Genomic DNA, 144,179 nt, shown 5'->3' with positions numbered 1-144,179 from the left:
TTCTTTCCCCCAGTCAAGAAAGTCTTTCATCCTCTTGTGTGGCTGGAAATGGGCTCCATGTTGTTCTCCTCCTCATACACTGTTTATGGGTAAACTTTGTCTTCTTCCTTCAGGCTTTGGCTCTTGATAATAAGAGCCATGTTTTTGGAATTCAGAAAACATTTTCCTTTTCAAGTGCTGTGGCTCTCAGCTCAGTTCTCCGCTCCTCAGAGGTGTTTTGGCTCTAACTCCTGTCTGACTTCCTCTGCAGTGCAGATGAAAGATGTCACAGCTGCTGGAATAGTGGGAGGGAAGAGAATGGGGAAAGGAAATGTGAGGAGAGGAAACTTCAGTTAACATTTAAAATATTATCACTCCACTAATATGTGTTTTCCACACATTGGTAGCACTGTGTTGGGTGAAGTGACGCTTCTGTGGAACCTAAACATCCTCAGTGTAGTCTGGACATTCACAAATATTTGGTTCGAGTTGTTTTATGTGGAAATAGACAAAAAAAGCTTAGTTGTAAGTCTGAGGCGACATAGCATAGAAGAGCAGCAACAGAAACCTGGAGCCTACATTGACCTTGAGAATATAAGCTCCCCTCTCCCCTTCTAAAAGTCTGCAGAAATTTGGACTATCACGTAGCAGGGACTATGGATTCAAGCTAATTTTATCTCAGACATAAAAAAGTGAGCCATTAAATATAAGGTCATGGAGAGTCATTGTTGAGTCAGTCCTTTCCCATTTCTCCTCTCCTTTGTTCTTTAATTCAAAACTTTTAGAATTTAAAACAATGCTTTCAAAAGTTGGACCAGAATACTGTCAAACTATTAATAGAATAAGATAAGTTGTTCTGAATTTTCCAAAAAAGTTAATAGAAATTATCTCTATTTTTTTTTCTCCTGTAAATTTTCTTACAATTTTTTGTGTTTGCTGCTTCCAAGAACAAAATGAATGAACAAATGCTAACAAATATGACCATGAAATTCAGGAGTAGTTAGCTAATGAAGTGGAACTGTCATTGACACATTATTGTGTTGAGATTGTTATATTCTATATATGACTATAAACATAATTGCATATATAGTTATATACATGTAATCTTATATCCTAGTAGTGTATTGTTTCATAGTCGCATGGGCTCTAAAGAGCTTTATGACTTTTAGGTGCTCTTTAACTTAACAACCTAAAGAAAAAAAGAATTGTTATTGGTCTTCAAAAGAAGCCATCTGGCTGGGTGCAGTGGCTCACAGCTGTAGTCCTAACATTCTTGGGGGAGAGCAAGGTAGGAGGATCACTTGAGCCCAGGAGTCTGAGGTTGCAGTGAGCTGTGATGACACCATTGCACTCTAGCCCAGGCAACAGAGTGAGAACCTGTCTTGCCAAAACAAAACAAAACAAAACAAAAGCCACCTTTGTTGATACCCCTACCACTTGAGAGCTACCCAGGCCATCACTGCTGTAGAATTTGTAGAAGTGCCCTCTCCTGAGGGCTTCTAAGGTGGAGGGAAGAGGTCTGTTCCTAAAATGCAAGGTCAAGTGAGTCCCTATGTACTTGGACAAAGAGCAGAAATTTGTTCTCTCCTAGTTCTGAAGGCTGGGAAGTCCAAGATCACGGTGCCATTAGGGCCTGGTCTCTGCTTCTAAGATAGTGTCTTGAATGCTGTGTCCTCCTCAAGGAAGGAATGTTCTGCCCTCACGTGGCAGAAGAGCAGGAGAGGGGGGAAAACTCACTCCTACAAGCCCTTTGTTCAGCGGCATTAATCCATCTATTAATCCTCATGCCCTAAACACCATCTATTAGGCCCCATATCTCTTCCAACACATGAATTTGGGGGGACACATTCATAGCACAGCATTGATTATCCCTGAAAAATGACCCACTGATCAGGAACAAAACACTGAAAATAAACTTAATCTATTCTACCTGAAAATAATAGCATTTGTGTCATGTTCAAGCCCTTTAAGAATGTCTTTGCAGTGGCAAGACAGACGACAGTGACTGCCAAATCCAAATGCAAACATAGGTTGTTCTCAGCAACTTAGATCCAGATCAAATCCTTATGTTATTTCACCATTTTGAACTGATCTTGTTCACTGCTTTTGTTTATAAAAATATTCTCTCTGCCAAAGAAGAACAGGAAGAATCTTCCTGCAGAGCCAGCATTTGAAATTACTCATTATCTCCACAAGAAACCTTCATGTCACCCAAGAACAACTCTTACATCTGTTTATTAAAAAAAAAAAAATCTCAAATTGTCCTGGCGACAAGATCCATATTCATGTACATTTTGGTAATATTTAGCATCTGTATCTAAATAAAAAAAGAACAGTGGGGTTAAGGCAAGGCTTTATTAATTATGTAAATTCTATTTTCTCATTCTGTTGGCCAAATACCAAAGATGCATTTCTCATTTGTCACTAAAAGTTAAATTAAGTAATTTTTATAAAATATTGTCTTTAAGGCATCATATAACATTCTTCCAAACCTGATTAGACTTCATAGAAAAAAACTTTGCTTTGGTTGTAAAAGCAGCATTGCCAAAATCCTTGACAATTCAAGAGGGAACGCCCTCCTCTTTTCTTTTTCCAGCTATTGTTATACATTTGGGAGGTTTGATTTTTATTGTTTCCTCATGTAAAATATGCCTGATTTTGTCCTTGAAAAATAATAACCCTTGGAAAGATTATTTTTGAACTGAAATTTTAGGAAGCATACACTTAGAAGGGCTTTCAACTCTTCAGTATCCAACTTTCGATTTGCTTAAAAAATGTATTCTACCACAAAAATTTTTACTTTGACTCAGGACGCTCTGACATGATTATTGATTAGGACTTGTTTTCATTTGAAGTGACTTTTTAAAAATACATGTTTAACATAAGCAATGTGAATATTTGTAAAATACTTTTAAAAACTTAAAATCACCTGCAAATCTCCCACCCAGATTTAATTGTTAGATGTATATATTTCTTTCTTCCATTTTCTCTCTTTACGCACACACACACACACACACACATACATACACACACACATTTTGAAATACAACTCAGATCATAATGTATAGATAGTTTTGTATCCAATTTTGGCCTTAAATTTTGTTATGAGCATTTTTCTAAGTCCTTACATATTCTTTGAAAAAAACTTTAAAGGTAATAGAGTATTTTGTATGTGGCCACACCACACTTTAACCATTGTATTTATTTTTGATATTTCATTACTCAAAATGTGACATGAAGTCCTGAATGGCCTGGAGCTGAGATGGCAGGACCCTGACTCTTCCCAGAATGTATCTCCCACCCTTGGATACATGTGTGCCTTACTGGGGTATCTGCTACTTTCTGTGGACTAGATATCATCATGTTGCGATCAATGCAGTGAATCAGCGTGGCATCCTTGGCATGGTATACTGATCAAAGCTCCTGTGAATCACTCGTGACAGATGAAAATAAACTGCTTATCATCATCTCTGCATATTGGAATGAACAGACAAGAGTGATTTTGGAAGAATTGCAACTGGTGGGAATGTTGAAATGAATTTTGAGATGAACCGCAAAGGATTTGACAGAGGAAGACAGTATGAACAAGGACAGAGAGATAAGCAAATCCAGGACATAGAAAATGATTGGTTCACTAATTCATACATGCAAAAAATACTCACTGAGAAACTTGTAAATGCCAGTGACTTACTTGGATGAGTTTATTAAACACAATGGTAGGATGTGGCTGGGTCTTAAATGACAGAATAAGGAAATAATTCAGAAGGCAATTGTAAAACACTTGAAGGTTTTTAAGCTGCAGAATAATATGATTAGAGTTGCTTTTTATGAAGAATAATCTGGCAGGATAGGTTAATAGTCCAGCCAGGAGGAAGCAAGGAGGGTCTGAGCTACAGTAATGACAGTGGAAAAAGCAAGGGAAAGATGGGTTGAAAAAAATGTTGTAGAGGAGGAAACTACATCTGTCCTGATATGGGGACCACTAAGAGACAAGAGCCAAAACAACTCCAAGGCTTTGATCTTGAGTGATTGAAATCAACAAAAGAAATCATGAAGTCAAGAGGAAGAGTTGGTATTAGATGGAAGATATTAATAACAGGAGCTGATATTATTAGACTGAAGCAGCTTAGGGCAGGGACTGTGGTTGCTTTTGTTCACACTTTTATCCCCAATGCTTGGCGCAAGGTGAGCTCTCAACAAATACTTGTCACAAAATATGTTATATGTTCGATCTCACTGAATTGTCACATCCTCCCTAAGAAGGTGGTATATCTGCCATTTTTGCTATTAACTCTATTTTTTATTTTGAACTATCTCAGGCATATATAAGAATATAGGAATAATATAATGAACACTCATATATATACCTACTGCTCAACTTGAGAAACAAAGCATTACAAAGATTATGTGTCTTAGACCATTCAGGCTACTATAACAAAATACCATAAAATGAGTGGCTTAGAAAGAACAGAAATTTATTTCTCATAGTTCTGGAGACTGGGAAGTCCAAGATCAAGGCACCAGCCAATTCAATGCCTGGTGAGGGCCAACACACATGAAAAATTGCTCAACATCTCTCATCATCAGGGAAATGCAAATCAAAACCACAATGAGATATCACTTAATTCCAGTGAGATTGGATTTTATCAAAAAGTCCAAAACCAATAAATGTTGGCATGGGTGCAGAGAGATAGGAACACTCATACACTCCTGGTGGGACTGCAAATTAGCACAACCTCTATGGAAAGTAATATGGAGATACCTCAAAGAACTAAAAGTAGAACTACCATTTGATCCAGCGTTGTGATTTGAGTATAGGTCTGCCTGTCTCCCAAGCCCATGTTCTTAACTACACCTGGTTTGTGACATGCAGGTTATTGATGGCGTGTCCAAGTGGAGGGGGACTCAGCAGGTAGATGGAAATATAATACATGATGTAGGGGGAGAATTCAGGACTAGAAATACTGATATGGGAATTATCTGCATCAAAGTGATGGTTGTAGGGATGGAAGTGGAAAAAGAATAAGCAATAGAAAGTGGCCTAAGAACATAGACTTGGGCTTCAGCAGTGTGTCTTCCTGGAGGGAAAATAAAATATAGGAAACTATTTTATCTTCTTATTATCTTTTTAACCTCTAAAAGTTTATTTCAGAGTTCAAGACCAGCCTGAGCAACATAGCAAGACCCTGTCTCTGCAAAAAATAAAAAAATATATATATATTATTTTTAAAAGTTTTTTTGATTTTTCATTGACACATAATAATTGTGATGTTTCGATATATGTATACATCATGTAATGATCAAATCAGGGTATTTAGTATATCATTTCTTTGTGGTGAGAACATTCAAAATCCTCTCTTCCAGTTATTTTGAAATAGACAGTATGATATTGTTAACTATAGTTACCCTACTATGGAATAGAACACCAGAACTTATTCAACCTACATAACTATAATTTTGTACCTGTTGATCAACCTCTCCTCCTAACCCCTACTCCCCTTCCCTCCCCTCCCCATCCTCTGGTAATCACTTCTATGAGATCTGCTTCTTAAGATTCAACAAATGAGTGAGATCATGTAGTATGTGTCGTTCTGTGCCTGGTTTATTTCACTTAACATAATGTCCTCCAGGTCCATCCATGTTGCTGCAAATGACAGGATTTCATTCTTTTTTATGGCTGAGAGGTGTTCCATCGTGCATAGACACACCACATTTTGTTTATTCATTCCTTGATAGACACTTAGGTTGATTCCGTATCTTGGCTGTTGTGAATAGTGTGGCAATAAACACGAGAGTGCAGATATCTATTTAACATACTGATTTCATTTCCTTTGGAAAAATACCCAGTCATGGAATTGTGGGATCATATGGTAGTTCTGTCTTTAAATTTTTTAGGAAACCTCTATACTGTTTTCTATAAGGCTGTAGTAATTTACATTCTCATCAACAGTGTATAAGATTCCCATTCCTCCACATCTTTGCCAGCATTTGTTATTTTTTGTCTTTTTAATAATAGCCAACTGAGGTGAGGTGATAACTCCTTGTGGTTTTGGTTCACATTTCCCTGACGATTAGTGATATTGAGCACCTTTTCATATACCTTTTGGCAATTTGTATGTTTTCTTTTGAGAAATCTCTACTCAGGTCTTTTGCCCATTTTTAAATCAAATTATTCATGTTTTTGCCACTGAGTTGTTTGAGTACCTTGTATATTCTGGATATTAACCTCTTATCAGATGCGTAGTTTGCAAATATTTTCTCCTATTCTACAGGTTGTCTCTTCACATAGTTGATTGTTTCCTTTGCTGTGCAGAAGCTTTTTAGTTTGATGTAATTCCATTTGTCTATTTTTGCTTATGTTGCCTGTGTTTCTGAGTTCTTATTCAAAAAATCCTGGCCCAGGCCAATGTCCTGACAAGTTTCCCCCATGTTTTATTCTAGTAGCTTCATAGTTTTTGGGGAGACTATTTTAAAACCTTGCCTGTTTGGAGTTAAGTGCACTTTTTCATGCTGCCCTTCGAGTTTCCTTTTTGGTTCCTAGAAAAAGGCAGAGTTGTTTGCAATCCACTGACTGTTTTTTCTCTACATCTTTGGCTTAGGGCAAGGCCACAGAAGACATTGATACTTTGCATCATCAAGTTCATAAAAATCCTGAAGGAGAAGATGCTATTTGTGTGTATATACATATGTGTGTGTGTGTGTGTGTGTGTGTGTGTGTATATATATATATATATATATTTTTTTTTTTTTTTTTTTTTTTACCAGGAAGAACTCCAAATGCAGTTCTGACCCTATCGTACTGGGTAACAAATACATTTCTGGCTGAGGCTGGGCTTGTTCAGCGATGTGTGCCGTCTTCCACACATAACATGGACCACTTGGATTTAATAGCGCTGAATAGGATTTTACTGCATTTGTGATCATTAGCAATACCAGCCCCAAGGAAACACTTCTTGGCTTCACTGCAAAATCAGAAGTTTGAGTTGCCTCAGGAGAAATGTAAGTATTCCGGAAAAAGTCTTACAAGTGTTTTTGGTAAATATCCAAATCTCAGGCCACTCAAGATCACAGGATTTTGGGAAATTTCCCAGTTAATATCAAGTTTTTATTTAAATAAAAAAAGGAATGTTACTGGCAATATTACTTTAGCAATATTACTGGCAACCGGAATATCTATGCACTAAAAATTTCTTAAAAAGAGTTTCTCTAGAAGACATTTGGTAATGCATAATCAAGTAATTTAGGTCTCACCTATGGTAAGAGTCCTTAGAGCTCTTTAAAGACATTATCAAATCCCTTTTCAAAAAAAAATCAGAAACACCAAAGGCAGAGACTATATTATTTTGACTCTCTCTCAAATTCCCCTTCTCTATAAAGTCAGTACAGTTGAAGCTAGACTAGGCTAGAATAATGAATTAACCTTGAAAGCTTAATGGCTTCATGCAACAACAACTGTGTATTTTTTTCACTCAAAAAAGAATCTGATGTGGCTCTCCAGAGTGGTTCTTTTAATAATAACTCAGGGATACAGTTTGTTTCTCTCTTGTCTCATTCCAATCTAATACTGAATAGTTTTGGGCCATAGCCTCAGAGCAAATTCATTATTATTATTTTCATATACTGAGAGCAAATTCATTATTACTATTTTCTCTTTATTCTTAACATGTGACTTCCAGATCATCAAGACAGGCGAAAAGAGAGCTGAAGGGTTGGGCCACACAGGAGATTTGCAAGGCTTGGCCCAGAAGTGACACAAGCCACTTGCATGTTCCATTGGCCAGAACTAGTCACCTGGCCCCATTCAGCAACAGGAAGGTTGAGAAGTATAGTCTTCTGTGTGCCCAGGAAGGACAGGAGATTTAAATATTGATGTGCGCAGTAATATCTACCATTTCACAAAGGTACAAATCACTGAAACATGAGACACTGGTGTTAAAATGAGGACAACCACAATGTGCCAAGGGAAGGAGTAGTTTGGTGAATATGCAGGTCACTAGGTCTTAACTCTATTGTTTAACATTGGCTTGATGGTGAAAATAGTTTTGTGGAAATAGACTTATTTTCCACCCACGAGTCATAAAAACTGGAGAAAAACAGCCATTTTCCAACCCCTTGGACATAGGCTGATTTAGCATAAATCTGGGTGTGGATCCATCTGCAAATTATGTAGAGTTGGAGAAATAAACTTTTTTCCCTCCCCTTTTCACTTCTTGGCCTGGGACCAGATGGAGAGATTTCTGCTCTGTGAAGACTCCAAAATGCAATATTCATCCAAATGGTGGTTCATTCCAGACACACCAGATATCAAACTTCAAGAACTGAGTATAAGATCCTGAATCTATCTGTTGATTTTTCTCGAAGTAATAGGGAAAATGTAGGAAATAGACTGTACTTCGTGAGGCTCCCTTTGGCATTTCCACATGCTCTGTCACCACCTTGGTTGGTCTGCCTTTCATTTCCCCAGTGTCAGCCATGTCGCAATTACAGCATTTCATATCCTTCTCATCTGGGTTTCCTTTCAGTCTCCCAGCATGATATCTCATGATACCTTGAGTATGACCAATAGTTAAATAACAGCAATATTTATTGAGTAAATAAATGGCTGGTTTTGCTTTTTCCTCTACTTAGGATGAATATAGGCAGCCAAATACTCTTGAGTTCTTCACTTTACTGTCTCCAATTCTTGTTGCTTTTTTCAATTTCTTCTGCCCTGCTGGGTAGTGTTGGGGGCAGCAGTGAAGCTTGGGGTTGGGGGGTCCGGGATGCATCAGTGTAAATACCAGAAAGCTCAATGTGAGTATTAGGAATCAACACAGTTTGTCATCTAATAACCTCAGTAGTGATGGGGGCTGGAGGACAAGTTGAGGATTCCTCAAACAATTGTTAGATCAAACCCAAACGTTTGTTCATAGAAATTTCTTTCCTTATCATTTTATTTCTAACATGTTTTATGTAGTGTATCCTAATAATCTGAGTATAAATCTTGATTCATTTTAACCTAAGCCTGATTTTATAACTATGATTAACGTAAAATGTATTTTTAAATTAATCTGGGATTTTTTTCTTAGTATTAGGCTACTTAAATTGTTCAGATTTACCTCTCTTCATCTACCAATTAGTGTTTTTTTTTAAACCTATTATAATAGGCAACAGGTCAGAAGTACCTGCATGCAAAAATGACTCACCAAACATAAGATCATTTGCCCATTTAGAATGTTTCCCCCAAAATGAATAAAAGATTGTTGGTACTGATGGAATTTGGAGAGGGAAGCTACCTTTGAGATCATGTAGGCAGGAGATTTTCTCATTTTATAAATGAGCAGAGTGAGGCCAGTGTGTGAATTGGCACCAGAGTGCCCAACTCTATTCCTGGCATTCTTTAATAAGGAAGAAATTATACCCTGGGTCAATCTTGATATATGCAAATGGCAGTTGACAGTACTTGTTCTAATTGCCTCCTAGAGTGGTAGGAGGATGAAATGGTAGAAGATAGGTGAAGGGGATCTGGAATTTTAAAATAATATCAACACCATATTGGTTTAAATAAACATTTTCTTTGGGAGGATGCAATGTGCCTACTAGGCATTGGATAAAATGAGACAAAAAACAGTCTCTACAGTCAAAGAATTCACAATCCAGTGGGAAAAGTGAGTAAGAGCTAGGAAAAACTTCAACAGATATCATTCGAAGAACTATGCACAGTTCTATAAAAATTTTAGCCCTGGTGGAGTGTTGTACCCTTAGGGCTGCAAGTCAAGTCTTTGGCTTTTCCCAAAGGCTTAATATTAAAAATGGCCACAACTGCTCTTACCGTCATAAATGGAAACATGATCCCTCATAATGGATGCTTTGTATCTGTCTTCTAGTTCAGTTAAAGCTAAATGAAGGTGGCAAATGAGCTCCCAAAACCCTGCCAAAGGAACATCGGTCGCTTCCAGCAGCGAAGTCGCAGGTTGATGTGAGACTTACCAGGGCGCTCACACTGTCCGTGTTATTCCCACCCTTGTGCTAAACGCTACGCCGGCGGCGCCGGTGCTGAAATACGCACACAGCGCCCGCCAGACCCCCCTGGGGCCACAGTGAGTGTGGCAGCCTCGTTTCCCGCCCCGCCCTGCAATGCCACCTATCCTGGCACGTCCTGGAGGGAAGCCGATGGAGCCCCGAGTATTCCCCATCTGTCCTCCAAGAGGCCAAACGGCGCAAGGCCCGCATCGTGTCTTGGGGAGCAGTGGCCCTACGCATTACGGGAGCAGCCCCGGCTCCGGCGACCCCAGCCGGAGACCAGGCGCGGGGGTCGCGGGCGGCCCAGGTGTGAGGCTGCGCAGAGCCGCGCGCTCTAGGGCCGCGCGGGAGCCCCGGGCCCCGCACGCCGGGCGCGACCGCACCTGGGGGCGGAGCCAACCCCCGCGGCCGGCCCCGCCCCCGCCCCCTCCCGGGCGCGAAGCCCCCTCCCCGCCCCCTCCCTCCGCGCCGCGGACGCGCGCAGGTGCGTGAAGCCGCGCCCGCCCCGGACCCTGCAGACGCGGGCCCGCCATGGAGCACATCCGCACGCCCAAGGTGGGTGCCAGGAGCGCGGGCGGAGGAGGGAGAGGAGGAGGAGGAGGAGGAGGAAGAGGAGGGATGCTGAGCGCCCGGGAGGTCGGACTCCCCGCGGGTCGCCGGCGGAGCCTGGACCGCCAGCGAGGGAGGCGCACGCAGCGCCCGCGCATCTCGGGGTCCCTGGGCGGTGGCCTTTCTCTTGCTGCCTCTCCCAGGCCTCGCCTGCGCTGCCGCTGGACCTAACCTCTTGTCCTTGGGGGTGCACGGTGGTCGTGGGGTGCACGGGAGGGAACCCCAACTGTCTGCTAGTCACTGGCTGCCGGTAGGCGCTGCCTTCTGGCCTGGCTCTGGGCTTTTTCTTTTAGCCTTTGGCTGCTCGGAGCAGTTCAAAGGGCAACGAGCCATTTATTTCGGTGACAGGTGCAAGGAAGACGAGCTCTGTGCAGAGGCGCTGAATGCGCTTGGAAGCCCGTTAAAGCTGGGGGGTCGGGTCCACCCGCCTGGGCCTTCCCCTTCCCCATCCTCACGCTAGCAGCCGCGGGGGGCTTTGCCCAGAGCCCACGGTCGATATTCGCTGGGGGTTGCATGATGGTGTGTTCTTGCCTTTTCTAGTCTGTTCTGTTCTTTGGGGAAGAGGATGCAGCTTATAGATTGGTCACGCACGCGTGTGTTTGAAACGACACCAGCTTTTCCCACTCCACGAAAACGACTGGTCCCTGATCATTGCAATGAAATAACATTGGAAACAGCTGTTTTGGTACCGTTGCCCGCTGTACCAAACCTTGTTACTCATAGTTGTAGTGATAATATAATTTAGAATGAAAACGATGATTGATGTTCCTCCCTGAGAAAAATCCCTAAAAACTAGTGGAAGAATATATTTTAAAATCTCATTGGCTGTCCCTTGTTACTACCAGCACCGTTCCTTGGGTTGCCAAGATGATCCCTTATTCGAAATCCAGGCCCCTTAGAGGATCAGGTCAAAGCGAGGTCAGAGAGGCCAGAGCTGGGTGGCTTCAGGGAGCCCACTCATTTCAAGAGGTCAGGGGCAGGAGGGCCGTTGCTTTGCTTTATGTCCGGCAAGCAAATTCATTCCTAAATTTTGGAAGGGTTCCTGAGTCCCTCTTTGTAAAAGCAGCTTTAAAATTACTTCATGTCAGTGGAAGAAGAAATCTTTTAGTTTACTGGAGAATATCAGTTCCAACAGTAAATTTAAATTGTATTGATTTTGCACTAGGGAATTAAATTGTTACTTCACAATCGGGAAATTGTAAACTTAGAAGACAGTGTCATAAACCACAAGATAGGTGACTCGAAGCTTTCAGAGTTTAAGTGGTACTAAATAATTTATTTCAGAATGATGGATGTAACTCATGGACTCCCTCTGCTCTTGCCAAAGGCGTCCTTTCTTTTTTTTGTGATGAAAGGGATACTTTGTAAAAGGTATTTCATGTGAATATCAGTAGTAAGAATGATAGGGTTACACGGCATTTTCTCATACAATATGAATTTTGGGGAGTAAAGGCCTTGTCTGTCTTCATACTCACCTGGTACAAAGTCATGTGTGTAAACCTGTACAGGAAATAATGTTCTCACTTTTTCTTAAAATTGGTTTTTATAGCTACTCCTCTAAGCAGTGTAGTACTTCAGGTTAGAAATCCCCTTATATCTGGAAATGGAAAGAAATGGGGGGGGGGCGGTGAGAATTGTTTGAAGTGTCATTGAATTGGAGGGGTCGTTAACCTTTAGGATAATGCAGGTGGAAAAAATCTGAAATTACCAAAGTTGGGTGGATCAGATTCATTCATTCATTCATTTCATTCCACAAGCCTTTGAGAACCTTTCCTGTATCAGGCTCTGTGTTAAGTGCTGGGAGCATCCAGGAACTCACAGTCTGATATGTCATTGTATGATAGAGATATGTACAAGGTACCATGGATAGAGAGGGGAGAATGGATCGTCAGCTGTGCCATAAAGGGCAAGGGAAGCCTTCTTAGAAGCGCCACCTTGCCATTGAAGGAGTCGAGAAAGACCAGCAGCATTTGCAATAGCTCTCAGGTAGTTGTGTAAATATATATTGTAATAAATAATTACAACCTCAAAGCAGCTGAAGATGATAACAGTGATAAAGATGAATGCTTCCTTGAAGCTAAATAACATCATCCTTTTGTTTTACATTTTTAAGTGCAAAGTTATTAATAATTTTTGCAGTCTAAATGAAAAAGAGAACAAGATTACTCACAGCATGCTTTGTAAAATATATAGTTGTTAATGGTCATATTCATCTTTATTATTTGCTTGCATTATACTCTGGGGAACTGAATGGGTAAATTTCCTTTGATTTCTTGGTTTCATATTTTAGATTTGCAAGGAGTATATGCAAAATTTGTTTCTCTGACCCACTGTGGGTTTGAAGCAATATTTACCATTTGGGTAGTAGGGTTTTGTTTTAAGAGGGAAAGAAATGTCTGCATGTATAATGTACAGTTGCTTCCCTATTACAATGGAAGTCATTCATTTACTCTTTGTAAACTACGTAATATCCATCACAGCCTTTGTGTTCTGCTTCTGTCTCTGGGGTGCAGTTTAGGGAGACAGATGCACATGAATAATCTGGAATGCTTTGCACATTTTTCTTTCTGGGTGTGTGTGTGTTTAACTGAAGCCTTTAACAGAACATATGCTAAGCAGAGTGCTTTGCTCTCAGAATCGTTGCTCTATAGGAAAAGATAATACCTTTCCAAGGACAAGCTAGTTTGCAGTTGGGATGAAGTGAGGACATCAAGCGTTACCTGTACTCATCACAGTGAACTTTTGTATTTCTACTTCAGTGTCTGGCTTTGTTTATCACTCTGAAACTTGCTGGAAGCTTAGGAATAATTTGGGTTCAAGTACTACTTAATTATATGGAAAGACATCAGGGCACCTAGAAGTAGCTTGAAGTGTTTGCAGGGTTTGGTTTGGTACTGGATTGATGCTAATGTGTCCAGGATCCTGGCTGAGTAATCTCTACCTTTTATGCTTTGGTCTTTCCAGAAGGCATTTTTCCCACCTGTGTAAATTGGAGTTATAAAATAGAATATGTGAAAACCTCCAAAACTCCAAAAGAGACCTTGAAAAAGTCTTCCTTTCCATCCCTACCCTCCCAAGTCTGAGCTATTACTCTAACAGCGTCCTAACAGGTCTCCTAATTTATTCTTTTGCTCTTCTCTAATCCCTTTTCCACAGAGGGGCCTGGGTGATGCTCTTATGCCACAAATTGATCATGTTATTTTCCTGCTAAAATTCTTGGGTGACTCCCCTGCTACCTAGGACATAAAGAGGGAATCCCCAGAGTGGCCTATAAGTCCCTGTGTGGACTGAGCCCTTCCTACTTCTCCAGCCTCATTTTGTGAGATCCGCCTATTGTATTTTACCAGATAACCTTGTACTTTTCCCCTTAGGCTCCTTGTTACAATTATTATGTTTATTTCAGTGATATTTGTTTAATGTCAAGCTCCCCTGCTGGACTGGAAGTCCTATGAAGACAGAGATTTTATCTTGTTCATCCTGTATCTATAGCAACTAATACAGTGCTTCATACCAAGTAAGCATGCAGTAAATAATTAATAATTGAATAATTGAAGGAATGAATACTTCTTTATTTCAGTGTTTCGTTTTTAAGAATTTGCTTTAGTAATCCAGGCCTCTTGTGCATTGTATCCACTACTTGACAATATTATGACTCTTCTTTTAGTGTTAGTATTAAGTATCTGTGGATGTCGATGTATCTCGTATATTACAGTATAGATTTTGCTACTATAATTTGTTTTTAATGAGATGAAATTCAAATGACATAGAATTCACCATTTTATCATTTTAAAGTATACAATCCAGTGGTTGTAGTATATTTGTAATGTTTTGCAACCGTCACCACTATCCAGTTCCAGAACACTTTTACCACCCCCAAATGAAATCCAGTACCCATTAGTAGTTAGCCTTGAATGATACTATTTTACACTTACCTGTGTTGAATATTATCTCATTGGCTTTAGATTTGGATCCTGATGTACATTTGCTATTGCTCTAACTTTGGTACCATGCACTATTTAATGAGCTTACCTTCTATTACCTCATGCGTTATCTTATCCAAGAAATTAGGCAGTTGTGACTTCTTAATGGCTTAAGCACCTTGCCCCCATCTCTCAGGGTCTTGGTCTTGATAGTAGATTGACTGGTTTCTCTCAGTGTGATGACATCTACCAGGTGAAAAACTCATCCTCTATTGCCCCTCCAAAGTGCTCATCAAAGAACAGAAGGAGGTTGTCTGAAATGTTGACTGAGTAAATCCATGATGTCTCTGCTGATTGATGGTTTCCTTTTTTAGGTTCATACAAAATTCCATAAAGAACCCATTTTATCAGGATCTTGCCTAGAATTAATGTCAGACTCACCAATTTATCATTATAAATTCTATATTCACCATTTGAAAATAGCAATCTCATTTGCAAGTCCTCTCTGATGGAGACATCAGTAGACTCATGAGAAGATTTACATTCTCATCAGCACTAAGGGTTGTTTGTCTCTTTTATCTGTTTAACAGATAATAATTTTCAGGTTATAAAAGTAATATAGACTGCATGTAGAAAGTAACCATTGTTAATATTTGAGTACATTTTGTTCTGGCATTTTTTCTTTGCATATGCCAAACTTTTGTTTATTTGCTTAGAAATTTGGGATCGCCAGTTCAATTCTGTAGTTTTGTAGTTAAAAGAATTAACTTACGTCTTCAAAAACATACTTTTAGAAGACCATGTGTTTTTTTAAATCCTATGGAAATGTCATTATCATATTAACCATTTCCCTATTTTAAGGCTATTTAATAATGTTGTGATGGATTCATTTATTAATTATTATCTGCAAATGTGACTATTCCCATAGGTTAGAGCCCTGGATAGAATTACTGTGTCAAAGAAGATGAACAGTTTTATGGTTGAGATAGGCTATCAATAACTTTCCAAAAATGTTACATCATTTAAAACTTTTAGTTCCAGGGCATAGAGTATGTTTCTTACTGTACCATTGCTTTATTATTTTAACAAAATTTGCTAATTTAAAGGGGAGAATCACACTTCATTCTTTCATTGTATTTTTTATTATTAGTGAGGTTGAAGCTTTTTCAAAAATGTTTACTGACCATTTTGTTACTTTTTGAATTACCTATTTATGTTTACATTTTAATAGTTGATGATTTTAGTGTGTGTATACAGTCTATATATTTTAAGAAGAGCTTTGTTGAGATATAATTCACATACCATAAAATTCACCCTTTTAAAGTATACATTTCTGTGTTTTTTTTTTGTATATTCGGAGAGTTGTACAACTCTAGAATTATCTAATTCTAGAACATTTTTTATCATCCCCAAAAGAAACCCCATAATCATTAGCAGTCTTTCTGTATTTCTCCCTCTCCCCACCTATGGTAATCACTACGTGTCTATGTATTTGTTTTTCTGGACATTTCATATAAACTGAAACATACAATATGTGGCTGTTTGTGGCTTGCTTTTTTTACTCAACACAGTGTTTTCAAGGTTTGTCCAAGTGATAGCATGTATCAGTTCCAGTTTTTCCATATCCTCACCAACACTTGTCTTTTTTATTTTAACTATGCAAGTAGGTGTCAAGTGATATCTCATGCTGGTTTTGATTTGCATTTCTCTGATGACTAATGATGTTGAGCATCTTTTCATGTGCTTATCGACCATTTGCATATCTTCTTTGGAAAAATGCTTATTCAAATCCTTTGTTCATTCTTTGATTGAGTTATATGTCTTTTTGATTACTGAGTTGCAAAAGTGCTTTATGGATTCTGGATACAAGTCCCTAATCAGATATATGATTTGTTTTTTCCCATTCTTGTGTAGTTTTTCTTTTCACTGTTTTGATGGTGTCCTTTGAAGCACAAAAATTTCTAATTTTGATGAAGTCAAACTCATTTTTTCTTTTGTCACTTGTGCTTTTGGTGATACATCTATGTATATTTTCTAAAAAGCCTTTTTCTGATTATAAAAATAATACATTACAAAAAAATTTAGTTCCAAAGAGCAGAAAGAAAAATTATGCATAATCTCAACACCTAGAAAAAACTGCTGTGTATATATTTATCATCCCTTTACATATAAATAGAGATGCAATTTAAAATACAATTGGGTCCATTTCTTCTCTCTTTTTCTGTGTATGTGTAATATTGGTGCATGAGAGCCCATTTTTTTATATGTCATACCATAAATATCTTTCTCATTTTATTAAACATTCTTCTGAAAAGTGATTTTTCATAACCATACAGTCTCACACTGTATGGATGTACCATAAGTTATTTAGTGTCTGGAGGCAATTCTCAATGAGTCTTTTGTATTTTTGCACTTTTGTTTTGAACCACCTTTTCAAGGATGATTTTATAGCGAACAACCTTGGAAGGGAAAAATATTCAGTTTCTTTCTTAGGAGCAAAGGGCAGATCTGTTTGCTGTTCAGGATAATAAAGATAATGTTTTCCTCGGGGGCAAAGGTTGATCAGGTTTGTTACCAGCCTACTTCTATGATGAGTGTTTCTTAAACTATGAGCTCTAAGATTCCTTGTCTATGACACAGTTAGACTCTGTGTGTAGCATCCGTATGGGCTACTCCGTACTACCCCTTAGACTTGGCAGGTGGGAGCAGGAAGAGCTATGTGAACATGACGCTCATACTTCCTGATGTGCAGTGAATAATAACACTCTTTGTTTCTGACTCGGAAGTCTTATGTCTTCTATCAGCATCCATGAAACTGCGGGAGGCCATCTGTTAGATTGTGACCTGGCTAAAATCTCAGACACTTCCTAGTTCTTGGCAGTTTTTCTCCTAGTATTTTATATTTAATTTGTCTCCATTTTGTCACCATAATATAACTGTAATAAACATCAGTGCATTTAAATTATTGTATAGATCTCTCTGTTGCCTCAGATTAGATTCCTAAGCCATATATTTGGTCCACTTTCTATATATATTTCTATATATATTTAAAACATTTTTAAATGCCTTTTGCTACATTTTCCTCCAGAGTCATGTCTGCTACTACTGTAGCAAAGGAACTTCTTAAAAAATTTTTTGAGAATGATATATGAAGTATGCTTTATCTTTTTACTAGTGAGATTGAACTTATTTTTTTGTGATTATTTATAACAGGAGCAATACAACAACAGCACTAATGAAAGAAAATTCTTAAATAGCTATAGGTATTATGGCAGGCACCATTCTATAGGTTTACATGTATTAATACCCTAAGTCCTCACAACAACCCTAGGAGGTGAGTACTGTTATCCACACTTCACAGATGAGGAAACTAAAGTTAAATAAATTAGTTGGCTGGAAGAATCAGAGTGAGGATTCAAAATCAGGCTGTGTGGCCTCCAAATCTGTGTTCCTAACATCTACACTATGTTGTGTGTTGATGTTGAGAATGGGAGAGAGAAAGCAGTTTGGGTTCTCAGTGGCCGTACAGTCCTAGTTCCAGGCCTTCTGCGGTCCTGCTGGCATCCTTGCCTCTTGGTGAATGGGTTGCTTCTGTATTTCAAACATTCCCCTTTTTCTTTTAATTGCAATTTGATTTTATCAAAAGTACCCACGTCGGTATTGTGTTTTGATTTAGATCTGTCTAAAGATGGATTATTGTCCAATTGTTAGACTCTTTTATTGCCCAATATTTAACAACTGTTGAGGTTGTCTGTGTAATCAAATATGCTCTCTCACTTCAACGACAAGGCTGATAAGTTTGTTGGAGTGAAACGATCCACTTAAAAGTATAATTGGCTGTCTTTTTTTTTTCTTTTTAGTTTTCCAAGTAAGAGTGGATTGTCTGAGCCAAATAATCACAGAAGTTGTGGTTAAACATTCCTCAGAAATCACCCATGCTTTCCGAAATCCTCAATTCTAATAGGTCTAGCAAAAGTCGAAGTCTGCTTGTCTTGAGTGAGGTTTGAGTGTACAGAACACATGGTGTGTTATAGGACTTAAGAATCCTTATTCATTCATTCAGTGTTTATATATAAATGCAGCTGGCTGCCAAGTACCTTTCTAATTTGGGGGATAAGATTATATGCATGTGTATGGCACGTGTGTGTGTGTGTGTGTGTGTGTGTGTAGGTGCATGTGTGCGTGTTAAGGAGAAAATGCTATGGAGAAAAATAGAGAAGTATAAAGGGGAGAGGGATGGAGGTTGGGTGAGTTAGGGGTTTTTTTTTTTTTTTTAAATATGTAATGATAATATGGCTTTCTGGATAAAATGACATTTGAGCCAACAATCCCACTCCTGGATATATACCCAAAAGAATTATCAATAAAAACAGGGCCACAAACAAATACTTGTGCACCTGTGTTCATAGCTGCATTATTCACAGTAGTCAAATGGTGGAAACAAACCAGGTGTCTATCAGCAGATGAATGGATGCACAAAATGTGGTCTATGCCTACAATGGAATATTATTCAGCCACAAAAAAGGAATGAAGTTCTGATATAGTTACAATGTGGATGAACCTTGAAGACCTTATGCTACGTGAAATAAGCCAGACAAAAACAGATAATGTATGGTTCCACTTATAAGGGGCATCTAGAATGGGCAAATACTTAGAAAGTAGAATAAAGGTTACCAGGGTCTGGGGGTAAGGGAAAGTAAGAGTTATTGCTTAATAGTTATAGAGTTTCTGTTTTAGGCGATTAAAAAGTTTTAGAAATAGATAGTGGTGATGATTACACAACACTGGATGAACTTAATGCCACTGAATTATACACTTAAAAATAGCATATTTTGTATTTTGCATATTTTACTACAATAAAAAAGCAAACAAATACCTTGCCTGGCACAAACCAGTGCTCAGTAAATTTTGCTGAGTGAATGAGTTTGTTGAATGAATGAATCAATGAATTCCAGCTGTACTTATTTTGGCAAATATACATCAGCTATTAGCATGAGAGACAGTGTGGCTCCAAAGTCAGATTCTCAGATTAAATTCTTACTCTGCCATTTACTCATTAAATATATGGTTTTTTTTTCACTCTGACATAATTTTAAAAAATGAGATATAATTCACATACCATAAGATTCACCCTTTTAAAATGTACAATTCAGTGGTTTTTGGTGTATTCACAGCATTGTGTAACTGTCACTACTATCTTATCTCAGAATATTTCCCCACTCCAAAAAGAAACCTTGTATTTATTAGCAGGCATTCCCTCTTTTTCTCTTTTCCACCCCAGACAACCACTAAGCTACTTTCTGTCTCTACAAATTTGCCTGTTCTGGACACTTTATATAAATGGAATCATTCAACATGTAGTCCCTTGTGACTGACTTCTTTTAGTTAGAATAACATTTTCAAGGTTCATCTATATTGTACCATATATTGGTACTCCATTCCTTTTTATTACTAATATTCCACTGTATGGATATACCCACATTTGTTTATGCAGTCATCAGTTGATGGATAGTTGGGTTGTTTCCATTTTTAGTTTATTATGAATAATGCTGCTATGAACATTTATGTGCGAGTTTTTTTGTGTGAACATGTGTTTCCCTTCTCTTGGGTATATACTCAGGAATGGAATTGTTGGGTCGTATGGTAACTGTATGCTTAACCTTTTGAGAAACTAATAGTTTGCCAAAGAGGCACCAAGTTATGTTCCCAACAATGATGTAAGATGGTTCAAATACCCCCATATCCTCGCCAACATTGGTTATTATCTGTCTTTTTCATTACAGCTATCCTAATGGATGTGAAGTGGTATCTCGTGGTTTGATTTGCATTTCCTTGATGGCTAATTATTTTGTAAATATATATTCTTTGGAGAAATATTTATTCAAATCCTTTGTTAATTTTTTAATTGGGTCATCTGTCTTTTTATTGTTGGGTTGTAAGTGTTCTTTATAGATTCTGGATACTGGATCCTTGTCAGATATCAGATACATAACTTGCAAATATTCTCTTCCATTCTGTGGAGAGTCTTTTCACTTCTTACTGCCTTTGAATCAGAAGTTTTAATTTTGGGCTGGGCATGGTGGCTCACGCCTCTAATCCTAGCACTCTGGGAGGCCAAGGCAGGAGGATCTCTTGAGGTCAGCAGTTTGAGACCAGCCTGAGCAAGAGCGACACCCCATCTCTACGAAAAATAGAAAGAAAATTAGCCGGCCAACTAAAAATAGAAAAAATTAGTGTGGTGGCATGCGCCTGTAGTCCCACCTACTGGGGAGGCTCAGGCAGGAGGATCACTTGAGCTCAGTAGTTTGAGGTTGCTGTGAGCTAGGCTGACACCATGGCACTCAGGCCAGGGCAACAGAATGAGACTCTGTCTCAAAAAAAAAAAAAATTAATTTTGATGAAGTCCAATTTATATATTTTTCTTTGGTTGCTTGCACTTTGAGTGTCATGTCTAAGAAACCATTGCTTAATCCAGTTTCACAAAGATTTACACTGTTTAGGTCTTTGATCCATTTTAAGTTAATTTTTGTATATGGTGTGAGGTAGAGGCCCAAATGCACATGGAATTCCAGTCGTCCCAGCATCATTTACTGAAAAGACTTTTCTTACTCCATTTAATTTCCTTAGCACCCTTGTTAAAAATCATTTTGCCATAGATTCATGGATTTCTTTCTGGACTCTTGGTTCTTCTGCTCCTTTGATTTCTACCTATCCTTAGCCAGTGCCACACCCACCCCATTCACAGTCTTGCTTGCTATAGCCACGTGTAAGATAGATCATGCATGAGTTATCTGAGGTCTCCCAAAGCCTTGGTTCCCTCATGTGTAGCTTGTTAGAGACTGAACAGAGAATATATTTCAAGCCCTTAATAATGTAGCATATAGTAAGTTTTAGCTGTTCTTGTTATTTTTATCATCATCATTGCAAAAGAAGGTGCCCACAGGTTTGTATGCTGAAAGAACTTCCATGAAATTTGAGGATAAAAAGAATTTCCTTAATCCAAACGTTTCATTTGACCTACTTACTCACCTCCCCACTGTGCAATGGGTTTAAATATTTTTTCCTCTGGCGGCATTCTACAAAGAATGTTTTTCTGTAATCCAACTCCAGTTCACACCCATACTTGGGAGCATATTTTTCTTTAATAAAAACATTATTCTCATCAAACGCATGGATTTTAGGAAAAGTATCAGGTTTTGCTCAGGGAAAACTGCTCTGCAATGGTCTATGAGGCAAAGCCTCGATGACATTGCCCCTGATTGCTGAAGGGGAGGGTCTTTTTGGAAGTTGGATGTATGGAGAAGAAACTAGGAGACGCTTTGACTTTTTAGTGGAGGAAAGTAAGATGGTAACATTTGTATCACCCTGAAAGCTTTTTAAAGGATGCAATTAAGGCATTATACACCTGGAAACATTTGCATGCTTGTAAGGAGTGATAAAGACATGAAACTAACCTCCTGTGTACTTCCACTGTAGCCATTACTTATTAGTAAATTTGTTGAACTCAGTTAGTTAGTAACTGATCAGGTTTGGTTATTGCTTCTGTTATATCCCTGCAGGCAAAACATTATCTGGAAGGCTTATTTTCATAGAACAGATGTACATATATTTTCTCATCCTTTTATTTAAGGCTTATTTTTATTGGTTTTTCCATTCTGAACAGGACAAGCTGTAAAATATGCATGAAATTAAACCTCTTGACCAGACACCCAAGATTCCGTGACTTTGTCCATGCGATGGTTCAGTTTTGTATTCTTATATTGCACTCAGAGGGAGTCCAAGCAGCTCATTTTGTACCATGTTTCTTAGGCCAGGAACAGTTTAAACTATTTTTTCTAGTGCCCTTTCCCCTGGTGGACAGCTAGTTGAAGCCTTTGGGAGTAAAAGTACTAACGTACTTCCCAGGACATAAGCCCAACCCTTCCTCCCACAGCCATTTAAAATAGTTTAAAAATAACCTCCACTTAAAGTTTTGTGACAGGCTATGGCAACTTTATAAAAATCATATGTTTACTTTTCTCCTCTTTTTCGTTTATTAAAACACTGCTTATCACAGATTCCCGGAGAAATAAACTTGTTGCCAAGCTATGAAAGAAGTTTTATTCCTTAGGGCATGTAGCAAAGCACAAGTTATTTAGAACATTCAAGGTGCAGTTGGACTATGCAAGTTGCAGTGAACCGTTCAGCCAGTTTGAGTAGTGGTGGTTTAACAAAGGGATTCTGCCTTTTGAGCTAAGGGGATGGATTCAAAGACACTATTCAGGCATTTATTCATTCGCTTGTACGTTCAACAAATATTCTTTGAGTGCTTCCTCTGTGTTTTGAGGCCTGGAGATCCAATGATGAACAAGATAGACAGGGGCCCTAGTTTCATGGAACCTACATTGTAGTAAAGAATTAAAAGTAAGGTTACAATGTATGTGTAATCACTGTAAGCCAAGACCTTAGAAAATCTTCCATGTTTTGAAGATTTATTTCCCAGATCCTGCTGTCCTTCCCCTGTAAACTTTCCCAGTTGCTTCCCACCCTATTCAGGGTGAAAGCCCAAGTCTTAGTAGCTTTGTCCTGGAAGGCCCTACAAAGTTAGCCTGGCTACCTGGGGCACCTCATTGCCTGTTCCTCTCCCCTTGCAGGCTCTGGTCCAAGACATCCTCACTTCCTTGTAGACCCCTGAAAACATCCAAGCTGTTCCTGCTCAGGGCCTTTTCATCTGTGGTTCTTTCTGCCTAGAATGCTCTTTCCCCGGATACCCCCATGGCTTGCTCTCTGACTTGGTTCTCTACTGAAATAGCTAATCATTTATTGGAGAAGACTTTCCCAGACACCTTGCTGCCCTTACCCAACTTCTTATCCTGCTTTAACGTCCTCTGTGGGAATCTTCTGGCATGCATGCATGCGTGTGTGTGTGTGTGTGTGTGTGTGTGTGTGTGTGTTCTTTGTTTATTGCCTATTTCCCTGCCCACCCACTCCCAAACAGAATGCAAACTCCGTGTGAGCAGTGACATTATCTTGCCTACTCGTGGGTCCCCAGCACCCAGAATGCTGTCCGGTACAGCGTAGAGGTGCACAGTGAATATTTGTTGAATGAATGAATAAATGAAATGGTTCGATGTGACTTTGTGTCCAAGCTTTGATATCTTTCAACAGCCTTGTTGCTTCTTATCCTGCAGTATTCTCTCTGTTTTACTTACAGGGCACTAGTTTTCACGTTTGCGCATAAAGTTCTGCTTTACTCTTTTTGCCTGTGTTCTTTGTCTTCTGTAATTGCAACATCTCCCACAACTGAATGTTCCTTACCTTCTTGTCTGAAAATTCAAATTCAGTAATAAAGCATTCCTCGTTAATCATACCTAATTCTACCTACAAGTCCTCAAATACTTTGATTTTGATATAGTATTGTTAATTTTCATTCACTGGACAAAGATTTAGCACATGTGCTAGGTATTAGGATACAAAGATGAATTAAGATACAAAGATGAAAAACTTGGTGCCTGTCCTTAAGGATCTTGCTCTGATGCTCTGAAATCGTCGTGATGGTCTGTGGTTTCTGGAAGGCAATAAGCCAAGGACTGTGTGTCCTTTTTGTTTCTTTCCACAGTTCTAGTGTAACTGTGTGTCTAGTATTAGTCACTGTGCTGCTGAGAATATTGTACATAAAATAACTAGTGCTTTCCTGGAGCACATATGTTCTTGGTAACACTTAGAGTGGCACAATACAAATATCAGTAGCATGTAGTAAGGCAGTATAGGATAAGTGGAAAACAAGTAGCAATGCCCAGAGGTGTCACAGCAATTCAAAGGATAGCAAATGATCACGGTGGACTGGGCTAGTTGAGGAAAGCTGGTCTTGAGGAGGCGGATCTTGGGTGTCAGGCCCGAAGGGAACATGCGGTGCTGGGTGAGGGGCATCCTGTCCATTTTTGGTACCCTCAGAGTGCATTGTGACAGGCAGTAGTGTAGCTTTGCTTACTGGGCCACCAAAGAGACCCCCACATCATTTTGTCTGCAAGGTGTTCTATTCTGCTTTATCCTCATTTCCCAGAATGGTAACGGAGGACTCTTGAGGGCAGTACTGTAAGAGGAGAAAGAGAAAAATGTGTTGGCGAAGACGCAGTCTGTTCTTGGAGGCTTTGGAGCCCAGGAGTGGGGCATGGGAATGTGTAAATGAGCTGGAAGCTGGCCTTGCCCTGGGTGGACGGACTGTAGCCCTCCATCCCCTGGCACTGATGCTTGCCAGGGGTGGCTGGTGGGAAGGCAGGGAGCAGGAAACTTGGTTCTGTCTCTGCCCGGGCTGTCTCCTCTCTTTGGACAGGCAGTCAGTTCCATTTGGCACAACTTGCCCTTGGAAAAATGTTTTCCCATAGTTCCCAAAAAGCTATATGAGTAGATGGTTTCGTCCTTTGCTGTTAGTGCCTTTGTCAAAGATATGTCAAATTCAGAATCCTTTCAGAAATATTTTTGGAGGAAAACCATCGTCATCATCAATTAAGCCTTGGACTTTCTGTATTGCTTCAAAGCAAAGTCTTATTCTCCTAATACTATTTTATTTGTTTAAATGATTTTATTGTTTTTAACCCAACTGTCTTTAATAGGTTGGCATGTATTCTTTGAGTTGCAATGGGCCCAGCATCTGTTTTTAATTTATTTTCCTTCTAACATCTTATTCCCTCTTTTTCTCTTACTTGCACTTGTTGAAAATGGTATTTTTGGTCGAGATTATTTTAAGGTGGTGTTGAAATAAATCCTGAGTCTGTCCTCTTGTTCCACAGCGCATGTTCTTTTAAGCCTACACATCCAGGGTCATCCTACCAAAATAAATCATATGGGCCCCGTGCAAAACTCTCAAGTGCCTGACATTTTATTTATGAGAGTTGGCTGCTGGCATAATGTTTGTAGTTTCTTCTGAGCAAAAATGGGCTCCCTTTTCTTTTCTCTGCCTTTTCCAAGAATTTCCAGCCCTCTTATTGCTTAAGTAGCTGTGGCTCCGTGTCGCTAACTATTTTAGCTTTATTGTCCCTCCCAAGATAATTTTAAAACTTTAGTTAAATGTCAGTCAAATCTACTGTTTTAACAATCGTATAGGCAAATGGAACTCAGCAACCTACATGTTTATAGGCACTCAAGGCTATCCCAAGTCACCAAGATATTGTCTTTACCCTGACCTAAGCTAGATAAAAGAATCCTTATCTATATAGGAAGTTTGGCTGATTTATTTTTCTTCTTTGAAATGGCAAATTTCTCTAAGCCTATATTTTTTTGCAGATAGCAAATAACCTTATATGTAGGAATTATTTGGAGATTTGCAGGTGGCTTAAAAGTCTATAGAAAATATGTACCAAGTACCCTATTTCCCATTGGAGGAAGGACTAAATTTTCCAGCAACTTGGGAAATATATAGATTCTTCACTTGGGAAGCTGATACACTAAAAATCCTTCTAACATGTATGTAATTCCAAGGTTCTTATTGATTTTTAATGTCTTTTTGTGCAACCAGCATAATACAATAGTCTGGATATGCCATCTGTCCTTTTCCTCCTTACTTTGGAAAGCTACATCAAGATTATTAGGGTGAGCTGGGCACAGTGGCTCATGCCTATAATCCCAGCACTTTGGGAGGCCAAGGTGAGAGGATAGCTTGAGGCCAGGAGTTCGAGACCAACCTGGGCAACATAGTGAGACCCTGTCTCTACACAGAATTAAAGTAATTAGCCAGGTGTGGTGGCACACACCTGTTGTCCCAGGTACTTGGGAGGCTGAGGCAGGAATATTGCTTGAGCCCAGGAGTTTGAGGATGTAGTGAGCTATGATCATGCCACCACTGCACTCCAGCCTGGTGACAGAGAGAAACCCCATCTCTTAAAAAAAAAAAAAAGATAACTAGGATGAACCTTTCTACCAATATCTACCTCTGGGTCTGTCTAAACCCCTTGGATTGTGAGTCTATTTCAAACTAGGTCTTATTCTTTCCAAATCTGAACCATCCTACATTAGCTAACCAGGCTGAAACTGGCTCTGTCCAGAGAAAAGCTGGTGCTTGAGGAGGGGAGGTTGAAGATGTGGGCTCTCCAGGCTAACTAGGTGCTGACAGAGGAAGAAACAGAATGGGATGATCTTCACAGCATAGATTCTGGTCTGCCAATATACCTTTGAAGAATGATCTATCGTATGAGACCGGTGATTGTTTTGGGAATGAAAGGAGGAACGTGCCCAGCAGGTAAGGTGGGGCTGGCTTGTGGAAGGCCCCATCAGCAGCCGTCTGGAGCCACTGTGGCTCTGAATAGAGAGTGACATCATCAAGGTGTGCGTAGGATGGCTATGTGGGTGGCAACTGAGGGAACAGACCGTGTGGCAGATGTGTGCTGGGCTTTGGCTGCCCATGGTCACTGTACCCGGCCATGCCTGCTCTGTGCTCAGTCTGTGTGTTCTCAGCATGTCATGTACCGCCAGTCCGGCCACCGAATCTTGCCATTTCGTGACCACACTGAGTGGTTTAAGGATAAGCAGGTGATCCAGTGGGATGTGGTGAGACGTTGCTTGGGTTGCCGGGAGAGCAGCTGAGACTTCTCCACTGGCCATGGATGTGGTAGGAGACGCGGCCATCGTGGGCAGGGGCCAGCCGAGAGGCCTGCTCTGGAGTTGGAGGCTGAGGAGCTGGGTGTTTTGAACCCCTGGCCAGTCTGCAGCCAGCCCTACTTGCTGCCCTTTGTAGACAGATAATCCAATAAAATCCCTTAGGGCTTAAGCCGTGTGAGGTTGAGATTTCTGTCTCTCGCTCCTGGAAGAGTCCTCTCAGCTGGAGGGGGAGTCAGATAATCTGCGGGCAGTATTACTAATTAGGAACCTCGTGATGGGTGGTCGGGGTGCCTGGCACAGAGTAGGCCAGCTCAGCGAATTAACAGAATTAACTAATAACTCATTTCAATTAAAAGGGACTAAATAGACACACAGCAGCTGTCTAGTTTTCACAGGGCTCTTTCACAGGTAGCTCGCTTTGTATCTGACTATGTTAACTATGTCTTTGAAATAACTTAGCTACATAGCAGCATGCATTTTTAAGAGAGTTAACTTTTTTAGGCAGCTTGAAAATAGGATTCTTTTCACGTATCCCAGATCCATCCCGGGGTGTGTATCCCACGAGCATTTTTCTGTTTTGTGCTAAAGGATTTCATGAAGGGCAGAATCTCTGTTTCCTCTGGTTTCGTGTCATGTATTTGCTTGGATTATGCTGTGTGATTTTTGCCTTTCCCTCAGTTCTTCTCCAATCTCTGACCTCTGCATAAAATGGTCCTGGGAAAAGACTTTCATTGGTTTTATAGTTTTAGACAGATTAAATCCTCCTTTTGGGAAAAGGATTGATGTTCTTGATTTCTCTACCAAAAGGCTCTATAAAACAACTCCTGAAACCCCATAGCTACTTCCTTTTATTTAAGTAACTTTATGTAAGTTGGGGGAAAAAGTGCTTTGTTTTTAAATTGAAAAAATGAAATGCTTTTTCTGTCATTATAAGAGACACTAGCAATTCTAAATGGTCTGAACAATTTGCTTTAGATTTTCTTGTATGCTAGAGTACCTTGCCAGCTGTAATCAGGGAGTCTGTCTTTCTTGCCTACTCTATTGTCACTCCTCCTTTGACACAGGGGAAGTGAAGTCACAGACATCAGGTGGGGGCCAGAAATAAAACTCTGAAGTCTCTGTTATAGATTTGTGTATTAATAACTACTGTTTGTTAATAACTACTGAGATAGATGCTTTTCCCCCTCCTCACACGTGCAGTTGCTCATAGGGGGGACTATTCATTGCCCAGGAGCTCAGGAGTGAGACGTCTTGCTTAGCAACCGTTATACAGACAGGGACACCTGCCATAAGTAAAAGCACTTCAGAATTTCTAATCAGGTAGACGTTTCTATAATTAATGTGTGGCTGGTCGGAAGTGAGACTTGCTTCCTGAAATGGGTCCCCTCAAACGGCAGGAGGCCATCGCACCTTGTGATATGAAACGTGCCCTTGAGCATCTCAAGGCTCTGCCCGGAAAATCCTGGGACCACAGGGGAACCAGGCTCTTCAGGCCGACCCTGAGGGTTTGTCCCTCCAGACAGGACGAAGCAAGCTGGCAGGGGGTTAAAATGGCCAACCAAGCTGCTTTGCACCAAATTCCAATCCTTTGGCATTAGCCAAAGCTTTCAATTCGTTGAATTGTAATTGAAATTTCAGAGAAGAGGAGGATAGACTTTTGAGCAATGATGCTTCTCCTTAATTTGCAATATTAGGCCTACACTGAAGAGGTAAAGTATGAGAGAGGTCCAGGGAAGTAGATACTTCTGATTTGAAATCTGGCTCTGCCGCTTTCTAGCTGTGAGCCCTAGATCAACTCAATTGGTTGACTCTCTATGTGCTTCTCTTTTACTGTCTGTGGGAAGGAGTATCCGTGTCTCTCAGCTGAGGTTAGAATAGCATACAGACACACCTAGGACAGTATCTGATGCTCAGTAGTCGCTTGGTAAATGGTAAAAGTATTGCTGCTGTTGTTATTATAATATTATCACCTTTCTTCCCCTCGCCCCCTCTGCTCGAGGGAAAACTTAAAAGGAATCTGCCACAATTCTCTGGCCTTCTTTACTGTCAACTTTTCTGGAAAATTAGTCCTGGATTGCCCCGGTTTGACACCAGCAGTTGGTAAGGTGGGGACTGAGGACATGGCCACTGCTTGCAGGCCAAACGGCCTCCACACCCGGGACCATCCACCCAGTCAGACTCTGAATCCAACTGCGACTCCCCTCCCTGGGGGCTTCCGCAGCACCCAGTGGGGGTGCCCCTTACCCGATCAGCTGCCAGGCCCAGGGACCTGGTCCCAGGCTTCAGAGCCACAGCAGCTGCTCTCCTGAAGTTCCGTCCTTGCAGCTGACCCATGGGCACTGTGGCTGTCCCTTACAGCCCTGACCTGGGCCCTCACCACTCTTTCCTAAGCCCTGTGCTGATTACTGCACAGGGTAATAGAACCGCATTAACCCCTGTGTATTGTAAAGGGCGATACTAATGCACATTTTTGTGTTTTACACCTGCACGTGGCTCATGTATAACATGTGCTGCCCAGAACTGAAGAACATTTAGGAAAAATGGACTCTGCCTACACCTTTAGCTTCTCATTACTGTAACGGTGTTAGGTTTTGTTTCTGCACAGGTTGTCCTTACCACTCAGCCACTTTCTGACCAGTGGGGTGGGCATTTGGGGAGGCACTGAGAAGCCAGATCGGTCTGTGTGCCGTGTGGCCTCAATACCTGCACTAAAGACTGAAAAAAAAACCAAGACGAATGGATGGATGGATGGATAAATAGGTTTTAAAATATTATGTTCTTGGAAATCAGGTTGGCATTCTGATACAAACATACTTTTTAAGTAATGTTTTCTTTTAAATTTTTATGGCATTAAGATAAAATATAATACCTAAAAAGAGATTCCGTCTGATGTCATTTATTTTAAAGAGTCAACCAAAAGGTTTTATCTTTAATAGTACAGTAAGACACTCTGTTAATTTGGACTGAAAACCAAATGGTACTTAATTACGAGAGGTAGAGGTAACTTAGGAAGTCTTACCAAGTGCTCCAATATTCCTAGCTAGTCATTTCCTAACTCTCCAAAAGACAGAAAAAGAAGAAGAGCTCACGATAGGGAAGGGAGACCGGAGAATGAAAAAGGGCCCGTGTGGCTGGGCAGGCTGGTGGGCTGGGGTGCTTGGGCTTAGGATGCTCTGGGCTTTCCTTTGGGACTAGAACACTGGGTATTAGTGCAGCCTCTGGACCAGCTGCAGAGACTGTTGCAGCATTGTCGTTGCTGAAGCTGGTCCTTCCTTTCCTTAGTAAATCACAAGAGTTTTGTTGGCCAAGCACGTTACCGAGTGGCTTAATTCCCGGGAAATTTAATTTTGAATCATTATTGCGTGTATTTTCACTGTTGCTCTTTGGTGTCTTTCCAGTGGTCTGTAAAGTACCACTGAGTCAGAACTGCAGCCTGCAGAATGGAGGGAGACATTAAAGACCCTTTAGATCCTTTATGGAAGTCAAGACCCAGAGCGAGTGCCTAAACTGCCTGCACACTACAGTTCAGTTTCAGAACCAGCACCAGAACCAGAGCCCAGGTCTCCGGACGGGCAAATACTTTCCTTTTCATGTTGGTAGAGTTAGAAAATGTCATGATACCAAATTTAGCACGACAAACTATTTATCTAGCTGCTTTTCTTAGATTAGAACATAAACTTGTCATAGGTTTTGGCAGCTGCAGACATTCTGATTTCTCCACGTTAAGCAGTCTCTGGATCTCTTCCCCCAAATGACTGACAGTGACCTTCAGCCTAATTTATATGGTACTGAGGACTTGGTCTTGGGCCCAAGAAAAGCCTGGGGCCAGTGCCATTGCTTTGTCTTCTGTCCTTTTCAGTGAATGGTAACCCTACGCTGAACTTTGGATTCCTTGTTCAGTAGCTTTACTTACCCAGATAGTTTGAGATGGTTCTGGAACCCAAAATGTCCAGCAAAGAGACATTCACGTTTTCAGTGCCTGTGAGTTCATGCCTCAAGTGTCTCTGTCATGCCTCTGGGCTGCCAGGACCACTCCTGCTAAGAGCACCGTTGCCATCCACGTACCTGAGTCCAGCTGCAATTTACAGCTCTTGTCTCTTGGACATAAACACTCCCTCTCTCTTAAAACAGTCCCTCTGCTATGCCCTTGAGAGCAAAATCTCTCCATTTTCCTTCTTCCTGGCCATTCCTTTCTAGTGTGCCTTTCAGATTCCCCTTTTTCCATCAGACCTTTATGCTTTGGATTTTTCTCAGATCTCATCTCACTCTACCTGCTCTCTCTGGGTAAGACTTTTTTGCAGTCATGTGGCTTCAATGATCACTTATATGCCAAACGCTATAAATTTACCACATTTCAGCAAATCTGAGATATCAGCCATGGTAAGAGGCACCAAGATTTTATGTACCACAAAGAAAGAAAAAGCACTGCCGATTAAATGACACAGTGGCTTCTTGCACATTAATGTAAGATGTATCTCACTTTCAGAAATATCAGAATGTGAAAAATGTACACCCAAGAATTAATAATACATACTGCTATGTTTTGCATAGAATTAATAATACACAGTAATATCTTTTGCATAGATTAAATGCCATTTTCAGAGCATGAATACCTTGCTGTGTCTTAATTGAAGTTTCCTAGACACATGCAAATGAATTGCAGTAACTTTGTTTCCAGAAGTTGCTATTTTCCTGAGTCTTATCTCTCCAAGCATAAAAGAGGCCTCATTACTATGTACTATATATGGCTTATTGTATGTATAGAAGAGAAAGAATTAAGTTTGCCAAACAGTGAGGCAGAGGTTTTGAACCAGTGCAGCTTCAAGATGGTGCCAAAACTTTGAGACTTACTTCATTGTTGGTGGTTCTGACTATCTTAGTGTAAACCAGGAGGCAGCCTTTTGGACAGAGCTCTTTGTCTTCACGGCATTTCTCAGTAAACTGGATTTTAATTTTTATTACTCATTTCTTTTGTTGTTATACATCACTGGGAAATCATGCTGTCAGTGTTTCCCTCACTGTGTTTTTCATTTCTTTTTTTTCCCCCTATATCTTCAAAATTGCTTTTGACTCAATAATGCTATTGAAAAAACAAAAAACAATGCAAGAGTGACTGCTATTACCATGCTATTTACTGTTATGCAGAAGTTTCCAGTTAATGCCATTAAACATGGGGGAAAAAGAGATAAATGCCAGAAGGAAGCAGCAAATTATCACAGAAAATAGTCCTGCCTACTGAGAACATTCAAGAGACCTTACTGGAAAATTATTAGAACCAATAAAAAATTTGGTAAAGAGGCAGTTATCAAACACGTAAGAAACATTCAGCTATGGGCTACTAGCCTTACTATACGAACAGTTCTTATGAGTATGTAGGAAATGGTCATCACCCTGTGGGAAAGTGAACCAGTGGTATGAATACTGTTTACGAAAGACACACCATGTGGATAACCACATGAGAGAATGTGTAGCCCATCAGTAACAAAAGAAATACTTTTAAAAACCATGACCTGGTAGGCGAGGGGCCCTGTTTTAGAATGAATATCTTTAATATACATAGACATTCACACGGCCTCAGGAATTTTGTAACACCCTATAGTAAATTGCATGAGTGAAAAAAGATTTATAATACCTAATTCTTTATTGATCTCCATGCATCTCTGGAAACTGGGAGGAAGTGAGATGGGATGCTATTCCTGGAAGGCTGGTTTGGCTGTAAGGGCTTGGAGGAGACTCAGGCAATGGAATGTCTTGAGCGCTGTCTGCTCCTGGTGTCCTGAGGAATGTTCATTAGGTCGGCCCCTCCCCTGGAGTGGACGAGAGTCTGGGGCTCCCAAACTCATCAGGACCACGGCTTCTATATTAGACTGAAGAATGGAGTGAGTACTATGCATTAGTCCCTAAGCTGCCTTGTGGAAGCAGATACGGTTGTCCCTGAATCAGTGTTTCTCTGCAGATGGTTGGTCCTCGGCAGTAGTAGGTAGGATTGCTTTGCCCTGTGGTCATTACGGGAGTGTTCTTCTGGAGGTTATGGAGTCTCTGTCTTAGCAGAGTCATCATCATCGTTTCACTTTTCACTTGCTCTGTAGAGCTTGTCTTGTCATTTCCATAACATTTCATGTTGGGACGATCCCAGTGCACATATCCTTGAAATTGCTCTGCACTTACGAGATGCATGCTTGATAAAAATTGTTTCTAGAAATTTCTTCTAACAGTTCCAATTTTAGCTGAGTGGTGAGAATTCCATTCATTAGAAAGGTTTTATCATACATGAATGTGAGAGTCTTAAATGAGTAGGTTTTTCTGACATGCATTTCTCTGATACTTTTTTCTCTGTATGTATATGTGTATTTCCCACTATTAATAGTGTATATGGAACCACTTAGACACATATAGGAAATCATATTGTTTTCTTTTTCATAGAATGTAATTCATACATAGTCATTGTGTAAACTCAGGACTTTAATGCATATGCTTCCTGCCTTAAATTAGAAATTTTATATAATTACAATGAAATAAAAGTACTCACCTATTTAAAACTCAGAGAGGGTATTCTTAAAGAATAGGGTCCACAAATCTTATGGTACATTTAAAGTGTTTTAGTCATTGATGAATTTTTATCTTTTGATGCACAGAATCATATTCTGAGATCTGATTAACTTAAGGGGGCATGTTTTGGTTTTTATTAGTGGGAGGATTCTCAAAATTGAATTTTGGAGTAAGGATGAGATTCCTGACTTACTATTTGCTTGGTGAGTGGCTCTTCTGCTTTCCTGTAACTCTTTCCATCAAACCAATCTCTCCAGGTTGAAAATGTCCGCTTGGTAGATCGAGTATCTCCTAAGAAAGCAGCCCTGGGTACTTTGTATTTGACAGCCACTCATGTCATATTCGTGGAAAATACACCTGACACGAGAAAAGAGACGTGGGTATGTATGAGTTCCTTATTTTTGGCTTTCCATGTTTTCTATTATTTGAAGTAAAAAGTTCTGACCTTCTATTCTTTGATTTCTCCTCAGGGTGAGGAGGGTGGGCTTTTGGTGGTCGGGTGTTAAGGAGACAGTTTCTGGAATGTGTGCGTTCCTTTTTCTACATATCCCCTTGATCTACTTATTCATTTGAAACATGAATGATGTGGACATCCTCAAAGACAGGCCCAGAGACAGCTTCCCATCACTGCTGTCAAGCAGAGATTCAATAACATCCATAGGCCGGACACAGCATTTTCATGCTGCGGGACTTTATCTGCAATACGCTTTATTTGCAGGATCCTATAGTGCAGCCACTCAATCACTTCATTATGTCGTCTCCACTTTTCTGATAATTTAAAAAAGAAAGAAAGAAAAGCTAGCAGAGTTCCACCAGTGGGTATTCCGGTTGCTACATAATGAAACCATTAGATAGTTCTTATTTTCTACAGCAACCCAATCCATGACATGACTAGAACCAGAATGCCTGCACTGTAGATTTCCCCTTTCCGTGTTCTGTGGACAGTGTTGCGTGTTTGGCAGAAGGGGACAGGCACTACGTAGCGGAGGGGAAACCTAAAGAATGCAGTGCTGCCCCTGGAAGACCCAGCAGAGATCCCACGTGCCAGAGAGATGTGCTTCGGCATGATCTCCTTCAACATGAACCTCTTCCTTAGAGAGTAGAAGGATGGTTTTTACTGGAGGCTGGTGGTGGGGCGGGGAGGGAGCGAATGAGGAGCTGTTGATCAAAGGGTACAGAGTTTCAGATAGACAGGAGGAATAAGTTTTGAGATCTGTTGTACAACGTGGTGACTATACTCAATGTATATTTCAAAATAATTACAAGAGTAAATTTCTAATGTCTCGCCATAAAAAATGATAGGAAAGCAAAGTGACGGATATGTTAGCTTGACTTAATCATTCTATGTTGTATATGTACATCAAAACATCACATTGTACCCTGCAAATACGTACAACTATGATCTGTCAATAAAAATATTAATTAAAAAATAAAATAAATCTCTTCTTCCGCAGCTGCCTGACCACCAACAGCTTAGAAAACAACAATCCCATGTTGATACTGAACTTGGACATCCCATGTGGAATTAAGGAGCTTGGTGGTACCTCCCAGCGGAGCCATCTCTAACTTTTGTTGATTGCAAAAGTTTATTTTACTAAATTCTCATGACCTTATTTAATTTTAGCCATTCAATGCCTTCAACATTTGACTACCAAAACGTTCCCTTACCTGGACTTGTGCAAATGTGCATGCTAAATTGTTTGCTTCAAAATAATTATCTCAGATATCAGAAAGCTTGGTGTTGAAAAATAAAATTATAAATTTAGACAGTTGTTTCTTACTCGGAACGTCTCAGTTCTTGTCATCTAACTAGCAGGTGTTGAGCTAGCTGAAGGTTGGGGAGTGTTTTCTTTGTGGCTCAGAGGCTTGTGTTAGTCCTTGTTATATTTCTTAGTTATTTGTGCTTATCGAGAATAACTTTTGGTTCTAGATTCTTCACAGTCAGATTTCCACCATCGAAAAACAGGCAACGACCGCGACCGGATGCCCCCTGCTCATTCGCTGCAAGAACTTTCAGATCATACAACTCATCATACCGCAGGAAAGAGATTGCCACGATGTGTACATCTCTCTGACACGACTCGCGAGGCCAGGTAGGGCAGAGGAACTCAGCGTTTGATACAGCCCCACTCTTAGGACATTTGCAAATCATGTTCAAGAATATTTGCAAATGCAGTTCAAGAATTTGTATAGTGCTTAGGAATGATATGTCAACTTAGTCTTGAGGTGAGGCCAAGAAACCTGAATGATTACCTGATATATATAGTTCTTTGCCTTATAGGGTCTCCCCTGAGTTATTTATTATGTGGGCCTCTTTCATTAATTTTAGTATTCACTTTGTCTCAGTGGCACTTGGAGTGTGTTTTCCTGTCCAGGTGAAATCGCCTCAAAATTATGCCCTTTTGATACTGTGGTAATTGAGCTACTTGGAACAAGGCCAAAGACAGAGCTGACAAATTGTTTTCTGGGGGGGATGTTGTTATCAGACAGTTCTAGTGCAGTTCTCCGCCTCTTGGGGCTTTCAGGGTTTGGTCTCTGTTGCTTTTTGACAGTAATCTGTGCTTTCCAGGGTTGGGGCAACTAGACTTCCGTTAGCATCAGTGAATATTCAGAGTGTGGATATATCGATTCTCCTAAACAAAACCTCCTTCAGTGTTGCGGGAAGAATGTTTGGATTTGAAAAATTGTGTTCTCTGCTGTCTTGCTCTAGCCCTCATCTCAGGGTCTTTGGATTTCTATTAATAGCTTGCTCTTCACTTCTACAGAAGTGTTTCTTATCTATCTGTGTGGCCTGTGTGAGTTGTGTTGTTCTTTTGCTTAAAAGAAATACTTCTAAGTTCCCTGGAAGAATGCTGGGAAAAGAGATCATTTATATAAAAGTTAAGTGTTACACAGAAGTCATGAATAAGGGAACTGGGGTATGTGCTTATAGGTACTTTGCCAAATGCTTTTTGATGCAGAACAAGTAGTTCAATTATAAACTTGTCAAGGCATTTGTTTGGGTGCTAAGTTCCTTATAATAGGACCGTATCCTTTGTAGGTAGCTAAGAACTAAAAGTTATTTAACGGAAATGATACTGTCAAATCTGATTATTTTTACTTTACTTTGTTCTCCTCTTAAGGCAGTTGGTTGAGGCTTTTTTTTTTTTGTAAATCTAAGTGTGTTAAAAGAACTGCGGAGTAAGCCAGAAAAGCAGTTGAACTTTTTGGAGGGTGCACTATAATTGGAACAGAAGTTCTGGGAAGATGTACATTAGGTTGCACGCAGCAGAGAATGTGAGGACAGTTGTGTGCCAGCAATTTCTGTGTCACTGATTAATGGATGTACTGGGCAATAAATGTGCTCTGACCGGATTAATGAGACTTAGGAACAGCCCAGAGAACTGGGAAAGGGCTGAGCGGCTGGAAGAGCAGAGCACGGTGGCGGGAAGGGCCGTGGCCTTGGGACAGCGAGTGCTCGACTCTCATGAGGCTCCTCAGGCAGGAAAATTGCTGTGTTCCCCCGCTGTTAAAAATATATACTTGTTCTTAGAAGGTGAAGTTTTGGGAGTTAGGTATTAGATGTAGCCAGAGACCTGACTGGCTACCTTTTATTAAAAAAAAAAAAAAAAGCATAGTAATTAATTGAATTAAACCCATCACCTGTGAGGATTTAAAAAGAATCACCAGCATTTTGCAACATCGGCTTTAGAACTGCCAGTTTACATAAAACACAGCACCTTTCATAAGCGTGGGAAGATGAAACAGAACCCAAGCAGTTTCGCAGTGTAATGTTAAAGGAAGGCAGTGCTAGAATTAGCACATATCACAGGCTATCACTTTGGAAGCCGGGTTTTGAATCCTGGTGGAGATGGGGAAGTTGGTGGTGTCAGACATGAAACAGTGGCCCTCAACAGGGGGTAGGGTTGGTTTATTAGAATCATCTGAGAATATTTTACAAAATGCACCTTCACCCTCCTCTAGGTATATCAGAATAAATGTTGTGTGTGTGTGTGTGGTCAGTGAGGGAAGTGTACTTTGAATTCCAGTAGTACAATATAGCTCTCTCTGGTTATTCTAGTTCATCACCAATAAAAGTCATGTATTTTTCAGTCCCCAATGGACACAGCCAACTGCAAGGTCTTATAGAGGACAATTTTAAAACAATTTTTTTTTTATTTTTTACAAAAGAAGAAATGTTTGGAAGTACACTTAAGTCAAGGCCTACGAAAGAGATGTTTTCAAAGCTGTCAAGATTCTTTCTTTACTGTTGTCTCTCTTTAGGATTTCTTGGATAAGGGGAAATCAAATGACTAAAAAATTAGGAGGGATTTTATTGGTGTGCCTTTGGTATGAATAAATATCGCTAAGAATTTGGTCATGGACTATAAAAGATCCCAGGAAAACATAATGTGGCCAAATTCAGGAAGTAAAGAAATAGCTTAGGTTAAAATGAAGGTTGTGGCTCAAATGAAAAAACCCCGTAGATCTGATGTACTAATAAGGATGTAAAATTTTCTGATTTAAAAACCCCTCATTCTCAGAGGGCTTCTACTTTTCCCATGTTCTCTCATCTCTCCTCCCTCTAATTTGCCTCTTTGCTGTTTGTTTTTGTATCAATTATTTTTCCCTCTTTAGTGTTTGTGGGCCCTTCAACATCTAAATAATTTCTTTTGTTTATTTTCTCCCTTTTACTGTTTTGTTTTTTTAGTTCAGCTTAGTCCCCAATTCTTCTGCATGTTCATTATGATTTTTAAAATCTCATGATTGAAGGAGTCCCATTTGCTTATTTTGTAACTTTTTATACACCTTGTCTAAGTCATTAATGTGTAAGCAGTTTTTACAGTGGCAATTTCTTTTTTATGGATGATACTAATTTGAGTCTAATAGTCCTTTTCCACTGTGTTAGGTTCAACGATCCTAATGTTTAATTCCAACACTTGTTTGTTTAAAATAGACCTCAAAGGTGAGGTGCCCTCATTTTTATTTTCAAGGTGCTGCAAAATCCAAAAATAGGTGTGTTATCATCTCACCTCTTTCTAAATGCTCTTTCAACTCCATTTATTTTAAATTGCCTGAATTCAGCAGAATGTCTGGAGCAATTTAGCTTTCAGTAGTTACTCTCGTTCCAAAATACCTCACGCTTCTGTGTCCTTCTGATGACATTTGGTAACTTTTCCCTTACGCACCCTTCACATTCTGCTGATGCTGGTGCATGCTTGTTTTTCTTTCGATTTGTAAAGGACTTTTGATTTTTAATATTAAACTCCTCATTGTTTCTCTCAGTTAGTCTGTAATGAGAGGCAGTTCCCTCATATTTTTGTTTCTAAGCATTCTGTTTTCAGAACCGTTAGCTGGATACCTGGGAAACAAGCTAGGTTATTTTGCTTTCTTCTCGAATGCTCTGTTGTACCCACCTGTCTCTCTTATTTTGGCAGAATGAACACCCTGTCCTTTATATGGGAGGGAAGGGAAAAAAGGTTGGATACAGATACAGGTGTATTTGTAGGGTCGGTGGTTCCAAGTTGAGTTTCCATTTGATGGCTTCCATTTTCTGTGGGAAGTAGGAAGTGGGATTATCTGAGAGTGAAGGAGTTGGAGAGAGTCATAGGGATTGAACCGGTTTGTCGTGACACAAGCTTCCCGGGTGATAGACAGCAAAACTGAACAACAGGGCTAAAATAAAATAAGTCCAAACATGCATCTGTAGGCATCTCTAGGGCTGAGCTCATGCACTCGACTGAAACACTGATTTGGCTTTCCTAGAAGTATAGCCAAAATGTTACTCATTCTTCATTTCATGTAGTATTTTAGAAATTGTCACTTTGCTTTCTGAATAGATAGAACAATGTTCAAATCTGCCTTTGTTTAGCTAGTTATGTGATTTAAATAGGTGATATATGATAAAGTAAATACTAAGATGATTTTCACATAATGTTTTCTGAATTTTTTCAAATTAAAGGTGCACACTTAGTTTACTCCCCCAGTCCAAAGGCATGTTGAGTATTTGCTTCTTATTTGAGGAGTTCTTTTGCCCCCCTAGAAATGGGGCCCCCTGGGGTGAGGCCCTCAGTGCTCTTGCTGTGGAAACGTGCTGGGCACTAACAGCAAAAGATGTTTCGGGTTGGATGTGATGGCTCAGACTTTGTGACGTGAAAAGCCAGCATGGTGTTGAACATGCCTGTTTGAAGAGTGGCTGAAAAATCAGCTGAGGGATGTGACCTTTCTAGAGCGGGCAACTGTTTTCTCTCTGTTCAGATTCTATAAAGATAAAAGATTTCTCTAAAGTAAAAAGCTTTTGCACAGCAACCAGTTAACAGAGTGGAGAGACAATCCACAAACTGGGAGAAACTACTTGCAAGCCATACATCTGATAAGAGATTAATATCCAAAATATATAAGGAACTCAAACAACTCTGTAGAAAGAAAACAAATAAACTGATTAAGAAATGAACAAGGGACCTGAAGAGACATTTCTCAAAAGAAGACATACACCTTGTGGACACACAGACACGTGCTCAACATCACTAATCATTATTAGGGAGATGCAGATTAAAACCACAGTGAGATAACACCTCACAACCCTTAGAATGGCTATGGTCAAAAAGATGAAAGATAACTGTTGGCAAGAATGTGGAGAAAAGAGAACCCTTGTACACTGTTGGTGGGAATGTAAATTAGTAAAACAGTATAGCCATTATGGAAAGCAGTATAGAGTTTCCTGAAAAAACTAAAAATAGAGTTATCAAATGACCCAGCAGTCCCACTTCTGGGTATTTTACTTGAAAGATTTGAAACCAGTTTTGTCGAAGAGATGTCTACACTGCCGTGTTCACTGCAGCCATATTCACAGTAGACAAGTTACGGAATCAACCTAAGTGCCCATCAGTGGATAAATAGATAAAGGAAATATATGTACACGCAGTGGGATACTATTCAGCCTTAATAAAGGAAGAAGTTCTGTCATTTGCAGCAACACGGGTGGAATTGGAGAACATTATGCTAAGTGAATTAAGCTAAACACAGAAAGACAAATACCACATGTTCTTGCTTATATGTGGAATCATAAACAATTGAACTCACAGAAGCAGAGAGCAGAATGGTGGTTACCAGAGGCTGGGAGCTGGGGGAATGGGGAGATGATAGTCGAAGAGTATAAAGCCTCAGTTGTTTTTTTAGATCTGTTTCACAGCTTGGTGAATATAGGTACTATACATTTCAAAATGCTGAGAGTAAATTTTAGATGTTCTTATCACAAAAACATTCAATATTTGAGGTGATCTCTATGTTAATTAGCTCGACTGAATCATCCCACATTGGACTCAAAAATCATATCACTTTGTACCCCATAAATATGTACAACTATAATTTGTCAATATAAAATAGAAAAAGTCTATAAGCAAAAAAAAGAAAAGATTTCTTAAGCCCTGGTATTTTTTTTTTTTAATTTACCTCCCTGCTAATTGCTAAAAATTTTGCTATGTGTTTTGCACGAGTTGAACAGTGTTTTGCAGTAAAAGGAACAGAAAATTATGAGTTGGGAAATAGTAAAATTTACATCTGTGCTCATGGTCCTTTTCAATTCCTCAGGAGCAGGTGGTCCCCAGGCCACTTCTGGGCTGTCCTCTGGCTGAGAAGCTTGCCCACGTTGACAGGACCGAGCGCTGGCTGGCAGAAGTGGGGGGTTCCCTGCCTTCATACAGAATTTTGCTTAAATTGGGCCTGAGGATTGGTTGATCACTCTTTTTCCTTAAAAACACCTGAAAGAAAAAAATTTCATAATTTCAGCATCAACTCATTCTAATGTCTCCGAGTTCAAGAGTGATCTTAATGTCTGTTATAAACTATTCTTGCTTTAATTTATATACAGTTTCATTGCCTATCCCCAATGGAAAACAGGCATCAGCCCACACACAGAAAACCTTCAGTCGTCAAAGAATATTTTTCTTCTTCTACCTTTAAACCTGTTTGTAAACATTTAACAAAAGGCACTTAACTTCCACCATCGCTCCACATTCATTAGCTCCTCTTTCGCTGAGGGAGCTGAGGCTTTCTCAAGAGATTCTTCTGGCATCTTAAACAAACTGCATTTGCGGTTAGCATTATGGTAGCAGCAGCCTGAGTCATGAAAATGGTACTTGGTGATGGAAAAGATGCGTCAATGTAGAGCAGAGACTGTTCCCAGACAGGATCTTAGTTTCATGTGCTGTCTGCCCAATTCGCTGAGATCGTAAGAAGCTGTTTTCACTGCAAGTGTCTGCTCTGTGTCCGTGTGTGCGTGGACCTGGATGTGTGCATTTTCTCGTTCATTCAAATAGGATTCAAGGTTTTGAAGTTTAGAAATAGGACATGCAGAGAGACTGAAATAGAATGTAATTTATCTTACTGATATACCACAGTCATGTTGCTTCTTATTCACAAGAAAAATGAAAAAGAATCTGGTACTTAAAATACCCTTATCTTCCCTCTTTCATGTAGATGAGTCATCTCACTGGTGATCAAAGCAAGTTGGAGACCTGAGTTTTGGTCTCAGGCCACCTGTGTGTCACTGTAGCCTCTGGCTGGTGGTGAGACCCGTCACAGGGCTCCAAAACTCATGTTTGGGGGCATTAAATTGTCCACACTGGGTGCTGTCAGGAAGCTAAGGAGGAAACAGGAGGACCAAGAAAACCACGAGGAGAAAGAAATCTATGGATAGAAACAGAAAGATTAGGAGAAAAGGGAGACGAAAGAAGGAGCTGCCTTGGGGACACAGTATGTGTGATTAGGAAGGGGCCTCTCTACCTCATGTCAGCCTGGACTCCCTTTTCCTAGATGGGTGGCCTTGAGCCAGGGAATGTCCCTCCACCTCCCTTTGCCTCTGATTTCTCCTCTATATGATGAGGACTGTCAAAGTGTGTGCTAACTGGATTAATGCATTTAACTGGATCAGAATCTGGAATGAAACAAAGACCAGCTGTCATTGATTATCATTAGAAAGGCTTAGCTCTGCGCCATCCAATATGGAACCCACCGGCCACAGGTAGCTGCTCAGCACTTGAAACATGGCCACTCTGCACCGAGATGTGCCACTGGTGTAAAGTACACATGAAATTTCAAAGGCAGTACAAGACAGGATGCATCGAATATTAACTAATACCTTTTATGTTATGTGCATGTTGAAATGATGACTTTGTACATGTTGGGTTAGATAGACTATATTATTAAATGAATGTAACTGTTTCTTTTTAGTTTTTTAATGTGGCTACAAGTACATTTTAAATGACAGATGTGGCTTATGTTATATTTCTGTTGGATAGCGCTGGTCTAGACACTTCCCCTTACATGCCAATACCAGAGCAAGAAAACCAAATCCTAGATTTTATTGGGGGGAGAGAAACAGTGGAGTTATTGGGCTTGGCCTCGCAAGCATAAAAGGTGTTATATAAAGATGAAGATACGGTGATGAGATTAAAAGAAGACTTTCATGATACAGCCTTCTACTAGTACTCCATATTGTACGCTGTGAATGGATAGCTTTTATGAATCCTATGAATATTTTAGGAGCAGCACAATTAGGATATATACATAGTTGTTAAAAGGTCAAACATTTTCAATGCAAGTGTTTAATCCATAGCTTTTCCAACTGTTTGTTATTTCTTCTTTTTTAATACTGTGATCATCAAATCATTGTGGAATTGGCCTGGGCCTTTTGTCTACCTCTGAGAGGCCATCCCAAATCCAAACTCGATATACATAAAAAAAATTGACTTCTTGATGCCTAATGAATACAAACATTCTTAGTTAATTTTTATACTCCGTATTTTCTGTGGTCTGGAAACTAAAAAAGCAACTAAAAAAACACAAAAAGGAGACGGCTCTGTTTTCTAAAAGCAAAGAGGCTATTGCAAAGTTGAATCCAGATGCCCCAAGGACTTCTTGTCATTGCTGGGAAGAGGTGGGTGACCGGGTCTACAGGGACAGGGAGCTGCAAGGGAGTGTTCCAAGGGCTAGTGGGGCCGGAATGGCCTCTTGGTGTACTCCCCTGGGACAGGATGTTTTAGGGGGAGATTTGGTTCTGGCTTTGACTTAGCCTGATTTGGCTTTATTCTCTCTTTTCTTGCAGTGAAATATGAGGAGTTATATTGCTTCTCCTTCAACCCCATGCTGGATAAAGAAGAAAGAGAACAAGGCTGGATGCTGATTGATCTTAGTGAAGAATACAAGCGAATGGACCTCCCTAATAATTACTGGCAGCTCAGCGACGTGAATAGAGACTACAGAGTGAGTGGAGGCATCGAGGGAAATCCAAATGCTTTGTCCACATGCAATCATGGTTACAGATAGCTTAGCATAGCTTTGTTTTATCTCCTTTAAATTTCTAGCTCTTTGTAGACATACATGTGTGGATTTCCAGGTCTCCCTTGGTTGTTGCCAGCTGTATTTCCTACCTGCACCTAGAACCAAAAAGTTTGAACAAGAGAAGCTTAGAGACCACCCTCTCCAGACCTCTCCTCTAATGGTGAACCAACTGGAAACCCAGAGGGGCCCAGTGGCCAGGCGGTTGGTGGGAGAGCTGGCCGGGATCTCATTCTCCCATCAGGGCTTTTTATAGTGCAAGGAGTGATTAGTGGGGAAGTCAGAGAGACTCTGATGGCAGTTTGGCACCAGCTCCTCTGTGTGCTCACTGAGCTCTTGCTTGGTTCGCAAGGTCACCAAGAGGCTTCCCTGGAGAAATGTGTCTACACTTACAGGAAGGAGTCTGGAGAGGAAGAGAAGCCAGAGTGGCAGAATTAATCCCATATCCTCCCTAGTGATTGGCTTGCAAATCAGTAGTGGTTTCAATATTAATTTTTAAAATATTTTAAGTAATAAAAGTCATGTAAGAACGTTCCGGAGCATTTGCAAAAGAGAGAAAAAAAAATACTATCCCATTGCTTTAACACTCTTCTGTTTTAAAATTTTCCTTCTTTTTTTTTTTCATCTGTGTAGTTGGATAACTTTTTTCTTATATAAGTAATGCATATGCATTGTTGAAAATTGGGAAATATAGAACAAAAGGATATTAAATCACTTAAAAATGCCAGCATCTGGCGATACTCACTGTTACTATGTTTGGCAGATAGTCTTCCAGGATTTTAATGTATATATTAATTTTTATGCATGTACACACAAACCTATTCAAATACATATAACAAAAATGGAATCATAGCACATGTGCCTTGTGTTCTGCTTTTCTTCATGGAACACACAGATATTTTCTTGTCAATAATTATATTTTATAATACAAGGCTGGGTGCAGTGGCTCATGCCTGTAATCCCAGCACTCTGGGAGGCCGAGGTGGGAGGATCACTTGAAGTCAGGAGTTTGAGACCAGCTGGGGCAATGTAGAGAGATCTCATCTCTACAAAAAAACTTAAAATTAGCCGGGTGTGGTGTTGTGTGCCTGTAGTCCCAGCTATGGGGAAGCTAAGATGGGAGGATTGCTTGAGCCCCTGAGTTTGAGACTGTAGTGAGCTAGATTGTGCCACTGCACTCCAGCCTGAGCAACAGAGCGAGACCCTGTCTCTGGAAAAAAAAATTATATTTTATAATATCTTTTTTAAACATAGCATAATGTTAACATAGTATGGCTATGTCAAACTCTACCTCCTCTCTAATTTTTAGACATTTAGATTATCATTATTTTTCACTATTTTAAGTAACACAGAACTTCCTAGTAGCTAGAATTTTTCCACATTTTAATTTTTTTAAAGGATATATTCCTAAAAGTGGAATTTCTTTGTCAAAGGGCTTACAGAAATTTTTGTACATATTGTCAAAAAGAGCTGTGCAAAGCCTGTGCCAATTTATATACATTCTCAGTGGTTGTGAATGCTTGATTCCTTGTACTGTTACCAGCAAAGAGTTTAATTTTTTAAAAAGTCTTTTGACAACTTGATAGTGGGCCAAGTGATTTCTCAGTCTAATCTGTATGTCTTGATTCTTGAGTTGTAGCTTTTTATATATCGATTGACCATTTATATCTGTCCTGATAATTGACTATTTCTGGTCACATATTTTGCATCCTGATTATTTTCTAGGCCTTACCACAAAGATTTTCTACATTGCTACCTAGTCTTCGTATCAATGAATGAAATGACTCTATAATAGTCCATCCAAGGAATGTACCATAATGTACTTAAGTGCTTCCCTGTTAATTGGCATTTAGATTACTCCGGAGTTTTTGCTCTATGAATAATTCTGGGTGCAATATATCTTTGTGCCTATGATTTTCCCCAATTTTAAGTTATTTTCTAGGAATAAATTCCCAGAATCTATCCAAAGGTATAAGAGGCCTTAACCATTATAAAGTATCTGGCTAACGTAGTCAGACTAGTTTGTTCCAATATTAAAGCCAACCTTGCCGTGAATTTTTCACCTTGAAATGAAATGAAGGAAAATCCAAGTTTAGTAAAGAAAACTGGATTTTTTTATAATATGACTCATCCTTGGGCAAGGAAGAAAATGAGGCTGAGCCACATCTTGCAGAATAATATTTTCTTGGAAATACAGGTTCTTCCTATTTTTGATGAGATTTCCTTCTAGAATTAGCATCACCAACATGACTCATGTTCAGTCACTGAGGTTCTGCATTGTGCAGACTGCAAAACATGAGTTATTCAGCATTTCTTTTCAAAAGTAACACGGTAAAACAAACTGTGTTGAAACATAAAAGGTAAAAACCTAGGGGATTTTCTGATTTTGTAAATATCACTGACATGGGGAGGAGGTATCCTTATTTGTTATTAATTTAGAAATTATTTGTTATTAATATTATTTGTTATTAATTTAGAAATAGAATACAAATTGTGTTCTTTTGGAAAATTTCTAATAGTCTGTGGAGAGAGTTGTATCCTAATGTATTCCTTTTGATTTTAATGAACCTCATTGTTGAGAAAGTATTTGCTTTTTCCTCCCTTCTCTTACAAGTTATCTTATTTCTTACTTCTCACAAATCCTTTATGGTAGGTAAGGCAAGTGGTGTCACATCATGGAGAAGAAACTGTTACCCTTGGTAGAAATGACACCAAACATGGGGGATGGAAACGTAGGTTCCAGAACCAATTCTGGTATTTTCTATTTGTATGACCTGGGCAGGCTAATTATCATCATCATCATCATCTCTATCAATATTATTACTATCCTTATTTATAAGACATTTGCTTATGGTAGTCTAACTCTCTAAGTAAGATTTCCTCTTATGCTTAACCCCTGAAATTATCTTTATTTAAATAAAACAACTGGTATTCATTATTAGGTTAAAATTTTAACCTCACTCTCTTAGAATAAAATTTAAAATATCCAAACCAGTGATTTTTATTTCTGTTCTCTACAGCTGTATTTTATGTATTATGTATTACTTGATTTTATTGACATATAAATCATTTTGTGTTGTTCACACCCTTCTTCTCCCTGTTCATCATAAATTCATTGCAATACATTTTAGGTTCTAAATGTTTAAGAAGAAAGTTGTGTATATTGATATCTCAGTCACTGAAAACTAATGCTTACCCCAAAGTGCTCAGTTGAGTGATTGGTCCTTAATAAATACAGAGGTCTGATTAAGATCCCTTGGATGGCAACTTGGATGGATAGCACCCTGCCATGTAACTACGTTTACTGGAAGGTTATAACCAGGTCAACAAAGACCAGTTGTTCTGGAAATGTGGAATCTTCAAGGCTGGACATTCTGTTCCTCATTTTTGCCCCTGAAACTAACAAGAGTGCCTGGCATATAGTAAGTACTCAGTAAAAGCTTATTGAATGAGTAAAAGAATTACCAAAAAGATTCCTCTTGGCAGGGCCACACCAAGGCATGTGGGCACTCTGGACAGGCTAATTTATTTAATGGAGGCAAAAGAAAATTGTTTTCTTTTTCTTTTCTTTTCTTTCTTTCTTTTTTTTTTTTTTTGAGACAGGGTTTCAATATGTTGCCTGAGTTAGAGTGTAGTGGCGTCATCATAGCTCACTGCAACCTCAAACTCCTGAGCTCAAGACATCCGCCTTCCTCAGCCTCCTGGGTAGCTGGGTCTACAGGCAAGCATCATCATGCCTGGCTATTTTTTCTTTTTTTGTAGAGAGAGGGTCTTGTTATGTTGCCCAGGCTGGTCTTGAACTCCTGGCCTCAAGTGATCCTCCTGCCTTGGCCTCCCAAAGTGCTAGGGTTACAGATGCGAGCTATCACAGCTGGCCAAAAATTGGTTTCTTTGTTCATAAGAAAATGCTGAAATGATTAATTTACTAATCCACTTTCATTAAGGCAGAGTCATTGTGAAAAAAATTCAGGAGAAAAACATTTTCCGTTCTTCTGAACTTCTCATATTCTCTTCGAATTTTCTTTTGTGATTTTCCAAACCAGACAAAATCTTGGGAGGCATATTGAGTTTTAAAATTTAGTGGCATAAATTGCATTGTGCTGTATATTTTTTTTTGGTCAGAATTTTGACTACAAGTCTGTGAGCTTGTTGCAAAAATGCTGGCAAACATTGCTAAGATGTTTTTTTCTTTTTTTATTGTTATAAAAAAATGTGTAACGTAAAATTTGCCATCTTAGTCATTTTTAAGTGTATAGTTTAGTAGTGGTTAAGTATATTTACATTGTTGTGCAACAGGGTTTCTAGAACTCTTTTCATCTTCAAAACTGAAAATCTGTACTCATTAAACAATAACTCCCCATTCCTGTGTCCCCCAACCCCATCCCTGGGCAGCTACCATTCCGCTTCCTCTTTCTGTGAATTTGACTACTTTAGATACCTCATATAAGTGGAAATCATACAGTATTTGTCTCTTTGCAACTGGCTTGTGTCACTTAACATAATTTCCTCAAGGTTCATCTATGTTGTAGCATGTGACAGGATTTCTTTCCGTTTTTAAGGCTGAATATTTCATTTTATGGCTGTACCATATTTTGTTTATCCATTCATCAGTCAGTGGACATTTGGTTTGCTTCCACCTTTTGGCTATTGTGAATAATGCCTGGTGAACATGGTTGTACAAATATCTCTTTGAGACTCTGCTTTCCAGTCTTTTGGGTATATATCTGAAAAGTGGGATTGCTGAATCAGATGGTGATTCTATTTTTAAATTTTTTAAAAACCTCTGTACTGTTTTTCACAGTGGTTGTCCTATTTTACAGTCTGACCAACAGTGTACAAGGGCTTCAGTTTCTCTGCATAGTTCCCAACACTTGTTATTTTCTGTCTTCTTTTTCTTTATTTTATTTTTTTAAGGGATAGGATCTTGCTGTAATATGTTGCCCAGGCTGGAGTCTAACTCCCAGGCTCAAGCAATCCTTCTGCCTCAGCCTCCTGAATAGCTGGGACTACCTAATTTTGTCTTTTTTTTTTTTTTTTAAATAGTGGCCATCCTAACAATTGTGAGGTAATACATTATTGTGACTTTATTTCCCTGATTATTAGTGGTCTTGAGTATGTTTTCATGTACACATCATCATTTGTATATTTTCTTTGGAGCAATGTATATTCAGGTCCTTTGCCCATTTTATTTGTTTGTTTATTTAATTTTTTAGAGATGGAGTCTTGCTAGCTGTCCCACCTGGTCTCAAACTCCTGGCTTCAAGTGGTCCTTCCCCCTTAGCCTCCCACCTTTGCCCATTATGAATGGAGTTATTTGATGTTGTTGTTGAGTAGTTGGAGTTTTTTAAAAATATTCTGGATAATAACCCCTTATGAGATATGTGATTTACAAATAGTTTCTCCCATTCTGTAGGTTGCCTTTTCACTCTTTTGATTGTGCCCTTTGATGCATAAAAGTTATCAAGTTTGATGTAGTCCCCTTTGCCCATTTTTTCTTTTGTTGCTTACACTTTTGGTGTCATATAAGACAAATTAATAGCAATGTTATAACGCTTTCTGCTTATGTTTTATTCTAGGGGTTTTATAATTTTGAGTCTTATGTTTAGCTCTTTAATCCATTTTGAGTTAATTTTTGTGTATGGTAAAAGATAAGGGTTCATCTTCATTTTTTTTTTTTTTTTAACATGTGGATGTCCCCAGCACCATTTGTTGAAGAGACTGTCCTTTCCCCAAAGAGAGGTCTTGGCCCATGTTGAGGGTCATTTGACCACATACACCAGGGTTTATTTCTGAGTTCTCGATTCCATTGGTCTGCTTATCTGTCTTTATGCCAGTACCACACTGATCACTATAAAACATATATGGCTTTGTAATATATTTTGAAATTTGGAGTGCAAGTCCTCTAACTTTGTTCTTTCTCACAATTGGTTTGTCTATTTGGGTTCCCTTAAGGACCCATACGAATTTTAGGATGAATTTTTCTATTTCTGGAAAAAAATGCCACTGGGATTTTGATAGGGATTGCCTTAAATCTGTAGGTTGCTCTGGGTAGTATGGACATCTTAACAATATTAAGTCCTCCAATCTTTGAACGTGGAATGTCTTACCATTTATTTTTATCTTCTTGAATTTCTTTCAGCCATGTTTTATACACAGTTTTCGGTGTAGGATTGTTATTTTAATTTCCCCTTGAGAGTACTGTCTACTTTGATGAAAGCAGGATGAATTTACATGGTTCTAGCTTGATAAGAAGTTGTGTCTTAAAACCTGAGTGAACTGGCATCGTGAGTCTGATTGTTTTTAGCTTCTCAGAGCTCCTCATGCAAGTATGCATCAGAATGCCCTATACTTAAGCTGTGACTCATGGAGCTTTTCCCCCTTGATCCAGTGCTCTGGGGAAGGCAGGAATCCTTGCAACTGGTGTTGTGTTCCTAGAGGGGAGGCCGTGACAGCTGGTGGCAGCCTGGCCACTGTCGACCAGACTCAGGTTTCTGGGCTCTTGACCCTTGCACATGCCAAGCCATGAAGGTCTCCACGTTTCTACTCTGGACACTGAGAGCTCTGGTACGCCTAGAGGGCAGGAGGCCATGTCAGTAAGGAGAGCCGTGTGTGGATAGACAACAGTAAGATCTCTGAGTTGGGGCCGAGAGTATTAAGGAGAGTGGGCTCTGGGTGTTTATTTTCTCTCTTTGGTCCCATAGGGCCATGACCTGAGCTGACCTGTGTATATTCCGGCTTTGGAAGTCCCCAAGAGGGCCCGGCAGGAGCCGCAGAGTTTCCCACTCACCTCTTGCTGTTCAGAGAGGCTGTATGAAATAAGCACGTTGAGAAATCTTGCCTGTTACCTACTCTTTTTTCATTTAGTCGTAAAACTTTGCAGTTTGTTAGTGGTGTCGTAAGGAAGAACATAGGTAATCCCCAATTTAGTGAAATCCTACTTATTCCCTTTTAAAAACTGTTATTTTAAGAAAATGTCATCAGGCTGGTGCAATGACTGCATGTCTCTTGAGCCTGTGACAAGCAGGTGTGGTCCGTGTAGTCATGTTCTAGCTGGCCGCCTTCAGGGAGGCTCAGACTGGCACGGGGGAGGGAGTGTCGTGTCTTGTGTCAGTCATTCATTCCAGTAAAAGCTCTCTGGGTCCACGTTGGTTGGGCCTTCCATTCCTGCCATGGGACTTTCCTCTAGCATCTCAGTGCCAGAGCCCACGTTAAACTCTTTGGTAATCTTCTCTCCTAAAATGTCCTTGATAGAATCCTGAAATTACACTTTGGGCCTGTGAGATCCCTTTTGTGGCCTTTTTATCTGCCACTGTGTGGTATTAAATGATCTGGTAAGAGAGACAACGGAGGCAGGCGAGGGAGGGCATCCTCACAGAACATCCTGTAGGATTGGATCCCAGCCGTGGTGGGTGTGCGGGGCCTTCGGCCTCATCTTCCAGAGTGGTGAAGGTGGGTGGAGATGGACAAAGTGTTTCCCCTACTGTTACCCCTTCTTGAGGACTCTCTTGATATGCTTAGGAAGATGCTTCATTTCCACGAAGTAAGTAGTCTCTTGAGGAAGCTGCTATCTGAACAGTCTTCACTCGCAAAAGGATTGATTGATCGGTGTGAAAGCAAAATACGTGTTGAGCAACAACAGCGTCAACTACTACGGCTGCTGCCACCACTGACATTTCTTTAGGGTCTAATGGTTTATAAAGTACATGGCCGTGGATGTTACCGGATTTGATCTATCATAACCCGACGAGATAGTATAGCTTTAGAATCTGTTTCAGAGACTAGAAAACTAAAGTGCCCAGTGTCGTTGGGTTTCCCCAAGGCCATAAAGTTGCTAAATCAGAGTCAGGTTCTAAACTGTTGATTTCTGCTTCTAAATTGCAGGATCCTTCCAGGGCACCGGAGTTTGCACTGTGGTACTCCCCGCCAGAGGTGCACAGAAAGAGTACATCGTTTCTTACCGCTTACAAAATCAACACATAAGAGACAAAAATAAAGCTGTTCTGTTGTGTGGTAATGTGTGGCGCATTAGGAAATCAGATTTAGAAATCTGCATGAGCTGGTAGGTCAGGGAGGAAGCTTCCAGAAAGAAGTGGAACTTGGGTTGGCCCTTGAAGAAGGGGTGAGATTTGGGGAGGTAGAGGGCAAGAGTGTCTGGGCAGGGCATCAGTTTGCCTGACAGCTCAGAGGCAGGAATACACACCACGACAACTTCACTACCGTGCTTATATTTTAGGAAAATTGTTTCCCAGGGTCAGGCTGTCTTTCAAATAACAGGCAGCTAAAGTTTTCTCAGCTGCTAGGATGCAAAATCGCAATTTTGCATGAAAGGAATGTACTACATTTGATGAAAGGAATGCTCAATTGTCACTGTCTTGCCTTGCACAAAGAGCCCTTGGAGAGAAAGGACAGTGCACAAGGACAGGACACTAATGGGTACCTTGCTTTCCTTTTGGTTTCCTCGAAGTAGCTGCCTCTGTGATGCGGTTAAGGAAACTTAAACATACAACCTATAAGGATGGGAAACGGACTGTCTGGTGGCGGTTCACAAAGCGTTACTAGATTGCCTAAAAAATTCCTTTGTATTTTTTGGTGATAGGTTTGTGACTCTTACCCTACTGAACTGTATGTTCCCAAATCGGCCACGGCACACATCATAGTGGGGAGTTCCAAATTCCGGAGTAGACGGCGATTTCCTGCCCTTTCTTACTACTATAAAGAGAACCACGTAAGTCTCAAGGCATGCTTTTGTTTTACACTTTGCTTTGCTAGTTTTATCATAAACAGGCATTTTTTGGCTGCCTTTTGCTGTGAGAGAGAGAGAGAGAGAGAGAGAGAGTGTGTGTGTGTGTGTGTGTGCGTGCGTGTGTGTGTGTCAGGTATGTGGATATTCCAGTGTATGGTACAACACAATGCAACTGTGCTTAAATCCTTACCTCATGTAGAAGTCGACTTTCCATGTTTATTTGACAATAAAGTAATGGGATAGATTCAGAAGATACCTAACTTGATCATCCAAGTGAATGCCGTCTTCTTCTAAGAGGCTTGGAAGGCTTTTGCTTACTCAAGCGGTGCCAGAGATCCTTGGTCTGCCTATTTCAGAAAAGCCCCCAAGACAGTGGCATGTTCTTTGTCTTTGTCTTTTTAGTGGCATGTTCTTTCAAGTAGTCTCAGTATAAGAAATCTTTGTTTATGGAGAGAGTGGGTTTTTTTTTTTTAATATTATCTGTAAAAGGTAGAATTGGGTTTGTCTTTAACTAACAGAGACCCTAAGAAACAGTTGGTCTAATACGATAGAACTCTTATTTTCTCTCGCATAAACCTCCAAAGCTGGGATGCCTGGTGTCTTGGCTCTATGCCACCCAGCCCTCAGCTACCCAAGCTCCTTCCACCTTTCTGCTCTGCCAGACCTCGGGTTTGGCTTTTGTCTGCCTGGTGCAAGAGATGACTTTGGTACCCAGTGTCACCTCCCCACCCCAGGCAGCAGATGCGAGAGGGTTCGTGGTGTGCTCCCAGCTCTTTTGAGGAAGGCTTCCAGGAACTGCCACGTGCCACTTCTGCTCACATGCCACTAATCAGAACTGCACAGGGCAGGGGAGAAAATACAGTCTTATGGGTTGCCGTGTCAACAACTAAAATTCGGAGTTCCATTTCTGTGGCGGACAGGAAACCAAATTTGCAGGAACAAGAATAGTCTTTGCAACCCACTGTGGATGTTATTTGGCTCCAGTCAGGTGAGAAAGTTTGGTCTTCAAGCTCGATACTACAGTTTTGGATTCAAAGCCAAGGGAAGCTATAAGTAATTGAGAGAGGGCTGTGTGTGTGTGCGCGCATGTGTGTGTGCACATGCTTGCATCTGTAGCCAGGGGTTAGAGCAGGGTCTGAGTCAGATTCTAAGGGAAGCTTCCAGAAACATTTTGAGCAATGCCAGCTTCCCCAGAGGAAGCACACAGCCTTCTGTGTTGCCCGCTCTGAAGGGAGCTATTCATTTAGTGGTGTAAGTTCTGTTAATTGGAAGGATATAAATTATCTTATTTTTAGTTACACCCACTGGTCTTAGTCTTTTCCTAGCTCAGAATTGGGGTGTAAAGAAAGAAAGCATTTTATTGCTATGCTGTATTATTTAACTCCAAATATATTTCAGCCTACGCAGAACTGGAGCAGCCGTTAGAGGCAAAGGAGGATGTTAATCTCCTTTAAAAAAAAAAAAAAAAGAGAAGGATGGCATGAATAGGGATGTGGAATTTCATGATGTTGGATTTGAAGGTAGGATGCTAGTAACATTCACGTTTCTTGTAGCGCCCATTGGTGAGTAGGAGAGGAGATGAATTCGGGAGAGAGGGGAGAGGATCTTTTATCGCTGTTTTGGAGGTGGGATTGGGCAGGGTATTTAGAAGGTGAGGATGGTACCTACCTAGCTTGCTTCTTTTTGAGATTCTTGAGAGAAAAGGGACCTTTCCTTTTTTTTTTCTTTTTGGTCAATGTGAGTGTTATAGGGAGCAAGTGTGTCCTGTGTCACAAAGGATAGAATTTTTAGCACGAAGACCTCAGAGGCAGCTTCCTCCCCTGCTGACTTCAGACCTCACGCTGCACCCCTGCTCCCAAGCGCTGTGCTTTACTTGATCTACAGCCCTGAAAAGGAACTCACACAGCAATTAGTTGTCATTGAAGAGACTTGATTTCCTATATTTAAAATTTTAAAGCAGAAAATATTTCAAGTTTTAGCTGTTCTTACAAGATGCAAAACAGAGACACATTGCTAAGCATTGCTCCCCGATCTGGGGGCCCGCCCTCTCTCCCACCCCGTGAACTAAAATCTACAGTGCAGGCAGAACAATGATCAACTTCGTGTTTGATAACGATGTTTAGATTTTAATATGAAGGCTGATGATATAAATGCTTCAGGCTGGACTAGGGCTTTTCAGTACGGGAAGTCTTACTACCAAACGTGGATTTCTGTGGTTTCAATGGAAGACGCTGAAATACCAAAGGAATTTTCTGTGCTGTCATTGCTCATTGAAAGCCACCTGTCAAACAGGCAGTCTTCCATAAAAGGCAAACAGGTGCAGATTCCATGAATTCGCTGATCTTTCTTTCTTCCCTTTGAGATTTTAGGCTTAAGAGGATGTATTTCTACCCCAGTAGATCTTAGGCTTGTGAATATAAGAGCACTACATTGTATAGTGAAAATATTTTTCCGTATGTGTCATTACCAAAGGGACACCTTAGATTTTGATGGTAAGATGACTTGGCTAATATTGGGCAGTGGGAATTGGTGATTAGATTGAGAGAAGCTTGAAATGTATTGTACGTACATTTCATATATTCAGGTATGAACCTGAAGTCCCGTTCGGGGTCCTTTGATATAAATGCCCGTGGTGAAGGTACACAATCCCCTTTGGGGCAGTTGTTACCACATTGGTGTTACGATCCTGTCCTGTTTGCTGGCTGGTGAGGGAGGGGTTCCTGCCCTGCGTTATGGGGATGGCCAAACACGCAACACTGGACATTGGACGGATGAGACCGATAGCAGTTTATCGGTCACGTGTATTCCCTGCCCAGGGGTGGGGAGGACACCACGTGCCATGAAAGGCCATATGAGGTTGCAGTGGGGGACAGAATGACAAGCAGTGGCTGTGAGAGGCTGGCTTTGTGTGGTAGTATCAGGAGGTGGGGGGGGTCACCCTGGTTCCTGCAGGAAGATGTGATGAGCTTCTTTGACTAATTCCATGGGCTGCAGGGAACTGAAACCTGCTACGTGGCAGTGAACAGCGGCTGCACCTGCTCTGTTGGACAAGGAGAATTGTTTAGCTGGGGACCCTTACCCATCGGAGCAGCGTGTGGAAGGGAACTTGCAGTGAGGCCACTTGAGGTCCTCCCAATTTTACTGGATGTCAAGGCAACTCCTAATATTAATTTTAGGCCTTGCACAGGTTATATAGAGCCACTCAGGCTCCCTTTGGATATCCAGCTATTAACAGCTTTGCAGATCATGGTTAGAGATGTGCAAATGTCACCTGTGTTCAGAATTCTGTGTATGTTTATATTTGAGAGTTCTTAAAATTTCTCTATCCTTTGTTGTTTATTATTTTTTTTTAAAAGAAAAGTTTTACTTTAAATTGTACACAACGTGGGCTCCCAAATTCACAGTAGAAATTTCTGGGAAGCAAAACTCTGGGAGATTTCCGATGAGGCAATTTTCCTTAAGAAAAATACAGACCTTCTTGCTCTCTTTTTATAATTAATATTTATTGAAACTTCCTATGTGTTAGGCACAGTTCTAGGAGTGTTATATCCCTTATCACAGCCTGTAGTCTTAATGTTTTACCCATTTTATAATTGAGAAAACTGAGGTTCAGAGAAGATATATAAATTACCCAAGATCATACAGTGAGTTAGAACAAAACTGGGATTGACAGTTCGGTCTGGATTCAAATCCAGGCTTCCTCAATTACTAGCTGTGTGACCTTGAGAAGTTACTTAACCTCTCTGTGCCTTGGTCACTTCATCTATAAAGAGGAAGAAATAATATGATAATTGGAAATATGATAGTTGGAACGATCAAATAAAAGTATACAAAGTTCTTATAATAGAGCCTGTCACATAAATGGTCAAAAATAGTAGTAAGCCATGAGAAAATGTTGGCTGTTTCAATTATCAGTAGCATCGTAAATGAGAGGCTCCCCTGACAGTTTACCCCTGAGGAGTTTGTCATCTCTGCTCTCAGGGCACTGACATCAGTGAGAAATGCTGCCAGGGCATAGTAATACTCTGTCAAGCCTCCGACTAGCTAGGCTGGGTGCAGGTGTGCAGAAACGCTCGGGGACCTCTGACTGTTCTGTACAAAATCAAAAACCGTATGTCACCAATCACCGAGTCAATGAAGAATTTCATTTGGAAATAATATCTATAGGTTATTGAGAAAATGTAACTACAAAATACCAAAACATAGTCTGGTTCAACTCACTGGCCGCATTTCCTAGTGTAACGCGGGTCTGGCATAACCCCAGCTCTCAGACTAGCTGCTCTCAGCCGGCAGGCGATGCGGGACAGCCGTTGTCACTCACTGGCTCCATCCTGGCTGAGTGAGCTCCGGTGTGCGCTGTCTCAGACACCTGCTCGCCGTGGGGTTACGTTCCCTTCCCCGTCTGACCCTTCTGATAGAATCTGCCGCAATGCCTGGTGGCAGCTGTCCTGCGCTAATCTCTCTGTAACCCAGATAAAGTACCGTATAAAGCCGACTCAGAATGGGTCTCTCTCCAGGGAGAAGTCCCTCCGAGCAGGGTGGCAGACTCTGGCCCCTTAAAGAGGAAAGGAAACGGGACCCCCGTGAAAGCCACCAGTGGCCACTCGCTTCCCCTCCAGTGGACCCCCCTTGCCCCCTGCCGTCCCATCACCTTGCTACTTGACCTCCCCATAGCTTGCCGTCCCCCCTTCCGTGTTCACACCCAGTGGTCTAGTTCTCCTCCCCACTGTTCAAGCACGAAATGACTCTGGGTCACTCTGCTGTCACTTCGCTTTGCTTCCCACGCCCCATGCCCGGGCCTCCTGCACTCTGAACCTGGCTGTGGCCCCAGATGTCCTTGAGCCACTTCAGTAACTGCGTGTCTCTACTGCGGATGATCCTGGAACCCTCATACGGTCACCCCGTTGTGTGTCTGGCCATTCTGCCATTCTCGGTCCTTAGAGCTGGCGAGCAACATCCCCGCCCTCTCCGGTGAGGAGCGCCAGAGTTCTCTGGAGAGATCCACGGAGTTGCCACGTTGTCCTGGGGTGGCCTTTCAGGACAGTTACACTGTGGCTGGACTCAGAGCTGGGTTCCCCTTCCCAGATAGAACCCTGCAGCACGAGCACCGTGAGCGCCTGTGACGCCACGTGACTATTTCGCAGTGAAAGTTGTCCCTCGTCAGCCTGCCCACAGGGCTTCTCTCTCGGTGGCAGCCCGGGCTTTCATCACAGCCAAAACTTCCCATTTAGAATCAGAACTGGTTTTTGGTATTTGTGATCTTTTTAAATGGGCTAGCGAAAAGGTGATGAAAAGCATTAAAAAATATATATATTTTTAGTAGTCTTGCCATTAATAGTATCCTGTAAGTTTTAGGAGAACAATTACTTATTTTGTATTTCCACTTTGAGCAGGAAAATGAGACAATGTCAGTGAAAAGGAAAGTAGGTTATTTCGATGGGTTTCGATTTCATGATTTAGATCCTATCTAAACATCCCTGCACATTTCTAGTGTCTCGCACAGAGAGGCTTTTTGTACTGCTTGCCCGTTGCTGGTTTCTTTGACCTGAATTAAAAATAAACAAATCTTGATTTCCAGAAAGCTCTACCATATTTTCATAAGCCGACGTGGGGCGTGAATGCACCAGTGTTCTGGAGACACGCTCGGAGCGTGTCCGGTGGGTGCAGTCGCCTGACGGTGCTGTGTTGCTCTGACCTTCCCCCCAGGCCTCCATCTGCCGGAGCAGCCAGCCCCTGTCCGGGTTCAGTGCCCGGTGCCTGGAGGATGAGCAGATGCTCCAGGCCATCAGGAAAGCCAACCCAGGGAGCGACTTCATTTACGTCGTTGACACTCGGCCTAAAGTAAGTGCCACCATTTCGATGCCTGCCTTTGCAGCTCTGAGTCAGGACGCTGGGGACAGACTGCTGTGGCTGTCACAGAGGCCATGCACAGTGTCTGGGCACCCTGCGGGGCTGCTTCCTGGAGGTCCTCAGCTCCTGCAGCCCCTGAGTGTGTTAGGGACATTTTACGTTCCCCTGCCCCTGGCGTGGTGCTGGGTGCAGAGTGACACACGATAAATGGACGTGGTTTAATGTTGGAGCTTGCTCTCCTAAACACACCGAATTATTATCTGATTTGTTTATAAATCAACCCTTTCTGCTCTGACAATATGAAGTTTCCTATGAAGCTCTGGCACTGCCATTCCTGTGATGGAGTCACCTATACCTTTTCAAATTCAGCTCATGGTGATCTGTACCTGTGACTTGGAAAGATGCATAAACTATAATGCTAAGTAAACAAAACAAGTTATGAAATAATATGCATACTGTTGTATTTGTGTAAAAACAAAAACTGTAGGTATGTAAAAATACATAGAGAAGATCTGCAAAGGTAAACACTAAGCTACTAAAATTCCATGGAGAAAGGAATAGGATTTGGGGAGGTAGAGAACTTTCTACTTGTCTGTTGGTAGAAAAATATTATTTTATAATTGCATGTATATCGATGTGTTAATTTTCTAATTTAATAAAACCACTGATAGGAAGTAATAGATTTAGTCACCAAGGGGTAAGCCCAGTTGATCTTACACTTACCTCCACTCCAGCTTTACTTTTTTTTTTTTTTTTAAGGAGAATCAGTGTCAGGTCCAATAAAATTTCCAGTTTTGCTCCTTAGATGCAATTCTTTCAAAACCAATCAGCAGATGGAGCTCCCAGAGGGATGTGATGGTGAATACACGGAAACACAATCACCCAAAGGTCCCTTGACTCTGTCGGTCAAAAGGAGAGGACAGAATGAAATGTCCTTTATTCCACACGTTTGCCATTGTAATTTCTAGCTAATAATGGAAATGTACCTGGACCTATGACTGATGAGAAAGACGTACGGGCAGCTCTGTCTCTCCATGTGGTGTGGAGAGGGGTCCAGGATGTCCAATTAAGCAACCAGAGTGGGATACGGAAACGATGTATGTACAGTCCCCGTGAAAAAAATTGGGGGGAATGTATACCGAACTGTTTACAGTGGTTTTCCTGTAGGGTGAGAGGTTGATTTTTAAGCAACTCTTTACTTTCTAAATTACAGTTTGAAATTGTTTTCATCACAAAAAGGTTAAAAGAGCATAAGGACCTTAAATGTGAAACAGAGTTACTGTGTGACCCAGTAATTCCATTCCTACGTGTATAACTAAGAGAGGTGAAAGCATGTCCACATAAAAACTTGTATGTGAATATTTGTTCATTATTACTAATAGCTAAAACGTGCCAGTAACCAAATGTTCCTCCACTGAGAATGGATTTGTAAAATGTGGTATATCCATTCAGTGGAACGTAAAAGAGGATGAAGTCTTGATGCATACTACAACATAGGCGAACCTTGACAGTGTTGTGTGACGTGGACAAAGTCTGTCAGAAAGGACCCATATCGTGATTTCATGTACATGAAATGTCCACAATAGGCAAATTCATAGCAACAGACAGTTTTTAGATTAATGGTTGCCTAGGGCTGGGGGGGGGGTAGGGGAGAAATGGAAGTGACTGCTAACGGGTAGAGGATTTCTCTTTGGGGTAATGGAAATATTCTAAAGTTAGATTGTGCTGATGGTCGCACAACTCTGTAAACATACTAAACACCATTGACTTCTACGTTGAAAATGAGTGAATTGTGTGACATGTGAATTCTATGTCAGTGATACTATTTAAAATAGAACATAAGGAAATAAACATTACAACAGGAGGGAGGAAATAGGACTAATCAGGAGTGACAGCTCAAGTCACTTAAAAGTATCCGCTGTTAAGAGTGGGCAATTCTGGACGTAGCCTGTACTCACTGGTGACGTGAGAAATCATGGGACTTGGATAGTACCCTTCGGGTAGGCACTCAGACCTTGGTAATTTTTGCTGAGCTTCATGTCACCCGAATATCAGGATTCATGCTCTGGATCATTTAACTGTGATGTTCCGGTATGAGATCAGTGCCTTGTTCATACCCTTGACCTCAGAACAGTCCTGTCTGCTTCGGACCCGGGTCTGGTAAGGGGTAGCTGTGCGTGGCAGTGAGTTGGAGAGTTACTCTCGGATGCGGGATGAGTAGATCAGTCACGGGGACCAGTGACGAAACAGATCTTACAGCGAGATCACGTTCACATTCGAGTAGATCGGAGGTAAAGGCTCCCTTTGTTGTAAATACATGTTCACAGCACAACACACGGATAAAAGCTCCAAACTGGGGGGGAAATAGCTTCTCTGCTCGAAGATTTTTCACTTGAAAGATGCCAGAAAAATCTCTGACTTTTACTGTTCTCTTTTGATTTGTGCTTTAACCCCTCCCTGCTCACACTGCCTGCCGTTCTTCATCCTCTTTGCATCTAAGCAAGGCGGAGCTGTTCTGAATCTCCGAATAGTTAGAGATGATTGAATGAATGCCTGCTTCTGAGACAGGTGCACTGAAGACAGGGTGAGAAAACAAAAGAGAAGGAAGACCAGACAGGGGCTTTACTGAGCAGAGAGCGGGAGCCCTTTTCCTATCCTGGTTTTTCAGGTTTCAATGCAAACAGCTTCACCGACTGATTTAAGGGCCAGCAATCCAAGTTTGTGCTATGTTATGTAAACCTTCTAGGAAATGCGCCAGCTGTAGAGCCGGGCATATTCCAGATTTAAAATAAATTAATCCAAAGGATTTGATCTGAAGGGTATATTTAGCACTAAGCGTGTTTGCTCTCAGCGATAAGCAGTTTGATGCTGATCCATTAAAGAAAAGCGGGGTCTTGTACCAGCCGTGCCCTCGTCTCACCTATGTCCACGCACACACGCACTTCGCATGAGTTTTAAACTGTTTGCTTAGAGCTTTCATTCTTTTAAAGATTACGTCTGTTGATTTTTGTTCCGGAGCACATTAGGCCTCCCCGGTAGCCAGGAGACGGGGTGGATGTTTGCCATGGAAGGTGTGGACAGCGGTGAACGGGCACTTCCCAGGTTTGCTCGCAGGTTTAATTTTAAAGAGAAAGGGTCAGGAGGTGGCCCGGGCAGTTGTTGTCCTTTGAGCAGCACTAGCCCCACCAAAGAGCTTGCAGAGCCGCCTGTTCAGATGAAAGGCTTCGGGATTGCTGTTGACATTGAACTCTCGGGCCGGCAAAGGCAGTGAGGTCCTCAGGCATGTGTTGATCATCGGCTTAAAAAAATCACGCCCTTCAGGTCATATTTTACTGCTAGGGTTTGGTGCCTTAAGAAAATATGGAAAAGTGCTGATGCAGTATTTATTCATTGTGTCGCATCCTTGTTCATGACTTTATCATTAATTTGTTCTGGGACTTTGGTGAGGTTGTGAAAATGCCAGGCACTTTCTCCTTTAATTCTTATAAGAATCTTGCAAATTAGGAGGTTTTTTTTTTTTCTTCTTTTCATGGGTAAGGGATTAGATTTAAAGAGGTTGTTAAGTAATTCATCCAAAGTCACACAGTTCAGGGCAGAGCCCAGATTCAAATCCAGGCTTATCTGACTGCAAAGCCCATGTTGGGCTTGGCCATGATGGTTTTGTCTGGTTACAAAAACTCTCCACTGGAGCCAGGTCACCACTCTGGGACCCAGGAAGGTTGCCATCTCTGAGTGCACACCCAGGGGAGCTGGAGAAGCCACCACGAGCTCATCCAAAGTCAGGCCAGGGTGGGCCGGAGGAGCACACAGGGCTCCACGCCCTGCTCTGAACCCCAGCAGCTTTGGCGGAATCGCTGAGCTGTGAAGAGAAGGGTAGGCACCTGCCACAGTGACGCTCAGCCTTTTGTCCTTGCTCCTTCTCCAGAGACTGCTCTGTGGTTATGCCCTCTGATTTCCCCACGTCAGTGAGTTTTTGGTTGTGTAACAGGATGTCGTGTGGAATGTTTTTCTTTTTCTCTAGGATTGGTGATTAGATGGTTGTGCCTCCACACTGCTTGGTCTAGAATGCCCTCCCCTTCTCTCTCCATCCTCGCGGATTCTGTTACAGCCCAGCCCAAGCTTTGACTCTGTCATGGGATGTTACCCCTGCTCCCCAGCCGGGTGGGCTTGCTCCAGAGTCCAGCTGTCTACTCAGCTCCCACCCAGGCCTGGTGGGCTTGTCTGTGGCCACTGGCGCCATGTGCTTTCCCGGCCATACTCAATTATGAGCTTAAGACTGCAGGGACAGCTTCCTATTCATCATCTTCCTCCACTCATTGCCTGGCTCACAGTAGGTGATCACTGAGTGTTCATCGAGAAACGACAGAGTTCTTTTTGTTTCGTTTATGAACTTCTCTCTGCATCCAAAGATGCTGCGATGTTCAAATAGCAAAGTGATCTTGTGTTAGAAAACAGGGTACTTTTTCCAGTCCTGTTTTCCACGTATCTGTTGTGTTTCTTAAACATAAAGTAAAACTGGAATACAGTTACCCCTAGGGCTTTATCTGCTGAGGGTTTTTAGGAGCTGAAATGAATAGCTTTTTCTTTGGTTGTGACATGGAGTTCTCAACCAAAGGGACAGAAGACCAAATTTGACTTACTAATAGTGAGTTGTTTATGTAAGGGATACTATATCTTTACATCTGTGTATATCATCCATTTACTATCCAGGATAACTTCTTGAATTTTTATAATCATAAAACCACATTTCCTGCTTTGAGGGTTCGGCTTTGGCTGCATTATCATGCTAGATCCTGTAAAATAGGTGGAAATCCTGACAAGCTACACTTTGGATGGTAAATTAAATACTGCCACCTTCTGTTCACTATGTGAAGTACACATTGACTTTGAGAAGGTTATGTGTTGCTCTTTTCTACCAGTAAATTCTCCCAGATCAGTCATCTGTTTTAAATTGTGAATATAGAGTCTTAATTATAGAGTAAAATAATAATAAGAGTATTTTGATTTTTATTAAAAACAGTATGTGCTGAGTAGTCTTAACCTGAATTATTCAAGATGTAGAATAAACAAACCATAAGTTCATGTAACGTAAGGATGCTTGAAAGCATCCTATGAACTTGTTCTGTTTATTGAAGCTTCTTATAAAGGATAAGATTTGGAAAATCATTATATAAAGCAGTGATATTTTATAATAGTTTCAGAAGAACAATATCTATATAATTTAATAATTTAGAAATTTTTTCCCCTTAAAATATTTAAACTTTTAAAGCATGAATGTAAATTGCCTTAAAAATACAGTATTTTAATATTTTTTTTTATTAAGGCCAAAACTTTTATTCTCATAGCAGAGAAAGATGACACTCTTGTGTGGACTGGGGACAGTGTCCCGAGGGGCTGATGTCCCCAGCTGATGTCCCATGAGCTACGTTGTGGAGCAGGACTGCTACGGAAATGTGAGGTGTCTGCCCACCTGAGCCCCTGTGGCAACAGCTTGCCCTGGGCTGTTTTATTTTCCACTCCTAATACATTTTATTCCTGTTGTTTAAATGATAAACTTAATATATATATTCTTTGTAACAATGAAAGGGTACAGAGTATCTATCTGAAGCATTGGTGTTATTCCCCTACCACTTGCCACCCTCTGTCTTTCTGCTGTAACTGCTGCCAAATTAGTATATTCTTCTGGACATTCTATTCTCCTTAATAAACACACGTAGTCATAAATGCATATCTGTAAGTTGGATTATTCTATAAAAACTGGATGATTGTGTGACTATCCCATAGCTTACTCTTCACTTAACGCATCATGGGCCAATTCCAAGTCTATATACCGAGGGTCTGCAAGTTATGATGGTTTGACTTGTGAGTTTTTGACTTTATAATGGTGTGAAAGTGATACGCATTTGATAGAAACCGCGCTTCTCTTGCCATGCCGGGCTGGCAGCGGGCACAGCTCCCAGTCAGCCACGCGTTTTTGACACGTTGTTTTCAGTTTACTACGGGTCTATCGGGGCGTGACCCCATCGTAAGTTGGGGAGCATATGTATAGATACCGTATCATCTGTGCCCTTCTCCTTGGTGCCTGGTAGTAGTCCACGGCATGAATAAACCGTAATTTTTTCCTGCCATTGCCCTATCGAGATGTTCTTGGGTTTTTACTATTATAAAAAAATACTGCAATAAACATTCTTGGGTATCTGTTTTTGTGTGCTGGTGCTTTTGTCAGATTCTCAGAAGTAAGAGATTTGGGACAATGAAAATATGTTTTTAACTTAGCTTTTTGAAAAGTACTGCTTTGCATTGTGCTCTTAAAAGCAGATATTTTTTCTGGTGGTGAGTTCCTGGCACAGGTTCTCTGCCTGGGGGATCTCTCCTGACTTTTGTGGGCAGAGGAAGAGAACAGTCAGTGAATACTGTTTTCTAGGCTGTGATGACCTGCTTAGGAAAACAGCAAGAACAGAATATTAGCAGCAATATATTCATTCTAGAGATCTGTGTATTTCCCAGCTAAAGCAGGACTTGTCCCCTTCTTGATTTCAGGGATAAGGCAGTTTGGGTTTAATACATTCCTTCAAGTCCATTATCATTTAACTGAGTTTGCACTAGGAGACCCCAACTTCTCATATGCAAAATTATGAAAATGAAAGTGATCAAAAAGCTCACTTAATAGGTCTCTAGATTTAAGTAAGGTGGTGGAGGAAATGTCTCAGGGGACTTAGCATCTGTATTCCCTTTCTTCAATTTATTCAGTGATTCCTGCTCAAGGTTTAATTGGGGATCTGGGGGACCCTTGTAGACAAATTAGAATGATGTAACCATTCCTATTCGATAACATGTTTATTGGCAGTATCATACTGAAAGATATAATAACATAACTTAGCCTTCTATTGACAGCTGTTTCTGCTGATAGTTTGCAAACCTACAGGTTGTAACATGTGGTATTAAACTGGAGCAACTTGGCTCCGTCACGGAATTCCACATTCAGTGTGGCATCTCTGGCAGGGAACTGCGAGAGGCATCTCCAGATGGGTGTGTCTACAGAATGCTTCCCAGCTAGGAAAATGTCACCCACACCAACAAATTCACACTGTTGAACATGAGCTCAGCATGAGTCCCTGAACCTACATATCTCAGTACCGTGTTCCAGTGATCGAAAGCATGTTATGTTTCTGCACATCCTTTTGAATGTTTTTATGGGTATCCGTGACGTGTTTTGGTTGTTTCATGTCCTGAATATAATTGATGATTGTTCTGTTTTGCTGACCACTGCAGCTTAATGCAATGGCAAATCGTGCTGCAGGGAAAGGCTATGAGAATGAAGACAATTATTCCAATATCAAGTTTCAGTTTATCGGGATAGAGAACATCCATGTCATGAGGAACAGTCTGCAGAAAATGCTGGAAGGTAAAACCATTTCCTTATGTGCAGCGTTAAGAAAAAAGCAATGAAATATTTTGATGCCAAAATGGAATAAGATAGTCTTTTAAAGTTGTTTTTTTCCTGATGCTATTTACATAGGTGTGATAAGTTGGGAAGATACCATGTTGCAGTGACTCTTTAAACATTTAACAGCTGTTTTCTTATTTTACTTGTGTTATTGTGCAGTAGTTTTGTCAGTTGGGGGTTAGCAGTCGGGGACTCTCTAGTGGTGCTTAACATGTAGGGTAAAAGTGCATAGGGATGTTTTTCTTCCTTCCTCATAATGTTAGTTTGATCTACATTCAAGGCCATTTGGAGACAAAGCAGTCTCACATTTGAAGAAATAACCAACCATCCATCAGGTTCATTAACTCTATCCTCAGGTTGCCGAGTGGTCCTTAGAAGGGAGGGTATGGGAGGTCCCATCCTCATACACACGCACGTGACCCCACCCCCAACACTCCCACCGATAGCAGTGAGCACTGCAAGACATATATGCATGTGGAGAGGATATTAAAAAGACAGATTATGTAACATAGGGGAATTATTCATATGGCCAAACCACGCATAGATAGGCCATTTAGCAGAAATTCTGCATTTCAAGCAAAACCAACTTCATCTACTGTTTATCCTCCTCGTGATCATAAAGGCCTAAGGAAGAACCCTTGCCATGGTCCCCCACTCCTGGGTCTAGTGGGGACTGAGAAGAGGAGGAGGAGGGTGCAGAAAGCCCAAGGCCTTCGTGCCTTGGCCGTGAAGGGTGTGTGTGCATTTCTGGGGCAAACGCCGCTGAGGTGGAGCTGCGTGTGAGGGGAGTGGGCTGTCTTGATAGGAAATGGGGGATCTGGGATGAAGAGGGACAGAGAAGAGTTATTTTTTCTAGGAATCCATATTTGCTTTCATTTACTTATGCCGTTTTCTGTACAATCAGAACAACCTAGTGTTGGGGCTGGGGAAACCTGAGTGTCACAAACAGGCCTGATTTCCATCTCTTTCCTGGACTTTCTGGTTCACCTCGGTCATTATGAAACTTCAAACCCGTCAGTTAACTTCTGTGGGTCTCTGTTATCTGCTTTCAAACAAGAGGATTAGACTAACAATTTCTGTGGGTCTTTTCTAGCTATGACAGTGTGATGTCCCCTGGTTGCAAACACTTTAAAATAGAGCATTGAATGGATAAAAGAAATCCCTTCCTGCATCTGAAAAAAATCAGAGCCCCAGAGCTATCTTCATGTTACTTCTGCACATAATTTGTGGCATCTCAGGTCACAGTGACAGGACCCTGGGGATGATCGTTTGAGCCTCTGAAACTTGGGGAGATTATTGTGGGCAGTTTGGCTAACCCTGCTGCAATCTGTGCTTTTTATGTGTTGAAAAATTGGACTGACATGTTCATGTTATCGAAAAGGAAGTCTAACTTTAGTATGGTGAGTGTTCATCATTCAAACACATTTACGTTGATATGCTTTACATTTTTCATTTAGTAATTTCATAAGATGACTTTGAGGACATAAATTTTCTTCGATGTGGCAAGTTGTTCCTAAGAGTGCTTATAACGTGAAAACTTGGCTTTAGTTGTTAAATTGGCATCTGTCTGGTGTTTCATCAGGAACCACTCCTCCTGCCCTTATACCTATGGTCTGACTCACTACTTTTTCCAAAGGACAAAGTTCTGGAAGGCAGCTCTCTGTTTCCTAAGGGATTATAGTACTTCTATATAACTTCTCCAGCTATGTGCGGTGCAATAAGCAAGGACAGCTTTCTGGATGCCTTTCAGGGGACGTGACCAATGTTTGACTATGTGTTTTTACCGGGTAAATTATAAACCATTGTGGAAGCTCAGCTGATGACGAAGTGTTGCAATCACACCAACCTTCTGAGGCTTTTTCTCCTTCAGACAGCTGTCCTTGGCATCAAAGAGATTTGAAGGTTTGCACTGCTGGTACCTTGGTAGGCAGAGAAAAAAATAATGTACTTCATTCATGATGATTGTTTTCTCCAGTTTGTTTTTGCCACTGTTACGGGTATTATCAGAATAGGTTCTGAGTAACAGGGAAGTAAAATTGTTTGCATTCTGGCTCCGAACAGCTCAGTCCACGAGCAAGAACTACAGGATATTTCATCAGAAACTGAAATCTAGGACCAAGTTCACATCCTGTGTAGGTCCTTTAAAGGAGCTTATTTAATTTTAACTTTGATTTACGAAGTCTAAACCAAATGATTTTTGTGCTATTTGTACCTCCCAAGGAGATGAACTATCTTTCAGTTACATAGCAATTTTGTAATTTATTATCGTAAGTACGTTTCATAGCAGTTTCCCTTTTGATCCTAAGGATAGTGGATTTTCCCTCAAATAAAATAAAAGGACACCTGGTATTTCCTTTTCTATTGAAACAGTCAATATGTGCTTCCCAAGGCTAAGGAAATTGTCACCCGCTTAGGTGGAGCTTTTCCCTCTTGGCATCCTTGGCGTTGGGTAGGAAACCGGTGGGAGGAAGGTAGGGAGGTGGATGGAATGACTTTCACAGCTCAGCTTGTTGAGGGGCTGCCCGGTGACACCTCTTTGGCTGTACCTGCTTTCAAGGTAAGCAGGTGCTTATGAGAAAGATACAACAGGGACATCCTTTTTCAATCAATCAACATGCCATCTTTTCCACGTTGCCCAGAAAATACCACTTTCTCCCCACGACTAGTTTTATGCCTAGATTCGACGTGAATATTAGACTGATATTGTTGGCCACTGCATGGTTCTAATTGACCATCATTCACTGGTGTATTCATTTAGCTAAAACTTGAGCAGCTACTCTGTGCTAGTCTTCATAAGTATCTTCACTTAAACGATCGTGTTTGGTTTTCATAATAGTGTATAGCACATGATACTATCTTCACTTTATAGATGGAGAAACAGAGTCTCAGAGGAGTTAGACAACTTAATCTAAGAAAATTTTTTAAAGAGGAAGCAGTAACTTGAAACAAATAAACATAGAAAAATGTTTAAACTTCCGGTAATTAAAGAAATGTTAGGTTGAAACCTCAAAGCACCTTTTCACCCACTTTTAAAAAATTATAACATCCAGTACTGAAAAGAATATGATAAAACTGGTACTTTAAATATTTCTAGTATCATTTAAATTAGTTTAGAGAGACATAATATGTTTTGTTTAGACATACATAGTTTTTACCAGATTACCTCCTTTTAGGGACTAATCCAAAATATTGTTTAAAAAAAAATATATAGACATGCCTATATTGATAGTAGTAGTTTATTTATAATAGTAGAAATGTTCAACAACAGGAGACTGATTAAATAATTTTGTTCCGCCTTTCTGATAGAAAATTTTGCATCCTGTCTGGGCACGGTGGCTCACGCCTGTAATCCTAGCACTTTGGGAGGCCGAGGTGGGAGGATAGCTTGAGGTCAGGAGTTTGGGGTTGCTGTGAGCTAGGCTTACATGGACCTCTGCCTAATCTGTTCACAACATGGCAGTTTATTTCTGCAAGGTGAGTGGCAGTATCTCCAGTTACAGAGTCTGGTATTTTACATTTTTAATTGAATTTTTTTAAAAGCATCTTTTCCGGTATCACATAACAAAGCAGGATTTGAACCCAGTACTCCCGTCATATTACGATGATCCTTGTTGATTTGCAGTTCTGATATCGGTCAGGCTCGTAGATAACCACCTCACGTAGTAATGAAGATACAACTTTATGGAAGGATTACTATGTATCGGACACTTCAAAATTGTTAAGATATATTTACTCAAGTAATCGTCATTGTGATCATGTTGTAGCTGCTCTTACCCTCACTTTACAGATGAGAAAATCCAGGCACAGAGGCTAAGAAACTTGTGCAAACTCACAACAATAAGTGGTAAAACCAACATTTTCACCTAAGTAATGTGAATGCAAATGGCACACTCTTCACCACTAGGCTCTACTGCCCGTCTGCATGGGGAGTTGGGCTAGAAGGTGCCCTGGGAAGATGTAGGTTTGAGTTCTTGCTTTAGTCCCTGAGTGAACTTGATCAGATCTCATTGTCTGTTTTGGTAAGACGACGTAAGCAATATGTCTTCCCTGTTGAACTCATGACTTGTTAAAAGGATTTCTTGCAAACTATAAAGTGCTTTCCAACGTAAGGTGCATATGCTTTCTCTGGGGAGGCGGTGATGTGTTTTAAAATAGGTACTGAATGAAATGGATAAGTCGACAGGCTGTGGATTAAGGCGGTCAGCCAGGCCAGTGTTGGATAGGCCCTGTGCTTTCCCGTAGGGAAATTTTCTCATTTTCTTTATTCAGAAGACGTGGAGGAAGAGCGCACTTCTCAGGGGCATGTCAGCGCTCGCCTCGTGACACGCTCTGGGTCCACTCGGCCAAGTGCATCAACTGTGATTTAACAAACATGTCGGGCCTTGTGGGTGTTTTCTCAGCAAGCTGTTTTACAGAGACAGAGACCAACCTCAGCCCGACAGGGAGGGGACCGGTGGCAGTGGGCCCAGAGCACGTGGAACAAAGGCCCAGTGTCAGTGCAGCCATCTGGGCACTAACACTGTGGCGTGCTGTGCGCAGGGGAGCTGAGCAGATTCAGTTTAAGAGATTGGGATCTTTTTATTACTAATAGGCCCCAAAATGTAACTATTTTTGTTATATCCCCTGAAGTTGTAGGCATGGACTGTGGAGAACATTCTGTGGCAAAATCAGGTGGCCCTGGAGGTCCTGCCTTATATGTTCTGTGTGAAGGTTAGGAGGCCTGATTAGTCAGTGTGTTCCGTAGGTGTAGGAGGGATGGTTGGAAGCAGAGAACTTGGAGTGTGTCGTGGGAGGCACCATCTTGGTGGGTAGTGGGGTCATTTGATTGATTCCCTGCTCTGGTCTCCCTGCCAAGGTGCCTTGGGTGTGCCACGCCTACAGGGGGACAGTCCCTAACACGCCCAGCTCCAAGGTTTCTGTGAAATACTTCTCTCTGCTCAGAAAGGGAAGGTTATGGCTATCAGTTCAAATGTCCTTTTGATCTGATACGTTCTTCCTTGCCTCATGTCTTTATGGGGTAATGGCTAAGTCAACCTTGAAGAAATGGAAGACTCCAACCTTTTATAGATGTTTCAAATTTAAGTTTTTCATTTTCAAGTGAGTATTTCCTATCCCGTGACCTACAAATTTATGAGATGAAGTTCTACCAGCTACGATGAGCTAATGAAAGGCTATAAAGGTTTTAATCCTTTTCCAGTTCTCTATATTCTGACATTTTACCATTAGCAGTTTCCTCAGATGACTAAGCTGTTGGATGGAACAACCAATAGTGACCTTAAAATCTGGCCATTTTTCCTCAAAATTTGGCACCATGGCATAGGTTTCCACATGGAAAGCCCACTTTCCCACTGAAGTGGAACTAGGTGGCTTCACGCAGAAATAGCGGCTGTGAGGCTTCACTCGTGATCCGTGCACGAGCATCTGGAGGGAAGAAATGGATCGAGAGCGTGTGCTTTGCCTCTTTGTGGTCTTGTGTGAGAATTTTGTGCTGGATGGGGTCACCCAATCTAGACAGTCACATTCTAAGCAACAGGCCACAGGGCAGGACATGGCCCTCTTGGGTGTGTATGCTTTGAAACAGAAGCCAGCCCAGTTATTTACTGGCTATGTAACCATGGATGGCCTAGTAAGCCACTAGAAGCTACTCTTTCCAATCTGAAAGCCAAGAATAAATAATGCCCTGCATGGTAGATAATGTATGAAGAGCTTCAGGCACAAACAGTTCTTAATAAATAGGAGCTACCACAGTGATCTCAGATGTGTACGCATTCATCAGATGGCTGTTGAGAGCGTTCTACGTGTTAGGCTTTGGACAGACAAATGCTTTCTTCATTCACACACACATTTTCACATAGGACAAAAATCACAGCGGGAAGAGAAGTTCCTGCTTGCTCATTGGCACTCTCACAGAGGCTATCCCTGTGTGAGTCAGGAACGTTTTAATTGGATGTCAAAGCCAACGACGATTTGTCATTATCCCAGAAGAGGATAAGAGAAAACAAAGTGATTTCACGAGGGAATAATGGCTGTTTTTCTCCTGATTATGCTTGATTTTGCAGCTCACTGAGACAGTTCAAAGATTAAAAATTGTCACCCTCAGAGTGATTGTTGTATATTTTATTAAGCACGATGGAAAGTTCTTGGATAACCATGATATTTATGAAAAGAGCGCCTGCAGGAGAAAGCCTGTCCCATGAAACTAAAGATAGCCAGGGCTAATTTTAGTGACAAGACGAGCTGTTTTTCCATAAGGCTGTTGTTGAGGCTTGGTAATCCAGTACTTGCTTGCCAGTGACAATGTGGTCTCAAGTTGACGAGCGTGTTGGTCCTGGAAGCTTCCTCAGCTGGTGGCAACAGGAATGTGGCATGATCCACACCCCCGTGTCCTTTGCCACCTCCACTGCTCACTTCACCAGGTTGGTTACTGGCTGCCACCATCTTGGTCTTCGGAGATTCCTGACCCCATCTGCAGCACCTGCCCCTTTGTATCCACCCTGACTTTCCGGCCTCCGACACCCCTGTCTTTTCCCAGTCTCAACTTCGCCATTTCCATTTGCATCGAGTTTCCTATTTAGACTTTATCATCCCTTCTTCAACCCAGCCTTCAGTTCAGTTCCTGTCCATCCTGGCTCCGTTTGTATATTGACTTTTAGTTATTCTCTGTTTGTAGTGACAATAATAGAAAGTGGAGTCAGGGACCTAGAGTCCTATCCCAGCGTGCTTGCTGCGTCCCCAGCATCTGAGCCCTTTCCTCCCCTCCCAGTGGAGACGATTGTCTCTGCAATAGGTCTGGGAGGTTGAGGGGGTTCGTTAAGAGGAAAGTGCCAACCCCGTTACTCACATACGCTGGCTGGAATGTAAATGGGCACACGTCGTTCTTATTTGCTGCAAAGTTTTACACACTCCAGCAGTTAATATTCACATCTTACTCTACTTACCCCAGGATAAGCCTAAGATAGCACCGGTTACCGCCTTCTACTGTGAATTTGTCTTTCAATACAAAGTTCCCACTCCTGAAGACTAGCAGGGCATTCTCCTGTGAACCCGCTGCTTGGCTTTCTTTAGGCCGATGGTGATTAGTATTCTGGAATATGTTGGTGTGTTTGTATATGTACATTTACATACACACATACATGTTTATTAGTACTGGATACACATGCACACACATGTATGGAGACTGTTTTCTGTGCTACTAAGTCAAGCACTGCTGACACAGGTATACAGAAGGTCGGCTTGATTGCACCTTACTGTTTTATGTTATCATCAGATTCTTTAAAAGAAAGCAGGGCTTTACGAAAATGGCTTTCAGGGCATTACGAACTGTGTGGAGAGTCTAGAAAGTGTCGTCACGATCAGAACCGGAAATGTTTTAAAGAATAATCTTTAGTCCTGTTGGTGTCGTGTAGAGAAGCGACTCTCTGGAGAGCAGCTTCAGTTCATCGGAGGGGTGAATTTCTCCAGTTAGGGGGAGTTCTCTATGCAGAGCGCCTGTGCTGGTTGGCGAGGGAAGGAGGGAAGGAGAGCAGCCCTGACGTGAATAAGCTGAATACAGTTCTCTGCAGAGCTCAGAGGTTTATTTCGTGTCACCGTGGTGGGCTCGTGTGGGCTTAACTCAACATTTCCACGTTACAGGCCACGATGAAAGTCCTCTTTGAATGGTTTCACCTTCTGGGATGTTCAGTGAAGGGAAACTATTCTCATTTTTCCAGTTCTCTGAAGACTGGCTCATTGGTCTTGCCTTCTATGACTCCAAAATGGGAAAGGGACAAATCAAACATCAGTGGAACTCAGGCTGGTGGTTAAGAGAGGGCCGTGCACATTGCAACTCTAAGCCTTAGGGTGCAGGAAAGACCAATCCCACAGGGTTCAAATGGAGACTTTCTTTGTTCCTTCATTGACTCCACCCAGCAACTGTACAGGGAAAAATAAGATCGGTGTAGGAAATACCCAAGGAAGATCATGTGAGGCTTAATTTTTTCTAAGTAAATTACACATTTCCTAAGGTTCTAAAATTATATATCTTTCCTTTCTTTCTTTTTTTTTTTTTTTTTTTTACTGTGGCTCACATATGTTTATGGATATAGTTGCCCTGTTATATAAAACAGATATCACTGGACCCAGCCATTAAACCCCTGGTTAGTAAGCACAGTTCCCTGTCATTTGTGGCATATGCCTCCGGTGTCAGCTGAAATGAACTTTGCTCAGCAAAACGGTCTGTCAATATTGGTTCGGGTTTGGCAACACGAGTGAACACATCAGTATTTCTGCCTCATCCCGAGTTTATCCAAACAAACCCAACAGGTTTATATTTAAAAATCCGGGCGCTAATTGTTTCAGTCTCGCGTGTCCCCCCATCTGTCCCTGAGTATTAATCATCTGCAGAGCTTTTTGCTTTTAACACGGCCACTCAGCACTCGGGGGACAAACCACCCTCTTGGTTGTTAACTCTGCTCGAAAATCTGCTGGGGTTATTTTATTTAGCCTACTCAATTTTAACGTTCCCAAAAACAGAAATGTTAAACAAGGAGCCCTTCTTAGTGTGGGAAGAAAGGAGCTCACAGGGCAGTCACCGCAGCAGCCTGTCCCCTTGCTGTGGGAGCTAAACGAGAAAGGAAGCGTGGGGACATTCTCCTTGGCAGGACAGCTCGGGGCCTTGTTCTGTGAGCCGTCCCCTCCTCCCTTGCTGTGGGCCCCGGCCGTGCCCAGGTTAGCTGGAAAGCCTGGTGTCTTTATTTTTAAACACGCTGTCACTTCCATGCCCCGTGGGAAGAGAATGTGAAAAGGATCATTTGTTCCTGGGCAGAAGTTCAGAGTTTGGATGCCAAGATATTCCTTGGGCTGCCTGGACTTTTTGAAACAAGTGAGAATACTAACCAGCTCTGAGGTTCTACAATAAAAACCTGAACGTTTGATGTGTTTTGTGAAAAAAACAAAACAAAATAAAACCACAGGAGAATGTTATCTGCAGGAGGTTGAAAGGAAGTCAGTTGAGTCCTGAGACTTCAAGCAGCGGAATGTGTGTGTTTTAGGATTAAGCTGGACACTTCGGGTCAGGGCCTGGGCTGGGACAGGAGGACCAAACAGCAGGCACCCAGGGAGTGGCGAGAGCTCGCGGAGGGTGCTGGAATTTGCCACCCTTCCCGCCGGGCGTGTGCACAGGCAGAGGCGAGCCTGCCGCTTGCAGGGCCTGCCCGGTACTGCCGGGCTCTGTCTGCAGAGGACAGATCCCCGCCAGGCCGGGCCAGAAAGGCAGGGCGTGCTCGGTGCTCACTAGGGGCTGGCACTTGGCCTTTGCATCACATTCAGCCGTCTGTCTGCAAACTGGGGCCACGCACCCCTGTGCTCACGGGAGAGCTTTCTGAGGCGCGCCCTGGGTACGTTGCTTGATGGGAATTGGCTTCTAGATCATCAGCTTCCTTATGTCCTTCTTCCCGCAGTTACGTGACCAGCCTTAGAAGGCCCCTGCGGCCAGGCTTTAAGCCAGCTCTCCTTCCCTTCCTAACTGCCCCTTTGCTACCTTACAAAAGAAAAACACACCGTTTGCCACACCCGCAATCTTATGGTGATCCATTATGCCAGGGTGTGTGAGGGGATGCGTGGTTTTACATTTTATTCTAGAGTGCAGAAACATTGAAACGCTTCCGATCAGATTAAACTCCCTTGAGCAATCTAAATCAGAACCATCCCTAGAAATACAATGCAAGCCCCAAGTGTGGGCTATATTCGTAATTTTAAATTTTCTGGTGGCTCCATTAAAAAAAGGAAAAAGAAATAGGTGGATTAATTTTCATACTTTTATATTTAACCCAGTATATCCAAAATTTTATCATTTCAACATATAATCAGTATAAACAGCTACTAATGGGGTGTTTTGCGTGCTCTTTCTGCACTAAGTCTTTCCACTTGGATTCCTATTGCACACGCATAGCCCATCTCATCACTGGACATATCCCAAGTGCTCACATAGCCACGTGTGCCTGGTGACTGCTACGGTGGGACAGCACAGTTTTAAGTGATAGAAAGCACAATCTTTAAGCTGATAGTATTTGGGATCCAAGAAGCACTCAGACTGGTTCATGTTTGAATTATAGAAGAAAACAAAGCCAAGCTGAGATTGAGAGCACTGATTAAGAACACAAACGGAGTGAATCCCGGCCCCACCACGTGTCAGCTGGGAGACTCTGGACAAGCTATTCAACCTCTCTTTGCCTCAAAAAATGAGAACAATAATGGTACCTTCCTCATAATGATTGTTTTGAGGATTGAAAAAGCTAATCTATATCAAGCACTTAGAAAAGTGTCTGGCATTTGGTATTTAAGTTTTACTATTAGTATTATTTCTGGTAAAACCCACCAAAGGGAAGATCACGTGAGCCCCAGGAGTTAGAGGCTGCAATGAGCTATGATCAGGCCACTGCACTGCAGCCTGGACGACAGAGCAAGACCTTGTCTTTGAAAATAAAAAACAAAAAGACCCCACCAAGGTGGCCATGGTGTGGTGGCAAAAACTCTAGATTTGTCAGAAGACCTGTATTTGAGATCTTCTTCTGCTAGGGATCACTTTGTGTTGTAACTTTTCTGAGCCTCAGATTTCACAAGTTTACATGAGTCAAAACAACTCCTTTCTCCTGGGACACTGTGCTGAGTGACCAGATAATAAAACGTGTATCATACCTGCCACTCTGGGGAATCTTCATTATGCCAGCACGATGCTTACAGGTAGTATTTTATTTCATCTGCCGACTAGCAGTTGTCTGAGAAAGGGGCTTTGTTTTCAGGAGGCACTGGGGACGTGAGGGTGCAGAGCGGGGTGGCTAGCAGAGCAGAGAGGACAGTCACTAATTAAGGACCGTGAGGGGAGCTTGTGAAGACGTCTGAGGACAGCGGCTGCTCCTGTGTCGCCGGAGCCCCACGGTCCCCGGAGGGCACAGGCTGGCAGTTGGGTGGAAAGGCCGGGCATGAGCAGGGAGGGAGGACAGGTTGGAGAGGGCGGGCCCTGCAGAGTGAGTGCCGCCACTTCACGTCCACCTCCCAAATACTGTGCGAATACCTGGGGTAACCCTGACCTGAGACCGTGCAGACAGGGTGGTCGTGACGAGATGTCAGGGTACAGCCCCACCACAGTGGCCAACACCAGTGGCCACACCACCAGAAGTGTGAACCCAGACACACCAAGAATGCGACCCCTATTGTGTTTTGCTGGAGGCTTCCATCCTCCTGCTCCCGTTCGAGCATCTTAAAGCCTGTCTGGATGGCTGTGCTTATCGTGCTGGATTCTCGTGTCTTTTTTCCCCTCTGTCCACTGCCGTTATCATGAACACTGTCCTCTGGGGTGCTGTAAATTTGTCTTCAGTGCAGGTTTCTCTGTGGCCTTCCTCAGAATTACGGAAGCGTTGCTCCCCAGCAGGTTTTGGTCTGTGTCTGCGAGACTCCCAGCCCAGATATGATAACTTCTCAGTTTAGGGGCTTCTGTGCTTAAGGAAAGTGTAAGTTTCGATCTCAAACATGTAGGAGACCAGGCCGAGGGTTTCAGCATCTCAGGAGAAATTTTTATTCTCCTCATGTAGAATCTAGGCAGAGACTGCCTTCCTGATCGTCACCTTGCATCCATGAGTGGATTTTTTTTTTTTTTTTTTTTTGACAAGGTCTCACTTTGTCACCTGGGCTAGAGTGCTGTGGCACAATCATAGCTCACTGCAGCCTCGAACTCCTGGGCTCAAGTGATCCTCCCGCCTCAGCCTCCCGAGTAGGTAGGACTGCCGGTGTACACCATCATGCCCAGCTAATTTAAAAAAATTTTTTTCTATGGATGAGGTGTCGCTGTTGCCCAGGCTAGTCTTGAACTCATGGCCTTGAAGAATCCTCCTGGCTCACCTCCTAAAGTGCTGGGATTACAGGCGTGAGCCATTGTGCCTGGCTTATTTTTTTTTATTTATTTGTTTTTTACCAGTTCAGTTTGATAGAGGGAATCTCAGTTGCAACTCTTGCAGGCCCAAAGTTACCTCATTTCTGTTCCAGTTACACATAACATGTTTACCCACTTCCTCCTGACTCCCCACTAAAATGATAATGAAGTGAGGAAAAAGGCAAAAACACAGACGGACAGGCAGTGGAAGAGGAGGTGACAGCAACAAAAATATAAAGGCTGCAAAACGGATGAGTGATAACTAACAGACTAGAAACAGCTGCAATTTACGGTGGAAGTGTGAGCGGAAGCAAACCAAATGGATGTGCAGATCCTTAGGAAGGCTCTGGAATGAGGTGCATCAGGTGCCTCTGAAACAAGAGGACTGGCTGGATGCTTGTACAGGAAGCAGTTCATTAGATCCCAGCCACCTCCCTTCCCTGTGGAAGGGCGAAGCCTCTTTGCACACTTCTGCGAGAGAAGAAGATGGGGATGAACTTTCTGGAAAGGCTCACTAGAGGGATGCAGGGATGAGGAGCACCAGGCAAAGCTGGGAAAGCGGGGCAGGGAATTCTAGACCAAAAAAAGAGGGGTCAAGTAAAAGTCTAAATATGGAAGAATGAGGCTCATGGCTTCCCACCCCAACTCTGCTCTTAGGACATTGGCTTCCAGCCTTATTGATTGACTCAGGTGTTTGGAAGATCCCTTCCTGGGGTCCCCAGACATTCCTAGAGCAAAGACTTGCAGATCCTGACATCTGGGGGTCAGACTGGCCAAATCCGCCGTAGCAAAGGCCGGCAGCTAAGAAGTCCTGCTCATGCACACAGCACTTCCTGCCAGCCTCTTCGTATCCCACTCTTACACGTGAGAGTCAAATATTACCAGCAAATTGAGGGGAAGTCAGCATGAATGACAGACCCCCCCCCCTCCTCCACAGCAAGTAAGCAAACAAGCAAATAGAATCTAGAATAAAAAGCCTGGTTCAATCCAGAGAGTAGAAGAAAAGAAACAAAAAACTGGCATGTGTATCGTTAGAGAAATAAGATTGGCACAACCGAAAGCATCTGCAATGCCAAGTGTTAGCTAGGGTATGGGGGAAAGGAACTCTCCCACCCTGCCGGTGAGAATGTAAGCCAGTGCAGCTCCCTCAAGAGCAATTCGGCATTAGAGTCATCCTCAGTATCCAAGGGGGACGGGTTTCAGGACACCCCCACCCCAGATACCCAAATCTGCGGATGCCCAAGTGCCTTATATACCATGATGCAGTATTTGCACACAACCTATTCACACCCTCCCGTACACCTTAAATCATCTCTAGGTTACTTATAATACCAAGTACGATGCAAATGCTGTGTAAATAAGTGTTATATTGTTTTGCTACTTGCATTATTTTTAAATTGTTGTATTGTTATTTTTTCCAAATATTTTTGATCCACATTTGGCTGGATCCGAGGATACGCAGGGCCACCTGTGCACGGCAGAGCTGGAGATGCAGAAACTGCGGCCAGCCCATTTCACTTATAAAAATACATGTACAGGGAGAGTTCCACGAGGAGATCGTGGGAAGATGTTTTTTACTGCACTGTTTGTAAATACTGAGAAAGAAGAAACAATTGTCAACAGTAGGGGAATGGATTAATAATACGAGCTATAGTCATAGAATAGAATATTATAGTTAAAGTGAATGAAATTAATCTACTTATGTAATATGGATATCTCGAAAAATGTTGAATGAAAAAATCAAGTTGCAAAAGGCTATATGTAAATGTTAATACCTATAAAGATATTATTTGAGGATAATAATAGTAATAAGGGCTAACATATATAACAACCCTTTGATGCAGGGGCTATTATTATCCCCTTTTTATAGCTATATGGAAACTGAGGCACAGAGAGGCTAAGTAACTTGTCCAAGCTCACACAGCTAGTAAGGAAGTAGTGAAAGGACATGCTTGGGAATATTAAATTTCAAAAGGAAGAAGCAGGATGGCCTGGGACTTTACTTGTAACATTTTCTTTCTTCTTCTCCTTTTTTTTTTGGTTTAGAGATCTGAAGCAATTGAAGCTAATCTGGGTGACTGTTACATTATTTTTTTTAAAAGACTTTATTTTTTAGAGTGGTTTTGGGTTCACAGCAGAACTGAGCAATAGGTACAGAGTTCCCTTCCCATACACCCCCCGCCCCAGTGTGCACGGCCCCCCCTGTTACCAGTGTCCCCAGAGAAGCCTGCACCGACACATCTTTATCACCCAGAGTTCATAGTTGACATTAGGATTCACTCCGGTGTTGCACATTCTATGGATCTTGACAAATATTTAATGACATGTATCCACTCACAGTATCATAGAGCAGTTTTATTGCCCTAAACATTCTTGTGCTCTGCCTGTTCATCCCTCCCTCCCCCAACCCTTGGCAACCGCTGATCTTTTTACTGCCTCCATGGTTTTGCCTTTTCCAGAAGGTCATAGAGTTGGAATTATATAGTACGTAGGCTTTTCAGTGAAAGACTGGCTTCTTTCACTTGGCAACACGCATTTAACTTTCCTCCTTGTCTTTTCATGGCTTGATAGCTCATTTCCTTTTATGGCTGGGTAATATTTCATTGGATGTGTTACATGATTTGTTAATCTTTATGTGTGTAAATATTTCATAACTTCTAATGACTAAAACTATAAGCTTGGAAACACTCAGCCCACTGCTGAGTACCCGGGGCCACGGAGCTGAGTAATAGAGCTGTAGATTCTGTGTCTCAATCTGTGTATTTTTCCCCGGGCTTCAGCTAAGCACCCTTTCCTCTGCTGTTTTGCATGTGCTTTACCAGATACTGGTCCTGTCATCCTGCCTGTGATGTTGGGCCTGGGGTGGGGTGGGGGCCATACTGTGACTTCAGATAGCAGAGGGACAGTGCTCTGAGCCAGAGCCATGCCAGGGGGACTTCAGTTCCCCAGCTGCTTATTATGCCTTTGGAGCTGCGTCTCCAGCTGTGGGCAGGCTTCTGGATGGGAGATTTTGGAATCTTGCCTGAACACATTCATAATATGATTTCCTTAAGTGGGGCCTTTGCTGGGAATCTCAGCATTGCTGTCATCTATGATTCAATTTAACTACTTGTGCTTTTTTGCGTGGCTGTTTTGTTGCAGAAAATCAGAGTGAATCCTCTGTTATCTGGCATATGTGGGGGCAGGTCAGCTGATAAATATTTTTGTAAATGGTTGCCATGTGCTCCATATACACTGTGCTTTCAAAGAGTTAACAAAGTTGAATCTAGGAGCGTAGAGTTGGAAGGCTATAATTTAGTAGTGTGCTTTCCTTCTTTTAAAAATGAAGAAATTGAGGCTTAAAGAGTTGAATAATGTGCAAGATTACACAGCTAATTACTGATGGAGCTGGGAGTAGGAAATAGAGCTCCCTGTATCACAGAGTACAACAAAATATACTTAAACTGAAAAAGTACAGATCATTATTTAATTTTCATTGGCTGATTGATAGGACTCCCCAATAGTGCTTTATAGGTGTAAAACTCATAGACTTTAGAATGCAGTATTTGTGATATGTAGTCAGAACATAGCTCTAAAGCTTTTTCATACTTTAGTTAAATAAAAGGCTCTTGAGATAAAAGTTACTGTTGATAATTTTTTTTTAATATGAAAGGTGGGTGAGGGGGATTGAGGTTCAATTTTCTTTCCTCCGTTTTTTTTTTTTTTTGAGACAGAGTGCGGTGGCATCATCATAGCTTAGTGTAACCTCAAACTCCTGGGCTCAAGGGTTCCTCCTGCCTCAGCATCTTGAGTGGCTGGGACTACACCTGGCTATGGTTGATAATATTATAGAAACATTTACACACCTGCCTTAGTTATATAAATACAGGTATCATTGGGATCCCAGGTTTTCTTCATTTTCAATCAAAGGGCAAACCCCTCACCTGATGCTCTAGAATTGGCTCAGAGGTATAGGTCTCATTTTAAAGTTTACAAACTTTACTCCCTTTGGGTGGGGGTTATTGGTAAGAGGAGTTCGATTATTGCCATTAAGACTTCCAGGACAGCTCTCTCTTGTGTTTTTACAGCAGTCCTAATCTGAAGTGGTTGGGTGATGGAGAGTTCTGAGTAAGTGCTGGAATCTGTTTTATAATTTTTCTTCCATGGCGCTCTTTACTCAAAGGCTCCTTAATATCTTTACTGGAAAGGTAAATAGGTGTTTTCTGCCAGACCTTTACTGTGATGATTTTCATTAATATTAGGATTTCAACTTTACAGATACAATACCTGAAGATAGATACAGAGTCTCCCATGACCAAAGAAGCTAGAAAAGCCTTGCTTGAAATGGTTCAATAGAATCAAGTTTAGAAAACTTGGGTATTTAGACTTAGTTCTTCCAGAAAATATCTGCTATAACAAAGGAATCTTTAGCACACTAAATGTAAAATATTATCATGTGTAAAATGAGAGAGTGTCTGAATTTCACTTTTATAACATGATTTATCTTGCAGTGTGTGAACTTAAATCTCCCTCCATGAGTGATTTCCTGTGGGGTCTGGAGAACTCTGGCTGGTTAAGGCACATTAAGGCCATCATGGATGCAGGAATCTTCATCGCAAAGGTATGCAGCCGTGGAGGGAAGTAAATTCAGGGGCAGACCAGCAAGCCACCCTGACTTCAAATTGGGCATCTTGTTCCTCCCTCTCAGTACCCTTGTACTAAGCTGCACTGCATTGAATGGGTAGCTGGCTTTGCAGACCTCCGAAGACGTGATTTTATGAGTGTACAGTGCTCCATTGATACTATGTCAGTACAGTGGTCATATGGTAAAATATTTCCAGAATATTACCCATTAGGCTTAATCCTGGATGGAGGAAAGGATTTTCTGTAGGAGAGCACACAACCAAACGTGAGTTACTTCAGTGACAGGGGCTTGAGGCTTACATCCAGTAGATCCTTCCTTTTAGTCATGGCATGTGCAAAAGTCGTGTTCCTGTGGCTGGCAGGTAGATTCCATTCTGCCATGGGAAAAATCTTGCTGCAACTTTGATGCAAGCTGTTTTCGAATCCATTGTCTATTGTGTTGTTCAGTGTTTTTAAAAAATAAATTCCTCTCAGATTTATACCTAAAGAGAACCACGTCTTTTCTGATCACATGGTATGTTTCCCTCCATTAGGCAATCATTTATTCAACAAGTTTTTATTTAGTGCCAGGTGCGTTCTAGGTGCCGTGGAGGCGATGCTGAATAAGCCAGGTCAAATCTCTTCCCTCACAGAACTTACATTCCAGGGTGGGAGACAGAAAGTTAATAAATAAAAATAGAACTTGAGGTAGTAATAAATGCTATGGCGAAATCTCTGTCATGTTTCCCAATTTATGTTGCCTGCCAAGATATTCAGCTAAAAATTGTGTGTGCATCCGCAATAGGAAATAGAAATTCTTTTCCTAGTAGAGATTTTTCTGGTATAATTTTGGCTTTGGTTTTCCCCTCCTTCCCCCACCCTGGGTCCATTACTTGGCACTTACCCTTTTATCTGTAACTTCATCGTTTTATAATGTATAATTTTTTGTGCCTTTTCTGTTTTGGAAATGGCTGGAAACCATTCCATTCATCTGGAAACCCGCAGAGGAGGAAAGAGAGTTGAAGGTGGGCTGGGGATATGGCATGAGAATGCATTTGCATAGAAAGCGTACTCTTATTGATTTAGTACATACACTTATTGGAGGTGACTTGAGCGGTGGCTTCTGGATCCAATGGGCGGGTAAGAGAGCTTTAGCTGCTAGCACCAAGCCACCCACTCCTTGGCTGTGCCCTATCTAGGAGGGACACAAACACTTAGTAAATCAATGAACATTTTTTTTGTTTTGTTTTGCCTATTTTGTTCTGTAACTATATAACCAAAGCTAGTTCTGATGACGTTTTTCCTTTTTATTGCCATTCTTTGTGAATCTTTGCTGATCCTTGTTTTTTAGGCAGTTGCAGAGGAAGGGGCAAGCGTGCTGGTTCACTGTTCTGACGGCTGGGACAGGACGGCTCAGGTGTGCTCTGTGGCCAGCCTCCTGCTGGATCCACACTACCGGACTCTGAGGGGCTTCATGGTGAGTGTGGCCGCTGGCTGGGCCATCCCCAGTGGCAGTGCCTTGACCGGAAGGGACCTCTGTTTGCATAGCTATTGGCAACTTCTTTTTCCTCATCAGCATTTATTTTTCTTTTAGTAGCTCAGCAAGATTAAAGAGGAAAAAGTCAAATAGGCTTGGATAAAGAGGTGAATCTCTGGGATACTGAAACCATTTCAAGTTAATGCTGTTGAATGTGAATTTTGGGGCAAATATATATCCAGTAGTTTGTAAAACAGTAAGTTTTATACATTATTTGCTAATAAGTATTTTAAGTTTGAGGTGACACAAATATATAACAAAACACTTTTCAGAAAGCATATTTAGAGAAAAAAAATTTCTACATTGTGTGTGCAAAAAGTCCTTGGGAGGAAAAACTCTTTTCACTTCCAGGTTTTATTTTTTAAGTAGTCCTTTGCAACTCTGGATGAGAATATTGAAAATTTCCCAGTGTTTTCTGGTTCTTTGCTGAAATTCCAAGTATATCCTCTCCTAGAATTTGAAGCTTTTGGGTATGTGTCAAAATGTGACTTGTTGCTTCCAACTGTAGAATACTTGTGGAGTTGTCTGGGATGGTGAATTTTGGCTAAGCTGGGTATAATTTCTTCAGAAATGAATTAGCCTCTCAGCCATGATTTGATAGAAAAGTGCTTCAGTGAATCCCGAATCCATGCTGGGGTGGGTGCTGACAAAGGAGCCCTAAGAGAACACCTTTACTGCTAGATCTCCTTTCATGGCAACTGACACCCTGGGAACAAGAGAGAAAAGGCAGGCTTCTTTTTGGGTACTTCCCCCTCTTTTTTGGGAGTGTCCGGGAACTTCCAAATACCTGTGATAGCCTCGAGACTTCAGAGTGACACTCCTGCTTCAGTCCCCTGAGGTCAGGAAGGCGGGATTCCTCCATTTACATTTAGAGAGTGGAGAAGTTCCCAGGTACACGCTGCCATGGGGCCCCCTCTCCTGTACAAATCCTTCTCTGCCATTGACTCATTCTAATTGTGCCCCATTAAAACCATTACATTTAGAACCCAAAGAAAATGCCTTTTAGAGTCATCAAGGGCAGACTTCAACCAGTCAGTCTTGTTTTTAGGGGAAACCTCTGGCCACTTGAGAGCCTTGGTGATATTGATAGGACTATTCCATATCATTTGATTGAACATTTTTTAAAAATCTAGACTGTTCCAGACTATAAATTCATGTTAACCCTAATTCCAGGGCTGAAACTTCTAATACGCTTATCCTAAACCCCGTCATTTTAGAATTCTTCTAATGTGTAGGAACGATCACTGGAAAACATTCCTAATTGTTTTTTGTAAAAAGATTGGTATTTTGCATTGTACTGAGAGGAAGCATCACATATTGGCTAAGAGATGGGGTCTGGGCTATGAAGTGGCGACCGTGGCTTCCGAGGGTTTGATCTCAAGTGAATATTTAACCTCTCTGTGCTTCCGTCTCCCCTTCTGTAAAATGCGAATGGTAGCACCCATCCCACAATCACATGAGATCACACGGAAAGCAAGATGAGCAGCGCCTGGCACATAGGAAGCAGTCACTGGGTGGTGGTACGTTGCACACATCCACTCCCGTGTATTTTTCCTATGGATGAAGTTCAGCCCTGCCCTTTGCATTTGCACCTCTACATTGCTGGATGACGTGCGCTCATTCACTTGCAGGTTACCTGGACGACAGTGACTTCAGCGCCATGTACCTCTGAATTCTTCCGCATTATTGGTAGTGATCTCTTATTTTGCCTCATTTGCCTCTCTCCATGATATTTCTATTCTTTCTTGTGTAGGTATTAATTGAAAAGGATTGGATTTCCTTTGGTCATAAGTTTAATCACAGGTAAGTAATGTTGAAAAATCTGTTGATTTGAATGTTTAGAATAACAGCACTGTTTCTGAAATTTTCAATTGAATGTCTGGGGGTAAATAGCGTTGTTTTTGAAAGGTTTCTTACTTTGTTGTATCTTACTTGGAAAGTTCAAATTTTGTTGTGTAAGTTGTATCACAGACAAATGAAGTTCTAGCTGATTACTCTTGGTAATAAATAGTTGGGTAGAACTAACTGTTAAATTGACACAGAATGCTTATTAATTGACCTAGAAAGGATCAGCCTTCTCTTCCTTCTATCTATACCTTTGATTTATTAAATTATTCCATTTTGGAAGCACAAACATTCCCTTTAGGCTGCAAAGTGTAAAATGCCTGTGGGACAGTTTCTCTTTGATCTTTCACAGGGGGAATCAAACTGGGCTGGTCCTAAGGCATCTCTGTCAGAGTGAAGTTTGTCCCATATGTCTCTGGAGAGGTAACCTAGGACGGTGGCTCAGGCTTTGGAGCCTAACTCCAAATCCAGGCTGTGGTATTTGCTGTCCTCTCTGACCTTTGGTCTCCCATCTGTGGAATGGGGATGTCCTCCTTCCATAGGGTTGTAGCAAGAATTTTAAAAAAGTATAACTAGTTTTGCTCCGTGACTGGCCCATGTAAGTCCCTCAATAACCAGAAGCTATTGTTTTTGGAGCCAGTAGCCTCCTTTTGTTAAAATAATTTGTTAATAATGCCTGTCCTATGTTCTGGTGTTTTATAATCTCTGAATCTTAAATGTTGTAGGTGTACTCAGCCTAGTCTTTTGGTGCTAAAATTTAAATTTGGGCAGCATGTTACTAATAATTTCATTAGATAGTATATATCAGGCAACTGTTTTTAAAGCTACCAAAGGTAAGTGGAACTGACGCTTTTGAGAAGTTTCCAGACACTTTCTAATGTTTCTACTCTTGAGAAACTCTTAAACTGATCACTGCTCATTTCTCTTCCTAAGTTGACTATCCATTACTAAGATGAGGTTCTATATTGTTATTTTGTCTTTGCCGGCACCAGAGCACTCTTTTGGAGTCTTTGTAAAAATTACATAATAGAGCGAGGCTTCTGTCATTTAAAAATCAAGACAAATGTTAGGGAGAAAATCTTCATGTATTCTTGAAAAAGAAAGATATGGGAGATACAAAGGCATATGTAGAATCTGTGGTCACGTGAAAATAAAATTATATGACAAGTTGCAACTCTGCTCGAGTGATGGGAATATCCCTAGAAACTTGGGAAACCACTAATTTTTCAAGTTGTCTTTCTTCCTGATCCCTTCCCAACAAACAATGCAAAAGTGAAACACCCTAAAATTGTTTATACATTTCTTCCTCACCCTCTCATTAGTCGCTCATTAAAGTAAAAGATGCATTCCAAAAGCTCTGATGTATTTTTAAAGTTTGAATTAAAGAATGCCCTTTTTCCTTGGATAATTTCCTTGAATTTTATCTTTAGCACCAACGCTTTCTTTTGTAACTATAACATGAACGTGTCCCTTCTGTCCAGATCTTCACTACAGAGTTTCTCTGGAAATTTTGAATTTCAAGTTATTTTTCAATTTCTTCATTCCAAGTTTTTAAGATAAGATTTATTTAGGAACTAGGGTTGCTTTTATGATTTTTTTTGCATTTATATGTATAGCTAATATATAAAAAAAACCAGCTTGCCTTAAAAAGTCTGTAATACTTTGTTTTATAGATATGGCAATCTAGATGGTGATCCAAAAGAAATCTCTCCAGTTATTGACCAGTTCATTGAGTGCGTCTGGCAGTTAATGGAACAATTTCCCTGTGCCTTTGAGTTCAATGAGAGGTTTCTGATTCACATTCAACATCACATTTACTCCTGCCAGTTTGGAAACTTCCTGTGTAACAGCCAAAAGGAGAGACGAGAACTCAAGTAAGTGTTTTAGTGTTTATCTAAAGATTCTGGTGATTGAGAATTTCAGGTGGCCTTTCATAATTTTGAAGACTGTTTCATTTTGGCACATATCTATACTGACAGATATGATGTTTTACTGACATCATTTCATAAATGATTTAAATACCATCAACTGACAAACATGTACAGGTTCATTTCTCCCCCAGTTTCTGCCTGATATATACAGACAGTTTGATAGACTTGACACACTAACACTAAAAAAACACTTTCTGGAGTCAGACAGAGGTTTTGCATTTAAAAGGTAAAACGTTAGACATCTCTGGTAGACATACTGTCATAATAAGAATTGCAAATATAACTGGGAAAGCAAATTTGAAACTCGAGCTATCATTTATTCAGATTAAAATGTATTGATTTATCCAAGGGTAAAAGTGAATGAAGTGTGGACTTTATAATAAATTATAGTCAAAAACTTAACAATAAACAAAGTGATTTAGGAAGTACAAATGAGAGAACATTTTTAAAGTTTTCATAGAATAAAATGGTTATAACTAGTGTGTACAATATCAGATTTAATTTTGGGAATGATCAGTTCAAATAAAATAGACTCCAGTAGTTTTATATTAGCTGAGTTGAACAGAAAGAAAATTAATTTTTCTAGTGGATACTAGTTTGTTTTCTCCAAGGAACTTTAAGTGCAGTTCCTGATAAATGGAGAGGATTTAAAAATAGCAGAGTGCATCCTTCAGGCTCACTTGTTTTCCTACGTAGTTTTGTAGTTTGTTGCACTTGACCAGCCAGTTCTAATAGAATCTGCTTGGGTTTGAATCTTGGCTTTTCCACTCACTGGCTATGGGATTTTGGAAACTACTTAATCTCTCTATTCCTGTTTCCTCATCTGTAAAATGGACACATCTCATAGGAATTCAGTGAGGATTAAATGAGAGAAAACATGTGGAACATTTAGTGCCCGGCAAATTATAAATGTTCAGTGACTACTTGGGGAAACTCCCTGCCCCCCAAAAGTTACAGAGCAGTTTTTTTCCCACTCAGAGAAATTATACATCTTGTCAAGGCCAGTACAGATAGTAGAGAAGTTGAGATTATTACAGTGTTCTTCCACTATACCAGGAAGCCACAAAGATGGTAAATTTCTGTTCTACAGAACAGGGATACTTCATATTCAGATTATTAGTTCCTTTCCAGCTTTAATATCACTCATCTGCTATTTGTAAGAACCAAAATAGGTCATTTTCAGACTTACTTTCTTTATAAAACAGAATTCAAGAAAGAACGTACTCATTATGGGCTCACCTGTGGAAGAATCGGGCTGACTACTTGAATCCTCTGTTTAGAGCTGATCACAGCCAGACCCAGGGAAGCCTTCATCTGCCCACAACACCATGCAACTTCATGTACAAGTAGGTAAACCTCTAGGAACTTTCTATGGTAGGAACTTGGATACTGGTACTGTTTAACATTAGGAGGCCAAAGTATATGAAACACTAATCTTTGAGGCTTTTTTGGACACAGAGGCTTTCACACCAGAGGAAGTATTTGATGTGGTATTTTTGCCAGTGTCTCCTCTCCCTCTTCATTCCTCCTAAATGTGGAATTCTCTTCAGAAGTTGGTATTTTATAATAATGATACCTTCAAAATGCAAGTTCCAATTTGTTTTTTAAAAACAAAAGAAAAAGAATAAACGAAATGCCTTACAAGTCAAATGTGGAATCACAAGTTTCAATAGTAAGTATGACATAGCCTTACCTCTTAGTCTCTGCTGAATTGAGTCCTGGTGGAAATATTTCCCTTACGAAAATAAATTATTTTAAGATTGTATATATTGAGATGGGGAGAGCAGTGTAGCATCATATAGGTTCTGCTAGGTATGAACTAGATATGGATAAATATATTCTATCCTCTAGTTTCCTCCTACGCTTGTGTAAGAAAAATAACTCAGAGGTCAACAAAAAGACTCACACAGAATAAACTGAGAAACTAAATTCCTTCTCCTTACTCCTGACACACACTTAATGAATATTAATACTTTTATAAATAAATAGAAGAGTGGGTCTAAGGATAACTATATGATAACACCATTTATTCTCATTTGCATTCCAGTATGCTTTATTGCATAGGATTTATTATAAATGCAAATGTCAATTTTTGGTGGTTATGATAAAACAAAAAACAAGTTTAAAAGACTTCTTTTGCAGCTGGAAGAGTCTATGCAATCACTGATTTTCGAAGTTCAAAACAGCCATTTTCTTCATACAAAAAGAAAATGGTAACAGGCACTTCCCTCTATTTTAGAAAAATATATTATGTGTCTGTAATTCAGTACCATATATACAAGTAGACTCTTCCTGAACTTATTCTCCCCAAAAGATGCTTATACTGACTGAAGAAAAAGAAAACATCAATATGAAATCATTACCTTAAGTGGTGGCTTTTTAGAGCCTGTAATTTGCATTTGGTTACTATTAAGACTTTGATATTAAAGAAACCTGAGAAGACCCGAGGATGTGAGTTTTCAGATTGTGGTATGATGGTATAAAGCTCTGCCATCCTTTCCAGGTTTTGGAGTGGAATGTACAACCGCTTTGAAAAGGGGATGCAGCCCCGACAGTCAGTTACGGATTACCTGATGGCAGTGAAGGAGGAAACGCAGCAGCTGGAGGAGGAGCTGGAGGCCCTGGAAGAAGTAAGACACTCTTGCTATGTTGGTCTGTTTTCTGTGTTTATTTGTTGAAGAGCAGGGCTCCGTGAAAGCCTCTCAAGACTTGGTAGGTAAAATGTGGCAATATAACCATTTTGTATTTTTAGCCAGTGGAAAATCTAAAACACAACCCATCCAGGTGTGAGCACCCAGGTAACTGAAGCCCAAACCTAGGCATTTAATACATTTCAGGCGTCTGGCTTGCTGCCAGTTTGCTGAAGTAGTTGGCAGCTCCTATTATAGGTCAATGTTTTTTGTTACTGTTATTTGAGAGCACTAAAATTAATTCTTTCTGGAAAATGCGAAAAAAAGTAAAAAAGTGAAAGGATAAAATCAGATACATGCACTTGTAGTAAAAAATCTATTGCTGTACGTTTAAGAATTATATAACAATATTAGTCTATAAGTGGTAACTAATAGGTGAGATTTACCATAAAGTCTACTTTTTTGGCTTCTGTAACTTCCCCCTACTTGAACAGAGAGGTTATAATATACTTAAAGGCTTTTCCTGATTGGATGGTTTTGTTTCCAGTGATACCACACTAGGTTAGGTGAGCACCAAACCCACTTGGATTCTTTGCTTCATTTTGCTAATTTATCTTGTTAAAACTCGATCACATCCTTCCCTTGCTCAAGAATTGGCAGTAAACTCTTGTTGTTTGGAACCTGAATTCTGCATTGAGAATCAATGTTTTAAACATAACGAGAGCTTTTTTTTTTTTTTTTAAAAAAAAGGTCATATGTAGTATAGAAAAAAATATTAAGATGAAGTCTGGGAAACGGTCAGTAGTTAAGGTACTTTATCATACCTCGTAAAGCAACGTGACTAGAAGAGAACTTTTAGTTTCCTCCTTTAGGGCTGGGAAAAATCACCAGCTGAATTCTAAGTCTGCTCCTGTGCCCAGTGGATAGTTACCTGCAGGTCACCACTGAAAATGACGGCCTGGGGGAAATGGTGCTTTGTGGTTTAAGGTCCCCAACAGTAGAGACGGTCATTTAGAGGTAGCTGGTGAGATTGACTCTTCTCTTTCTCCCATGATATTCTAGGAAACATCGCCTTTCAAGACATAAATATCATGGATGATCTTGAATTTAGAGTTGCAAACTCAAGTGCATACTGAGGCCAGACAGATAAAACAGATTCACAAAGTTAAACTATTGGTTTTGAGAACTTTTGAGCCTAAGCATAAATCTTGCTCTAATATAAATCTGCCACGTTCCAACAAAACATCTTTGGACCTATGCTGGAAGCTCTAACATGTTTTACATAATTGGTGTACTTTTTAACACTTTTGTACATCAAAATCACCACCTTGACAAAAAAATCCTAATGCCTGGGCGCTAAGCCTAGAGATACTAGGGGGAATCTTTAGAGTGCCACAAATGATTGTGAATTGCCACTAGGACTGGGAGACCTTGCATTAAAGAATACATACAGAGAACTGGAATGAGCCACAGGTTAGGTTTTTAGAATTCTGGAGCCATGGTGTAGAAGCTTGACCTTTTGCTGTTCAAAGTCCCCTCATGTCATTATTGGACTAGTTTTATTTATTCTTTCTAAACACATCAAAACTTCATGAAAATCTTAGTTCTACTAGTCTATTCCAGCGTTCTTCTTGTTAAAATAATGATTTTTTTTTTTTTTTTTTTTTTCTTGAGACAGAGTCTCACTTTGTTGCCCGGGCTAGAGTGAGTGCCGTGGCATCAGCCTAGCTCACAGCAACCTCAGACTCCTGGGCTTAAGCGATCCTACTGCCTCAGCCTCCCGAGTAGCTGGGACTACAGGCATGAGCCACCATGCCCGGCTAATTTTTTTTGTATATATATTTTTAGTTGGCCAGATAATTTCTTTCTATTTTTAGTAGAGACGGGGTCTCACTCTTGCTCAGGCTGGTCTCGAACTCCTGACCTCGAGCGATCCACCCGCCTCGGCCTCCCAGAGCTAGGATTACAGGTGTGAGCCACCGCGCCCGGCCAATAATGATTTTTAGAGTTCTCAATGTACCTTAATTTAAAAAACTTTGGCTTTCATTTCCTTGTAACAAAGTCAAAATTCTTCAGCCTAGCATTTGAGATTTTTCCCATAACCCAGTCTAATCCACCTTTTCAACTTTCCACTATTCCCCCCCCTAAAATTTAACTGTTTCTGCTTCTTGGACACAATTTACACCTTTCCTACCTTTGTGTTTTTCCTTTCACTGTCCCTGCTGCCAGGAATGCTTTCTAACCATCACCAGAATGTCCAAGTTGAATTCTTTCACAGTCCTGTTAAAACGCTTTCTTCCCTGAAGCTTGCTCTCTTCCTTCTAACCATGCCACCCTTTCCCCCTTAAATAACTTCTGCCTCCCAATTCCAGCACTATGCAAACTCTGCCTCTCTTTGCTATGACATTCCAGGTTCTTCATGGCTGGGTCCGTAATTATCTCAGTTCCTCACATTACCCAGCACAGTGCTTCTGCACATAATTTGAATGCTTTTTGAATGAATACATAATACTTGATCGTATAACACCTCCTCTGCTGACATCAGAGGATGAAATCGGGTAAAATGTATTTTGAACAACCCCAATGTCTATGACCTGTCAAATGGAGAAACATGTGATACCTATGTCATAGAATACTATTTAGCCATAAAAAGGAATGAAGTACGGTTACATGCTATATAGCATGGATGAACCTTGAAAGCATAAACTAAGTGAAAGAAGGCAGACCCAAAAAGCCACATATTGTTTGCTTCCATTTGTATGAAATGTCCAGACTATGCAAATCCATGGAGATAGAAAGTCAGTTAGTGGGAATGACTGCTGATGAGTATGAGGGGTTCTTTTTCTGGCCCGGGGGGGGGGGGTGTCTTAGAATTAGTAGTGATGGTTGTACAATCTTTGAATATACTAAAAATGACTGAATTGTATACTTTAACTTTTAAGCTGAGATATAATTCACTTACCTTAAAATTTTAGATAAATGATTTTTAAAAAATGTATTTTGAGTTCATGGGATGAGAAGCATTATATAAACCATATAGGCATAGAAGGGAGGGAGACTAGTGATTGCCAGGTGCTTTGCCTGTGTTGTATTTTGCTTACATTTATAGAAAAGAAAACCTATGTCAAGGCAGGTATTATCATCCTTACATTAAAGATGAAGAAAGCAAGCTTCACAGATTTTGTCTAAGGTCATAAAGTCTGGGTTTGAACCCACGTTCTTAACATTATACCCAGCTGGGAGGTAATGAGTATTAGAGGCATGCATATATATAAAAAGAGGTAAATTATTTATGATTTTCCCCCTAATATTGTTATTTCTTTCTTAGAGGCTGGAAAAAATTCAGAAAGTCCAGCTAAATGATACTAAAGTGAAGAGTAAGCAAAGTGAACCCAGCAGACACTCAGGGTTTTCCACCTCAGACAACAGCACAGCCAACACTCCCCAGGACTACAGCGGGAACATGAAGTCATTTCCGTCCAGGAGCCCTTCACAAGGTGACGAGGATTCTGCTCTGATTCTAACCCAAGACAATTTGAAAAGCTCAGATCCAGACCTGTCAGCCAACAGTGACCAAGAGTCCGGGGTGGAGGATTTGAGCTGTCGGTCTCCAAGTGGCGGCGAGCATGCCCCGAGTGAGGACAGTGGCAAGGACCGCGATTCCGACGAAGCTGTGTTTCTCACTGCTTGAAGTTTCCCTTTGGGGTTCCAAAGTAAAGGACACGCAAGAAACACTTCCAAAAATAAGGGAACGGTGCAATTTAAAATTAAAAAACAAAAACAAACAAAAAAAACACCTCAAGAAATGGTACATGGTATTGAGAGTTATAAAATGCAGCTATGAAAAGGGAAAAATGTCTTAGTTTCTTTAGATATTGGAGGACAGGAAGTAGCCATTTCTTTTATCGAATATAAGGAAAATTATTCAACATTTTGAAACTCATTCTAGACTATGAGAATCGTATTCACTGCAGAGCAATTATTTCTGTCATTCCCCGAAGTTCTCAATATAAACCCTCCTATTGTAGCATGCAGCAACTCAAAAAGCCCCAACCCCTTACCCTCACACCTGTTATCTTAAATCTGTCCTCTTATTTTACTAAACATTTTACATTACCTTTCTTTCTGACTCTGTTATCAATATTTCCAAAAAAAGGGCACATTGTTGAGATTTTTTTTTTTTAAAGTTAATAGATATATTCCTCAGGAGCTTTGACAAGCTTTGTAATTGTTTATGTGAAGCTTATCTTTCAGGAATAATAATCACGTGACCTTTTCCTTAAATATATTTGGAATTGTAATAATAATTTTGTTGCCTTTCTCTGGAATCTCTTCTGTTTTTCCTCATCATTTAAAAAACACTAAAACTTACTTTTTGACGAACACTGGTCTAATACCTAACATAGTAGGCACAACATTCATTCTCTGGGTTTTACACATGAATTCAAATCATATTAACTTTCTTAATAACAACCTCTTAATTACTGTTCCAGAGACTATACTACCAGTAGTGTGGGCAAACCACCAGACAGAGCCTGAAGTGTAACACTGTAAAGTTAGTAGCATAAAACATCAGTGAGGGAAAATCCCTGTTAAGAACTAGAGAATTTGGTTGTTATGTCTATTTAATGAGGGGCATGACTTTTGTCACTTATCATTTTAGAAGTTATGTAACTGGTTAATATGGTTTAATTAACATTAGTAACACCAATGACCACTGACTGCTCAAAGTTAGTTCTGAAAAGAGTTTTTGTAAGGATGTACATGTGAGGCAGAATCATTCTCCTATTGTTATGATTAAAAACAATGAGACTTCACTGGGTGATGTAAACTTTTGATATGAAAAACTTAAATAATAACTGCACTGTATGGTTTTTAAATATTAGTACATTCTAGAATGTAAAGGGATTGATTTAAACTTAACTTTTATAATTTACTTCAATATTTTGAATATGTGAAATTTTTTATAGGAGAATATACTAAATTTTGCTGAAATAAGAACAAGGGAAAGGGCAAGAAAGTGACAGTGCATGTCTCCAGTATGAAAGATTTGGAAGGAGTGTAGCAATACAGATAAATGAAATAATATAGCGTAATTGTGTTGTTCATCATATTTAAAAAATAGAATAACTATAATATGTAAGAAACCTGTAATATAAAAGTACTATGTTAATATAAAAAAGCAAGTGTAATTCTTTTAGAATATACAATTTGAGCATTCTCTGTTGGACTGTTTCCAAATTAAGTATAAGGAATGTTTATTCATTTTCTGCAGTATACTGTATGTAATAGAGAATACCTTGCTAATGATAAAAACTTAGGAGATAGTGGTAATGGCTTTCACATTTTTATAACTCACTTCAAGCCATTCTCTTAGTTATCCATTCTTGGAAACTTTGTTGCCTGATATTGAGGATGCGACTTTAATTTCTTCCATTTGGCAGTGTATGTCTACAAAAAGAATAATAAATCTTTTTTTATAAAAATGACAAAGGATCTATACCACATAGGACTATGCATTTATTTTGAAAAGCAAGTAGTATAAATATATGCTATTTTAAAATTTAATTTTTTAACGTGGTATCTTCCACATCAGAGCCATATACTTTTTTCATTCCCTTTAACCTTTTTATGAGACATTATCATTTAAGTACATGTTCATTTAGTCTACTTAATATAAGTTGACCTAACACTGAAATTTATATAAAAGGTTACATTTATTGCAACTTTATTGTGGTTTCACAGAGCCTTGAAGGAGCATGGCCAATCCAACAAGACTAAAATCTCTAACACTACATTTTCATTTTAAATCAAACATCAATCAGGAAGTGTTTTACTTAGGGCAATGAATGGTTTATATTAGGGCATACGGATTCCCTATGTATTGATTCAGGCCTGTTACTTCCCAATTATTAATATTTACAGTTCAAGGTAAATTTGATATAGGTTAGAATTTTGATAATTCAGCAAATCAATAATTGAATTTTAAAGAATTAGTTCACTTTCTTCTAAAAGTTAATCTGAGCTGTACTTCAATTGAAGTCATATATCAATTATGATCAAACCCACTTCTAAACAACTTCTATTCTGATACAAATTACCCAGTCTCACTTTATTCCTAGAAATTTCTTCCAACTTTGAAATGGATATCGTTGGTGTGTATATATATATATATATATATATATATATATATATATATATATATACACACATATATATATTTCATTGATTTAGAACTTTCTTCTATTTTGAGATATTAGTCTTTAAAATCTATCTGTGACAAATCTCTACCCTGGATAGTCTAATAACTTTTAAGCTTTCCAGTATAATACTGTTTACAAATTTGAAATACTCACTTTACCTCAGTTATCTCATCCATAAATCAGGAATGATAATTATACCTTCCTCATCTCGTCATTTTGAAGATTAAACAGCATGCCGTTAGCACAGGGCCAGGAAGACAAGCAATTAATAAGTTATTTTCCATATACAATATTGTATCTTTATAGTCCGTATAAATATTTGCCTTCCACAAACACAGACTAAAATATTAAGCATTTTTCAATTCTAAGAAAATAATTGTGTTTTTCCTAAAATTCAATTGTTACAAACATGTATAGGAGAAACAAAAAGATGAAGATAATCTGTACTATATGCTGGTGTTGGAATGACAATCATATTGAGATGAAATTTAAATAAAACTATGCATTTTGTTGTTTTATAATTTAGATACTACCTTACCAAGCCTGAGATACATAGTTCATTTAGGGTTACCCATGGAATATGTGACTTGGGATAGAAGCAAATTGCTAAACATAGTACAAGTTAAAGAGAAAATTCAAATTCATTAAGAATTAGGATTATCTAAAAATTAAATATTAATTTTACTTATTACTATATTTTGCACTTACGAAAATCTAACTCACAGCAAGTGTCAGAAAAATTCATTGACTCTCTGTCTAGATTTACTATTAACAAAATGATTGTTTTTAAATTTAATATCAGCAATTTAGAAAGCATATTCTATCCAACCATAAACCTATCAGATACTTATTTTTTTAAAACTAGCATAAAAGTTTGTGTTGGGCTGGTTTAAGTGAAAGGCAATTTTTTTCTATAAGGTAAAATATTGTATTGCTTTTTAAATGCATTTTTAGTTTTAAAAATAAAATAATATATAAAAGCAGCTGGTTTATTCTTTTGATTTCTTGTAGGTATTAAAAGTTACTTTCTTGAGGTGGCATATTGGCAGGTTTGGTGTTTCCTGACACCGTGAATATTTAAAAACAAATTGCTTTTGAAAGTTTTATCATCCAGAAAGAAGAAAAATAAGGGTCTTTCCACAGTTGAAATAGTTTTTAAAAAAAGATTGAGAGGAAACAACATACCATTCTTGATAAAGAAATGAGACAGCTTCAAATTAAAAATACAAATTTAAATGAACTTTTATAAAATATTGAAAACTAGCTAAAATTACATGCATAGTCATTTAATAATAAGAGGAACAGCAGTGGAACTTAAATATGATAGTATTTATCGACAATAAATAAACATTTTTTAGTGCAAATAGTGCAGAAAAATTCCTTAAAGCAAAGATCGCAGCAATCATTCTAATCTGTAAAAAAATCAGTCTCAGTTCTGTATACAATCTGTATAGTATGTCTGTGATTTTAGCCACTGTGATGAAATGCCAATTTGCAAATCATAAATATAAAACAATTTGTTTAGTTTTGTGTCCCATTCCTCTCTTGGCAGTTCATGTTTGCAGGAAAATCTGGAAAGAAAAAACAAACTAAGATTTAATTTAAGATGATAATTTTCCATCCCTTTACATTCTCTTCTAATTAATACTTACCTACAAGAAGATAATGTGATTATGAGGGAACAGGGGAAAGGAGAGGATTCTCGCATGTTCATATAAACAAACATTTACTCAGTGTCCACCATCTTAAGCTGTGGGAAATGCAAACTTGGCATCAAAAATCAGCCCCAATTCTCAAGGAATTTATAGTATGATTTGGAAAATAACATCAAACAATTCGATGTAGGCACTAATGTGAAGGACACGAGGCAGATGAGTTTGAACTGGAGAGTAGAAATGCCTGTCATTTCCTTTCCTGAACCCCACTCCCTGTTTTAGGGAACCTCTCACGCTCCTTTCTGAAAGTCCACTCCTTCAGTCCAGTCTCCTGGGCGGAGGACCACATGACACCAATCTCCAGGCCAAACTGATTGGGCCACGATGACTCTTGCCACCCATTCTGGGCCAGCCTCTTTCCCAGGGATGTTTGAAACTCCGGAGACTCTTGTTAGTCTCCACTGGCTGTCTGAACTGTCACATGATATAATCAGGCTTGTGGGCAGCAAGGTTTGAAGGGCGAGTGAGACGGGGGTGGGGGTGGAGTGGAGGGGGGGTGGTGGAGGGGGGGGAGAGAAAAAAAACAAAAACAAAAAAACCAAACCAGAGATGGAAAAATGAGAAACAGGCAAACAAGCAACCTCAGAAAGGGTCTGAAAGGAGGAGCTGTTCTGGTTACTGAGAGGCTTCTCGTGTTTTCACTCTCAGGTGACTGTACTTTCCTTCATTTTGGCTCTATAATGAATCCCTAAATTACCCAACAACATAAGCTTTTTCTTAAGCTTGCTGAGGTGGGAAGTAGTTCTTACAACCAAATCATTCCTAAAACCAAATAGATGGAAGAGGAAGAAAGGCTTCTTTATCAGGTAAAGGCACCAACCAAAGATATGGTGGTAGAAGGAAGAATATGCCATGTAAGACAACATAAGGGGAAAAGAGAAAATTAAAATGGATTATCTGAAACATATGCCAGATGATAGAAATCTTAAAACTAGAGATATTTGGTATTGATGCTGTCATTGCTAGGGACTATATAGCTTCTGGAGCAGAGAAAATTTTATCACAGAAGTGGTATTTTTAGGATCATCCTGTCAGTGTTATGTAGGAAAGAGAACTCTCAAGTCAGGAGACCAGCCAGAAAATTATTGGAGTAATCCTGGTGTGAGATGGAAAAGAAACTGACTGGAAGTTCATTTTAAAGGAAGAAATGACAAAGGAGGCTACTGAGAAATACGTCAACCAAGTAATATGGTGTACTTGCCAGCTGAGACAAAGGGACTAACTATAACTTATGATTCTACATAAGGAGCTATCTGATGTTAAAAAATGTTTCATTCAAGCCAACATCACAGTGAGAAAATATCCAAAAGATTTCTACTGTTTATATGCTTATATAATATTATGCTTAATATAAAATACAAAGCATTTTATATGGCACATAGCACAATAGCTATAATGTCGGAATTATGCTTAAGGCTGGATGAACAGGCACTATTAAGAACATTACAATTAAAGAATACTTATGCAATAGCCTTGAGACTCAAACCCAAATTATAATTTACCTATAGTGGAGCATGAAATTGGCTGTGCATTGCTATTGCCTGCTGAAGTTTCTCTTCCTTGGCTCTTCTACAGTGGCAAATCTAGAAAATAAATTATTTAAAATACCAGTTACTTTTCCAAAGGTGTGCCTATTACTTCCTACATTATAACAGAAGTAAGAGTCTTTTAACCTGTTGACATTATTTCAAATTTTGAACGTTTAAGGTAGTATACAATTCCTGAGAATTTAAGAATGCAAAAAAAATTTAATTTTGTTTAGAAGATAGCCTCTGTCTGCAAACATGCAGAATAAACACTGATCCTTTATATCAGTTCTCTGATTATATAATTTCAAATATCTGTGTTTCAAAAATATGGAAATAAATTCTGCTACTGTTAACCAGGGAAATTAACAAATACAAACTTCAAAGCACAGAGATATAGTATTAAAGAATAATGGACCAGACATCAATGCCTTACGAATGCTATAACCATAGGTAAGTCATAACATCTCTGAACTTCAATTTTCTCTCATGAAAAATGGGGATGATAAAATCTGCCCCACCTGCTTTAACAGGAGAGAGCTACAAGAGAATGTACATTTTATAAAGTTTACTAACAAAAGATTAATTTTAAAATGTGAGGTTTCAGAGAAATTACGTAAATATTTTGGACTCCATTAAAAGGCAAGAAACTATTAAGCAGACTTTTTGGGTTTTTCTTTAAATACAATGGAGATATCAGAACATAAACTGTTCCAGAATGTTCTCAATAATATCTTAAAAATTTATTTTATAATCTTTATAGATATTCTCTTTAAAAAATTTGTAAAACAGGTTATTAAGGAGTATATTACAACTATGAAGACTAAAGCTGACTTACCAGCTTTATTACAGAAGGACACAGATACTACCAATTCTGAAACAGAACTATTACTAGATTTTACCTGCTTGTGTACTGAAGACAAGCAGGTTTAAAGTGATAGTAAGATGTTGTTATCATTTTCAATATAGGCTTTTCAGATTCCTCTCATAGCACACCTCAAATTCAGTGAAGTGCTGATGTTTTTTATTCATAGTATATGTAAGTAATTTGATATTACACTGTTACTGGTCCTCATCTAAAGAGCATTACATACTGTTCTCTTTTCCATGAAGCTACTGAGAAAATCATCTATTTCAGTTTTTCCCTCCAAGAAATCTTCAGCAATATTATCAGATTCTTCCTCAGCTTCATGTGCAGCTACTTTCAATCTTGCCTGCAGGGCACTGGCACTACAGCTCTGAAAAAGAAAATCAAGCACGATATTAGTTTATAATACTCAGAAAAACTCCTTAGAAGGAGAGGAAATGAGGTAGAGGTATGGAGAAGCAATTTGTCATATGTCTCACCAAGCTTCTTTGTTGAGGAAATCTGCTACTTTATAAGGCCCCACCTGGGTCCTCAGCTTTTGGATAGGGGTAGATACCTAACACAAGAGAAACCCATCTGCTGGCTGAAGACTATTAAATGAGAAAAACTTGGAAAATCATTGTCCTCTCAGGGATTCTGGTATTAAGTCATTGTGATAGATGCCCCCAAAGATGACCACTAATGATCCCACCCTCCTGGTATTCCTGCCCTTGTATAATCCCTTCCTCTTAAGAGTGGGCTGGACCTACAATGACTCACTTCTAATGAACAGAATATGGCAAAAGTGATGGAATTAAATTTAACCAAAGAGGTGAAAGACTTGTACACTGAAAGCTACAAAACAGCGCTGAAAGAAATTAAAGACATAAATAAGTGGAAAGACATCATATGTTCGTGGGTAGGAAGAGTTAGTATCATTAAGATGACAATATTAACCAAAGCAATTTACAGATTCAATGCAATCCCTATCAAAATTCCAATGGCATTTTTTGTAAAAATAGAAAAAAAATCCTAAAATTCATTCTCTCAAGAGATTCCCACATAGCCAAAATAATCTTGAAAAAAAACAAAGGTGGAAGACTAATATTTCCTGATGTTGACTACTGTGAAAAGCTTCTTCAACATCTACTAAGCTCTAATGTGTATCTAAGAGTATTTCAGTTGATTCTCCCAGATTTTCTGTGAAGGAAGACTGCTTAAATTTGACTTCTAACTTGAATACTTTCCATTTATATGATCTCAAGGAAGTTATTTAATCTTCCTGTGCTTCAGTTTCCTCATCTATAAAATGTTAAAAAATAAAAAAAGAAAGAAAGAAAAAAAAAGTCATAATACCTACCCCGTAGGATTTGGTGTAATAATGGGGCAACGTGCATATGTAAATAGCTTTGGGCAGTGTAAGACACACACTAATTATGCAATGTGAGCTCTTTTTATTTCTTCCTCTTTCATGTTTTATTATATTGGCTTTACCTTACAAAACTCCTGATTTCAAAAGAAATAGAATACTATTAGCTATGATGATGGTTATGGGTATGAGATATAAAGATATGTCCTCCATTCCCTTTTTATTTTTAAAGATTCATTTTTTCAGAAATCTAAGTTGAATTTTATAACATACTTTTGATTGTCATATAACTTGATTTCTAGCATAAAACCTATTATTTGTAGTAAACTATACTTTATACTTTTCACGTATTATACTTTTTAATTTGCTAACTTTCTATTTGTACCTAAGCTTAAAAGTAAGTCAAGAATTAAAATTTTTTGTTGTTAGGGTTTATTACAGGGGTTATAGTGGTTTCACAATTTACCTGGGAAAGTTTTTTCTGGTGGCTTTTCATATTTCTCTGTTTTAGAACCAGATGTGCTCTTACATGAAAGCAAATGATTTATAACGCATCCTGAGAGCCACTCATCTACATTTAGAGGTATCATGCCTTAGAATGTCAGACACTTGATAATAATGAAAGTAACTCACACACATTAAGATTAAAAGTTTTTAAGGGAAAGGAAAAGAACTAAACAATCTCACCTCACTAAGTTCATGCTGCCTCTGCATCTTCTTTTCAAAAGCAGACTTCATTTGTGTAAGTAATTCATACTAAAGGAGAAAATTAAAATGTCAATTTATTCTATCTTTAAATTATATAAATTTCTTCAAAATGATTTCACTAACTCACCTTATCTAAAACAGTTTGCCTTTTGGCTTCCAAACTGGGCTCCAGAAGGAGATTTTTCCCTGTAAGATAAATCCCTGGTTTATTTCTAGGTAAAGATCACATTTTTCTCAGGAAATTTGAATTGAAGTAAGAGAAGACATACTTGCTAGTTCCTCAATACTTTTTACTAAGTCATCCTTGTCAGTAATAATTTTTTTGAGTTGAGGCAAAGTTAGAAACTGTTCTAGTAATATCTCCTCTTGTTCATTCATATCTGTGAGTTGTGACACACTAGAAACACAGAAGAAAAAGTACGCTGTTAATGAATGTCAGTCATCAGGTTTTTCTCCATGATGATAAATATTCCAATTTTTAGTTTTATTCAGTCGATAGAGTTCTATACACATAAGAAGGCCAACTGTAACCTTAAAAGCATATAAAACATCAACCACAATGGAACATAAAGTAATCTGTAATATGTTCTTGACAGAATCTGTAGAAGTGAATCCTGGTCTAATGGATATATCGCTATACCTAACTTTCTTTAACACATTGACTGCCACACACACAAAAAAAAAAAACAGAAACTTTTCCTTGAGGCCACAGTGTTTTATCACGAAAACAGAATAAAAACTTCAAGTGTAATTTAAAGGTAAACATAAATAGAGAAACGAGATTTATTGACTTCTATTCATTTAATCCACCTTTTTAGAATTAAACTGTCAATCTTAATTGTAATAATAAGAACATAAACAAGTAAGATTTTATATATGCTTCACGTGGCCCCAGGGTCAAAACTAGAGTAAGTTAAATACAACCCTCATGGCAGTCAACGTGTTAAAATTACAACTGTGGGAAGTATTTGCACTTATACAGTGACCTGAAATTAACAATAAAGTCTACTTAACTTGGGTAAAGAAAAATGCATGAAAGTAGGGCTCTCCTAAATTCAGCTGAGGAGAGCATTAATATTGCTAAATATTTTTTTCTTGTTCTTAACTGTTTAATTTAATTGCTTTAGAACATCACTTATTTCTTGAACGTCCCTGATAGGAACCAGCCTTACTGATGTGTAATATTTAAGCTATTTATTTCTTCCAAGCATAAAGTTAAACACATTGGTAATACAGTAAATTCAAAGGAGTAAGCATTAGAAGATGCTCTTCCTACTCCTTTTATTGTATGTGATGACAGGAGGCAAACAGAATTGTAAAAAGGCCAGAGTAGTTACTACTGTAACATTTTGGCTTGTGAAAAACTTCTGTGGGAGATTGTTCTATCTACTCAGCTTTAGACCAGGTCAGTACCTGATTCCAAGGGTATGTTGGCCAAAATGTAGCCAATAAAATCTCCCAAGACTCTACAAGGTAAGTAGTCTCTGCTACTGTGCGGTGTCAAATTACCACTGTGCTACTAGACTGTGCATGAGCAGCTGTAACCTCCGTGCCCATTTAGCTACTAGATGTATGGCTGTCACAATAAAAGACATAGATATGTATATGTGTGTATATGTATGTCTGTGTACATATATTCATGAAATTATTTACATAAAAAAAAAATAATGGAAGGCTAAACCAAAAACAAAATGGTATTTGTAGGGTGAAAGAGAACACTGGACGAATGTGATACAGATGGAAGATAAACCTTTCTGAATGTATCTTAGTTTTGACTTCTGAGCCTTATAAAAACATTAGATAATTTTAAAATAAATAAAAAAAGAAAAAAGCAGTCTCTAAAATTCAAAGCAAATAGATTACTTTGAAAATCAGTGAACTTGTTTTTTCTAAGTTATATAATCATCCAGAGAAGAATTATTTGAGGAGACTTAAAAAATCAGTATTTGGCTATACATTCTGGTGTGATATATCTTAAAAACAAAAGAACTATAAAAAACAAACAAAATAGTATTGTTATTTTGAAACAAATACAAGTGCCCTTCAGAGACACGGCTGGCTCTAGGTCTGGGAGAAGACATGTTCCTGATGAGCCCACGACATCCTCATTTCGCCAGAAATGATACAGAAGCCATGCTGACCTTCTAACCCCTCAGAACAACTTCCGGAGCTTATTAGTGCATCAACTCATTATTGTGAAAATTGATAAATAAAAGGGAAGAAATCAAGCATTTATCTTGCCTTTCCTGTTTAAAGTATATTTCAGTATAACCAAATATGCAGATGATTAAGGAAAGTTTTTCTTCTGGAAGTAGGAATGATAAAATCAGAAAATCACATTTGCAACCATTAATCAATTAACGATGGCCAATGATTTTAGGTGCTTCAACCTGATATACTCTTAATGTCACTAAAAATAGGACAAGCAGACATCATTGCTGCCTTATATGATATAATAGGAAGTATGCACTAATCGTGACATAAATATTGGCAAAAGAACTGAACCAAAATCTAATCAAGACTCTAGTTCTAACCATCAGCAACATAAGATATGGGAAGCAGAGAAGCATCTTCAATGGTACCACAAAGATGCAATCAGACAAAAACAGGATATGGAAAACTCAATAAATAATAATGTGTGTATAACATATGTATGTGTGTATGTGTCTATGTATATACGTGTGAATGTATACATATATGTGTGTATGCATGTGTGTGTGCCAACTATGACAACTATGACAACCACAATTCTGTATAGGAATAGTGATGATTTTAAAAATCTTTTTATTTAACATGAATGTGAAATGATGATCTGGTTTGTACTTACAAATAAAATAGAAACACCACCAACTTTACTCTCCAAGTTTTTTACCTTAGTTCTGAGAGTTCTGGAAATGCATCAGGGACATCTGGCATCTTGTAACCAAAACCATTTTGGCTTGTCTAAAGAAAAGTTTTAAATGATATTAAACGTAAGTCATCTTTTTGACTGTTCCCATTTACTTATAAAAGCACTTTTTAGTGTACTATATTCCACAACTGCTTTCATTACGACATTTTCATCTTCACACTTCATGTTGTTCTTACTCTCCCCTTCTCCCTTCAGTATATTTTTTTCAGTGTAACTTTGTACATACACAATTTATTTTTTTAAAACCTTTTTGGTGAGGGCCATGCAAGTACCTGTATTAGTTCTCTTTCTTGGGCAAAAGTACATGGTTGTAAAATAAATAAATCTCTTAAGTGTATTTGTGACAGGTGGGGAGAATTATCTGTGGTTTTCATTAATATATATATTTCTCAAGTGAGAGGTATTAAACATAGAAAAACTTAATAATTTGGCAATAGTCTGAATAGTTACAAACCCAAGTTAGATGAGACATAGGGCAGATGAGGAACAGAGTATCCACTGTTCGAATATATGAGACTTTTTATACCTGAGGATATCTGAAAAGTTCTCTTGTAATTTTGTTTATACTACTAATTGTAGCTCACAACATTCATTAACACAATAAAATGAAAGGTTTTGGATAAACAAAGTCCACTTGGCTCTATATATTCTAAATGATTACAAACTCTGAAATTACCAATGTTGGACATAATAAGCTTCCATAACATTTGAGTATTACTAGGGGTGATATTCACTAAGAGTTAAAATTAAAGGTTTTTAAATCCTTTTACGTGTTTTATGCACAAAGTATTAGTCTCTCCCTTAGTAACACCCCACATGACAACAGTACCAGCTTAAAAATAGACAATTTTTTAAACCAGTGGGATGCCTGAAGCCTTTAACATGCTTTAACAGACCCACCATAATCTGACACCTGCTTCTACATGATCACTTCTTGTGCCTTTGCCTACATCCTATGTGGCAGCCAGAAGGATCCATGAAAGGTAGCTTCACAAAAAAGCCATCTGGTTTATACATCAATGCCTTTGTCAATGTTACTGCCTCTTACAGAATGCCTCATATAGCTCCTTGTTATCCTAGCAAATTCATAACCATCTTTCAAAATCTGGCTTCAAGCATAAATTCATTCATTCATTTACCTGTCTTTTACTCAGCACCTACTGTATGTATATATCAAGCATGGTTTGAGACACTAAGGATAAAGTGGTGAAAAAAAAATCACATTTTTTGTAAAGGCATCTTACTCGTTCTACCTTGGTTCCTGGGAGCACTGACAATTCCTTTAACTGTGTCTCTAACAAAACTCTAGACTGTCTCTTCTACTCCACTAGAAGTTCTTTATTTGCAATTATTTGACTATTCGTTGGTTACCTCTCTGAGTTTGTTGAGTTGAAAAATTTGATTTAATCTTTTGAAATTTTGTGCCCAACTTAGTGGCTGGCAAAATAAGGCATATAATACATGTTTTTTGATTGAAAGAATGTTTCAATAGTACAAAACATAGGTAACTGAAGACACCAACCAGAGCTGAAGCATCTGTTGTGGGAACAGGTAACGGCAGACAGGAAAGGACGCCGAATGAAGGAGCAGCTGGCTTGGTTGTGGTAAAACTTGTTGTTGAAGAAGAAACAGTGTCAGCAACAGATAAAGAAGTGATATTCCTATTAGCTTCTTGTGGGGGAAATGGAGGAAGAAATGGAAAACCCTGAGAAGTGGCATAAGGAGGCATCCCACCTGGGTTATTGTACAGGCTGAAGAGAAAAAGAGAATGATCATCAGATTAGGTTTTAGGGATAAAATATGTAAAATTACTCCTAAATTGTTCTAAATAACAATGGTCATGCATTATAGATGGACTTTTTAATGAATATATAATTATACTTAATAAAATATTATAATTAGATAAAATATGAAGTCCCCCAAAAAGAGAATAGTGATTTCTATGAAAAAGAAGATGAATGCTTTAGAAAGCATACAATTCAACTGCTCAGAGTAGAAGTGAATAGAAAGACCATTTCTGAATCCTGGTATCAATCAGTATGGCCACAGAAGGCATGCAGAACAATATTTAATCCAGAAAATCTATCCAAGTGGAGGCTGCCTAGTAGCTCTCTCTACATTTGGCAAAATCTGACTGAAAGTCAAGACTGCTTTTCTAGAAAATTTTAAAGGAAAATTAAATATACAGATAAGCTTCTAAAAACATTAAAATATTAAAAACAGATGCATACATAAACATGAATATGTATTAGAAAGAGTAGCACAGCATTATGTACTTGGGATTTAGTCAGAGAACAATGTAGTTAATATTTATTTTTGCAAGATAAGAAATATTTTACATTTAATATCTTTCCTCTTAAGTTTAGAGAGGCCAGCTATAACAGCTATTCAGAAGGCAGAGGTGGGATCATATGAGGCCAGGCATTCCAGACCAGCCTGACTTAAGGTTATATTTTAAATATGATACTAACTACTAAAATGTTTTACTTTGTACTGAAATATGTTCCAAAATGTGTAACGCTTAAACAATTTTTATGGCAGTACTATTATTTTATTTAATGGCACAAATTCACCTGAATTTTGTTGGAAGAAAACACTTGTTACAGACTTTGAAATGTAAACTATTGACACTAAAGTTTACATGGAAAAATAAACAAGCAAACATAGAAGAAAAAAGTCTGAAGAAGGAGGGTAAAGAGATATTAGCCCTGCCATTACAGCAAAACAAATTATAAAACCTTAATAATTAGAAAATATTTAAAGCATAGTACTGGTGAATGGATAGGTAAGCCCAAACACATATGGGATTTAGGATATAATAAAGATAGAATCTCAAACAAGTGAAAGATAGCTAGAACAGTCAATAAATAATGTTGAGACATATGGAAAAAAAAATTTGAGCCAGATCCTCAAATTTACGATAGTGTAAAAATCTAATGGATCAAGGATTTAAATGTTTTTTTTTTTAATCTTAAAAAATCTAGAAGAAATCATGGGAAAATTATAACTTTGGGATGGGAGAGGACTTTCTGTGATACCAAATTCTGAAATTATTAGAGAAAATAATGATAAATTCCACAACATTTAAAAAAAAATTCTACATGGTAAATCTGGGGGAAAACGTTTGAAACTCCTCTCACAGACAAAGAGATAATTTCTCTAATATAGAAAGAATTCATAAAAAGACTAACAACCCAACAGCAAAATGGAGACTAGGATATTATACACGGGACAGAGAAGGAAGAAAAAACATCTCTAACGCACAGGAGAAAATGTTCAATTTCACTGTTAGTAAGATAAATACAATTAAAATTATAGTAATGTATCATTTTCTTCCAATCAACTGGCAAAGATCCATTTTGATTACATACTATGGGGAAATATGCATTGTGTACAGGAGTAGAAACTGGTACCATTACTCTGAAGGGCAATTTGTAGTATTTGTCAAAATTACAAATGTGCATACCAGTTCTAAAATTCAACCAACAAATACGCTCACATTTGCGTAAGATACTGTTTTTAAGATTTACTGTAGCAATGAGGGTAATGAAGAAGGGTGGGCCATTTAGGAAAGATCAGAAACAATGAAAATACCCATCAATAGGAGTCTTGCTAAATAAACTATAGTACATCCATAAAATGAATACTTTGTGGCCATAAACAATAATGAGGAAGTGCCTCAGGTACTAACATGGAAAACTTCCCAAACCATACCATTTAGTGAAAATATAAAGCAAGGAAATAGTAGGCTATCATTTGTGTAAAAAAGAGGGGGATAAAATATACATATATTTTCTTGTATATGCACAGAATATCTCAGGAATTATTTATACACACACCCAAATAACTCTGGATGCCAAGAGGAGAAAAACTAAGTTGCAAGGGAAGAAGTGACAGGGTGGCTTTTCATTCTACACTCCTTTATACTTGTTGAATTTTGAATCAAGTGAATATATGACCCATTAAAAAAATTAAGGTAAAAGTTTTCTAATAAGCTTGTTCATTTTAAAGGATGTATCATATTTATCCTAAAACTTTACTTTTATCTAAAGGAATCAGTAATATGTATGTGAATATAACAAGTTATTTAGAAACAATATGATCAACATGAGAGAATCTATGTAATAGTCTTAAAGTCTTAAAAATTCTGAACAAATCTGCTTTATTTTGAAATAAGTAGCAGATAAAACCCATAAAATAATCTAAGAAATGCATCAAATTTGATTTTTAATAATGTGCACTGTATCCTAGAATTTATTTGAAATGGGAATAAGTAAATTTGTTGGCTTGTATCTTCACATAAGGTGAGTTTATATCCAACCATATCCCTACAGAAGGTAGGAAATATAGTTTTTGGATAAAGAATATCCAAATTCTTTATCTACAAATAAAGACATAGGACTCCAGGAAATAGATAACAGGAAGGGAAAGATGAGGGGGAGAGGGCTGAACTGGAGGAGCTAGCTAGGAAGATTTCTAGACAGTGTTGAAGATGTCATCTGACTTTTGAACAAGAAAAAGTTCTTGGAAATTAAGTAGAAGGACTAGGAAATAAAGCCAAAAAATATCCTGGGAAAAGGAAATAAAAATATAAACATGGGCAATAAGAAAATCAGATACTTTTAAGAGCGCCAATATTAAACTTTAAAAAATTCCATAAAAAATGAAGAAAAAAAGGTGAAATGGAAATTACAACAGCAAAAACTTAATTTACTAGAAATGAAGACATGAATGATTAAAGGAGCCCATAAAATACCCAGCATATTGAAAAAGAGTAACAAGTTGCATCATCGTGAAGTTTCATAATAACAAAGTTTAAAAAAAGTTACAAAGGATCTGAAATAAGAATGGCATTGGAGGCTGGGCACGGTGGCTCACGCCTGTAATCCTAGCACTCTGGGAGGCCGAGGCGGGTGGATCGCTCAAGGTCAGGAGTTTGAGACCAGCCTGACCAAGAGCAAGACCCCGTCTCTACTAAAAATAGAAAGAAATTATCTGGCCAACTAAAATATATATAGAAAAAATTAGCCGGGCATGGTGGCGCATGCCTGTAGTCCCAGCTACTCGGGAGGTTGAGGCAGTAGGATTGCTTAAGCCCAGGAGTTTGAGGTTGCTGTGAGCTAGGCTGACGTCATGGCACTCAATCTAGCCAGGGCAACAAAGCGACACTCTGTCTCAAAAAAAAAAAAAAAAAAAAGAATGGCATTGGATATCTTGGTAACAGTGGAAGCTTACATATAAACAACAGAATAATACCTTCAAAATTCTGAGTGAAAGACCACTTCAACCTAGAGTTTTAACTGTACCAACTATCAAGTGTGAGGGTATGTTAAAGACATTTATAGATTTTTTTTTAAAGTCTCAAAATTTATCTTCCAAGCATCTTTGGCATATTGTATTTTCCCAAAATGGTCACATCAATATTTCTGGTCCCATATGCCTTGCCACTCCCCCATGAAGAGGAAAGCCTATTTTCTTCCCCTTAAATGTGGTCAGGACTCTGCAATTGCCTCAACAAACAGAATGTAGCAAAAATAACACTGAAATGACTTTCTCACAACTGGCTCTCAGGATGTCCACCCTTACAACCCCGCCGTCCTGTAAGGAAGCCCAAGCCACACAGAGGGGGCCACGTCTAGGTATTTCAGCTGACATCCCCACGTAAAGCCAACTGATGATGAGTAGAGCATACGTAAGCTCTCTCTAATGAACTTTGCCTGAATAGCAAAATAAATATGTTCATTGTTTCAAGCCATAATTTTGGGGGTAATTTGTTAGGCAGCCTTAGTAACCAGAACAGATTTTGGTACCTGGAAGGCTGCTATGACCAAAAAAAAAAAAAACAAAAAACTAAAACATGGGAGTAGCTTTGGGCCCAAGCAGAGGGGAAGGCTGGAAGTACCCTCACAAGAGTATGAAAGACTGAAGGGCCTCAAAGAACCCGTTAGCAGGAGCCTCACGGGCCTCTGAGTAGATGGTCATGGTAAGGGGAACTCTGTATCAGTGGAAAGTTTACCAACACTGCTGCTTCCTAATTACCTGAGGTTTGTTCTACCATTTGATGATGAAAGCACGAGGGGCAGCTACCTTGTTTGTCTCTTTAATTCACTTGTATGCAGATCAAGAGGAATTATTCCTGAGGAACACACATGAGAAATCTCACCTGTACCTGAAGTTGATTTAGACGATGAAACACTGAATCAGGCCTGATTCTGTAACATGATGAACTTTGGAAGTTCTTGGGGGAGGGGCAGAATGCATTTTTGCACATAGGAAACAGGTGAATTTTTGTGACCAGAAGAGCTATGACAGATTGTATTTTCCAAAATGGCCACAGCCAGATTTCCAGTCCCACATGCTCTTCTTGAACTTTGCCATCCCATCGAGAGATGGAGCCTATTTCCCCTCTCCTTTCAATCTGGGTGGGACTTTCTGACTGACTTTACAAACAAAATGCAACAGAAATGATGCTCAATGATCTCCAGGGCTGTATCATAAAAGGCAATACAGCTTCCACTTGGCCAGTGTGCTCTCTCTCCTGAGATGCTCGCACTCGGGACCCAGCCCACCAGGCAGTGAGGAAGCTGAGGTCACATGAAGAGGCCACATACAGATACATCAGCTGATACCCCCTGCTAAGGTCTCAGGATTCAGCCAACATTAACACATTAACTGCCAGGTGAGTTGTATTTGACTCATGCTAGTTTTGAGCCCGGGGCCTCATGAAGCAAAACTTGGGCACAACCCTGCAATTGGTTTGTGAAAATCTTACTTATTGATGTTCTTATTGTTATAATTAATACTGACAATTTAATTCTAAAAGTGTGGATTAAATGAATAGAAGTCAATAAATATCATTGTTCTATTTCTTTAGAAATTACACTTTTCTGTTTCTTTAAATTACACTTAATCCTGTCAAGAAAAACACTTTACCCTTATGAACTATTTTTCAAGTTTTCACGTTACTTTTTACATTACTAATTTTCAAGTTTTTATGTTACTTTTTTCTTGACAAAACACAGAAAACAATAAAAAATAAACTTTGCATTAAATTAGAAAAGGTCATTTTGTTTTACAAGTTTTTATTCTATTAATATTTTCATAATAAAACATCGTGGCCCCAAGAAAAAATTTTTTTTATTCCAGTGCGGAAGTCAATGTGTTAACTTCCACACATAAGAATTAAGTGAGCCTTCAGATGATTTCAATGCCCAGACTTCAAGCCACACCAACTAATGCAATGACTGGACCAAAAGCAAGCAATTGTCACTGGTCCCTAACCAAGCTACAGAGTCATAAAGAAAATACATGTTGTCATTATTTTAACCACGAGTTTTAGGGTAATTTGTTATGCATCATTAGTAACTAGAATATACCTTTAAATAGGAAGCTACTGGAAGACAGTAAACCAAGAAACCAGGAGATACATGGAGAAACAGAAAAACACAAAATCTAAGAAATGGAGAATCTGATACAAGAATCTGATACAAAGGGAAAATCCAGGATGACAAAACAAGAGAAGTTCCTGCATGATACCTGCACAACAGTCATAGAGGGTAACTCAGAATGGAAGGAAAAAGTGGAGCACTGACTACAAGGAAACCAAAAGCAACGAAACCTAGAGATTACCTGACTGGTTTGATGATGTGAAAAAATGGTTTAAGAGATATTTTTCAGAGCTGACAAAAGCTCTGTGGACATTTAAGAAAATGTGGAAAATTAAGACCTAAAAAAACAAAACCAATGGAAAATGGAGGTAATTATTAATTCTAGAAAAAAGCAAAAAATTAATACCATGAGGTAAATGTAACCATGGTAACAGAGTTGGCTCAGCAATGGAAATATTTAGAGAGTCAAAGTAATGAAAACACCAAATATGGACTTACATAAATATCACGATATAATTTCACTGGGAGGAGGAGGGAAGTTTTGTAACAGATAGCTAAAATCCTCATCTATTATAATAGGAAGTCAATAGATAATATTTACAATGAAAGAATCAAGAGATAGCAGTATGTTCACATTATTCAGAAAGATGAAGGTGAATATCAGAAGAAACAGCTAAAAGAAGAAAATAGTTGCCTCTGAAAAGTATGGATGTATTTGTGTGAAGGTGGGGATGTGGAAATCACAGGACTGCCATTTAACATCATTGGAATTTTTAAATTATATTTTGATTACTTTAATAAATTAAAATATATGAAAAAATTTTGTCATAGATATACTTACTATGGAAATGCTGCTGAAGTAGGAGCTAAAACTGGAGGAGTCTTCCAAAACTCATCCAACAGACTCTGAACAATTTTTCCAAGATCTGAGTGCATTGTAAACTAAGAATAACCATAATACATGATGTTTAAAATCACTTTCAGAAAAAGATTATAAAGTCACATTAGGAAAATGTCATTCGAAATCTTAACCCACTTTTGCAGGTCAAGAATTAAATGAAAAGCAAAGAATATTGTGTCAACTAAACATTATAGCAATCTACATCTAGCTTATAGCATTTTCTTACAGAATCAATACCATAAATATTCGGTAATTAATAAACCAGGTTAACAGTCCATTTAATCAATAATGCAGCTGAAATATTTCCATATTTCATCATTTACAATAATTTCAGCATTCAAAGGTAAATAGGAGAGTACATGTAAGTTACAGTCCTTCACATTAATCCACCATATCATATCCTAAGAACTTTAATAGTCTTAAATAAACATAGAAACATTTTTTTAAAAATTACTAACATAAAATTTCAAGTGCATTTCAGATTTCTAAAATATTTAGTAGAAAAGTAAGACATCTGTTATATTACTCTAAAATAAACTACACCATATACATACATTGTTTACTAATGGAGAGGTAACATATATTCCTTGTTTATCCATTAAATGATGTCGTATTGGTGGATAAACACTGATCACTGGTTTTTCCTGAGGAAATTGTGGAGGAAGCAGTCTGGTAAAGGCAGAGCAGATGAAAAACAAAAACAAAGATAACAAATGGTACATTATATAATCAAAATCCTAAAACAAAGTTAAAAGCAAATTAAATTTTCCCACTTTGATATGGATTAGTTAGTAATAAGTGCTCTATTATGGTAATAAGTGCTCTATTATGGTGGTTGAGTTGACTGAAAATATATAAAGGGTTACACTGTTAACAAGACAATATAGTCATTCAACTTAGTAAAACCTCCTTAATGTGGAATATGGACATGTTGAATTATAGAATATTCTTCACATGATGCCAATTAATTGCTTTTAAACACAATATACCAAGTTATACAAAATCTCAAGTAAAAATTAGATCAGGCATTTGCATCAGGTGAACCATACTAGCACAGTCTGGCTATTTACTAGACCACAGGTTCTGGCCACATAATTTCCTTGTGATTTTTCTACTTTTAAAATGCCAAGGCTGGGCATAGTGGTGCAGGTGTTTGTAGTCCCAGCTACTTGGGAGGCTGAGGTGGGAGAATCGATTGAGCCCAGGAGTTCAAGTCCAGCCTGATTAAAAAAAATAAGTAAAGTAAAAATAAATAAAATGCTGCCAAGAATTATTTCACTATTTATTGCATTGGTAAAGAGTAAGTGGACAAAATGGAAAATACTAGGATTGAAAAGTAGCTGTCATCATGCCTTGGCTCTATACTGCTCCCTTCTAAATGTACCAATTAATAGATCCCTCCCAACTTAGGGGTCAATCACATGGTTTCAAGTAAAGAACAGTAAATTCTCAATATGAAAATTTTAACCTTTTTTGAACTACCAGAAAACTAAGATTAATGAGTTAAGTCCTAAAAATGGGAGTTTACTGGATATAGAATCCTGTTTTCTAAATCTCTAAAGACTCAGAAGACTTATATTCCCAGAGAATTGCCTCTCTGTTTCCCTGTTGGCTCAGAAAACTATTTGTTGGCAGCACTGCTGAAAAGAAAACTGGGTCCTTGTTAGCCTCTCTTACTAGCTCTACCTGGGCATTTGATGAGAGAGAAAACTATTTCATTTACAAAGTTGAAGATTTTTAAATTAGTTTGGTAAAAAAGGCAATAAATGGCCTTTGGAGCTCAACCAATCTGGGTTTGTAACCTGACTAAATTATTTATCAACCACGTGTCTGTAATTTGCTCTAATTTGCAGGGCTGCTATGAGGATTCAAAACCTCATATGTATCAAGTTAACATAGTATAATGCTTGCACATTATATATTCATGCTTTCATTCAACTAGTACTTTAATAAGGCCTCTTGTGTGCAGGCAGTTTGCTAAGCAATGAGAACATGAAAGTGAACATGAAGGTGGTTCTTTCTTCAAGTTAGGTGCCTTCTTAACTGGCCCAAACACTTGCTCTAGCAGTAGCCACCTATTGCAATCTGAAGTAATCACTTAATTCTTTCACTCTGCAGACTCATAATTGCATGTAAGGCTAAACAGGTACTTCACCAATCACCTTGTCCAACTTTCTTTCCTTGTAACTTAAGTAAAAAACTCAGGTTTATATTTTTAAGCTTTAATTTTTTTTCCTTAAAAATAATTAGATCAAATCTAGCCTTGAACTTACTGGTTGATGTAGTGTATCTGTTGCTGAAGTCTGGAATATTATAACTTGTTTCTGATGTAAAGGTGAATCTATTTCTAATGGTTTTTCCATACATGATCCCTTTGTTTCTATTGTCATTTTTCAGCCTACCTCCAGCTAAGACTTTAGTGCCAATCACTAAAAACAATTGCAGTACTAAGGATTATTATTGTACCTGTTGCATTTCCTCTTTTGTGGTTTCTTTCTTACAGCAATATAAATTATAGTGATATCTTTCAAAACATTTCATTTCATTAAATTGTGCACCGTTTTATAAATTATAATTACTTGAAATAAGTTCACTTTAAACAGCTTACTTCTAATAATAACTAAGAAACAAAACAATAAAACATTTTTTTAAGTCCTATTCCATGAAAAAATAGGGTACAATTCTACTCACATATTCATGTTAATTGTCAGGTTATTTATGGTAAATGGCAATCTGTACTCCACATCTTTCTGTATTTCAGCTATACTGCAAGAGAAAATTAAAAAAAAATTGATCCCAAACCATTATTGTTAAAAACAAATGTTAAGTGAAACAGTCTACAAAAAGTACTTTATAAAGTCTTATCAAATCAGCAGGCAGTAATATTCCGAAATATCTGGGGGGAGGTGGATGTTGAGGTAAAGAGGTGAGGAAAAACCCTTGTATTAATGCTAGATTGATTTACTATCACTTTATCCAATTTATCATTAGTAGAAGCAATTGCAAACCTCTGGTTACTACAGGTCGGCAAAACATCTGGGTTCTGATTATAACTCTGCCACTATCCATCTATATAGACAACTGGGGAAGTCTGGGTCTTAAGAGTTAAACTTAAAATTCTGGATGAGGTGTCTCCTATAGTCTTATGACAGAGGCTGCTGACTACTTTCCAAAAACAAATATTCCCCTTCTTCCTAAGTAAGAAAAACCTGATTGTCTTATGGGTAGCAATGTTCTAGTCTTTCTTGTAGCTAGTTGTTGCTACAGACTTAAGTTCCAAACAGTAAAATATATAGGAAAGTTGCAGGGTAGAATTCTAGGAAAGCATTTTAAGGAGAACAAAAGGATAGATAACTGAGGCCAGTAATCCCAGCTGTAATCCCAGCACTTTGGGAATCTCACACCTGTAATCCCAGCACTTTGGGAAGCTGAGGTGGGAGGATTGCTTGAGGCCAGGAGTTTGACACCGGCCTGGGCAACATAGTGAGACATGTCTCTCTCTCTTTCCACACACACACACACACACACACACACACACTAGTCAGGCCTGGTGGCATGGACCTATAATCCCAGCTACTTGGGAGGCTGAGGTGGGAGGATCACTTGAGCCTGGTAGTTGGAGGTTAACAGCGAGCTATGATCGTGCCACTGCACTCCAGCCTGGGTGACAGAGTGAGACCTTGTCTCTTAAAAAAAAAATGGAATAGTCCATTTTGCCATTCCTGCCTTTCTTCTACTTGGATCTGACAGCCAGACTTCTTATAGCCATTTTGCACCATGAGTGACCCTGAGAATCAGAGCCATACACATAATTTTAGAGTTTACTATAAGAGCTCAAAATCCATTTATAGAGTCAAAATGTTGGCATTTTGTAGATTTCTGTAGCTGCAATATGCTAAGGCATAGCAGACTCCTGTAGAATTTTTTATTGCAACAGGTTAAGGTGATTTCCTTTTGCAATGAAGTTTAAATCTCAAATACCTACAGGATCTAGGTAATGCATGTGAAGGAAGGTAGTTGCTTGTAGTACAACAGGGAGTGGACTGCAAACTGGTAAAACGGAGAGTGCGCAGCCCAGCAAAGGGGTCAGCTACTCTTTAGCTTAAAGCAAATTGTTGTTATGTGAAAACTGTTGTCAAATCTTTTCATTTTAAAAGAAAAGGTGGAGGGGACAGGGTATAGGGGAAATCTTTGTGCCTTTTGTTTAATTTTGCCGTGAACATAAAACTATACACTAACAAAGTCTTTTAAAAGAAAAATTGCAAACCAATATTTTAATATAAAATCTCAATTTTTAAATGTTGGCAATGGATCCTTTTTTAAAAAATATGAGATAGGTTAAAACACATACACATATCCTCTCATTACAAATCTGTTGTGTTACCAAGTCTGTGTGGTGTGAGTCCTTACGAGCTGAGAGTCAAATCTATAGAAAGAAGGGAATAGAATTCACACTTTCTAAGAAGCCCATGAATTCAGGGAAGAAAGTCTTATAGGTGTAAGCAAGGAGTTAAGCTTAGCAGCTGTCAGGGGAGAAATACAATAGCCGACTCTCAAGAAAGTTAATAAGGCTTGGGCAATCGGAAAGAACAATGGAATTTAGGGACTGGCAGCAAAAGAAAACACCAAAACAATTTTTAAAGATTATGGAGATTGGCACTACTTATTTTTAAGAAATGTACAAGAATTAAATACAATAACAATGGACCTTTATACTACATGCCAGATAATATTCTAGGTTCTTTACCTGTATCATGCCTAAAACCCTTCAAAATAGGTACATTTCATTTATGAAAACACTAATGCTCTGGAATGGACTTGCTTCCTAAATGGAAAGTCATAAGTAGTCATGCCAGACACAAAGGAGTTACATGTACATTTTTGAGAGATTCATAAATAATAAGCTAGCTAGAAGCATGCAGGCTAAGAGGCAAATGTTTCAGGTACACTGATTCTATGCAGTGGAAAGAAGGAATGTAATTTGTCAAGATGTCTACTATGTGCCAGATACTCTTCTAAATATTTTACATATATCATTTAAATATCAAAAAATCCTGTATGACAGGAATCATAATTCCTGATGTTATGATGGGAACTGGAAGATCAGAGAAGTTGAGTAACCTGCCAAGAAGTCATATAGCTAGTACATGTTAGAGCTAGAATTACAATCCAGGACAGTTTTATTATAAACCTTTCATTTCCCTAAGTTGTACTGATTTTTCTGCTTCCATTTATGATGCTAAGTTCATTTTGCTTTCTATCTCTACAAGTGTGATTACCTTGAGAAGCCTGAGGAATCAACAGACTTTCACAGTTGGGCAGAGCAATGAGGAAAGCCATCCTCTCATTTCACTGGTCTAAGTCCTATAAAGGTTATACGACCTTCCAAGGTTGCACTGCCAGTTAATGACACATCTGTATTTCCCAACTCCTAGTTCAGGGCTTCTTTCATTATGACTCTATTATTTGTACCAGAGTGAAAAAGAAAAAAGCAATTCTGGTAAACATAATAACTCATGAGTTAGATATTCTTATTGAATATAAAGCCCAAATAGCACCAGAATTATCATGTAACAGATTACTATTGGCTGGGTGCAGTGGCTCATGCCTGTAATCCTAGACTCTGGGAGGCCGAGACAGGTGGATAGCTTGAGGTCAAGAGTTTGAGACCAGCCTGAGCAAGAGCAAGACCCCGCCTCTACTTAAAAAAAAGAAGAAAAAGAAAAAATTAGCTGGGCGTGGTGGCACGGCCCTCTAGTCCCAACTACAACTACTTGGTAGGCTGTGGCAGGAGGATTGTTTGAGCCCAGGAGTTTGAGGTTGCTGTGAGCTAGGCTGACCATACGGCACTCCAGCCTGGGTGACAGAGCAAGACTCTGTCTCCAAAAAAAAAATCACAAAAGACTACTAGTGAAATGAATGCAGAAGGTTATTATTTGTATAACTTTGAATTTACAAATAAATTAATTTCTTAATTGGTTAATTAAAATAATAATTACCACTCACAACATAGCTCCAGGTTGTTGTTTAGAGGTAAGGAAATAAAATAAAGAAGCTAATTAAGTTTAAATATTGTGAGAGAAGAGAAACTTGTATAGTTAGCATAGTCATGGTTTAGACCATCAATTTTTACTATTTTCTGATTATAGCAGCAATACAAGGAAATACTTAGCTTCACTTCTGAAGAATCTTTAGACATTGGGATTAGTGAGTCTATCACTTGGAATATTTTCAACTGTAATAAACTGAAAACTAGGGTGAAGGTGGCTCTCACAGTGAAGAGTTATTATCTTAAACAACAAATAGTACAGAGGCAGGGAGGTTCCAGAGTTGGTTAATTTAGCAGCAAAACATTATCATGGACATTACATCTTTCTATTTATCACATTCAGCAGTCAGCCTTATCTTCATTCATGATTCATGCACTTCCAGATGTCCCATGTAACAACGATATCCAAAATATAAAAGAGACATTTCTTCCTCCCAGACCTCTCTTTTTACTATTGAGAAAACACTCTGAGCAGCTTCCCAGCAGATTTCCCCTCTAATTCCAATTGACCAAGAGTCTTGCTTCCATAATAACCTGAGGGGTGGGGTGTGGGTAAGACCATCATCACTGGTGTAAACAATCATTATTCACCTCCTGGGGTTGAAAGATCCCAGCCTCCTCTAAGTATGTGGCCATGCAGAGGGGAAAACAAATTTTGAAAAGTGCTCTTCTAAGAAGTCAGGGGAAATGGATTTGGGTGGGAAACCAACAGTGTCCCATAAAGTGAGCTTCTTCAGGAAGTATAAGAAACAGCAGAATTAGTTCTACTTCTGCACATAAACTCAGGAATTTTTGTTGTAAATTGAATACTGTGATAATTATTACTCAGAAGATAGAATATATTACTTTAGCCTCATCTACATAACTTATAGTTTCTATTTTCATAGCAGACTTAAACATGGTATTATGCTTTGGTTGAATGCTTTTTTTGGTCATCTGTGACAGTTTCTCATTTGCCCTGCATACCTGTAACAGAGGTAAAGGTCTGAAAAAGGGCAAGGAAATGTTTTACGAGTTGTCTCTTTAAAACTCCCCACCCTCTTTCCCTGAGGCCAGTAATCAAAGGGATAGAAAAATGTTCTTTGCTGTTTGTTTTCTAGTATCTTAAACCACAGGAGAGGGCTCAACAGAATTATCCAGACAAGGGTCATGAGATCATAGTCACTGAAGATAAGGTTGACTGAAACCACAAATTATATGTTAAACAACAATAGCCTGAAGCCGTGATCCATTTCACTGGTCACATGGACCTGAGCCCAAACACTGAAAACCCCCCCTTTTAAAAAGCCTTGTTTTTCTGCTTAAAGATAGGATCGCAGTCCTTGAGACACTAGTCCACCGCCCTCCTCATTTGCTGGCAAATTTATAAACGTCTCTTTCCTTTTCCTCAAACGATTTGTCCTCATACTTCATTCTCACAGATTTGTCCTCAGGGACAAGTACCAAACTTTTGGTAACATACCAGTGAGACTTAGATGAGGAAATACACATAAAACCCACCTAATCTTTCGGAGAGGCTTGAGGAAGATGAGGAGGTAAGAATTTAAAGTAACTAAAAAGGAGATTACAACCATTAGAGAAAGGGATTTAAAGAGACTCTGCTGAAGTGGAATTTTCAGAGTTATAAGGAGTTAAAAGAGTTGGAAGGGAGGTGAAAGAATGGAGGTAGAGAAAGGTTACTCAGTAGGGCAGATGGAAAAAAAGTCAGATATTTTAACTGTCAGAAAAGACCTAGTGACCTGACATTTGGAAAAGAGACAGACGATGAAACACGAGGGAGGCGGGCAGCATGCAACAAGATACCAACATTCACAATTTGTCAAATTTTTGTATTATTCATAAAAAACCATTTGAACATTCTTTAAACTTTTACAGAGCACAGTTTCAGAATAAACAATCTTGGTGTCTGCACAAAAATCTTTAAGTATAAATAGTACTATATGTTGGGGCTCAGAAAACGATACCCCAAACTATGGACATGCTGAGTACTTTCAACTAAAGGAGACTGAAAGGCCTCAGAAGCAAAGTCTCTCTCTGACCTTCTCTTGCTCTCCTGTCTTCCCCCTCTTTCTCCCCCAGAGCAAGTCATAGAAACCAAAATTCCTCTTCCCCACGGTGCGTCATAGAAACTAGAACCCCTCTTACTCAAAGACAGCATAAAACCTAGAAAAGTCACTTTCTCCTTTTTCCTTTGAATACCCTCATTCTAGAGGGGTCCTGCCCCATACCCTGGAGGAAGGACTGCTACACAGAGAGGTCAAGAAGAATCTTAACAGGTAGGCCTTGTTAGGTTTCCCCCTCCTTCATCCATTACCACTGGGTAATATCCTTTTGTCCAATCACATTTCTACATGTTCTTCATTGACCCTAAGCATTAAAGCAGGCAGTATTCCTTTGGGTCTTCATTTCTGAAGGCTCCCATGCCTTACAAAACTTTGATTAAATAAATTTGTTATGCCTTTCTGTTGTTAACCTGTCTTTTGTTATAGGAGTGTTGGCCACATGCCCCTTATGATGGGTGAGGAAAGGTATCATACCTGTTTTCTGCCTCTACATCAGATACTGCACAGATAGATAATTTTTACCAGCTAGCTTAAAAACAAATACCAGTATTTAAAAGGGTGGACTTAATAACAGGTGTTTGGCATTTTTTTCCCCTGGATTGGGTCATTCTTTGAAAACTGGAAGCACATGATCTACTTAAATGTCTCCAGAATTATTCAAGTATAATTTCTAAATGTGAAATTATTTCAGTTAAGTTAAAGTGTTTTTATCAAAGAACTTAAAAGAGTAAAGTTATATGTTCATAACACTAAAAAATATGTAGATGATGTCACATGTCCAATCACATGTCCATAATTTCTGGCTCAAAAAATAACATATAAAACAGATACTCCTGCATTCATTTTAGGGTATTTACTGATCCTTTTAACCCAATTCCAGAACTCCTTAGATTGACAATTCCTGCTTTAGAAACTCACTTTATTTGGGTAGTCAAAAATATAAATTTCAGAACAATCACTTCTCTTATTTACTAGCCTTAGCAGCAAGGGACTTTAGAGTATTTAAAAAATTTAACTCCAACTCCAAAGAAAAAATTTGCCAGCACTGAGAATATTTAACATAATACTGTATCCTAAAGACTTGAAAGCAATTAATCCCCAAAGTGTTTCTGCAACAGATCTAGTAGAGTATACAGTCTTCTAAGGCGACAACTTCTAAGTGGACAAACTTTTGTTATGTTTAAAATGAGTCACCTTATTTTATAAGCATATCTTGAGAGAGTAGCTCTTAAGAGGTCATCACAGAGCACGATTTAGAATAAGCTAGACTTGTAAGAACTTTGTGAACTTAATTTTCCAGATGAAAGCCACCATTAATAGCCTGCCATGCTTTCCGGTTAAATGTCACAAATTTTCACCTTTTGAAAAGTTCTGAACAACAATCCAAAGAACCGAGAAACACCTGAAGTTCAGTCAGCAACAGACCTCATTGTATCCAAACTGATTTCGCAGTGAATTTGTCTTTTAACAATATATCTAATTTAAAGCTATTCTATATTATAACTTACTTGCTTGGAAAAAAATTGTTAAAGTGTAACAGATGAAATGATCCCTGGTAGTCTGATCAATAGGACTTACTCAATTTATTATCTCATGATATATAATTTTTAAATGTATGAAAAAATTATTTCAAAAAGGGTTAGAGCTTAACAATGTTGACATCCTTTACATAAAATACTGTAAAACTGTTAAGTAAATATATGTCCAGAATTCCTATAAAAATGCACTTCTAATTTTTGAAAACCATTAGAGGCCGCAGACATTTGCAATATAAAAGGCTGCAGCAGTTTACAGTAAAAACAAGTGAAATCATTTGAATTGCAAAATATTTCTAATCTGACCATGATAAAACGAAAAACTCAGGAAGACAATAGAACAATCAAGATGCATACAAGATAATTCCTGAGTGTGAGCACAAGAATATGAAAGAAGTGAGAAATGTACAGACACCGACAGTTGCCAGAGCTGGGGAGGTTGTTGGAACGGATCAAATCTTAACTTAGAGATTCAAGAGGATTAACTATGTCAGTCTCATTTGAGAAGAATTCACTGATGGAAAACTTTGGCCTCCCTCTCTTTTAGTGCTGCAACAGTTTTACTTTCCATTCTTTGTGAAACTCGATTACTCTTCGCGATTCTCTTTCGCCAAGTAATAGTATTTTAACAATTCCGCCAACGCGGCAACCAGGTGGGCAAACGGAAAGATCAGTGAGGACGCCCGGGAGAGCAAAGGATATTGGATACAGACTGTAAGAGAGATTACAGACCGTGTCAGGAAGGATGAGCAAGTCCGTATTAGAAGAGCTGAGAAGTGGCAGGGCAGGAGGCAGGGAGGGTCCGGAGGAAAAGAGTAAACACGAGGCGGAGTGGGAGTGCACGCGTGTGACCCCAAAGCAAGGGAGGTAGACGAGGCGGCTGACCGGCAGCCGACCTGACAAGCTGTGAGGGTGGTCAGGACCAGCCCGCCCTCCCGCCCTATTTCTTCCTTCAGTCGGAAGAGGCAGCAACCAGTCACCTGGTGTGTGAGTTCCGGAGGGACTCGATTAGGCGCTGCTTCTGCTGTTGGAGGCTGGTGAGGCCACCGGGGGACCCAGCTGCGGAGGAGGAGGCACTCTTGGCCAGGGGAAAGAGCCAGCTCATCCTCCCCGGGTCCCCGGGCCCGAGGCCCCGGAAGGCTCTGGCCTGCTTCTCTCAGCGGCTTAGCCCGGCTGTTCTCCAGCCACCGAGGAGCGGGCTTGGAGGCCGGTGGCCCAAGCGCTGGGGGGACCGCGTCGCCTCTAAGCAAACCCGGCTTGCGCTGCCCGGGTTCTGGGAGACACGCCACGGCCGCGGACAGCCGGCGAGGAGCGGCTTGCCGCGCGGGACGCGCACTCCGACAGCCGGGCGGACCTGCACTCCAGCGCCCCAGCTTCCGTCACCTGCGTGCTCCGCCCTCTCCCGCGCGCCCGGCCCCCTCTGCGTGTGCGCGTCATCTTCTAGCGCCCCCGCCCGGACGTGCGAAAAGCGACGGCGCAGTACGGCGCGGCGCAGCGCAGCTCCGGCTCCCCTTTCCCCCTTGCTGGGTGAGAGGTGTCTATGGGGCACCCGCTGCCGCCGCCGCTACCGCCACCACCACCGCCGCCGAGTGCTGTCTCTATGGCGAGGAGGAGGAGGAGGAGCGCGACCTCAGCGATAAAAGTAGATCTTGCTTCTGCCGCAGCCCTGCGGGGGGAGGGGCGGGTTGGGGAAGTAGAAAAGGGGGCGGGAACGATGGACCTGAGAGGGGGAACGATGGCGCCAGCTGGAGTGCGGCGGCTGAAGGAGAGCGCTTAGCGGCTGGTAGGGGGAGGGTAACCAGGGGCGGGGGTCCGTCCAGGGGTTGGCGCGGAGTGGTGACGTCAAGGCTTTGTACCTGGGGCTTCGATGTGAGACGGAAATTGGGAGTGGAGGGCGGTGGCCTAGATCCTCAGCTCTTACACCTTCACGCTGCGGTGTTTGGGAATCAGTGTGGATCCAGTACATGTTGTCAGCACCTTCGCACTGTCCCTCTGTCAGGGAAGAGAGTTGTCTATGACTTGAATGCCGCTGCTGCCCTCTCGTTTCTCTGGGAGCATGCAGTACGGAGATGCTACCTCTAGTGATGAGAAGGCCTTTGGTGCCTCTTCGGGGCTTCTGGAACTGTAGCAGAGAGAGAGGTGGAGGGAAGCAACGTTAAACTACAGGATCTTTCCAAGTGTGTGTGTGTGTGTGTGTGTGTGTGTGTTTATGTGTTTCTCGGGGTGGGGAGAGTTACAAAGGAGGAGTGTGGTAGATCTCCTTTGGTTTCTCAGAGCATTCGCGGTTACATTTGTGACTCTTCAGAATTTGGAAGGCAGTCCCAAGACCCTCCTCTTTTACTGTTATGATTTTTTTCAAATTTATGTGAAATAGGAAGGAGCCTTTGAAATTTCCCTGCCCGAGAATCCGTATATTGGTCTGTATTGTTATCATTATGTACCATGAATGAACCCTGTGTTTATGGACGAGGAATGTGAGATCTATCCTTGGTAACCACGGAAAATGCTCGGAGTTTTAGGAAGTTAGAAAGAAACAGTTTAAAATTCAGACATTTTGTTGCCTTTTCTCCCTTGTGCAGTTACAAACATTCAAACAGTTTCTGTGGCTGTTACTTTTTTGTCAGACAGCATCTTTAAAATTTTGTTTTCCTTTGTCTTTTCCAATCTGGTTTGAATAAATCCCAGTAGATTTTATAATCAAGTCAAATTTTGAATATCAGTGAGGAGTATAAAAGCAAACATTTTTGTCATGGTAACATCTTGTCACATGTATGTAAGTAATTTCTCTGTTTTATCTGGAAATGGATGACTTCATAAAGTTTCATGCCGAGGGTGAGCTGAACTCAGAGCAATCTTTAATTAGTGGAAAGTTATTAAAATATGATTAGTATGCATACGTTAAAAAACACTATTTTCAAAATGACAGTGAAATTAGAATGACAAAATCTGTGTTGTCCTTTTTTTCCAACAGATTAGCTGTGTGACCTTAGACAAGTCACTCCCTAAACTTAGATTTTCTTATGAATCAAGGATTTTGAATAAATAGCCTCTTAGGTTTCTACCAAATCAATTATTGTGTGATTGAGATTTCTCATATATCTGGTTTTTGTTTTGACAGGTACATAAATAAAGGATAAAGTATTTTATGAAAAAAAATCTTCAATCAAGTATAATATTTTGATGCTTGGCATCTAGACTCCCTTGGGCCCTCACTATGCCAGCAGCAACTGTAGATCATAGCCAAAGAATTTGTGAAGTTTGGGCTTGCAACCTGGATGAAGAGATGAAGAAAATTCGTCAAGTTATTCGAAAATATAATTACGTTGCTATGGTATGCCTATAACCAAATCTTTAAAATGTTTCGTATAAGGGAAGAAGAGGAATTTTTTAAGCCTCAAAGTCAACCCTTCTGATTGATTTTTAGGGATTAGTTTAATCATGAAAAAAAATTTGTCAGTACCCTCCAGCCAAAAACTATCAGGATCACACTTTAATTTGATAGGTTGGGTTTAGTATTCATTGCAATGAGGGGAAATGTATTGGGAACCATGTGGCATTTGAGTAAAAGAGTGTTAGAAAGGAGTTTAGGATTTGGGATGGTTTCAGATGGTTTTAGGGAAGGCTTAAGGAAGCAGGACTTTGCTATGGATTGGGTGCTGTCAGAAAGTTGGAGTAATTGTATGATTGGGTATCTTAATAAATCTTAATTGAAATGAGAGATGACTAGAGCGATGCTAAAGCTGCAGGATTTAGCCAGGATGGGGATGGTTGCTCATTTTTGTGGTTTGGACATGGTTTGTGTCAGACATGAAACAGAGTGGTATTGTCTGATGTTGAAGTTCTGTGAATTTGTTTGTGTTCAACAGGAGAACATTAGGTCCTAGCTATGAGTACCAGGTCAGTTCCTAGTAACACCAAGGCCTAGATGATAGTACCAGATGAGCTCCCAGATATCTTTCTCAAACAAAACAATCAGCTCTCCCAGTGAAACATTGTTGGCCTGCAATTTGTTTTTAATTATCACTGGAGTTCCATGAACATACTGTGCTATTAAGGAACTCTGCTTCTGCACGTGCTATTTAGTCTGCCTAGACTATACACACGGTTAATTATTTTTCCTCTTTACTGTTGAACCTTGTATATCTGTTGCAGTTACTTTGTTTTCTAGGTCCACTAGATTATTTGCTCCATAAAGCAAGAGTTTGTGTCTTTATCGTCTTTTCTGCCTCCATACTTAGCATAACAAGTAGAGTATCCAATAAAGTGGTTGTTGAATTGGACCGAATTGAGAGAAATATTAATTTCTTTACTGTTTCGTATTGACTTGATATTTTGGTCTTAGCTAGCCCTAGTTTAATGAGTCTAATGCTAAAAACTCATGTATCATTTCCTCAGTATTTTTAATACAAATAAATAAAAATAAGTACACTTTGAGGAGGGGCAGGTTGACTGGTTAAAATATGAATGTATGTATATAGATAACATTGTGTTTAATGAAGGTATACTCAGAATTGAAATTTTTTTTATCCAGTAAAAATTCATGGTGATCATTTATGTCTCAGATGATAAGAAGTAGCAACATTAGAATAGTGATAACATCCTATAGGAATGAGTGGATGGCTTGCAATTCTTGACAACATGCTTTCTGTGGGCTCTAGAGAGAATATTGTTTTAGCCAAAGAAATTAGGTGGTTAATGACACTTTCTTAGGAGAGTTTTAATGTTGAGATAAACCTTGTCTCAGAGAAGCAATTGAGAAGTACAGTATATTTTCCACTCTTTTTAACCAGTTCTTAAAGAAACTGTTTGCATTGGAATACTGTGAGTTTCACATACCCCTTGGGAGATAGGAATTTATGATGTTTTTCCCCTTTGTTGGGTATAGAGTAAGTATTTGGTTGCATTTATCCTGTGTATCTTATACATAGTAATTTTTATTGATATATTTAAAGTAAGAAAAGGTCATTAGGTTTATAGAGTTTTATGGGTCTAAAAGTTCTAGTTAAAAGTTACTTTGCAATTGAATATGAAGAGTAGAGTATCATCTGTAACAGGAGTCTTTGACTTGCATCAAAAATTATTCTAAGAATTTGTGATTGTGGTTGTGATTATTTAGTAAATAATGAATCTTAAAACTATTTTACAGGACACCGAGTTTCCAGGTGTGGTTGCAAGACCCATTGGAGAATTCAGGAGCAATGCTGACTATCAGTACCAACTATTGCGATGTAATGTAGACTTGTTAAAGATAATTCAGCTAGGACTGACATTTATGAATGAGCAAGGAGAATACCCTCCAGGAACTTCAACTTGGCAGTTTAATTTTAAGTTTAATTTGACGTAAGTGGGAAATACTTATATAACCCAAATTTGATTTAGTTTAATTTTAGGAATTGATTTCCTTCAAGTATGGTGAAATTTTCAGTGAATTTGATGTAGTTATCCTGGAAATATATAAAAATGTAAACTTTCAGAAGCTTGAGTTTCTTTTTTATTATGGGACAAAAAAATCTAGGGTAAGGAAGATTTTTAAATTCAAGTACTTTGATTTTTAGAGATGTTATGTTTAAAATATGCCTGCCACTTCTTTTGATTTTGGAAAACTTTGGGTATTGAAAGTACTTCTTGATAGAAAAAATAATCTTACCACATTAGTTTTACTTTCAAACTTTGTGTGTGCAATTTTACCTATAGACTTTTTGTTATAATATTTATCTGTTTTGTGAAGAAATTATTATTGCAGTCATACTCCAGTTTATGAGTAGATTACATGTCAAATACAGTAATACATTTCTTGGAAACTTGGGTGTATTTTCCTTTTAAATCAGTGTTATATAATGGTTATGTTCTCTCATGTCAGCCCACAAAACCTCTCTTAATTCACATACACAAGTAGTAATAGTATCCATGAACCTTGTGTTTCTAATATGTCAGAATCTCTGTTCTAACTCAAGCCCTGGGTCTCAACCCAGTTTCCTTAGTTATAATACTTCCATATTATTGGTAGAAGTAGGCTTGATAGTTGAGAGAAGTTCAGAGTGTTTTGGGGTAAGGGCAGATTATTTGCAAACTGTAAGTTGGGGAAATAAAATGTTTAACCTATTCTAAGCATGGCAGGTCCTTGAATAATGTTGTTTTGTTCAACATCATTTCAATGTAATGTTAATAAGGAAAAAATCGATTCCTGGCTGGGGCTATTGTCTGTGTAGAGTTTGCATGTTCTCCCCACGTTTGTGTGGGTTTTTTCCAGGTACTGCGGTTTCCTCCCACATCTTAAAGCTTTGTACATTAGGTGAAGTGTCTAAGTTGTCCCAGTGTGAGTGGGTGTGGGTGTGTGTGTGAGTGCAGCCTGCGATGGGAAGGTGTCCTGTCCAGGGTGGGTTCCCGCCTTGGGCCCTGAGCTGCCAGAGTAGGCTCTGGCCACCCTTCACCCTCCACTGGAATAAGGGGTAAATAATTGTCTTGTTTTTATTAATCTTTCTTAACTGTATGTATAGCTTACATTTATTGAAGTGTTTTGGTCTTTAATTAGAAGTTTCGTGATGTTTTCGTGACTAAAAATATGTTGTAGGAACTTAACTCTTGTTTCTGTAATATCAATTAGCCTGTGGTGAAATTGGTTTTGTTATATGTCATTTTGCATAAATATCGTAGTTTCCATGAACCTATCAACAATGTTAAATGATTACTTACTGTATGTTTAAATATTGCAGTGTTCTTATGTTTGATGGCCTATATTTGTGTCATATGTTCTATCATCTGATTTGAAAAACAGTAAAAGAAGCTGTGGGAAAATTAATGGTAATATCAGTGTAAGAATTCTTTGTTTCTATTCTTCGTTGGATAATATGCTATTTATTTAACATGTGCAATCTAACGAGAAGCAGGGCTGATGATTTTAGAGGGTAGTGGTGTCAATGGTGCAGTAGTATGGCTTATAATTGCATTGTGTTTAGCCTGACTTTCCGTTTCACTCTGTTGGGTTTAATGTTAATAATATACTCTCCAGAACATTCTAAAGGGTAAAAAGTACTTGTGTCCACTCAAACTGATAACCTTTTATAAAGACTACAGCTCAAATGCTGGGAAAATTGCCTTCAAATGATGAAATGTCCTTTTAAATAATGAGTTCTTTACCATTTCACGTGGCTTTTTTTTCAAGCTAATAATTAGAACATTGTTTTTAAATTAGATACTGTTGTGATCTCAGTACATGAGTAGGAGGTGACCCATCAGTGTCTCAGTTCTGGTAAAATTGATTTTTCTTTTCTAGAAACATCTTTGTTCTGGTAATAACTACTTTCTTAGTGCAGCCTCTGAGTGACATTTTTTTCTTTTTTACACAGAGAAGGCTACTGTAGTTTTACTACCAAGTTTTGCTTCCATTTACACTAATGTTAGGAGATGTTTAAGGGGAAGGATATAGTGAAAAATACTAAGTAGGAAAGGACAGTTAGAAGATAAAACCAATACTGCCTAATGTTGTAAAGGAGAGAGCACCATGAACAGAATCTTGGAAATTTTGAAGAAGGATGAAAATGGGCTTTTTTATTGAGTGTCTAGAATGAATGTGTCAGCTACTATGCTAGACACTAAGGATCTAGTGTTGAGGAAAGTTGGTAATGGTTACTATAACTTAGTGTTTCCATAACTCTTCTGTCTGCTCCTTGTCAGAGATCAAGAATTAGAATTGTTAAATACTAATCAGCATATGGGAATTCTCTCCAAATTGAATTTGGAGTTGATGTGTACATGAAAATTAAAGTATTAATAGAATATTGATGAGCTATGGAGAAGAAAAGCAATCTGTGGACAGAATTTCACGGACAAGTCAAAGAGGATGAAAACATTTTTTAAAAAGTCATTAGTTTTGGTGATTGCAATAATTCTTGATATTTGAATCATTTTAATAGGTTGGTAGAAATTACAGGGAAACTTGGATTCAGTGGTAACAGGAAGGAATCTGATATTTCATTTAATGAAAATGGCAGCAAAAAGAAGATAGTACCATAAGTAGGAGGGAAAGCAGAATCAAAGGAAGGGTGGCTTTTATTTTTTTACAGATGATGCACAAGCATATTTGAAGGTTAAAGGGTTCATTAAGGAGTTGCAGGCTGTTCAGGATGAGGATATACACTTGACAAGTCCTTTGAGAAATGGTGTGGAATAGCATTAGTAGCAATTACCTTTGATGATCTGGTGAGCAGTTTTTGAATCTAAAGGCAAAAGATCTCAAGACAGATGGGTAGATGTTGATCTGGTGTTTTTTTCTAAAGCAAATGTGGGGTGAAGCCATGTGCTGAAGTAAACAGGGGAAGGGTGTTATTGGAAGCTTACAGAGCAAGGTCTGAAGGAAGCTTAGAGAATAAGGTCTGAAACTATTACCATCTTGTGCAAAGGAGTCAGTAAGATAAGCGTAAAAGAAGGAATGGCATACCAATTCTAAGGCCCAGGCTGTACTTGAATCTGCAAATATTTAATTAGCCAGGTCTTTGCTATTTTGATGTAAGTTTCTCCACCTATGCTTAAGAGCAAGTACGGAAATTGTAGAAGAGACATAGAACAGAACAGAATTGAAGTGACAAAGTTGACAGTAAGTTAAAGGAGTCTTTTGGTATTCCAGGAGTGTTAGATTGGTGTGGAAAAGTCTAAGGTGGTAAAAGGATATAATGGGAAGACAAAGGCTGGAATAATTTAAACAAGAATGGATAAGTTTCATAGAGACAAAGGTGACTGTTAAAGAATTTGTGGTGTCAGAAGAAAAGTTAGAAGACTCAGATTTGGCGAAGTGTCTTGTCATTCATTCGTTGTGTTGACAGACTTCAGGAAGTGACCATTTTGATGCTGGCTGTTGAAGATCAATCAGTATGAAGTAACGAATGGTAAGATAATTTCTTAGGTATTAAATGGAAGTTGCAGAGGATTGTAATTAAAAGACTATATACAGAGAAAAGTTTTAAAATCATGTGGAAAGTTGGGATTTGAGGAATAGGCAGTAGATGATTATAGACAAATTGTTTGGAACTTCAGATTGTGAGAATTAGAAGATATTGAGTGTACCAAGCCTAAAGATATTTGTGGATTTTCTTTCTTGTTGTCTGTCATTCTTTTTGTCATTGAATTTGAGAACTGAAAAATGATGGGAACTCTTCAGGGAAAGATAGAGGGGAATAAAATGCTTTAGGAGAGTCATTTTACTTGGGTAGATGAGGAGATGGAATTTAATAGATCTGCACCAATGCGGTGAAGTCTTATAGCCTGTGGAACAGTTAATTTCATGAAGAAAAGGATAAAGAGACAAATATTCTGCATATTGTGTTGGGAGAGAATTCTGACTTTTAAACTCTTTATTTGGGCTAGTTGGCTGGCTTGTCATCTAATGGTTGTAGGACAATGTTTGGTAGGAAAACAGCCTATAGCATCTTTGAGTTCTTATCAGTTTATTTGAGTTCATCAAATATTATGTTTAGTAACTATGTATTTGTGATAATCTGTATTCCAGTTTATTTGCCTTTTAACTTTATGATTTTTAGCATAAATTTAAATATATCACAGTTTATATTTTTAAGAAAGCTAATTTTATTTATAAAGAGAAGTACTTACTAGAGTGAGCAGCTTGTTGGGAAAGTACTTTATAAACCCTTTGGTGAGTGTCTTGTGTGTTAAGCCAAGAGTGATTTGAGGTTGGAGGGCATTTCCAAATTCCAGTCTTTAACCTTTGAGTTTAGAAATGTGAGTTTGTGTAGTAGGGTAAGTATTTGTAGAGAGAGGTAATTTCGATACATTTACTGACTTCCACCTACCTAGTTAGTTTGCATCTTTGGGATATTACATGAGAAGGATAGCCGTGCATCTCTGCTTTTTGGGAAGGTTTTTGGAAAACCTTTTATAGTGATTTGTGCATAGTTTTCATTAATGTTCAGTTATAGCTGGATATTTTGCTACCTTAAACTTCAGTAGTTGATTAAACTTTAGTATTGGGAGAGATCATATTACTGTTAATTACTGACCTGAATACACTAATCGTACAATTAGCAAGCCAATGCCAGCATCTGTATATTTTGACTGAATCTTACATTTTGACTAAACAATATTTTAATTCCTTTTTGAGGTTAGCATATTTTAATATTATTTCCCCGTATTTGCTAGGATTTTTTTTGCAGGTCAGGAAGTCAGAATGGAGAAAGGTTTAAAAACTTGAAATGGATACCTTTGGAAAGGGACAGTCTACTGATTTGGAGAATTAAGTCATAATAATTAGGACGTTTTCCTTACCCTGGAAGTTTTCCTCATCCTATCTGCAGATTTAGCTTACCTGTGTGGGGTTTCCAACTTTCTCTTTCTTATGAGTTGGATATTATAAAGCATGAGATTAGTTCCAAATGGTAAAATATTCAGTGCCATGAAATTTAGATGTGAGTACGTGAACTTACTTGAATTGAGCCACGTGAACTGTGCAAGAAAAAAACAACAACAAAAGACATTTATACGCACATCTTTGTATACCAAACTTAACTGATTATAAAATACCTGAGGTACTCATCCAGGTCTCTCACCTGGGGATTATGATTCAGCAGGTCTGGGACTTCAGTGGGACTTGGGAATTTTTGGTAAGATCTGTGGGTGAATATCACTGGGCAGGTTTGGGAAATACTGATTTAAATAGTGAAACACTCACTATTCCACTTCATCCATGTATTGTTTGATCTGGTGAGAAAACATTGAACAGAACAGACAAAAATCATTGTCTTGTTGAAGCTTATGTTCTGATTGGGAGGGAGACAACAAACTAAAATAACAGGAAATTGAACATGTGGCCAAGGAGAAGAATCTGTGATACTTTTGGTTGGCTGTGGTCGCTGCAGCATGCCTCACTGTGACCACGGGGACATGATGGGTGGGAGTCTAAGTTTTGAAGGTACACATTTTTAGTATAGCAAAGCCAATAATATGTGTGCTTTAACTGAGAAAAGGAAAAAAAACTTATATTGGGGTTTCTTCAGGTACCTTTCCTAAAGGATTTTCCAGGGAAAATTTTGACTTTAAGTGATTGTTATGGTTCCCCTTTGTTTTTAAATATTTCAGTTGTTACCTTTGTTATTTTTCAGACATTTAGAAGTAAATTAATTTCTAAAGGATAAGCCATAAGGATACTTTTTGGCCCAGTTGAAATATTCCCTATGGTCCAATTAGTCTTGTTAAAATGTTTATTAGAAATTTCTTTTGCTAAGTGGTGGAAACCAGTATTCTTACAATTTCAAAAGTGTACAAAAAGTTAAATGGCAAATTCACAAAATACTTTTTCATTTATTCTCAAAAACACATATCTGCATTTTTATAACCTTTTTTGGGATTTAATATTTTGGATACCCTTGTATTTGTGCTTGGAAATTAGAGATGGCTTCCTTTTGGCTTAAGTGAAATCTTGAAGGATTATTTTATATTTAGATTTCCTGGCTTGATTTTAGAAGGCAGTATTCTAGAATTAATATTGTTGGAAGAAGAAATTATTGCTGTTATAGCAGAGTCCTTACTTTTAAACAGTTTATTGCTTATTGGAGCTATTTGAAAGGCTCATCATTTGTGAGAGGAGCCATCTCCTTTTTCTTTAAGATAGACTGTAGTTTAACTCAGCCAAGTGAGATCTTTTCCACTTGATCTCCTTCCTGGTGCTGCTGAGAGCAGGGGAGATGGCCTAGCCCCTAACAGCTGTGGCTGCAGTGCCATCTGGCAGCATTACAGTGGCTGCCCGAGACTGAGAGCCCTTGAAAAGAACTTGTCTGTCACTCTGTGGTGATAGCCCCTGGTGAGTAGAAGATCCCTTTTTCAAACCCCAATTTATTTAATGTATGAAAGGCTAATGAAATTGAGTTGATAGTAAAGATTAAAATCTCACCATCAGACTGTTTGAGTGATTATTTATTGTTTGGACACTCTTTTCTGAAAGAATGACCCTTATATTTAAATTGTATTTTCCTTGTGTATACGTAAAGCATTGGAACACCTGGGCAAGCCAGTCCTCTCTCTGGTTTCTGGCACCATAGTTGTTGATATAAGCAGGAGAAAAACCGTTTGTTTGAAGTAATGGCACTTTTGAATATTGTCTTTCTCTTTCTCCTGCCAGGGAGGACATGTATGCCCAGGACTCTATAGAGCTACTAACAACATCTGGTATCCAGTTTAAAAAACATGAAGAGGAAGGAATTGAGACCCAGTACTTTGCAGAACTTCTTATGACTTCGGGAGTGGTCCTCTGTGAAGGGGTCAAATGGTTGTCATTTCATAGGTAAAAACATTGCATTGAAAATGGCATTTGTGTTTCCATCTCATACCTGCTTCACCCATGCTTGGGTCACCGTATCAGCAATTTCAGGCTTAGTTCTAGAAAGAATTGACTGCCGAATAGCTGTGTCCTAACTCTTACAAAGCTAATGTTGGTCTACTTAAAGATTAATTTAATAATATGGGATCCATTTTAGCCTGTGAGGGGCAGTGTTGCACAGTGGAAAGAAAACAGGCTGGAAAAATGGAAAGAACTTGGTTTAAATCCAGCAATGTCATTTGGAATCAGTGTACTTAGTTAGGGTTCTTTAACATTTCTAAGAGTTAGTTTTAATGATTTACAAGGGAAACCATTCATTAAAAAATATGTATTTATTGCGTATCTGCATATGCCAGACACGGGGATAAGATTCTAGCAATTAAGCTGTGAATAAAATAGACTAAAATCTTTGTCCTCAAGGAGTTTCCATTCTGGTGGGGGTAGGCAGACAGTTTTTTAAAATGATGAAATATATATTGTGATTTGTTAATGATAAGTGCTATCAAGAAAAGTAAAACAGCAAAGAAAATACTAGGGATGTATGTGGGTAGATTTTAATTTTTTTAAAATGGGGTGATGGGGAAAGCATACCTTAGAAGAAAAATCCTACAGACCTGTTTTAATGGTCAGTAATAACATCTTTAAAGCCTCTAGTAAAGTGCTTTATACATGGTATATTCTCAGTAAGTAGTGGTTTTTAATTCTTCATTATATAAAATAAAACTGGATAATTTAAAGGAATTTCTAGAAAGAAAATTAGTTCCATTTTGTAAAAATAGACTTCCAGGTGTGAGGAAAAGTTTTCCTATCTAAGTAAACTAACCAGACAATCCAGGGACTGAAAGTAATCTTGGGAATGATTTTCTTTGGCCTTTTGTTCTGTTCTTGAAAAGCATTGTGTAGCACAGGTGTGAATGCTCTAATACTTGATCCACTTCACATATTTCTTTTTAAATATAAATCTCCTGCACACTTTAGAGTTTCTGCCTCTGACTTGTGGAATGTTTATAGTGAAGGACTGCTATTCATTAATGATCTTCAATGGTAAAGCTTTTTTTCTTTTATAAATCAAATTCTGAACATTAAATAGAATTTTATTTTCTATCTCCCCCAAAAGATGAGTTAATAGCATCTCTCATCAAGTATTTCTTGAGTTAAACAACTATGTGCAAGGACAGAAAGATATTTTTAAAATGTGATTCCTGCCAGTGGAGAAAACAATCCATGTACTTTAAAGGGTAGTACAAGAAAACACCTGGTGCTCCATTAAGGCCTTGGGGGTGGGGGGTGGAGGTGCTTCCTGTCAGAGGTCCTTGAAAGAAAAAGGAAGACAAAGGAGAAAGGGTGTAAGGGGAATGTGACTGTGGCCCAGGAGTGTAGGGAGACAGCTCTGGAAAAGGCCAAACGATAGGGATAGGAAATCTTGATTTGAGAGCGTGGGAGTTTGTACTTTATTATCCAGGATGGTAGTTCTCATTCTTTAGTACCTTAATGTCTTTCCAATGCAACACTCCCATTAATAAATATCTCTTGGGGAGCTGTACTGAGATAGGAACAGAATTGTGAGGGAGGAGAATTGTTCACTTCCCTTAATAAAGTCACTTAAGGGAGGTGAAAATTCTTTGTTAGCAATTTATTCCTTGGATTTTTGAAGTATATAGTCACCTTATATAAAAGATGGGACGATTCACATGACTTCTGCCTTCCGAATGCGAGTTCTCTTACTGCTTTCTGACATTTTTGGCCAAGTTTACATTCGTCTTTATTTCTCCATTTCCATAATTTTTTTTTTTTTGAGACATCTATGGGGAGTTTGATGCTCATCTTAGGGTTCTCTATTCAAGCATCAGCAAAATAGTGTTTTAGTGACTACAGGCTTGGGTTGGTAGTACAGATCTGTATATTGGTAACTCTGAATGATAAAGTGACAGGTTCTTAGCATTTTATGTAAGATGATGGCATTTTCCCATTGCATTTGTAAATATGTTTGTTTTCTCCATTCTTGTGTGTACTTTTTTTTGATTGATTTCCTTTTTGCCTCTAGTGTGACTTGCTTAAAATTTGTATCAGAAAAACATTTATTTTTTTTTTATGTCTATGGTATTTATGTGTCTCTCTTCTGTATTCTTTTAACCCTTTTGTAGTGGTTATGACTTTGGCTATTTAATCAAAATCCTGACCAACTCTAACTTGCCTGAAGAAGAACTTGACTTCTTTGAGATCCTTCGATTATTTTTTCCTGTCATTTATGATGTGAAGTACCTCATGAAGAGCTGCAAAAATCTCAAAGTAAGGCTTCAGGTGGCATTATCTATCTACAGTTAGCACACTATTCAGATCAAGTGACTGACGATAAGATCCTAGGCTGATATGTTGTTTTAAATCATATTTTTAAGTTTTATGTTAAATGAAGTTACGTTATCTGGTCATGTGATTCTTTTTCTTGCATAAACAATATTTGATAGGAAATCCTTTTTCAAACTTCAGTGTATCTTGGCAGAATAAGTTTTCAACAAAATTTGCGCTAACGGTCAGATTTTTATCATTGCTTGTCAGACTGAAAATCATGAACCAGAACAGAAATGTGAGGACTAATGAGGCTGTCATAGGCACAGAAGTACAGGTTCTCACTCTTCTCCCAACACACACATAATCTGTCCTTATAAGATCTGAGGTGGCCAGTGATGTGTAGTATGGCAGAAAAGGAGTTTTTCCCTTTGGCCTATCTCAGCTACAGGTTATTTTATCAGTTCTAGTCATGGGATACTGTTCCTAGGATTAAATGACATCACTAAAAGGTTTTTTTTTCCCCCTGGGCAAAAGATGTCATTGTGGTATGGATAAGTGCTGTCAGAAATGTGTGGGTCCTGCCAGGATAGTAGCTAACATTCTGACACTACTTAGCGTGTGTATAATAATTTTTTATTTCTAAATATTAATTCTTTCAAAAGGAAAGTTTCTTTGATAAGGAAAGGTGCTCCTTTATTTTGAAAACAAATTCACTATAGTGGCACAGGCCCCTGGGATATGGTGCTCTTGTCTTTTTTAGGTATGTGTATTTTCAGCTATAACTAAAATAAGAAACAAAAACACATTTAGGCAGTGTGGTTGCTTTATAGAACCTACATTGTCCCTCCTTTCTTCAGTGAAACCAAGGTCGATCAGGTTTTCTCCTCACCAGGTTTTAGAAGTACGAGTGAAGTTATACTTTTAGGGATGATAAGGACTTTAAGAACTTTGTTTTTAAGCAGAAAGAAGCAATTTAGGAATTGAATAAGGAAAACTTTCCTTTAAACAGATGAACTGAAAATTGTAAGAGAAGCAGTCTTTTGGCCAAAGTTTATTTGCTTCTAATAGCAAATAACTAGTTAGCATATAACTAGGGAAATTAAGAAAGATTATTTTATATTTGTAGCAGCAGAATTCTGTGTAATTTGAGGGGATTCCCAGCAAGTGAACTTGCAGTAGGGTATCCTTCCTGTAGAAACTCAGCCCACCCTCTTAAGTATTTTGCATGCTGAGAATCCAAAGCCTGCCTGTTTTAATCTGTCTCGGTAAATGTTTTTTAAAATTGACATGACACTTTTCAGGAACAGAGAGCCAGATTATTGCTCATTATGTATATGTTATTGGGAAATTTCTAAGTACAGATATTCTAGAGAAATGTCCTGAGTGAGCTGCCATGTTAAAATTTAGGTTAATGACAAAGGTGCTTTTTGACCGATAGTCAGCCATACTGTTCTGTTCAGTTCTATTTTGTTCTTCTATGCAGCTGCTAATGATACCTAATCCTCATGTTATTTTTAGCACAGAAACAACTGCTGTGCAAGCACTGTTTCAGGCTGTGATGCAGAGAAGGGCTAGTTAGCTAGTAGAGGTCTTAACAATTCAGAGAGAAATTGCTTTATTTTTGTTTGTTGTGGTGTTTGTTTCTCCCCCCTTTATTCCCCCTCCCTCTTTCCTTTCACTCTTTGCTTCTTTTTTCTTTTTCTCTTCCTTTATTTCCACTCTCATTAGCTTTTTAAATCTCTCTTAGCAGTATTAACATAGGCAGATTATAGCAGACCTTCTCAGAAGTTGTATGCCTGTATCTGTCTAACAAAACCATAGTTAAGCATTTAGTGAATTCTTAATGATTTAATTACTCATAATGGCTTTGTTTTGTAAAAATTATTTAGATGAAAACCATTTAGAGATGGATTGGTGGGAAGTTTAAGAAAATTTGAAAGAAACTGTTTATACCAGCTATTCAGTTTTATAATTATTGCTGGATTGATAGACTATGAATGTACTTGGTAAATGTTACCCTGTGTATGATCTGCTTCCCCCTTACATTTAGGGAAGTTATTTGTCTGTCACATGCCTTAAAACAGGATGAAGATAAATTTTCCCAATTAGGATCTCATTTTCTGTTAAATTACAAACTTCTCCCACTTTCAACAAATACATTAGTAATTCACTTGTTTTTTCTCCCTAATCTTCATAAGGCTTGTTTTACATACTAAAGTTTATTCATATTTTGGTCAGTGTCTAAGTTTATGATTGTGAATTCAGGCACTGAAGTGTTTCTCTCTTTGATGAGCAATTTTTATTTCTTCTAGGGTGGATTACAAGAAGTTGCTGAACAATTGGAGCTGGAACGAATAGGACCACAGCATCAGGCAGGATCTGATTCATTGCTTACAGGAATGGCCTTTTTCAAAATGAGAGAAGTATGAAGACATCAGTGCCTTTTTCTCAGTTGGTTGTTAGGTTGAGAACATTAAAAATCTTGTGGCAAAAGTTTTGGGGCATTTATAAGTACTTACTAAATAAACATATAATTAGAGGTACCATATAAGTTACATCCACTGCACTTGAATGAAGTATTCAAAAATAAGTCATCTTGAAATGTAGTTCAACAGGATAACAAGTTCTTCATAGAATCAGAAATTTAAACTACCTTAGAAGTCATGTAGGTCCAACCATATTATTTCTCAGATGAGAAAACAAGCTAGTAACTTTTATCCAATGTCAGACACATTCCTTGTGGGAGAACTCCAAGGTTCTTTCTATGGACTACATCAGTGCTGCTTCTACCAAGTCAAGGAATCTGTATATTAGGTTTCCCCTAGCATGGCCTTCTCTTCGGCTTTAGACTAGTAGTAAAAATATTTGCTCATGCCATCCTTCAGTGCTCTGAAGATTTCATAGAGTTCATGCTTTTTACTGGATTGAGTTACAAAGAGGTTTTGAATTCTAAGTAAGTCTGAAGTAGTTCAATCAAAAACCACATTAGGAAGACTCTCCTTAAATGGCAAAAGGCACATATCAGTTCCTTAAATATAAAAAAATTAGGTGTGGAAGAATGAAATTTAATGATCCCAGGTGTACCTCTTAGGTTATCTAATTAAATGATATGCAGAGGTGTACCTCAGTATAGGTAAACACAGAAGAATATTGGTTGTGCAAAAACAAAATAGGATGGACTTTTTTACCTACAAAAAAATTATCCCTTTTGCAAAATACTTGCTTTGGAATTCTTTCAAGTATATCCTTATAGACATTAAAGTATTGACTTGAGACTGGGAATTTAAGACTTCTTGTAGAAATGTATTAATAATAGAAAGCATTAAAGTTGTTTTGCCAAGTAGCATTGATTCAGAAGTGATTCGGACTGTCTATTCATGACATGTAAATATTTTGTTTTATATTCCTTCCCAGTGTTACATTAGAGAATCAAAACCACCTTTTGGATTTTCAGCTTTGCATTTTAAAAATGTCTAAATGGTTTAATTAATGGTGGATTTCTGGTACTAATTTATCTTTATTTTTCTTGGCTGCTTGAAGGACAGTAACCTAGTATGAATGTTCAGATTTTACTGTCCATAACATGTTTAGGGTTTGATTATTTGTAGCCAGCTCAGCCTTGCACATAGATTCAAGGCAACTTATAAACCTAAACTTTTTTCCCCCACCATTATTGGCTATTTTCATTCATTCTTACTGTTGAGTGTTGTTAAAATGTCTGTCATTTTTACATGATTACAAATGCTCATAAAAGTGTTCTAAATGTTAATGGAAAAGACATGCACTGATACAATTTTCTGTAGTCTCTTTGGTTTCTTTTGAGCTCTGTACTTCTTCAGGACATTAATCTTGTTCATTAAATGTGTGGTCTCAAAGGAACACCATAGAAAAGAGCTGTCATTATAGTTAATGAACAGTCTGTACTTACATTGCTGAAATATAAATTACAAATGGTACCTTCTGGTTAAAATTATCTTTTTTTTTTCTTCAAAATTCCTTTTTAGATGTTCTTTGAAGATCATATTGATGATGCCAAATATTGTGGTCATTTGTATGGCCTTGGTTCTGGTTCATCCTATGTACAGAATGGCACAGGGAATGCATATGAAGAGGAAGCCAACAAGCAGTCATGACATGAAATAGTCCTTTTATTTTTATTTTATTTGAGCTACACACATGCTTGTATATAGGTTTTATCTCTGGTTGAATCCTTGACAATAGACAGTACCTTTCTTTTTTCCCTTTCATAACTCATTTTATTTTCTGCCTTTCAGTACTAAGTATGACCGTTTCCTATCTCAGATCTTAATAAATAGAAACGCATTCAGGTTAAATTTGGCCTTAATTTAATATATTTGTTAGCAAGCGTGTGTAACAGTGGGGAAAGCTATATCATATTGAATATTTTGATAAACTTTACCTACTTGAGCTTGGTTTATTTTTCCCTTTTCCTAAATTAACTAGCACTGACTGTAATTTATTTCCCTGTTTCATGTCTCTCCCTTCCATTCTGCAGGAGTTTTAGCTATTTGAGATTGCGGACCATCAATTTTGCACTTTAGAGAGTGATTCTGACTCAAATCCTCTGTTTTATCAGAAATTTTGGTTTTTCTTGCTCTTAGAAGAGCAAGATGGAAAAATGACCATCTGCCAACTTTATACAGTATTTGCTTATTTTTGACCCACAGAATATAGCACATTCATTGTGCAAACTCAGCAAGACTAACAAAAAAAAAAAGACAAACTACTGAGGAGCTTAGTTACCTGCTGTTTCTGTACGTAGTGTTAATCTTCCAAGCACATCTAGTGTCTGTCAGTTTCTAATTGGCATGCATATAGGCTGCTCTGTGACTGAAGAACTTTCAAACCAGCTTTACACCCTTCAGGGAAAATCCCTTGTGATTGGATGTTTAATATCCACCAGGAAACTGGTGTTCAAGATGTTGAAGCTACAGTTATTTTATGATAGCACACTTCCCTTGATCTGCTTCTTTTTATTCCATCACTATTTACCCTTGCTTTTTTATTTTATAGCCATACTTATGATGCTCTTGATTTGTTGATTACACAAATCAATTTTATTAAAATCCAAAGACAACAAGACTTTAGGTATATTTTGTACCAAATTAAATTAGAAGACAAAAATTGTGCTTTCATAGTTTCTACAAAGATAAATAATGGAAAGATTTGGTGCAAAACAACAAAATACAAAATATATATATATTCATATATATATAGCTAATAAAATTACCTGAGGAGTGTAATGCTTGTTTATTTTTTTGTGTATATCTTTGCAATCTATTTTATATATATTGACAAAAGAGACTGTGAACTATTTAGCCACGCAGAATATGTGACCAGACCAGAGCATGTGTAGGAAGACTTTTTGGTAATCATTAACTCTACCCTGAAATGATGGACTACAAGTTAAAATGTGTGTTATCTACACTTCAATCAGTAATATTAGCAAATCTCCAAATGTTAGACACATTGGTTTGTTTCCCTTGTACATTCTTTAGTCATGATATAATGCTGTAACTGGGTGGTCCTTTTTAAACAAAACATCATTTGCAAAACAGAGGGTATTATTTGTTTTTAAAGCTTTTGTAAATAAAGGCTTCAGAACTGTTTTCTTATATATGTTGATGACTGGTGATTTTTAGAAATATTTATTCGGGGATATTCTCTTTTATTTGGGCAACTGAACAGAATTCAGTAACTCCTTTCATTAATCATAGGTGACTGTTAGTCCTTTAACTGGAAAATCAATCTTAGCCTTCTGCAAGTCAAGAGTATAGGCCTATTCTTCTTCATGAGTACCTCAACTAAGTAAGAATTGATTCCTATTTCTACCTTCTAGGAATGCATTTATTTTTAAGGACTTAAAAAGTAAATACATTTTTGGTATAACTTA

General features: G+C 39.1%; 3 protein-coding genes across 5 annotated transcripts; 2 read left to right on the top strand and 1 right to left on the bottom strand.

Annotated features, from left to right (window-relative positions):
* Positions 1–33,883: 33,883 nt before the first annotated feature.
* MTMR7 (myotubularin related protein 7) lies at positions 33,884–94,699 on the top strand (the record flags this gene model as incomplete). Its single annotated transcript, XM_045535486.1, has 13 exons — positions 33,884–34,012; positions 35,563–35,725; positions 43,717–43,874; positions 52,546–52,674; positions 58,399–58,533; positions 65,815–65,947; positions 82,385–82,494; positions 83,848–83,973; positions 85,787–85,836; positions 87,552–87,752; positions 89,015–89,155; positions 90,313–90,439; positions 93,768–94,699. Coding segments are annotated over 13 exons (1,965 nt in total), but the record flags the coding sequence as incomplete, so codon positions are not given.
* Positions 94,700–97,627: 2,928 nt separating this feature from the next.
* Positions 97,628–125,744, bottom strand: VPS37A (VPS37A subunit of ESCRT-I). Of its 3 annotated transcripts, none has more exons than XM_045535484.1 (12): positions 125,511–125,744; positions 116,699–116,773; positions 114,562–114,676; positions 113,948–114,048; positions 107,241–107,469; positions 105,680–105,750; positions 103,077–103,204; positions 102,935–102,993; positions 102,787–102,855; positions 100,978–101,121; positions 99,860–99,940; positions 97,628–98,213 (listed from the first exon to the last, which is right to left on the bottom strand). In XM_045535484.1, exons 1-11 carry the CDS (start codon positions 125,618–125,620, stop codon positions 99,860–99,862), a joined length of 1,182 nt encoding a protein of 393 aa, XP_045391440.1. In that variant the 5' UTR covers positions 125,621–125,744; the 3' UTR covers positions 97,628–98,213. The 3 variants fall into 3 exon arrangements, with proteins under 3 accessions (XP_045391440.1, XP_045391437.1, XP_045391438.1); XM_045535481.1 differs by lacking the exon at positions 125,511–125,744 and adding an exon at positions 124,635–125,046; XM_045535482.1 differs by lacking the exons at positions 97,628–98,213; positions 125,511–125,744 and adding an exon at positions 124,635–125,046 and having other exon boundaries at positions 99,669–99,940.
* On the top strand, positions 125,068–143,903 carry CNOT7 (CCR4-NOT transcription complex subunit 7). The gene is made up of 7 exons (XM_045535485.1): positions 125,068–125,296; positions 126,773–126,985; positions 128,801–128,994; positions 135,779–135,940; positions 138,121–138,265; positions 140,578–140,688; positions 142,270–143,903. Exons 2-7 carry the CDS (start codon positions 126,869–126,871, stop codon positions 142,396–142,398), a joined length of 858 nt encoding a protein of 285 aa, XP_045391441.1. The 5' UTR covers positions 125,068–125,296; positions 126,773–126,868; the 3' UTR covers positions 142,399–143,903.
* Positions 143,904–144,179: the final 276 nt, after the last annotated feature.

Source organism: Lemur catta, chromosome 22 (assembly GCF_020740605.2).
Source record: "Lemur catta isolate mLemCat1 chromosome 22, mLemCat1.pri, whole genome shotgun sequence".
Taxonomy (NCBI): Eukaryota; Metazoa; Chordata; class Mammalia; order Primates; family Lemuridae; genus Lemur; species Lemur catta.
Note: the sequence above shows the minus strand (reverse complement) of the source record. Positions and strands in the feature narration are given on the sequence as shown.

What these genes read in the sequence shown, in the direction of transcription:
- VPS37A (XM_045535481.1), bottom strand. Translation starts at nt 124,759, where the DNA reads ATGAGCTGGCTCTTTCCCCTGGCCAAGAGTGCCTCCTCCTCCGCAGCT. An exon ending in ACTTCAGCAGCATTTCCATA is followed by an intron (nt 107,470 to 113,947) that starts GTAAGTATATCT and finishes TTTTCTCTTCAG; the next exon opens with CCTGTACAATAACCCAGGTG. An exon ending in GGCAGCATGAACTTAGTGAG is followed by an intron (nt 101,122 to 102,786) that starts GTGAGATTGTTT and finishes TTTCTTTTTCAG; the next exon opens with AGCTGTAGTGCCAGTGCCCT.
- CNOT7 (XM_045535485.1), top strand. Translation starts at nt 126,869, where the DNA reads ATGCCAGCAGCAACTGTAGATCATAGCCAAAGAATTTGTGAAGTTTGG. An exon ending in AAATGGTTGTCATTTCATAG is followed by an intron (nt 135,941 to 138,120) that starts GTAAAAACATTG and finishes ACCCTTTTGTAG; the next exon opens with TGGTTATGACTTTGGCTATT. An exon ending in CCTTTTTCAAAATGAGAGAA is followed by an intron (nt 140,689 to 142,269) that starts GTATGAAGACAT and finishes ATTCCTTTTTAG; the next exon opens with ATGTTCTTTGAAGATCATAT.